This window comes from Balaenoptera acutorostrata, chromosome 10, assembly GCF_949987535.1.
Source record: "Balaenoptera acutorostrata chromosome 10, mBalAcu1.1, whole genome shotgun sequence".
Classification (NCBI taxonomy): Eukaryota; Metazoa; Chordata; class Mammalia; order Artiodactyla; family Balaenopteridae; genus Balaenoptera; species Balaenoptera acutorostrata.
The window spans coordinates 69,695,044-69,816,939 of record NC_080073.1 but is presented as its reverse complement, the minus strand read 5'-3'; the positions used below and the strand labels follow the sequence as shown (position 1 = coordinate 69,816,939).

Below are 121,896 nucleotides of genomic sequence, written 5' to 3'. Positions count from 1 at the left end.
CCTACATAAATGAAAAACAGAATTTTTGAATGAAGGCTAGTCCAGGTCAGTTATTTTCTCTACCAGCCTCAGGAACAATTAATGGTCTTGGTCCAAATAACACCAAGTAGAAATACTGTCCATGTTTTGTTTCATTTTGTTAATTTTAATTAATTTATTTATTGGCTGTATTAGGTCTTCATTGCTGCGCACGGGCTTTCTCTAGTTGCAGCGAGCGGGGGCTACTCTTCGTTGCGGTGCATGGGCTTCTCATTGCTGTGGCTTCTCTTGTTGCAGAGAGCACGAGCTCTAGGAGCACAGGCTCAGTAGTCGTGGCCCATGGGCTTAGCTGCTCTGCGGCACATGGGATCTTCCCGGACCAGGGCTCGAACCCGTGTCCCCTGCATTCGCAGGCGAATTCTTAACCACTGTGCCACCCGGGAAGTCCCGACTGTCCATGTTTTATGAAAAAGGTTAAATTCTAAGGTTAATCGTGAACAATCACTTGAATTTCAGTCAGATTTACCCCCCACCCCCATATGCTTATGGGAAAGTCTGGTCTCCATTTTCAACTTATTTTCGTAAGTTCTTATTGTGCAGATTGCTCCCTGAATCCTAGTATCTGTTCTCCCCTTCCTCCATGGTATAGAATCCTGATTCTGAGCCAGGCAAATGGTGGCCTGGAATAGACTAATCCCCCAACCTCCCTTGCAACTAGGTGTGACCTACCATGGGACTAAGTCCTAGCCTGTGAGTTGTAAGAGGAGATATTATGGAGCAGCCTTCAGGAACCTTCTATAGAACACTGCTCACACACTTCCTGCACTCTTTTTTGTCTCCTTTCTTTAATCCATCTTGTTGCTTGGAAAGTGGATGTAGTAGCTGGAGTGCTAGCTGCCACCTTGACCATGAAGACCTGGAGGAGTCCAGGTTCCTAAAGACTTTGTGAAACAGACTCAGCACACCAGCCCTGGGTTGCCTACTTCTGGACTTTCATGGTAGGGAGAAGTAAATTCCCATGTTGTGTAAACCCTGCTGTTATTTTTGGTTTGTGTTACATGTAGCTGAATCTAATCCTAATATAGCTCCTAATGACTGAAACCAAGAAACACTCTCCAGGGATTCCCAGGAAGACGTTCTGGGTGGAGAAACCACCATTCCAACCTATTCTTTGTAGAAGAAAAGTGCAGTCAACTGCCTTCCTTGAGACGTTTCACAGTAAGGTTACCAAGAGAAAAACCAACCAACAAAACAAAACAAAACACAAACAAACAAAAACAACCAACAACCCCAAAACCAAAACCTTAATGAAAACCCTAAATGGAGGGCCAGTCTTGGAAAACATTTGAGTTCTGCATGATTTGGTGGGAAAAACACAGTGCAGGTAAGCTGGAAGACCTGTCCTCTAGTTCTCATTCCGATGCTCCCTTCCTTGGCCTTGGGTTGGGTTTTCCTCTGTGAACAGTGAGGGTTGTTGAGCTAGATATCTCTAGGCTTTCATACAGCACTGAAATTCTAGTCCATTTTCTAACCTCCATTACATTATATACTCCTTTTTGGATAAATTAAATAATCCTCAAGTGTTTTTCACAGTGCTTGGCACACGGCAAGGCGCCCTATAAACGTCAGCTAGGAGGGACCACGTTACTCATTGTTGTAGTTTCCACAGTGTCCTGCACAGAGGAGGTGCTCGGCGAGTGTTTGCCGCATCCTCCGAGGCTGCCTTATCTTCTGTTGGTCCCCTGCCTGCCCTACAGAAGGCTTCTCCCCCGTACTTACTGGCGTCAGCACGAAGAACCTGAGAAAAGGAGACGTTAGGTTCCAGGTTACACAAATCCATGGCAGAAAAATCAGCAGTGGAGGAGGAAATACACTGTTTATTTACAATTCTTTCACTTTATCCACAATTTCCCATACAAACATAAAAACTAAAAAAATAAAACCACCACTTGGGAACACAAGTGTCTTTCTTTAGTTAGTCCATCGAGGGAGGGTCACAGCCCTCTCACTCTGTGAAGGAGACTATTGAGGCACACTGAAGGGGAAAAGGAAAGGGCTAGAAAGAATGCCTGAGAAACAGCTCCCGATGAGAAATGTAACATGCCAGTGTGGTGGGCTTCACTGGCAGACTCAGGGCCTTACCCACAGGGGAAAACTGCCTGGCTTTCCACGAGGGTGCCGGCTGCCTGCCACCTCTTCACTACCAAACACCCAACATCCAACACAGGTCACACATCTCATGAGCTGTGTGGGGTGCGATGGTTACAGTGGGGGACACCGAACACCTCTCTCTGGGAAGAGCCCAAAACCCCAGGGACACACAGGAACCCCTCTCCTTGGCACTGACAGTCAGTCACAGCTTCTGTCTTGAATACAATGCTGACTTAAAAATGTAAAAACAAAAGCCCTCCCCAGCTTCCAGGGGAAAGGCGGGGGCTGAAACATGCAGAAGGGCTTCTGCCTCTGTAGTCCTCTCTCTGGGAGGCTGCTAGGGGTGAAGGGTGGGGAGCTCTGACCGCTGAAGACGTGTAAGGAGCACGGCAGATGCTCCACAAAGGCCTGGGGCAGGGATTGAGGGGCGGGGGGCGGGGAGAGAAAAACTCTGAGACACTGATGCTTGGGTTGGCTGCCACCCGGTCTTCAAAGCAGCTCCATCTGCTTGGCTGTGCTCACTCTAGCAGACTCCCATTCACTCCCTCACAGGAGGGCACCCAGAAACCAACCTGGAGGTGCTGAAGCCACCTGCCTGGCAACTTCATTTGTGCTAGTGACCTAGATTGCTTTCACATGTTGATGCACATTATAAATATAAAATCATATCTGCTACAAAGAAGACATATATTTATACATCTTTACCCATATACATAATAACACAATTTACACATAATATCTTGGAGTGGGTCATCATGGAAAAAGGGTCTGGAGAGGTAAAAAGCCCCTTCTCCCTCCCCTGCCCTGATCCTTCTCAAGGGATGCTTGTGTATGTGGTCACTGGGGCCCTTCCCAGCTGGTTGCAATGGGGATAGTCTGGACACAGACATTCAGACGTGTAACTAAATGCTGATGGGTGTGTATACCCACATACACACACAGACGCAGGCACACATACAGATGTCTGGTGAGAAAAGGAAAAATGAAATTCCCAGCCAGTGGGTGTAGACCTCTTCCCAGAGTTATAAGCATCCAGTGCTTCCTCCATCTGAGAACAATGGTCTTAAAAAGCTGCCCCTCACTGGCTCAGACTTGGGCAGGAGAAAGGCTAGGAATTGGGGGTAGAGAGGAGGGGCCAGGAGTCTTTTGAAAACATAAGGTGTTTTTGACCTGTGAGCAAATCAAACTATGTCACGAAAAAGCAACAGTATCAGTTGGAGCTGGGAGGCAAGAGACAGCCAGTCCATGTAGGGCAATGTGACTTGAGACCCTGAGCCTTCCCCTTCTTCTGTCCAGTTTCTTTTAAAGGGGAGGACAACCCTGTACCTCCTTTTCTGTCCTCTCCCAGAGCTGGGCCCATCCACACGTCATGGAATACTGATAGTGGTCCAGGAGAGCCATCTGGAGACATGGAGTGGCGGACAGGCACGCCAAAAAGTTAAGACCTGGGCGGCGGATGTGAGCTTTTTACAGCAGGAGTGGTTCCTGGCCGGGGTCCACGGCTCGCACAGTGGCCACAGTGATCAGATTGCCATCAGAGATGGGGGCAGTCTGGGTCCCCGCGGGGAGACAGCACCTATCGGCGGTAGTGATTGGGGGCGTCGGCAAACATGTACTTGAGTCTATACGCCTCAGCGAGGAGCAGCCCAATCTCTTCGTTGCCCCAGTGTATCGTAGGTAGGTTTTGTAGCAGCATGAGGAGACCCTGGAATGCAAGAAAGGACTTCCATCATTTTATCACTGACCAAGGGACCGGCAGGCCCTGGAATGGAGCCCCTTCTCCTGGGTCATGCATCCCAAGGGTCTGATCTCCCTCCTCCCAGGCGGCACACAGCCCTTGGCCCCTAATTCACCTTCAGGAAGCCTTGAATAGCCTCTGCTGAGTCTCTGATCCACTAACACCTGCCTCTTTAATAATATTATAAATAGAGAATGACAACAATAAATAAGGATCTTTAAAAGAGAAAAATAATCACTCATCATCCAAATATACCTCTCTTAATTTCAAAGTATTCCTTTTCAGTCTTTTTTTTCACATGCATATTTCTTTAAATAGCTGTAATCATAATTATGATTTTACATGCTTTTTAACCATCCTTTTTTACTATAATTTTTGTGTTTTTCCATGCAGCCTTCAAAAATGATTATTCTCAATGTCAGTATTCTAGCATGTGGCTATACCCTAATTGACTCAACCATTTCCCTTTTTCCCTTTTATTAGATACTTAATTTGTTTCCTTTAAGGAAACAAAACAAAACAAAACCTTTATTGATAAGGCTGCTATGTACCCTTTTGCATTTGACATCTTTCTCTGAATCCCAGTGTTCACTTGTAATCACTTTATTTATCCTCTGCCCTGTTCTCCAAAGACTCTCCTCAACCGACCTGTCCAGCTGATTTCCCACTGTTACCAACACATGAGCCTCATCCAGCCAGGTCCACTTCAGCCACGTTTATCTGTGCCTCCAGGGTTTAATTTAGATTGTTCCTTTCGCTTGGAACACCTCCTCTTTTCTCCTCTCCCTATCTAAATCTTATTCAGTTTTCAAAGCCCAGGTCCCTCAAACAGCTCCATGGAGATAGCCTGTTAAAGAGGATATTAGAGTAAAAGATGAATGTGAGGATTTCCCTGGTGGCGCAGTGGTTAAGAATCCGCCTGCCAATGCAGGGGACACGGGTTCGAGCCCTGGTCCGGGAAGATCCCACATGCCGCGGAGCAACTAAGCCCGTGCGCCACAGCTACTGAGCCTGTGCTCTAGAGCCCACGAGCCACAACTACTGAAGCCCGTGCGCCTAGAGCCCATGCTCTGACAAGAGAAGCCACCGCAATGAAAAACCCACCTGCTGCAACGAAGCCCCCACTCGCCGCAACTAGAGACAGACCGCGCGCAGCAACGAAGACCCAACGCAGGCAAAAATAAATAAATAAAATAAATAAATTTATAATAAATAAATTAATTAAATAAATTTTTTAAAAAATGAATGTGAGACTTTAGGTTATCTCTGTAATTTAGCTACCCATGCTTCTGCTGCTACTCTGTGTTCTTTCTCTGTCTTCTTTCTGAACTGGATATTCTTCTTATTTTTCTGAGTATTAAAGAAATAGTAGCAAGACAAAACCCAGAGACAAAAAGAGGCTGACAGATTTGATACAATTTTGAAACCTCAATATGTGGAGGCACAAAAACAAGGTTGAAATATAAGAAACTGACTGTAAGAAAATATAACACTTATAAAAGACAAAAGGTTAATATCCACAATAAAAATAGGAGTACCTACAAATCAGTAAGAAAAAAAGGAAGACCACCAAATGGAAAAAACAGATGCGAATAGATATATATAAAATATCAATGGCCCACCAACATGCTAGAACCCTGCCTTTGGCTGAATTGCACCATCCAGCAATGCTTTGTGGTTTTCAGTGTAGAGGTCCTGCATATCTTTTATAAAATTTCTTCCTTTAGTAATAGAAATTTAGCGGGGCACAAAGCTGCCTAAGCACATCAAGGCTATGCATGGCCAGCATGATTAAGTTCTGGCCAATTTTGGAGACAGTGTAACTCCTGGGTTCTGCCCTAAGCTTACCCTTCTCTCCTTCCTAGAAAATGGCTATGAATGGAGGAGTGGAAGTGGTCATCTTAGACCGTAAGAATAAAGCTATGTGTTGAAGATGGCAGAGCAACATGAGAGAAGAAATCCGAGTCCCTGCTACTCTGGAGCCATGTGAGCCTGTTAGCCCTGGACTCTTACACTCAGACTGTTAGTTGAAGAGAAGTAAACAACTACCTTGTTTTACGCCACTGTTATTCTCTGGTCTTGGTTTCAAGAGACAAGTTTATATCATCTTAACAAACACAGGCCACATCTATCAAAACCAGAAATGCAGGGAATTCCCTGCTGGCCCAGTGGTTAGGACTTGGAGCTTTCACTGCCGGGGGGCCGGTTTCGATCCCTGGTCAGGGAACTAAGATCCCGCCAAGTTGTGGCAGTGCGGCCAAAACAAACCAACCAACCAAAACCAAAACAAAACAAAAAACCAGAAATGCACATGGTCTCTGATCCAGCAACTCAACTTCTATGTACCTCTCCTCAGGAAATATCCGCACTCCTGTACAAGGGTCTGCACTGCATCATTGCTTCAAATAGTGGGGAAAAGGACACGAGGGAAGTGTCTGTCAGTGTGGGACACTTAGATAAACCAGTTATCCAAATCATGAAGTACAAGGCATCACCTGTAAAATGAAGCAGGACTACATGTGCCAAGGTGCAAAGATATCAAAGACATTTTGGCGGGGGGGGGGGGGGGGGAAACAAGCAAGTTGCAGAAAAATACTCATAGTACGATCCCACTGAGGTAAAAGAAAAAACACAACTATATGTTTGTATATGTACATAGGTATATAAAATTTTTAGAAGGCTAGGTGGTAAACTGTTAACAGTGGTTACCTTTGGGGATGGGAGACTTTCACTTTTTCTCATCATACGTCCCCTTGTTTTCAATTATTACAATAAAGTCTTTGTATATTACCTACTTATAAAATTTTTTTTCGAGTAATACACATTCTCTGGAAGTTTAAAGTTTTGTTTACTTTGTAAAAAGTAAAAACTCAGAAAATAAATTACCCTTAACTTCATAATCAAGAGGAAGCCATGTTTAAACATTTTGGTATATTTCCTTCTAGTTCTTCTGCACATTTTACACAGTTGAAATACTTTCTCAAAATAATTTTGAATCTGTTTAGCATTTATCATAAGCATTTCCTCTAATATTAAAAACTCCTTTTAGACATTTTCAATGGCCAAAGAATTTTCCATGATGCAGATGTACCATAATTTACATCTTCCTGCTTTGAGCATTTAATCATTTCTGGTTTTTCACTATAATGAAATTATAATGAACAGCCTTGTGCAAAAAGCCATATTTTAGATGATTTCCTTGGGCTAAATTCCTAGGAATGCAATTACTGTATCAAAGGGCATGAACATTTTAAAGGTACTTAAAGCTCACTCAGAAAAATGCTCATTTCCCTAGATCTCTACCAGCACTGAATACTCTCATTCAACAAACTTTGTTAATTGTAACTCCTGTCCCTGAGATTTCCAAGCCTGAGAACAGAACTCAAAGCCATAAGTCAAGGGAATTCCCTGGTGGTCCAGTGGTTAGGACTCCGTGCTTTCACTGGCACTTTCACTGCCGAGGGCCTGTGTGGCACAGCCAAAAAAAAAAAAGATAAATCTGTAAATTGGAAAACCCTGCACTCAAGTTATTATTTTAATGTTTTCACAATTTCTGCACAAGCATGTACTCATGTAATGTGAAAAAAATACAAAAATGGGGAAAATCATATAGATTTATGCTTTCTGACATTATAGAACACCCACTATATTTTGTACAGTGATAAAAAGAGGTTACAAAAACAACGTATACAAAATGTTTCCATTAACAGTTACGTACGTACAATATGTTTTTATTCATATGGATTTGCATGGCAAAATGTCTGGAAGGAGATATATCACCTTTGTATGGTAAGATTTCAGGTAACTTTTTTTTTTTCTTTTTGCTTATTCATATTTCTAATTTTTCTATACTGGTTACACACACTTGCATAATTGACAAGCAAAAATAACCAACAAAGGGGTGACCTCTCTAGAAGAGAATATTCTTTGATAGGAGAAGCTCTACCTGTAATTTCCAATTTTTCTAGTCTTGCTAGAAACCTCCCAGAAGCCTTAAAATATTTCTTCCCCTGACCAAGTCAACCTCCCACCTCTCCCAAGGGCAGGGAGGCTTAGGTGGAGGAACCATTCTGCCACCTGGTGGCCATGCCTAGGGGCTGCACTGCCCACACAATGCTGTAACAATGGGAACCCTGCCCATGCATTGATAAATTAGGGATAAAGAAGTAGAAACCAAATTATCATGTGTGGGGAAAGAAGGTGTTAATCACAAATCAGGTGCTTTAATCAAGGGGTAGAGAAGAGACACTGCTAGGGTGGGGAACAACTGAACATTTGTTACAAAGCCAGCTCATGGGAGCACTAAGTGTAACATGCAGTCAGGTGAAACACTACAGCTGTGAGAAGACAGCTTGTGGGGCAAACAGCAGAGAGTGTTTCCACGTTAACAGAAGGGGGCAATGGCTTTCAGAAAAGAAAAGCTCGAAATGGCTGAAAAAGGTACCTTCTGAGAATCCACAGATTCCAAAGGAAACGGAATATTGCAGAGGAAGAATCTGAACCATGTGTGAGGGGGTGGGGGGAAGACAACAATTAGACAAGGGTGCCAAAGGAGAAGGGGTAGTAGGTAAAAAGCAAAGAGGCCTTGGTAAGAAAAAAATGCAGGGGAAAGTCATTAGAGAATGTCCAACAGATGGAAGAATTGATGAGGAAGAGGGGGACCATGAAAGATAATAGTCTTCATAATGGTAATTATCATTTACTGAGCACTTACTACTCACCAGATGGGGTTCTTCACACGTACTCTATTACCACATTTAATCCTCACATCAACTCTATGAGGCACATATATTATTACCTCCATCTTACAGATGAGGAAACTGAGGCACAGAAGTTAAGGAAGTTGCCTGGGGTCAGAGCGTAGTGCTAGGCTGGGATTGGAACCCAGGCAATCTGGTTCTAGAGCTTGTGCTCATAATCACTATACTATATGCTGCATGCCTGGAGTAAGAAAAGTGGGGCATGATGGAGAAGGAATGAAAAGAAAAGAAGTCATAGAAGAGGCTGTTTGAAGGAAATCCGGAAGAGTTGATTAATTTTACTCGGTAATAAGGGCCAAGGACAACCAAAGAGGACGAGTAATAATTAACAGCAAAGAACTTACAGGTCACATTAAATATATACTATTAAATATGACACTGTATACAGAATCACCTAGCAATACTGGAACATTCTTTGCAAATGTTAAGTGTATTCAGGCATGTAAAAATACTTTCCTAGTCAAATAAGTATTTTGAAACAAATCCCTCTTGTTTTGATAATCAGTGAGGTAGCAAAACAATTCCCTTGGTCTCAATAAAAACTTTCAAAAACATGTCCTTGTATGCAAACTTTTTCAGTCAAACGTATTCATAGGCTTCCCTGTTGTCAAAGCACCTAGTACGTTTAGCAAGTTCCCCCACCAGAGAAAGCCGAGTCCCCCTCCAATGTTTGTTTTGTTTACATGTTGAGGAATCGTGCCCTTTCTCACACCAGCTTGTTCTTGGTGGAAGATCTTTAGGTCCCAGCGTTGTCTCTGAACCCTTCTTCTGGGCAGGATTCAAACTGGCAATTTACTGGATATCTGTGAAGATGGGGCCTGCATTTGGGCAATGTTTCACAGTCCTACCCTTGAGTTCCTGCAGAAGTGGTGGGTGGACGCCATCTGGTTCAAGGGATTTATTTACATTTAGTTTGTTATTTAGGCCTGGAACATCCCACGGACTTAGCACTATTTCATTTAATAACTCTGACCTATCTCCTACAAAAGTCACTTTCAGAGTGGGAATCTCTCCAAGGTTTTCTTCCATAAGATGAAAGCAAAGGATTCTGAGACGAGCTGCTACTCTGGTTTAGAGTCATCAGCTGGTCCCACAACTCCTCTGTCAGTTCCCTTTTTATGTATTTAAAGGAACTGTGGTTATTAGTCTTAGAGTTCCCTGCGCGGGGCTTCTCAACATCACTTCTTAGCCATCTGTGGGGTCCCATGCTCTCCTAGACTCTCAAAGATGCTGCTTTTCCCGAGGCGACGTTTTAGGCTGCAGGTGACCAGGCATTTGCTCAAGTGCCTGTTCTCTCTGACTTACATAAAATAACGTATCTAGGAAATTATTACCTCCATAATAATGGAGGAGGGGGAGGGGGAGGAAGAACCTTGCCCGTGAGCAGGTACCATGTAAAACGAGCTCACATGCCCCAGGAAGTGCCTGGCCAGGCCCTGAGGGAGAGGCAGCAGAGCATAATCCATGCCCAGAGCACAGATTCCAGGTCTCTACACTTACTCCCTGGGTGATCTTGGCCTAGTCAATCTCTCCGTGACTCAGTTTCCCCATTTGTGAAATGGGGGTAGTAATTACAACTTATCTTGTGGGACTGTTGCAATGAATTAACACAGAGAGACATTTAGGATAGTGCCTGGTACATTAAAAGTACTAAGAATTAGTTATTATTAGATTGAACCTTATTAAATTGCCAATACTTGATTGTTTTGACCTATAAAGATAATTTCATAAGATGCAACCTAACATTATCACCATTATTCTATTACGCCAGCCCAGGCTGAGGGCCAGAATCGCCGAGGCCCCCTCTACCATGAAAGAGCCTTGGTGCAGATCTGCTGGAAGCTCTCATTTGAAGCAGCCTATGGCCCAGAGGACGGGGCCATTCTGCCCCTACAGCACCTGTGCACGGACACGCCTGAGGTTCCCTTGCTCAGAGGTCTCAGGAAGGAAACTTCTTTTTTTTGTTGTTGTTGGCCACGCTGTGATGTGGGATCCTAGTTCCCTTAGCAGGGATCAAACCCGTGCTCCCTGCAGTGGGAGTGCAGAGTCCCAACCGCTGGACCACCAGGGAAGTCCCAGAAACCTCTTAAAGTGAGCCTCCTGTGTCAGTTTTTGGTCCCCTCTCCCAGGCAGACCCCAGACAATCGCCCAGCTAGGGAGAGGCAGGTGCCTTTCTTCTGGGCACTCTCACCACAGCTGGGGCACCGCCCTTTGCCCCTGCACCCTCTGAACACCTCCTCTCCAGCCCCATTTGGTCATCCAGCTTGGTTTCACCCAGGATTAGCCCAGCACGGTTTACTCAGGTAAGTTTAAAACCACTTAGAGACTTGGGTTTCTAAAGCTGTCTTCACTTCACTGCTCCCCGGACTCAGAGTACATTGCAGGAAGTAATATTACTGATAATAAGCTCACTGTTTTGAGGGCCATATGCAAAGTATACCATTCTAACAGCTTCACATGTAGTGATTTGTATAATCCTCATAATAGTCCTAGGAGGTAAGTACTCTCATCCCCATTTTACAGGTAAGAAAACTGAGGCATAGAGGGCCAATTTACATGCTTAAGGTTGCACACCTAGAAAAATGGCAGAGCTAGGATTTGACCCCAGGCAGACTGGCCCCAGAGACCGTGGCTTAACCACCGTACTATTCTGCACAGTCCCCAACTTTAGAAGGAGGGTTGCTGCTTCACCCTATACCCTCAGCTGGCTCCCCTTCTCTGCTCTTTAAGGGTGATACATGGCCGGTCTGCTGAAACTGCCACAACTCTAACTTTTATATCTGCAGCTACTTCACCTGGTTTTTCTTCGAGTCACTCAGCTTTTAGCCCTAAAAACTTCTCTCCCCCAGGCTAGGCCTGTTTGGCTCTCTGGGATACCTGTATTCACTGACAGAGCTTCCTCTGCAGTGATTTAATTGCAGGCAGCCCTTTAGCAGTTAGGATGTATGGGCCTTCTTTCTCTACAGAGGTCACAGAACAGCATCTCACAACCCCACACAACGCTCTTCTGCCCTTGTTCCTCACACCCGTGCCATGCTTCTGTCTCCTAAGGGACACCGCTCGTCTATCCTAACACAGCCAGGTGCAGTTTTTCTTTTATTATTCATAGAATTATAGAACTATGGAGTTGGAAGGAACTTTAATCACCCATTCTGTTTTGTCTAAAGGAAAGAGGGGAGACTCCTCTATGAGTAGGACTAGCTGAGGTGCTAATAAGCTGACAAAAAGTCCACTGTCATTCTGTGGGTTAGTGCAGAAAGACCTCAGATCCATCAGATAATCGAATATGCTACCCAGCATAGAATACCTCCATGTCTACCAGAGTTTTAAAGTCACAGACTATTGTCCTATACTCTATCGATATTGTGAATGGCTAAAAGCCATTCCAGGAATCACGTCCACCTCCCTGAGCTAATCTCGGAAGCACTTTTATCACATATGACAAGGCCCTCTGAGCCTGGCTCATGATAACCAAATTAGACGTCGTGCTCTCGATATCCTGCTCCACCTCAACCACATTATCAAAACTGACAGCTCGCCCAGCACGTGGCCAGTCCAGCCCCTTGTCCTCATTTATCCTAGGGCGTCACACATGTTGCTGGTTGGCAGAAGCTGTGGCTCTTTATCCGCTGCCTGCATCCTCGGCCCCGTAGCTAACACCTACTCACAGAAGCCCACTCTGTCCTTTTTTCTTCCAAAGCCCTTCCTTGGGCAAATTGGGTCCTGTCTTTCCATTTATCTGCTGAACAGGCTTCTGTGCTCTAACCACCTAACACCAATTACAGAGTGGGACTTCCCCGGGGGTCACCTGGAGATGCCGCCGTTCTTGAGAACACCTACGGTATCGGTTAGAACTTAGAAAAACATTCAACCTCCTCTGGCTTTTTCCCCTCCCATTTTTAAAAGGAATATACACCCATTAAAACAAAAACAAAAACAACCCCCAAACCCCTCAGTTCAGCAATGCACAAAGCAGGAAAACAAAAGCCCACTGCCACCCCCAGAGATTACGACCATGAACTGCCTTCAGGCCTCTCTCTCTGCAGATGGCAGAGCCTGGCAACCTGTCTCCTCTATCCCCACTCCCCGTCCCCCTGTCCTGGGCCCCCTGCAGCAGCTGCCTGGCTTCCGCCACCTCTTCAGTCTTCTTCACATCCCCCACCTCGGGTTCCAGGACGCTGGGCTCCCACTGGTCATCCCCCTGCCTCCTTGCCTGTCTGCCTCGCCTCCCTGACCTCTTGCGTAGGAGGGTGCAGGGCTCAGGCCTGGCCCTCTTCTCTCCTCTGTCCACTCCCACCTCCTTCGGATCTCATGCAAGGCGCTGGCTTTAAAGACCATCTAGCCAAAGGCTCCTAAACATACATGTCCAGTCCAGACTGCTCTCTCTTTCGACTCCAGACCCCTAAGGTTTATCTCCCTATGCTACCTCTCCATTCGGATGTCTAATGGCATTTAAGATTCGACATGCCCAAAACTGAACTCCTGATCCTCCTCCGTAAACGTGCTCCTCCTACAGCTTCTCACAAACTGCAAAGCCACTCTGACTCATCCCTTTGTCATACTCGACACACAATTCCTCAGGAATTCCTGTTGGCTCTATATCCAAGCTCAGGCCGCTTGTCACACCTCCACTCCACCATCCAGGTCCAAGCCACTCTCGTGTGTTACCTGGACGACTTACACTAGCCTCCTGGATGGTCTCCCTGCTTCCAGCCTTGCCCACACCTGCAGTCCACACCAGAGTGAACCTCTGAAACCGTAAGTCAGATCATGTCCCTCCTCTGCTCAAGACCCTCTTATGGCTCCCCTTCCACTCAGAGTAAAAGCCGAAGTCCTTACTCTGGCTACGAAGGCCTCCGTGATCTGGGTCCCTTGTGACTTCTCTGGCCTCACTTCTTCCTACTCTTCCCTTGGGCCACTCTGCTCCAGGCCACACTGGCCACCATCATGGTTCCACCAACAGCCCAGGCACATTGCGACCCCATGGCCTCTGCAAGCCTGTTCCTCCTGCCTGGACGCTCTCCCCGCAGATCCCCAGATGTCCACATGGCTCGCTCCCTCACCTTCTCCCAGCCTTTGCTCAAATGTCACCTTCTCAGTGAGCCTATCCTGACTACTTTGAAATTGCAACCTGTCCCTCCCCTACCACCTAATAATCCCTTTATCCTGCTCTACCTTTAAAAAAATTATATTTCTTATCTCCTTCTAACATTCATTTTAATTTACTATTTACTAGGCTTTGGTTTACTTTAAGTCTCTCCCCAACTAGTATGTAAGCTCTACAAGAGCAGAGTTCTCTGTTCTACTTTCTGTATGTCCTACTCCCTCAATGGTGCCTAGTATGTTGCAGGCATTCAACCAGTGCTGGTCAGCGAATGACTGAAAGGTCTCTTAGACCCGCCCAGCTGCTCTGCAGCCTTTCTGGCACTAAGACCCTTTCACGCTGAAGAACTCTGGGCCCCAGTGCCTTCCTGCCAACTGGGAAGGGCACCCTCTTGTGAGCATCCTTTCTCCTTTGCTCTTTCCAGCCAGGTACCTGCTGTGGTAGCTTCTATGCACACAGCCCCACTAGCGGGGTGACTCCCATTCTGACACTCACCCCCAGTGCGGGCTGAGCTCCAGGCCACTCACCTGAAAGTCCTCCTCATCCAAGATCTCTTTCCTCCACTTGATCAAGAAGGCTGCACACACGTAGAGATGAAAGTGGGAGAACCCTTCTGGTTCAGACTGGGAAGGGAAAAAACTGTTAGGTCTCCAAGCCCTCACAAGGAGCTGGCTCTAGCCCTCTCAGAGCCAATCCTTCTGCAAGGTGGGAAAGCAGAACAGCACCCCTTTAATGGCTGGGTGAGCAGAGGCCTGAAAAGATTTAGCAGAGGCCCTGCCCATGAGGCTAAGGCAGACACAGAGGTAGAAAGGAGGTGGCAGGAACTTCTGAGCAGCTATACTGCACACCCGCCAGGGAGCTGGGTGCCTCAGGGACAGCCTGGCATGGAGAGGGCAGGGGTCTCCTCATACCTGGTATGTGTCCCACAGGCGGATGGTGCAGCGAAGGGGAAGCTCCCGCATAAGCAGGTTGTTCATCCAACGAAAGGCAAACTGTAGGTATTCGACCTCGTACCTCCGGAAGTGATTATGTACCTGCTCTGAAACAGAAAGTGTCATTGGCCCCCTGAGAGTAACCTAGGGGACTGGACCCTGAAAGAGTCACATGAGCCAAAAAGGTGCTTTCCATTTCTTTTCAGCCACTCTCCCTGGAGAAGCCAGACACAGAGGGGCCAAACCGGCATCTGACCATCCTTTACATTTGACTCCACCACCGAGCAGCAACAGTGCATGGTTACTACTCAGCTCTGCATGTAGTAGAACTATTTGAACACCCCATAGTGATATTCTAGACACCTTTCTTCCTTCGCACGGCTGCTCCAGCCATAGAGCAGGAGACATAAGGCTCATTTGCCTGCTTGACCTTGTTACTCATCAGAGAAGAAGCCAGAATGGAAAAGAACGGTGCGGGTCACCTTGGCCATCCTCCCACCAGTGAGGATTCCTCTTCAGCATCCCTGACAGATGGCAGCCAGCAGGGTCTTAAACCGCCAGTGAAGGAGGTTCACCGACTCCACTCAAGGGCAGCCTCACCCACTGATGTATTAAGTGATTCACCAGAAAGTGTCTTGTCGACACTAGCAGACACTAGCTCCCTCCCCACTCCCACCCCTTGGTATTGGTGTAGTATTCTGGAGCAACACAAACAAACCTGACCCCTGTTCTACATGACAGCCCCTCAAATACTGCTTGACAGGATTAAAAAAAAAAATCACTATCCTCCTCAGTTTCCTAATCTATAAATGGAGATAATCATCCATACCTCAGAAAGTTTGGGGGAGAATAAAATGAGAAAATAAAAGTGCTTACAATAGCACCTGCATGGGGCAAATACTTAATACAATTTTTGAAAGAGTAACTATCAATGATGGTTATTTCTGGGGAGTAGAATTTAAGGAAGGGGGAGGATTTTTACTTTTTATCCTGTGTTTTTCTCAAGTGTCTAAATTTTTGTAATGAGTAAGTATTACTTCTATAACTCAAAGCATAAAGATATATACATTTAAAAATCCACCATCCTAAAGTACTGTGCCTGTATTTTTCAGGTATTTTTGAGGGCTGGAAAAAGGAAAAAAAAAAAGGACAGGCCAGACAGTGGCAAAAACCACAGCTCAGACCCTCTGGAACCTGGCCCTTGTCAGACAGCTTAGCACAGGCCTTGTACCAGGAGGGATGCAAGAGAGCTGGATGTGGGCCCCATCATGGAGCTAACAGTTGGGCCAGGGCAATAAGGCAAAGAGGCTGAAAGTATCCCACATACGATGCACAGGATAAAAATAGTAAATAATCAAACATGCTGGGAAGACTGAAATCCTAAGTCATAAAAGGAAGCTGGAGTGAGTGGAACAAATCAGGGAAGGTTTTCATGGAAAGAGAACCTGGGAAAGGAGAAAGATATACAATCGCTATACTGGGGAAGGGAATGCTTTGGTGAAGCAGAAAAATCCATGACAGAAAACCAGACAATGGGACTTAACAGTTGTGTAGTAACTGGTGGAATTAATTGGTGCTAGAGATTCCTCTTAACAGAAGACCTCGCTGTCAGACCTCTACGTGACAGTAATTCCGACTTCTTTCCCTGGGCCTCAGTTTCCTCATCGGTCAACAGCAGGGCTTCCCGACTTGCCTTCAGTTCTAACACTCCATGATTCCATGCCAGAGCCAAGGACTTACTGCAGGGCTCCTGTTCCTCAGAGACATTCTGCTTCAGGAAGCCACGACTCATATTCCCCACCCAGACAGGTCACAGGGAGCTATGGGACGTCCTGCTGGGGTATCAGCCAGACCTGGGGACCCGGCATGGAGCCCAGGAGTCCTGAGTCACATCACAGCATGAAGGACAAGGTCAGACTACAGACTTGATGCTAAAAGCAATGGAGAGCACGGGAGGTTTCAGAGCAAAAGAGGGACATGACCAGAACAGTGCTTTGGAAAGACGCAGGTGTGTGATAGATGGTGTGGAAGAGCAAAGAGTATGGAGGAGGCAAGTCCTTCTAGGAGGAAGTTGCAAAATCCCAAGCAAGGCTGGACCAGAGCTGTGGCTATGGACATCGAGAAGAAAGAGTGAACTTGAGGAGAGATGCTGAAGGAGGACTGACAGAACTCAGTGGTAGAAAACTAAGGAGAGAAAAGAACTTGACGTAACAGCAGAGTTCTCACCTCGCCTTCCGGTTGAGATGCGGAAGGATGCCAGTGCCAACAGCACAGAGTGAATTGAAAAGGGTCGTGGCTTGGAAGGGGGCTGAGGAGGCGGCCCACAAGCATAACAGGCTTGTGTCAGAATCACACTGTGCTACTGCTAGAGAATTCTTCCTCTGAACCTACCATCAATCCGACTGACAAGCTCTTCTAGTGCCTTGACCTTCTTCTGGATCCCTGGTTGTGCAAAGGTGTAGTTATCCTGCAAACAACATAGGACTCAGGATGAACAGGGATACCAAACAGTCGTGCCACCATCCCTCAAATTCACTGAAATACATTTATAAAACACAAGCTGTTTTTCCGAGGCTGGTGCCAGTGTTATGGGGAACAAAGGAATCTCACAGAACAGCAGAGTGTGAGGAAAGCCTAAGAGAGCCCTGTGCTGTGGAGGCAAACCGCATGGCCCGGGAGCACAGAAGAAAGGAGGGGCACCGTCTGATGACAAAGGCAGGGCAACACGGAGACTTCCTTAGGCTCCAGGGGACACTAGACCACTGCCTTTTGAAAGCTGTAAAGCTAATGAACGAGGTAAAGATGGATGGACCAAAAAGGAGAGGAGCCATGCTGGGTGGGGGGGCCCTGTCTGATGCAGAAGAGCAACAAGGAACCCAAAGGGCTGCAGGGAGCCCCAACCCAGGTGTCCCACAAGGGCAGAACCACTCACCTGTATCCCATCCAGCAGTTTGCTCATGCACCAAAAGCTGTCGGCTTCTATGCTTCGCAGCATGTCCTGAGACAAATTGGTCACGTCAAAGTTCTCCACGTCCTCTTCTGTAAAACAAAAGGTGAAGAAAGTCCAGAGGTCTTCTCCAAAAAATGGAGAGAGAAAGACAGAGTCTAGTATCTTCAACGGGGTCCTTAAGGCCAGGAGAGAGCCAGGCTAACGCGATGCCAAGGAACAGGGGCCTGCCCTCCCTGTCCCCTTGTCAGGTGGGCAAACGTGTCCCAGGAAGGCTCTTGAGGATCTCCTTACAACGCTGAACAGGCCATTTCTCACACCAGCTTTGCTGGGGCCAACACATCTTCCTCTTCCACTGCATTTGTTCATTTAGTTTGAGGAAAAAAATACTTCAGGCCTCCCGTTCAAAGAGCTATATCCAGGGGCTTCCTCGGTGGCGCAGTGGTTAAGAGTTCACCTGCCAATGCAGGGGACACGGGTTCGAGCCCTGGTCCGGGAAGATCCCACATGCCGCGGAGCAACTAAGCCCGTGCGCCACAACTACTGAGCCCGCGTGCCACAACTACTGAAGCCCGTGCACCTAAAGCCTGTGCTCCGCAACAAGAGAAGCCACCCAATGAGAAGCCCGCGCACCGCAACGAAGAGTAGCCCCCACTCGCCGCAACCAGAGAAAAGGCCGTGCGCAGCAACAAAGACCCAACGCAGCCAAAAATAAAATAAAAATAAATAAATTTTAAAAAAGAGCTATATCCAGCCCCCTGGAGATGGTCTGGAAAAATTCCTTGATTTCAGAAATTCACTGAACTGTCTAGCACACTCACACTTACAGGTAGTGAGAAAAGGTGGGATCAGGTAGCCCCCATAGTTCATTTTAAAGATGGAATCCTCCAGTTCTGACAAGGCAGACCCACGGCCTCACCACTCAGAAGTGAAGATGAGTGTGTGAAGGAAGATGGCCCAAACCCGTGAAAGCTCCCAGGATTTAATCTCACTAATCCGGTAGTTATCAAGATGGGTTCTGCAAAACCTCATTCCTATAGGATACTCAAGAAAAAAGGTTCCACAGACAAATATGGTTGAGAAATGCTGCATTATATATCCTCATCTTGGAGATTCACGAAGATCATAGCACACAAAAGGATCTGAGAAGTTATTAGACATTCTGCATTAAGTAAATCTCCTTAACCTTGCTTATCCAGCATTTCCCCAGCTTCTTTAGCCACGAGACCTCTTTTAAAGAGGATCGCCTATTAGCCTCTCATGGAAATCCCACACTAAGTGACAAGAGTGAGAGGTTGTCTATCTGGTCTGAGATACAAGCAGGGAGAACATAAGAGTCTTCTAGAAGAAGGAAGAGGCCATGTGATGTTTCCTTCCTGCCAAAGAGAGGTGGACAAGACAGGCCACCTCAACCTACAGGCCCCTGCATGCCTGTCAGAGGCCACACATGGAAATGTTCAGGCCCTTGAGTTCTGTGCCAAACGCAGCTTATCTCCTTGGAGCCCTGTTTTGAAAACAGGGTGTTCACTGCAGACCCTGGTGCTGCAGAGAGACACGGGCATATGATGAAATGTATTCTCTTTCATTTATAAGAATTATTACTCTATTTAGACCTACATCTGGACCTTCTTGGGGAAATGTGTAACAACTCTCAGATTCTCATCCTGTATAAACAGCGTTTTTCTAGTGGACATCAAGGGCTGTAAAGACCCTTTTGGGGAGGGCGGGGTGCTTTGTCAGAAAAGCTATGACCCTGGGAACAGTGTAAAAGTCCATAGTTAATACAAGTAAAGTGTCAACAACAGTACCTGGCACACAGTAGGCACAATATAGTTTATTTTAGATGACGTTTACTAGGAATTTGTAATGACACGGGAAAGTATGTCACAGCATTGAGGGAAAGAAGTAAAGTACAAAATTATTTATGGTTTACTCTCAACTACTGCACATACAATATTTATGTGTTTATATAATCACAGAGGAAAGACAAAATAGATCACAAAGGTTTACAGTGCTTATTCCCAAGGTGGTAGGGATAAAGAATTTTTATTTTCTTTAAGCCTTACTATTCAAAATTTCTACAATAAGCATAATTTTTATAGTCAGGAAAAAATGCACATGATTTTAGAAAAAAGGGGCTACCATTGACTACATCTGCCTTTCACCACCAAAAAAGAACAAACAAGATTTTGTAAAACAACACTGAGCCTGAAGAAATGAAGACTTCAGATAATATATAAAGGTCCGTTTGAGAAACCACGTAAAAAAAAAATCCTTCCAGAAAATACCATCTTTCTATTTTTCTAACTTAAACACTTACTATATAGTGGGGGCTTGTGTGTGTGTGGGGGGGGTGGGGGTGGCCATATATATACTATTAATTTAATTAAGTGATACTGGGCTCTAAGACCCAGCTCAGAATCTTCCTTTTTCTTGTTGCTTCATCTTACATTTCTAAGATCCTTCCGTGTTGCTGTACAGACCTCTAGTTCACTGCCCCACACAGAGCACCACCCCTTTACATATCCGTTCCCTCCATGGATGGATACCCAGGTGCCTCCAACTCCCACTACCGCGAACAATGGCCAGAGGAACCATATGAGAACCACTCTGGGCCACAGGTTCAAGTGACCTAACCTCAGGTACCACCAGACCACTCTCCAGGACCAGACCCCCAGCAGTGCGCTAGGGAAGCGTGTGTTCTCCTTTTTAGTGAGCGAGACTGATCACACCAACCGTCCAAGGCAGTAGTTTCCCTCTTTATGAAAATAGGGTTGTGGAACTTCCCTGGTGGTGCAGTGGTTAAGAATCCGCCTGCCATTGCAGGGGTCAGGGTTTGATCCCTGGTCCAGGAAGATTCCACATGCTGTGGAGCAACTAAGCCCGTGTGCCACAATTACTGAGCCTGCGCTCTAGAGCCCGTGAGCCACAACTACTGAGCCCATGAGCCACAACTACTGAGCCCGCATGCCACAACTACTGAAGCCCTCGCGCCTAGAGCCCGTGCTCCGCAACAAGAGAAGCCACTGCAATGAGAAGCTCGTGCACTGCAACGAAGAGTAGCCCCCACTCGCCGCAACTAGGGAAAGCCCGCGTGCAGCAATGAAGACCCAACGCAGCCAAAAATAAAAAAATAATAAATTTATTAAAGAGAAAGAAAATAGGGTTGTAAGAAAAAAATGAAACCCACAAGGAAGGCTCAAGATAAAACCACTCCCACTATTCATACACGCTTCCCAAAAGAAAATCCAGAGTGCCACAATAATGTGAAGGGTCTTTTCCTACCTGGGCATTCTACCATTCCAGAACATTGCAGCGGGAATGTCACTGGGAATGGAAACCACACAGAGCAGAGTAACAAGGGAGAAAGAGCCTGGGTCCCCAAGTAGACTGGGGAGCACAGCTGCCACATCAGCCCTGGTGACCTGTGGCTTTTCTGTCAGACAGACGAGCACATGGCTAAGAGCACAGACTCTGGAGTCAGACTGTGTGGCTCAAATCCTGGCTCTGTCACTCACGAGCTATGTGGCTTTAGGCAAGTGACTTTCTTTACCTTCCGTGCCTCAACGCCTCATCTGTTAAGGTGGTAATATCCTACCAGTGTCAATGCACATTGTAAGGATTAAACAAATCAATACACGAAAAGTGCTAACAATGTCTGCCATAAAATAAGCATTATGCAAATGTTAGCTAGTATTATCGTTATTATATGAGGAACAAATAAACTTCTACCTTGTTTAAGCCACTGTTATTTTAGATCTCTGTTATTCGCAGCCAAACCTAACCTAATTCCAAAAGTACCTAAAAAATAAAAGTCAATTTTCAAAGCTTTCCATTTCCACCTTCTGGTCTCAAGGAAGAAAACTGAACATGAGGTTTAAGTTGGTAAGATACAGCTCTCAGTAACTGTGCCAGTTCCAAACCTTTAGCTGTCCAGGGGGAAAAGGGACCAGACAGGATGCTGAACCCTCTCTTGGGGCCTCGAATTGGGGGTTGTTGTTTCCCCATGTTCTGCCCTTACGCCTGGCCTGCCCGTTAGCCCATGGCTTTCACAGTCAGTGGGAGAGCTCACCAGCATTTCAGAGAGTGGGAGGAGAGTTTAGTTTTAGTGTTCTGGCTGCTGGGAGGATAAAATTCACACATTCAGTCAAAAACTGTGAGCTGAGTGCACCATCAAAAAGCAGCAGAGAAAGGGAGGCCCAAATGCTCTCTGAAGGGCTTCATTCAGCATAAACAGTCTGTTCAGAAGGATCATTAAACGTCCCACTTGAGAAAATCCAACATATAATTTAAGCTGGAACGGGAAACCATGCCAGCAACACAGTCTCCAATGAAGGCAGCGTCTCTGGTTGTCATTATGCAGCATTCAGCAGCCAGGACTCAGATTGGAGGGAGTGAGATTTTAAGGGATATTTTATGGCTGTTTTAAGAGGCAAAGCATCCAAAAAGAGGAAACCCAAAAGCTCTTTATAAAAATCAAATTGCCCATTCCAGGCTTGACAAGAACATGCTGTCAAGCCCGGCATTATTAGCTGAGAAAATGTACCACCTGAGTGGTAGCCCCAGTCAAGTATTTATTTTTCTGAGAACTCCAGATCTCGGGCCTAAAATCAGCCTCACCTATGCCTCAAACACTCCCCTACAGCTTTGGGAAGAACCGCTTTTGCTTAAACTGACAAGAGTTAACTTGTCCATTAACTGCTTTAGGCATTTCCCAGGAACCATCTGTGATCGCAGGGCAATTTCTGTATTTTGTGATCTGTTGGGTCAGAATTAATCAGCACGACTGGCAGGCATGAGAGGATTCAAGGCATCAGACTACAGACAGCCCTTCTATTTTCCAAAGCCTCTGGCTTACCTGATTCCAGTCTTTTTTTTTTTTTTTTAAACTGAACTCATAAGAATACCTTACATAATATTTTCTGATCACAAAAGTAAACTGATTGAGAAAAGGGAAAAAAAAAACCTTTTCAGCTATACATCTAAAGAACTTCATAAAAATAAGAGTTAAATATTTCATCCAGAAAAACACAGTTTTGGGCTTCCCTGGTGGCGCAGTGGTTAAGAATCTGCCTGCCAACGCAGGGGACACGGGTTCGAGCCCTGGTCCTGGAAGATCTCACATGCCGTGAAGCAATTAAGCCCGTGTGCCACAGCTACTGAGCCTGCGTTCTAGAGCCCGTGAGCCACAACTACTGAGCCTACACGCCACAACTACTGAGCCTACACGCCACAACTACTGAAGCCCGTGCACCTAGAGCCCGTGCTCCGCAACAGGAGAAGCCACTGCAATGAGAAGCCTGCGCACCACCACGAAGAGTAGCCCCCACTCACCGCAACTAGAAGAAAGCCTGTGCAGCAGCGAAGACCCAATGCAGCCAAAAATAAAAAGTTAAAAATATATATATATTAAAAAAAAAAAGAAACACAGTTTTAAGAAAAGTGTCAAGGAATTCATCTGATCACCTGTATGTACTAATTTTTAAGTGGTTCAAGTGCTATAGAAACTTATTGTTGGGTGTTATTCATCTGGTATTTTCAGGCAAGTATTTGATAGCAGCAGCTGAGACAAGGCCACCACAGCTGAGCATGGACAAAGTAGAGGGGCCCCGGGACTTCCCTGGTGGTGCAGTGGTTAAGAATCCGCCTGCCAATGCAGGGGACGTGGGTTCGATCGCTGGTCCAGGAAGATGCCACATGCCGTGGAGGAGCTAAGCCCATGCGCCACAACTACTGAGCCTGCACTCTAGAGCCTGCTAGCCACAACTACTGAGCCCACATGCCACAACTACTGAGGCCCACGTGCTTAGAGCCCGTACTCCGCAACAAGAGAAGCCACCGCAATGAGAAGCCCACGCACAGCAAAGAAGAGTAGCCCCCGCTCGCCGCCAACTAGAGAAAGCCCGCGCAGCAGCGAAGACCCAACGCAGCCAAATAAATAAATAAATAAATATTAAAAAAAAAAAAAAAAGTAGAGGGGCCCCTCGGCTAAACCCAGAAAAGTCAAACCACCTGACAAAGAAAGGGCAGTGAGGACAGGGAGGAGGTTAGAGGAAAGACTTCTTCTGAGGTTCCTAAAGAGCGGAGACCCATGCGGGGCCTTTCTGCTTCATGAAGACCATGTTCCAGACTGAGTGAGAGGAGACGTGCTGTTTCCAAGACACAGAGAAACAGCTGACCATGGAGCCCTTCCCGACGCCGCGCCTGTCAATCAGGGCAGTGACTAAAAGGTAAATATTAACTCAAAATGATCTCTGGCTGTCCACTACTCAGCGTGGGGCAGCCTGGCTAAAATTAATTTTAAAAACCAACATATCACTAAACCGGCTCTACTTTCCTGAGGCTCCTGGATTACTCTTTTTTTTTTTTTTTTTTGGATTACTTTTATTTAACAAACACGAGTGGCTGTTGGCTATGACCTCAGATTACATGAACCTGAACTATATGAGTATTCAGGTTATGGGGGCAGAGAGGGGCCAGGTCCAGCACACACTTCACCTTCTAGGACCTGCCCAAAGACCACCCACAGAGCCAGGCAGCATGTCACCAAGACACTGTGTATGTGAACAGGCTCTAGGGAGTCCAAGGTCCCCAGTGCCAATGTCAGGGGCCCAGAGGCTCCTCATCTAGGCTCAAACATCTTGACTATGTTGGCTACCTCAATTTCTCCTCTGTTATAATTTCTCATTTTTTGGGGGGTCAGATGAGAGAGAGAGCAAGTGGGCATGCACGTGTCACTTGGTTTACCACCAGGGAGAGAGCAGGCCGGGTCCTACAGTGCGGGAGATGACAAGCTACAACTAGCCCTGGGAGAGCTTACCTCCTACAAGGGAGAAAATCCAGCACTGGACATCCCACCAAATGCTCACACTGCTCTCAACTGTCCGCTGAAAGCAGCTCAGCTCAGCTCAGCATTCTGACTGGGCGTCCCCACATACATGTCTGTTGCTGGAAAGAGTCTCATATGTCTCAACTATCACACATGAGGCTGCTGCATCTATGAAGATGGGGCCAGGAGGCACCTTGAAGAAAGGGGTAGTCCCAAACAGGGTGAGCGCTAAAAATTCAGCATCGGTCTCACTCCCAGTTCCCTCCAAACCAGTAGCATGAAAATGCAAAGTGGAATATCCTTACTCTATGATTCAATTTATATAAAGTTTAGAGACAGGCAAGACTAATCGAGGTGTTAGAAGTCAGTAAAATAGTTACCCTTGTGGGGGTGAGGGGAGGGGCTAGAAGGGAACACAAGGGGACTTCTGCAGTGCTGGAAATGTTCCACTTGGGTGCTGGTTATTTAGGGGAAATTTATTGAGCTGTGCATGTAATGACATATGTACTTTAAAAAGTGTATGTTATACTTCAATACGAAGTTTACATTTTAAAAGGAAAAAAAGGAACGTCCTCTTAAGACAATGAAAGGCTACGTAAGTCTGTCCAGTTTCATCTTTGGCCTCCACACCTTGCCAGGCGGGGAGGAACAGGAGCGGCAGAGCAGAGTCGGGTGTGAGATGCACAATGAAGCCTCCCAGGATCTAAGAGCACGGAGCTGGAGTATAATCCACAGCAGCCCAGGAGCAAGACACGGCAGCAGGGGCCATGGTACCTGGGCATATGGGGCGTTATTAACAACAACTCCTTTCCTCTGAAAATCTGAGTGTTAACTACCAAAAATTAACTGCATGGCTCACCCCCTCTCCTCCTTCAGGACTTTGCTCAAACATCGTCTTCTCAGTGTGACCCCGGCTCACTACCCTGATTGAAACCTGCTCCTGTTCCCACCCTTGCCAACAGGGCACAACTGTGTCCTTCTTTCCTCCTTTGTTCTCCTGCATAGCACTTATCGCAGTCAAGGTAACAAATACCTTACTTATTTTTCTATTTATTGTCAGTTTCTGCTCATCAGAATTTACGCTCAGTGGAAGGGATTTAGTTTTACATATGACTTACCTACATTAGACTACACATAAGCTCACAGTTCTGTTTTGACACATGTATACATCTGTGTAAAAAAGTGCCCCAGTCCAAATAGAGAACATTTTCATCACCCTATAAAGTCTCTTCTTGCCTCTTCCCAATCAATCTCCCACCAAGAGTCGACCATCATTCTGATTTCTATCACTATAGATTATTTATGAACTCCATTTAAATGGAATCATACAATGTGTACTTTTTCGGTATCTGGCTTCTTTTGTTCAACATAATGGTTTTTGAGATGATTTCTTCCATGTTCTTGCTTTTATCAGTAGTTCATTATTTTTTATGGCTGAGTACTATTCCACTGTGTGACCATCCATTCTCCTCTTAACAGATATTTGGGTTGTTTCCAATTTGTGTCTATATTACTACAGTTGTTATGAATATTCCTATGCAGCCTTTGGGGGACTATACGCTTTCATCTTCCTTGTATAAATACCTAGAAGTGAAAGGCAGGGATTTTCGTCCACTTTGTTTACGGTTGTATCCCCAGTGCCTAGAGCAGTGCCTGGCACGGTGTAGTTCTCAATAAGTATCTGCTGAATGAGCGATAGAACTCCATCTCCATCCCTTACGAGAGAACTTTTGTCTATCTCAGCACAGTAGCAGAATACGGTAATTCACTGCCCTCCAGTGGCCAAGCCCAGCAAAGCTGCACTATTTCCTGAATATCTAGCAACGTTACAAAATTTTCATTCTTTCATTCATCTAGACATGTATGGAATGCCTATTTTGGACACCAAAATAAAAGCACTGGAACTATAAAGATGTTTAAAATAGTTTCTGGCCTCAAAGAATCATACAGTCTGGTGGGAGAGGGTAGGAGGGAAACACACAATAATTGGTGCGGTAAAGTCCTACAAAGGGGAAATGCACAGGGTTATGGAAAGAGTACCACTGGGGTGGTGGGGGCAGGCAAGAAGTCTCAGGGCAGGCTTCCAGGAAGAAGGGGTGTCTTAAAGGATGCACAAGGATTAGCCCAGGGGATAAAGAGGTGGTACAGGACAAGGCTTTAGATTAAAACTGTCAGTTTTGGACTTCTGAGTTTAAGAGGTTAGGCAGGAAGTAGATCACACAGGGCCTTGCACAAGCTAGAGAATCTGGACTTTTTTTTTTTTTTTAGCTGTGCTGCGTGGCTTGCAGGATCTCAGTTCCCCGACCAGGGATTGAACCTGAGCCATGGCAGTGAAAGCCCAGAATCCTAACCACTAGGGCACGAGGGAACTCCTGAGAATGTGGACATTTTAACTGTAGGTGATGGGATGCTAGTGAAGGGTTTTAAGCAAAGGAGCTGCACCGACAAGTCTGTGTTTAAATGGTGTGAAAGATGGGAAGAAGGGGATAAAAACCAGAGATGGGAAAACACACTTGGCCATTTCAGCAATCCAGGGCTAAGCTAGGGTAGTCATAGGAGGAATAGAGAGGGAAGCAGATTCAAGAAATATTTAGGACATGAAATCATCAGAGCTCTGTAACTGATTGGATATGCAAGAATGAGAAAAAAGAATTACGAACAAGTCTTAGCATTTCTGACTTAAGTGACAGGAAATGCTGGCAACTGAGAGAAAAGGGTGGCTGGGTATGGAGAAGAGTTAGTCAAACACTGTGTCTGAGGAGCCTAGGGATAGCAAAGATTGCCACTATCCATAAATAACCCACTCCTCCTTGGGGAAAGGACCCGTAAGGGCCACCTGGGATACAGACTATGTTTTCCAGGCTCACTTGCAGATGGGAATGGCCATAAGACTAAGTTCAGACAAGAGAGATTCAAAACCAAGTGTCATGTACTTGGGAAGTGTCCTTCAACAGAAGAAGTATGCCTTTCTTCCTTTCCCCCTCCATACTGGCTGGAATATAGATGTGATGGCTAGAGCACAAGCAGCTATCTTGGACCATGAGTACAAAAACACATGCTGAGAATGGCAGGACAAGAGAGAGAGAAGGCTGGATCCCTGATACCATGGAGCGCCAGACTACTTCCCTCCTGACTTTTAAGGTGAGAGAAATAAGCTTTTCTCTCTTGCTGAAGGTATTGGTCCCCTGTCAGTGCAGACAAGCTAATCCTAACTGGTCATTTATGACATATCTGAGTGTAAATGTCACGCAGGGAACATGAGTCAGAGGTATGGGAAAGACTTCCCTTCTGGGAGTTCTACTGCTGTCATGCTTCTAAGTAAAACCTGAAATGAAAATCCTGCTGTACTACTTCATGCAGAGGAGAAGGGGGAGAGTTATTTGACAGTGTTTCATTTTGTACTGAAAGAAATCACCAGGCACCACTCTTCTTTTGAAAACAGGACATGTCATGAGCCCCACTTTTCTATATGACTTCCTCATTTGCATCACTTAAACAGTTGCTGTTACACAGCTTAATTTGGTGACGGCCACATCATCAATTACATTTGACCTTAATATGTTCCAAGCTAGATCAATAATGTCATCTAAGTCCATTAGGTTTTGGAGATGAGAGTCTAAAGGCATTCCACCATCTCAGGGGTCACAGTCCAGAGACTCTATCTCCCCAGGGGTGACCCTCCAGCATTGTCACCTCTGGACCCAGACATAGCTGGCTTATCCACAGAGGACCCACTTCTATGTGAGCAGCTGGTTTCAGCAGATAAAGAGGCTACTGGGGGGCTAAGCCAGCTACAGAAAAATCCTCTAGCAACTCAGAGGGGAGTCACTGGTTCTCCCCGTTTTCAACTATTTTACAACAAACATGACACAAAGCATGAAGCCAGCTCAGGTACCAATTTATAAAAGTAATAAAGAACAGATAGGGGAGGAGATAGGAGAGAGGCCAAACAAGGTCCTGGTGGCATGTGGATCCCGCAGCTCTACTAGGACACGTCCTCCACACTACAGCTCAGTAAGATGGGGTGGTGGGCTAAGGCTGCCTGATGATACCTGCCTGGGATGATAAGGGCAACTGCCTGGCCTGTTCCATGGGTGAAGGATACCTGAGGCCTCCTGTGGTAGGGAGAGTCATATCAGAGAGGTCATAACAACACACCTCTCACAGTAGCTGCCTTACTAGGATATGGCACTGTTAGAGAAGGGAAGAAAAGCAGCATTATTACTCAGACAAGAGAACTATTCTTGAAGGCCACAAACAATGTTGAATCTATGTTCAGGAAAGGCCTTGAGGCTGGAGGGAAGTCTGTATGCCTTGTTTCTTTGAAGCTTAATTTATACCCAGCAACCGATGAACAGACAAATAAAATGTGGTATATTCATACAATGGAATATTTATTTGACCATAAAAAGGAATGACCATTTTTATGAAATGTCCAGAAAAGGCAAATCCATAGAGACAGAGAGTAGATTAATGGTTGCCTAGGAATAGAGGGGGTGCGGGGGCTTGGGAGTGATGGCTAAGGGGTACAGGGTTTCTTTTCGGGCTGATGAAAATATTCTAAAATTGACTGTGCTGATGGTTACACAGCTCTATAAATATACTAAAAACCATTGAATTGTACACTTTAAATGGGTGAATTGTATGGTATATGAATGCCATCTCAACAAAGCTGCTATCAAAAAAAGAAAAAAATACCCCACCAAACTAATTTGTAAATTTACTGCAGCACCTCCAATAAAAATTCAAAAGGGTTCCCTACATCCTGAATTTGGCAAGTTGATTCTAAAGTTCACCTGGAAGAAGAGCCAAGACAATTTTTACAAAAGGATGATGAAAGAGACTGGCCCTGAAATAATAATAAAACACACTACAAAGGTCAAAAATCCAAGCTGTTGGTACATGCATAGAAATGGAGATAAATGGAACAGAAATAAGTAAACCATATAAATAAAGAAATTTGTATTATATTATGAAGAGGGATTTCACATGAGTGAAGAAAGGATGTACTATTTTTAAACAGTGTTGAGAAAATGAACTATCCAGTTGGAACAGTAACTTTAAATCTCAACCCCCACTGTACAGGAAAATAAATTACTACTGGAATTTAAAAAGCTAAATGTAAAATCAAAACCACAAGCATATTAGAAGAAAACATGGAAGAATATTCTTATAATATTGGGGTGGGGAAAGACTTCCTAAGCAATATACCGAATCTAAAAACCATAAAGGAGGAGGTATTTCCTTCATGTCCTTCTCACACTTTGCAATGACTTGTTTAATTTTCTGTGAACCCTTTAACCCCCGCACTAGATGGGAGGCTCCAGAAGGGCAGGGCCCACATCTGTTATCTTAGTCACCCTATCCTCTGGCACATAGGAGGAGCTCAATAAATACCTGTCGAATGGACAGATTTGACCACATAAAAATTAGGAAGTGCTACATAAGGAGACACAGTAAACAAAGTTGAAAAGACAAATGATGGTCTGGGAGAAAAAAAAAAGAATTAGCTTGAACTATATAAAATTCCCACGGAGGGATGTGTCAAAAATGGTTGAATATTAGCAATTTCATGTGGTTTGACCTCATATTTTTAACACATAGCAGATGAAAAATGAATATATCTAATCCACATAAAGCTCTTACAAAACAAGACCAGCAGTCCAATAGAAAAAACTGGATAGGACTTCCCTGGTGGCCCAATGGTTAAAAATCCACCTGCCAATGCAGGGGACACGGGTTTGATCCCTGGTCTGGGAAGATCCCACATGCCACAGAGCGACTAAGCCCGTGCATCACAACTACTGAGCCTGCACTCTAGAGCCCACAAGCCACAACTACTGAGCCCACGTGCCACAACTACCGAAGCCCACACGCCCTAGAGTCCACGCACGGCAACTGCTGAGCCCGTGTGCTGCAACTACTGAAGCCAGGGCACCTAGAACCCGTGCTCCTCAACAAGAGAAGCCACCGAAATGAGAAGCCCGCACATCGCAACGAAGAGTAGCCCCCGCTCGCCGCAACTAGAGAAAGCCCGTGCGCAGCAACAAAGACCCAACGAAGCCAAAAATAAATAAATAAATAAATAAATAAATAAAGTTATTTTTTAAAAAACTGGATAAAAGAATTTTTTTTTCTGGGGCTTCCCTGGTGGTGCAGTGGTTGAGAATCTGCCTGCCAATTCAGGGGACACGGGTTCGAGCCCTGGTCTGGGAAGATCCCACATGCCGCGGAGCAACTAGGCCCGTGAGACACAACTGCTGAGCCTGCGCGTCTGGAGCCTGTGCTCCGCAACAAGAGAGGCCACGACAGTGAGAGGCCTGCGCACCGCGATGAAGAGTGGCCCCCACTTGCCGCAACTAGAGAAAGCCCTCGCACAGAAACGAAGACCCAACACAGTCATAAATAAATAAATAAATAAAGATAAAAATTTTTTTAAAAAAAGAATTTTTTTTTCTTTTTTTTTTTCTTTTTTTAAGCCTACAGCACCCGGTATTCCCAGGCGATCTCCCATCCAGGTACTAACCAGGCCTGACCCTGCTTAGCTTCTGAGATCAGACGAGATCAGACGCGTTCAGACGCGTTCAGGGTGGTATGGCCATAGACTGGATAAAAGATTTGAACAAGCAGATGACAAAAGAAACAAATGCTAATACACAAAAGAAAAGATAAACCACCTCACTGATGAGCAAGTGGAAATAAAAATTGAAACACAAACCATGGTTTATTTGCCAAATTGGTGAAACACAGTTAGACTAAAATACCCAGTTTTGCTAAGGATATGAAGAGTGCACCCAAACATTAGTGATTGGAGTATAAACTGCTGTAAACCTTTTTGCAGTGTAATTTTGGAGTGGTACCTATTTGGCGTGCTTTTAGGACTAGTAATTTCCGTTCTATGGGCTCTCTTTCAGGGAAACGTGTATTTTAACACAAATGTATAAGAAAATATGTACAAGGATATTCATTGAAGTGTTCTTTATAATAGCTAAAAATTGTAGATTATTTAAATGTCCTATTATAAAAGAACTGTTTACTCAACTATAGTAAAGTTTGATGAAAGCAAATATAATTGCTGAAAACGATGAGGTAGATCCATATGACCAAACTTGGAAAGCTGGCCAGATATTTGTGAATGAAAACAAGCAAGACAGAGAAAAGTATGGATAAGTTTGATCCCAGTTTTCTGAATACAACAAAGAAAAATAATATATGCAGCTCTATCCGCACACAGGAAAAGGACTGGAAAAATACACACCAAGAGGTCAACGGTAGTTATCTCTGGTGATGGGGGGGTAGGGGTGAGGTAATAACAATTCTATATTGTTTTTATTTTTTTAAATAAATTTATTTATTTATTTGTTTATTTTTGGCTGCGTTGGGTCTTCGTTGCTGTGCGCAGGCTTTCTCTAGTTGCGGCGAACGAGGGCTGCTCTTTGCTGTGATGTGTGGGCTTCTCATTGCAGTGGCTTCTCTTTATTGCAGAGCACAGGCTCTAGGCACGCAGGCTTCAGTAGTTGTGGCATGCGGGCTCAGGAGTTGTGGCTCACGGGCTCTAGAGCGCAGGCTCAGTAGTTGTGGCACACAGGCTTAGTTGCTCCGCAGCATGTGGGATCTTCCCAGACCAGGGCTCGAACCCGTGTCCCCTGCATTGGCAGGCGGATTCTTAACCACTGCGCCACCAGGGAAGTCCTTGATTTTTTTAAATGAGTATGTACCTCTATTGTATTTTTGTTTGTTTGTTTGTTTTTGTTTTAAGAAAAGGAGCAATAAGAAATGTGCTACCTGGGGCTTCCCTGGTGGCGCAGTGGTTGAGAATCTGCCTGCCAATGCAGGGGACACGGGTTCGAGCCCTGGTCTGGGAATATCCCACATGCCACGGAGCAACTGGGCCCGTGAGCCACAATTACTGAGCCTGCGCATCTGGAGCCTGTGCTCCGCAACAAGAGAGGCCGCGATGGTGAGAGGCCCGTGCACCGCGATGAAGAGTGGTCCCCACTTGCCGCAACTAGAGAAAGCCCTCGCACAGAAACGAAGACTCAACACAGTCATAAATAAATAAATAAATAAATAAATAAATAAATAAATAAATAAAAAAGAAATGTGCTGCCTGCTTTGGAGCAGGGAATGGAGAAGAGGGAGCCACTAGATAGATCTAAGTTGAGATACCACCAATTCTTATAAAGAGCACAGGTATTTAGGTCAAAAGACCTAGGTTTGAGTTTGGGAGCTCATTTAAAATAGGTTGATACATCTACCTTAAAGAGATATTGGGGGCTACTAAATGAAATCAGGTAAGTCAAAGTACTTTGCAAACGGTAAAGTGCTTTAAAAAATCAGGGTCATATTACTGGTTGGCCTGGCAAGTCCTAGTTTGATAACTGGAAAAATAAGGGCTAAAGGTACAAACTCCTAAGGAAAAGAGAGATGGATGGGAACTGATAGATTAAGAGAGACTTAAGAGACATATCAACCAATTAGTAGAATGTGTGGACCTGATTTGAACCCTGATTCAAACAAACTGTTAAATATACGTACGGGAATCAAGAAAATTTGAATGGTGTTGTATATTAGATTATATTAAGGAGCTATTATAACTTTTTAGATGTAATAATTGCATTACAGCTGTGAGTTTCTTTAATCATTATCTTCGAAAGGTACATATGAAAATATTTATGGATGAAATTATATGGTGCTTGACATTGAGATTTGCTTACTCACAAAGATGAGTGGGTGAAGAATGGACAGAGTTATGAAGTTGGGTGGCAGGTATATAAGGATTTATGGTATTATTTTTTCTACTTGTACATATGCTTGAAACTGAAAAGTTTTTGTAAAAAAAGAATGGGCCCCGCCTTCCTAGTTCTAGGAGGAGGTACCAAACACCCATCTGAAGTCTGCTGCAGAGGTGAAACTGAGTACAGCCTTGCCAAGAAAGGCTTCCTTGCTCAGGAAGGGCAGAGAAGCCCACGCTTCACTGTGTAAACGCTGTGGGTCAGCAATGGTTTCACTGGTCAGCAGGTAAGACTGACAAACCCAACACCCAGATCAGAATGCAGTCATATCTATCAAAGACAGGCACAGTGGACTTCCCTGGTGGTGCAGTGGTTAAGAATCCGCCTGCCAATGCAGGAGACATGGGTTCGAGCCCTGGTCTGGGAAGATCCCACATGTCGTGGAGCAACTAAGCCTGTGCGCCACAACTACTGAGCCTGTGCTCTAGAGCCCTCGAGCCACGACTACTGAGCCTGCACGCCTAGAGCCTGTGCTCCGCAACAAGAGAAGCCACCGCAATGAGAAGCCCGCACACCACAATGAAGAGTAGCCCCCGCTCATTGCAACTAGAAAAAGCCCATGCACAGCAACGAAGACCCAATGCAGCCAAAAATAAATAAATAAATAAATTTATTAAAAAACAAAAAAGAAAGGCACAGTGTTTGGTGGGGCTGAGGGTAGCACTGGGATGGGTGCCTATAGAAGGTAAAGGAAAATTTGGTACAAAATATAAATGACAGCTAACAAGATAGTTAATATCCAATTAGAACTGCAGCTGCTGAGGATTTCCCTTAATTGGCATAAAAACTGGCAATGCCAGTGTTCAGACCTCAAATGTAGATTAATGAATGGATTAATACCTTCCTAGGCTCATCCTTGAATACCATTTCAGAAAAGTACTACTGCAAGAATCAACCCCCAAATCCTGACAGACCAGCTGCACCGCTCTTTAATAAAGTTAAACCACAGAGAATTAAGCTGCCTCTGAAAACTGACCTATTAATGTGAGGGGAAAATGAAAGTTCTCCAGCAAAAGCTTTATTTATATGCTTTTGCTTAGGGTCACTGGACAGAGTGAACAAGAGAGTGACCTTCCACCCTCACTCCCAGTTCTGCACTGGCTGCTGTCACTTAAGGGGAACAAGGAATGGCATCGTTAGGTTGCCTTAACGTTTTGAGTAATGAAAAATAAAAAAGGCTGCCTCATGAAAGACCAAAACACCACGGCTTTGAGTCCCACGAGAAAACTTGAATGGGAAGGATCAAGTGAGGCATTTCTTATGCCTTCCCCCTCCAAGGGGCTCCATTCCAGTCCCCTTCTCATTACCATCCTACCCCCTGCAATGGTTTTCTACAGAAAGAATAACCCACCACCCCCAGAGTCTGAAGAAGAGGGTTCTGGTCCTAGCCCTGCCACTAATAAGGAGGCAAGGAATCTCACAATCCATCTGTGAAATGAGGGGAGTAGACGGATAGTTTTCTAAAATCCTTTTCAATGTTCTTATTCCCACATGAACTTCCGACTAAGAGAACAAAGCATCAGGCCATGACAGATAGGTTTTCCTCTGAGTCTTGAAGCACAAGTGACTGAGGAAACCAAAAAAGTGGAGGATCCTCAATGCCTTTTAAGACTCTGACGATTTAAGCCTGGCTGGAGCAGGTGGCTGGAGCTGTAAGAAAACCTAACTGCTGCCGTGACAGCGAATCACTCCGTTCAAAGTGACAAGAACCCAGTGGGGTAAGAGGTGAAGGAAGAGGAGGAGAAACCAAGGTCCTGGAGCTCTCCTTGGCCCATTCCATTACCTCCAGTGTGAGCTGGATTCTGGCACCTTTCCCGCTCTATACGTCCACATCCTGCTCCTAAGATACAGCATGTGAACTGAAGTGTGAAGGCCTGATGTATAATCTAAAATTCCAGCTTTCACAGATGAGGGTCTGCATTTGAGACGAGTTCAAAATAATCCAAAAGGAACCTCAGTCAAACCATCAAAACATCTGTTTATGGCAGAACATAAATATATCAATTTGGTCATTCTTTGGCAAAGGTCTTCTTAGGTGAGATCTGTGACCATCTCGAGAGAGAAATTCCAGGCTGCTGCTGCGGCTGCTGTTAAAACAGGTTTATGGCTTCCCTGGTGGCGCAGTGGTTGAGAATCTGCCTCCCAATGCAGGGGACACGGGTTCAAGCCCTGGTCTGGGAAGATCCCACATGCCGCGGAGCAACTAGGCCCGTGAGCCACAACTACTGAGCCTGCGTGTCTGGAGCCTGTGCTCCACAACAAGAGAGGCCGCGATAGTGAGAGGCCCGCGCACCGCGATGAAAAGTGGCCCCCGCTTGCCACAACTACAGAAAGCCCTCGCACAGAAACGAAGGCCCAACACAGCCAAAAATAAATAATAAATAAATAATTTAAAAAAAAAAAAACAGGTTTAGCTGTGTATTCTAAAGCCACTATCTCTTTTTCAGCAAGACATGCCCACTGGCTACACTCTTGGGAAAAACAAACAGACCACAGATAAGAAAAGAGCAATAGCTTGTTCAACTTGGTACTCATGCTTCTTACCGACATATTCTGAGAGGAAGACGACAAAGAATGGAGTGACCAGGTCATTAATTCCTTGGACATACCCACTGGCAGGGTGTCGGATGGCCCAAATAAATAGAATTCTTTCGAAGATCTAGGAAAATGAGAAAAAAAGACGACATGATGTTAAATCACGGGGATACTCTTTCTCCCTCCATTTACCTACCTCACAATTTAACTCAGCGTTGCTACAGAATTTGTAGAAAAAATTTTAAAATATTGTGGACAAAGGCAGTCTACAAATATAAAAAGTTTCTAAGACACTAACTGTTTTTAAACAGGGGTAGGTGCTTCTTGCCCTTTCTCTTTTCAGTATCTAGCCAACGTGACATAAAATTGGGAAACAGAAAGGAGAGTGACACAAATGGCTTAGAAAAAGGTTTGTTGTGGATGTCATTAATTCAGGCCACCATGCTCATTTGTAGATGCTGTTTCCCTATTTCCAGGAGCAAGATATCAGAATATCTAAGCTCTGATACATTTCCTAAATCTCTTTTGGTCATTACAGGATTTAAAGAGGAAATGTCTTCTTTACCACACTCCCCACTCTCCCTGCTGAGACGGAAGGAGATCTAGATCTGGATTTAGTTCTAACCCAGCTTGACTAGGAACCAGTGACAGACTCTAAATGCAGGAAGTCATTTCACATATCAGGATGCAACCCAGACGTTTACTGGGGACAGGAAGTCAAATAAACCAAATCCTATGGATTCCTACAGCCAGGAACTTGAGAACAGAGAAGTCAGCCAGGGCCTCCATGGGGAAAGCCTCTGGGGTTAAGTACATTAGCCACAAGAGGCCAGAGGACTAGACTGGGGAGAAAGAAAAAATCTTTTTTTTTTTTTTGGCCGCACTGCACAGCACTCAGGATCTTAGTTCCCCAACCAGGGATCGAATCCGTGCCCCCTGAAGTGGAAGCATGGAGTCCTAACCACTGGACCACCAGGGATGTCCCTGAAAAGATCTTTATGGTCCTTTTACAGAGTTCGGCCCTGTCACATTCTGTTACACTCCTCTCTGTTTTCACTATGCCCTTGGAGCTTTTCCCCTGTCTTCTCTCAGCTTGCTGATACTCATCCCCTGGCTTCATCCTGCTGACCACAACTCCTGGGCCCAATACATTCCTTAGACAGGCTTTGACTGGGCCGTCTCAGGTCTCTGAACCACACCAGAGGGATGACAGAGGTGGTAATGACTACATGCAGGGAGGACAGGAGATTAGGGGCCTCCACAGCACCTGGCTCTGCAGAGCTCAGAGTCAGTCAGCTCTGCGGGCAGATTGAAGAGGCCCTCTCGGAGGTCAGGTGCAAAGGAGAAAAAACCTCCCATGGGGAAAAGTAAAAAGGAAGTGGTCGTATGGCTTTGGAGTTGGTTAGCCAGTGTAGGAGAGATGTGGAGAATCTAGACACAATAAAGGATGTTTCCCAGCCCTTGTGTTGAGTCTGCCTTCCAACTGGCAGAGAGAGCCAAGAAACACTCCCACCGTCAACACCCCTGCCCTTGCAGGCAGTGAGAGCAAAGCCCAGCCTGGAAGGAGCTGGCCTCTGCCTCCACCAGATGGGCCCACTTGCTCCCCGGGGCTGAGGGAAGGGTGTGGCGTCCTCATTTGTGTTAGGCCCAACGCTCCAATGGGACCCCTCTTACATTCTTTGCTGCTAAATACCCTCCTGCCTCCCTTGAAACTGTGGCTCAAGCTAGACCCACCACGTTCAGGAAGATCTCAAGAGTTCCCTGCTCCACTCTGTCTCCTCACACCTCCTGTGGCCTGTGTCTGTCTGGATGTCTCTGTTAAAAGCTCTTCCAGATCAATCCTTCTGAAGGACTTATCAGGGCTTCTACTTCATGCTATCAGCTCCTTGTGAATACACAAATCCCTGGTGACTGGCTTAAACAATGGCCAAGCACATGGAAGCTAACCATTCAGAATCAGGAGACCTGCAATAATCCCTCTCTAGTAAGGATGGGACAGTGCAGACACACTCACACTGTACAGGTGAAAACGCCAAAGAGATGGAAATAGATGAGCACCAAACCTGGTTACCAGGGGAGACCATGGAATCTTCCCTACAGAAAAAGCCTGGGACAATCTTGTCTGCCTCTGAGACACCTCTTCTACTAGTGTGGGTAACTCTCACTTACTATAGTCAATTCTCAACTATCTTTAGGTTTATAAAACAAGTCTTTCAATATTCAATGTTACTTAATTTTCTGCTCTTTGGTTGGCAATTTATTCTGTTTATGATTACTACAGTCTGCTAGATGGAAAGGTGATTCAAGAAAAATTGGAAAGACTACAGTTTGAATTTCTTTCTCTGTAGGCAGGTTCCACTACTAGGAGAAGCCTTTTAAATAAACTACTTTCCCTGTCTCCAAATTTAAAGTAACCATGCACAGGTAAGAGAAAAGAATCTGAACATCTTCAAGTTAAAATGAGGAATAAGCAGGGCTGAGCCATGGGAAACTGAACGGGAGACACAAAGGGATCCTGGGCGGTTTTTAGTTTCCTTTGAGCTGACTCTTACAGGTAAAATAATGGTGTCACCCTCAAAATCTTCTTTATGCTAGTGGTAAGTTATGAGGGATCCCATCAGTAGACACATCTATATTTAAACAGAATTATGAGTATAATCTAAAGTCAAACAGAAATTATTTTGAGCATTTTTTATCACATTTTCTCTATTATAAGGATGAGTGAAAATATAATTCAAAGAGCACTTACATCCAGTATCCTAGCTACTATGAAGCTGCAAAGGAAATCCCTAATCTTGAGGAGTTTATATCAATACTTACTGCTTGGTCAAAAGATTAATAGTCCCACTGAAACCTTTCATGTGTTTTGCCAACTTGTTAGGTCTCAACATATCACTACTAATCTGACTTCTGGGTAGGTATCCGAAAGAATTTAAAACAGGGACTCAGATATTTGCACACCCGCATTCACAGCAGCATTACTCACAATACCCAAAACGTGGAAGCAACTCAAGTGTCCACTGACAGATGGCAGATCAACAATATGTCTTATACACATATAATGGAATATCATTCAGTCTTAAAAAGGAAGGAAGGGGACTTCCCTGGCGGTTCAGTGGTTAAGACTCCGTGCTTCCGATGCAGGGGGCGCAAGTTCGATCCCTGGTCGGGGAACTAGGATCCCGCGTGCCGCGCGGTGCGGCCAAGAAAATAAATAAATAAAAATAAAAAGGAAGGAAATTCTGAGACATGCTACAACATGGATGAACCTTGAAGATATCATGCTAAGTGAAACAAGCCAGTCACAAAAGGACAAATACTGTATGATCCCACTTATTTGAGGTACCTGGAATAGTCAAATTCATAGACACAGAAAGTAGAATGGCAGTTGCTGGGGGATGGAAAGTTATTGTTTCATGCGTACAGAGCTTCAGTTTGGGAAGATGAAAAAAAGTTGTAGAGATGGATTGTGGTAATGGTTGAATAACAATATGAATGTACTTAATGTCACTGAACTATACACTTAAAAATGGTTAAAATGGTGAATTTTGTTATGTATGTTGACTACACACACACACACACACACACACACACACACACACACACACACACACACACACATATATCACTACCAGCTAGATAAAGCAGAGCAAACACAAGACTAGGAATTCTAGGGTGTGGTTTCTGTCTTCAGTCTGTCACCAGGTAGACTCAAGATGCTGGGCAAGTCCCTTAGCCTCTCAAAGTGCTACTCAGCCCACAGGTTTGTTATGAGGATCGAATGAGAATGCGTAAGAAAGTGCTCTGAAAGGACCAAAGCTCCATATGGGAACACAAGGTACTATCACGATTAGCCATAAACCTGCCCATGCCTGGAGGGAGGGCTAAGCACACATCCACACAGATGGTACCACAGAAGGACGGGGGGAGGAGGACCGAGAGCGTTGAGTACTTCCCTCACCTCCTGTACAAGTGGTTGCTGGAACAGTGGAATGAGAGGATTCGTCCTTGGAATGTCGATGTGAATCTGAAAAAGAGAAGCCGCATCCAAAAACACAAATGCCAGTTTGTTCTTTTGAGAAGTTATTTTCTTAGGAACCAGAAATCAAGGGAGTAAGAGTGAGAGCACAATTTATCTTTAGAAAGAACTGACTGCCATACAAAAATAGTCTAGTTAAACCTACCTACCTGTGCATCTGGAATACATTTCCATGACAGCAATAGCTTACTGAACAGTGAGGAAACCTTCCCAAATAAACCACTTACACCAAACAGCAATAGGCTTCACAACTTAAGAGAATCACCCGCTTTTTTCCTATTGTCTGGAATCTGTTTTACTCTGGGCTGGTACTTATTTAACAGGTATGATCAAAATGTGTACGCCTCTTTCAGATTCTTACTCAACAGTTCCCGAGAAGTAAAAGAGCTCTGAAAGCTGCAAAAACATGCCAGCATAGAGAACTAGAGGGAGCTGGCCTTTAATAACTGGCACTGAAAGTTCTGACTTCTGTGAAGTCACGATGATTGGCTTTGGCTTCTGGATTTCCCATTGTCTAACAATCCTAAGGACTGTGTCAATAGCCCAGAGGCTACTTCAATTCTTGGAGCTTGTTGTAGACAGTTGCCTCCCCCAGTATTTTCCCCTCTGCAACCACGAGACTCCCCTTCACACCCTCCACCTTTCCGCAGGCTGTGGGGACCACTATGCGCAATGACAGAACACTCCCTGCTAAGGCTGCTGATGGCTACGGCTCCTGCAGACAGATAAACGTGGGTGCTAAAGAGGCACTGCAGCTGCCAGGAGGACACACCGATGTCACAGTCCAGAGGGATGGACCACAGAGTGAACTCATCTTTCAGCTTGTGTCCCATAACCCTTACTACTCTCTGTGTGGTCTGTGGACCAGCAGCAGGTGGCATCACCTGGGAGCTCATTAGAAGTGAAGGTCTCTCCCCAGACCTCCTGAATTAGAATCTGCATTTCACCGCAATCCCTAGTTGGGATTTTATCATAATCCTAGGTGATGTGTATGCACATGAAAGTCAGAGAAGCACTGCCACCGACCAGGACCCCCTAGAATCTATCTATTTAAAATGGCTAAGATAAGAGCTACTGAATTAGAAAGAGGGGAAGTAGTTCTGGGAATAAAATTAATTCCTAACCAGCACACTGTAGCCTGAAGACTTGGAAAACTCGCACCCCAAGAGCACTTCCAGGAGCCACACCTTAAGATTACGACTAGTGAGCAAAAGGGCAGCAGGCGATGACTGTACCTGTCTGTAGGTATCCTGGTGATGTTCCTCATTTCGAGAGTCATAATACTGTTCAATGAAGCCAAAATACTCCTCCCGCTTCCGCTGCAAGGTCAGCTTCCTCCTCTCGGTGTTCGCTGGGAGATAGCCCTGTAGACAGGACTGCTAGTCAGATGGGGACAGGCACTGGTTGGATGAATCCTTAATTTTTATTTCAGCCTGAGCAGTGGCTTGGAAACTATCAAAGGAACCGAAAGAAAGCTGCCAAGACACAGCCGTAAATCCCATCTTGGTTCTGGCCCCCCAGTGTTTGCCCTCTCCTCCTTCAGTGAGATGCACATGTGGGCAGATGAAGCACGGCCAACCAGGGCTATTTACCCCTGCACCCCCTGCACTGCGCTAGGAGCGGGTACTGCTGGAGCACTGCGGAGCTCCGGAGCTGGCACAGTAGAGCAGCGAATGTAGGTCAGTGGGAGGGAACTGGACCCAAGTCAGGACCTCCTGGGGCTGCGTGTGCACGAGGCAATCCTTCCCAGGGTCACGGGGAGGTGGCCGCCTCTGTGGCATATCTCAGTGGCGTGCCACGTGAGTCGGTGCCGGTTACACATTCTTTTCTACGGTAACACTCAGAATTACCAGCTTAGGAACCTGAATGGAATCTGCGACACAGCAGCTGCAACGTCCAGACACAGAACTGCTGGCAGCAGCCCCGCTCCTGGCCCCAGCTCCGGGCCAACTTACATTCTTATCCCTGGTCTAGATCCCACTCTCAATTCTTACATCTCCTGTTCCCTTTCCATTCTCACCACATCTACTCCTAATAGCATTCAAACTTAGAAGAAGCAGGGGCAATGATTACACGGCTGCAAGACTGGGGGTGGGGGCAGTCAGGAGAGAGACGTCCTCTTGCAGGCAGCTAAGGGATACATTCCATAGCGAGCAAGCAAGCGCCTGGAGAGCAGGGGCCGTGCCGTCTTCACTTCCGTATATCCTCACAGCACCTGGCACCATGCCTGGCAAACAGCAGGCCCTCAATAAATCCTTAAAAGATTTACTGAACGAATGAATGAATTTTACAGGCTCAGGAAATCAAAGTGTTCCTATCGCAGTGACAGGCACAGTGCTCCGTTACTCAGTGAAAGTGGGACTAGTGCAGGCTTCTGAGGGAGGCCCGTTTATCAACTCTTCACAGTTGCAAAGTGGGTTACTCCTACTGAAAAAGGAGGGAAGCCCAGGGAATGTGGGAGCCTGTTCAAACAAGCGCTGGCTCACCCAGCCTCACTGTATTCTTCCTCCTCAGTGCTGAGAAGGCGAGATCAGGGCTACAGGCACAAACGTGTGCTCTTCTACGTGTGTGGGAATAAACTCTCAAGAATGTGTTTCTTTATGCAAAGAAATAGGACTACGGTCCCACAGGTCTGCCACATCCGGTAGGACTAGAGAAGTCTACGGAGCAAGACTTATGTGACCAGACTAACCTCAGCAGGTAAGAAGGGCTGTGTGAGGCTCACGCTTCTCTACACAGTGGGTAGAACTCACCGATAGGAGTCTCCAGGTTACAGGCCGAACCTCCCTGGGAACCCCTGGCCAGCTACACTTCCTCAGTTCATCTGCAAATAGATAAAGGCTTTGTTGGATGTAGCCCTTCCCACAGATGCCCTAAGACAAGCCTCAGCCAGCGCTGCCTGGTGCCTCCCACCGTTCCAGTAGGACGATTGCCATCGCCACCGCCACCACTGCCGCTGCCACCACCGCCACCAGCTACCGACAAGCACAGGGAAAAAGCCCAAAACACAGCCCTGAGCAGCAAAGCGCCAAGGTCACGGCTCTGCAGCAGTGATCCAGTCAGCTCAGAGATTAGAGTTAGAGGGGAAGAGAAAGGCCAGTAGGTGTGGATTTCAGTAAGAATCACCTGGAGGTAGGGGAGACCAAAGCCAGAATAGCTACAGGCCACAGAATCCAGTCCCACCTAATTTGGTCCCTAATTCCTAGTAACATATTTCTGACTTAATACCTGCATGTCACTTCAATGGGCACCAGATCAGGAGATGCTGGAAAAGTAAAAGAAGGAAGAATAAAGAGCAATAGCTTCCAGGTCTCTGAGAATTCCAGTCACCAAGAGGTGCTAGCTTTTGCCCAGGGCTCACGGCGACTCACCTAAGTCGGTGTTGTGGCTGGAGAGAAGCTGACGGAATTTTTCTAGGCGGGTTTTCTCCCGGACAGTCATCGGGGGTGCCCCAGAAGCGTTCTGGTCCGAGATCCGGGCAACAAGGGGGATGATGGGTCGGAGAGGGAGGGACTGCTGTTTGTGGAGTGGGTTCCTCAGGCATGTATCACCTGAGATAATTTGAAAGAGAAAGAGGACAAGCTGTGTGAAGAGCACAGGTTCTGAGAAACCTTAAACCTGACTGTTAACTGGTCTCCTCCACCAGAGCTGCGGCTGCATGGTTTGTGCGCTGCCTGAAGGTGCTCGGTGTAGAGCAGCCAGGGGATGGAAACCCAGCTGCGCTCCATTCATCCGCCCAGGGGAAGGGCTGCGTTTTTGTCATACACACCAAGGCACCTTATGTGCAAACAGAGACTCCAGCTGCGGTAGCAAATTTGACAACTTTTTTTGTGACTTCAGGGGAAAATCAGTTGTCTTCTTTCTACCCCAACCTGGAACTTTTCTTGGTGCCTAATAGCAAGTTTTGGGGCAACGCAGTCAAAGGCAGTGTTTGCCTTCCTTTTCCACGTCACGGAGCACAGAGAAAATGACACTGTAAAGCACACCGCAATGAAAGGAGGTGGCTGATCTCCCGAAGCCCCAGCCCCAGCCAGCTGCCCCAAGGGCTGAGAGGGTCAATACCTCTGGCACAACTCTCACCTGTCCTTGGCCCACTAGTTGTGCTCTGCACACGGGTGAGAGGCTCTGGCCTAAGGCGGGTTCCTCTGTGCCCCCATATTTCTCACCAGCCAATCACATTTCTCTAACTGAAATAACAGGAACACAGACTCAAGCTGAACTCTGTGTCCAGTTCTAGACACTTCTAAACTGGACGGTAGGTAGGAGAAATGAGCAGTATAGGACTAACATTTATTGAATGCTTATTAAGGCACTATGCTGGTCACAGTTACATATGACCTCTCATTTGATCCTTAGAACATACGGTAGGAATTTATTACTATTTTAGAGATTAGGAAACTGTAGCTCAGAGAGGTTAAGTAATTTGCAAGAGAGAGCTGAGATACCACCTTAGGTCTGCCTGACTCCAAAACCCTTATTTATTTTACTACCCCAAATGAAACTCAGTTTTAAATTCTGACTGTCCTTTCATGACTGTTTCATATTCTTTACATATTAGGGCCTTAAAAAGCAGTAGTCACAACAAGAATAAAACAGTGAATACTCATCAACAAGCATGACAAGAAGGTTTACAGAAACAACTGCCACGGAGTACTTGGCTTGGATGCCTAGTGTAACACGGGGCCTAGAAAACGCAGACCACACACTGCAGAGCTCAGACCAGTGTGCACTTCCGGAATCAGTGACTGACAGACAGATGCTCCCCGGAGGGAACCTCATAACAGGAATGCTCTGGGCAGTCCTGGCTGCACAAGGGCAGCTCATTAGGGATGGTGGTGGGGCCTTCCCTCACACTGGGACCCTGTGGAGACCCTCAATCACGTGTGAAGACACTTTCCACAGCCTGTAGCTGTGGCCACCCGGTCAATGGACACTGAATGCCTGTCCTGGGCACGTCATTGAAGGTTTGAGCTGGGGCCCGAATCAGCAACGGAAAGTGACTATGGAATGATTTTAAAGGCCTTTCAGCCTAATTTCCTGACCACAACCTTAGTCTGAAACTGTAAAAGAAGTTCTCTTAGAACATGAGCCAGGACACGCGCCAGGGCTCTGACATTCTACTTTCTTTTTCATCCTTTACCAGTCAGCTGTTTTAACTTTCACTAGCTTGAGGGCACTTCCCCCTCCAGCTCAGAATAACTGGCTTCCATAAAACCCTTCAGGGCAACATTAAATACAGCAACGGATACTTAAAAGAGTACACCGAGCATCCCCAAACATCTGGTAAAAACACCATCATCTCAACCAGTTACTGCTGCCAGTTTCCTGAAAAGAAGGGGTATCTCCTCCCGCCCCACCCAACCTGGTGGGCAGGGAGCCGTGACACAGGGACTCCGTCCCTCAGGAACAGGAAAAAGACAACCTATGCTAGTGGCTGTTCCCCACAGCTGAGGAGGTCAACCAACAGTGCCAAACATTTGTGAAATTCAGCCACTAACAACTGTAACTACATATAGTCAGTAGTCTTCAACCTGACCAGGCCTAAAGCAATGTGAAGCAACCAAACCACAGAAGTTCTGGACCCTACCACAGGTAAAGGAAGAAGAGCATGGCAGGCAACACTCGGGTGTCAGGAAGTGAAACCCTGGGTCCCAGGGCCAGGCAGCCATCCAGGTGGGAGGAGCAAGTACAGCTCAGGACCAGTGAGGCTCACTGACGTCCCTCAGGCTTGAGCCCGCTTATTTATCACCCAGTGGAAGATCTGAGGGAGGCCCTAAAAAAACCTGTTTTTATTTAAAAGGCACTCTGCTGAGGAGGCTGAGCCTAAGGAGGGGAGCTGGACAGACTTACTGGAATTTCTGGACAGCTGGGCGTCACTGCTGGACTTTATGACCTTGTAGCTGGCAGGAACATCGGATGTCGTTGACTGGGACCGCTCTGGTTTCACCCTCAGCTTGCTATGGTTTTCTAGCACTTGGGCAGCAGTTGCCAAAGCAACTTTTGAGTTCAGAGTTTGGAAAGAAGGGGAGGAAAAGTCCTCTTCCTCATCATCGCCAATGTCCCAAGCATCACTGGTGTTCCGGGCAAACTCATGAAAACTGGAGGCCTTCTTATTCTTCAGAGGAACCGTGCTGACTTTTGACCGTTCTTTAATGAAGCTTTAAGAAAGGAGACACCGTTACGAAGGAATGGTCTGACACATCTGACCATCTTCACTTGCTTAATATAATAGTAATAGTATTACAAACTATCTCATGCACAATCATTACCTTCTTCAAACAAAAAAATATCCGTTTCCATTCCTCATGTGATGCATCCAGACCACCCCTATGCTGCAGAGCCAGATGAAACAAGGACAGCAATGCTCTCCAAATATTCCATGTGCTCCTCTACACTTTCCAGCCCCCCTGCACTTAGGTGACGCTATATGACTAGTTCTGGCCAATGGGCTAAGGAGAGAAGTGAGGCAGTCCCTTCTGAGCCAAAGTATAAAAGAACAGGTGTGAGTTCTCTATAAGCTTTCTTCTATCATGACAACTCCAGATGGTGGCGCCTCCCTCAGCCTGGATAACAGAGTGACTATGTGGAGCAGAGCCTGCCCTCCACACCCACCTGACTCTACTTTGGACAGGTGGTGTGAGTGAGAAATAAGCCTTTGTTGTGTCATTCCGCTGAGATTTCAGAGTTAATCTGTTATGACAACATAACCTAAACTATTTTTTAAAGCAGGACATCAACTACTGGTAGAACAAGAGACAATTTTAGGTAGCCCACATGTATGATGAAACACTGAGTTCCAAAATGAACAAGTTGTTCCCTTTTTATTCTGTTAAAGTCCTTCTGCTGCCCTTGAGGAGAGATCTGAGTTTGCTGCCACTCCGTCTTTACGACTATTTTTTAACAAAGTGAGGGCAGTCTCAGGATCAACATTTTGTAAGAACAGAATCTGGCTTAGAATTTAATTAATAAGATTGTTTTGTGTTTCACTCTATTTATTTTTAAGGTTACTTTCTATTTTTGGCAAATGATACTGGTTTTCCACTTAGGGAACTAATAAGGTTTATTTTAAAAATAAATCTAACTGAGTATATACGAGTTTATTTTTTCAAATGCATTTAATAAATAATAGTGTAGAATACAGCAAAAAAATCGTGGAGACAGTACATGACTGAATAATAGAAATAAAGTGCACAATAAATGTAATGTGCTTCAATCATCCCAAAACCATCTCCCCACGCCGCCCCGCAGTCCATGGAAAAACTGTCTTCCATGAAACCAGTCCCTGGTGCCAAAAAGGTTGGGGACCGCTGATGTAGACCTTTCCAACTTTCCTGCACTTTTCCTCTTCTTTTTCTTTTTTGGCTGCACCATGTGGCTTGCGGGATCTTAGTTCCCTGACCAGGGATCGAGCCCGTGCCCCCTGCAGTGGAAGTGTGGAGTCTTAACCACTGGACTGCCAGGAAAATCTCCCTGAACTTTTCCTCTCTGTGAACCCCTTAAGGTCTGGGGGCCCTTATTCTGGTTCTAGGGGACTAGGTAGTTGGGACATTTCTAATTCAGTCCTAATTAGCATCCCTGAGGACTGGAATGCAAGGGGTAAAAACATCATTAAAATGCCTTACTGTTTCCCTCAGCAAGCCAGGGCAACTCTAGACTAAAAACAAGGCTCTGCTGGAAGAGCTGAAGTTCCCCCATTTCCAAGATATGTTTCTTCCCTTTGGGTAGAGGTGGGTGGTCTAATACCCTTCCCATCTCCCTAGATACGTCCAATAGTTATTCTGAAAGATAACTGTTCCTAACATCTATAAATACAGACTCGTAACTCATACAGGTCATCGGAAAGTCCCTATTATTAACACCAAAAAAGATATCACTGAGGCATAATTTCAAACACTAGTCTCGCACAGAGTAAAGGAAAATATATCACTCTATCACCCAGGATGCAGGAGATAACATAAGATTACAGGAAGAAACAGTTCAAACGGGAAGGAAACAAGATACCATTTTCCACCCACTAAATCAGTAAAGATTTAAAGACGCATCCTCTTTGGTGCTAACTAAGGTGTAGTGAGACCAGCTCTCTAATACTGCAGGTGGGGGTGTATGTTGTACCACCTTCTGGAAAACAATCTGGCAACATACACACCATGAGCCTGAAAATGATTCATCATTTCTGACCATAAGAAAATAATCAGAGAATCAAACAAAGGTAATCTAAAACAGTTTATAATGGTATTATTTATTTTGGTTAAAAACTGCAAACAACATAAACATCTAGAAATTGCAAATGATGAAATATATTATGTTTCAGCCACCAAATGGAATGCTATACTGCTTATCGAAAATCACATATTGAAGGCTATTTAATAACACTAGAAAATGATCTCAATAAAGTGAAAATTGAACCAAAATTATATATTTTCTGTGATCTCTATATTTCTTAGAAAGTATATGCACAGAAAAGACCAGGAATAAAATGCATCAAAATGTTAACATTGCTTATCTCTGGGCTATGGAATTATAGGGGATAAATTTAATTTTTATACTTCTGTGAATTATTCATGTTTTCTACAATGAGCATATTATTTTTATTAACCACTGGAAAAGGTTGTTTTGTTGGCTTTCGTCAATCCCCAAAGTAAGAGTACTGAATGAACAATCAAAAATGAACAAGAGCCCAAATCAAAGAAAATAAAACTGAGGCAATGCAGCGCAAAAATCTGCACGTCAAAAATCCATGAGCCAGTAAAGCAATTATACCCCAATAAAGATTTTTTTTTTTAAAAAAAAAGGATCTGGAAATTTAAAAAAAAAAAGAAAGAAAGAAATCCATGAGCCAGAGGCAAATTACTTCTCTGCAGACCTCTTGAGGCTGTATGTTCTGGATTCATCACTATGCTTCTCCTCTGTGAAAGGGGATCCAGGATCCACAACCTGCAGTACTCACCTCAGTGGGTTCACTGTCAAGAACAAATAGGCGGATGTGTAAGAAAGATCTGTCATCAAAAAAATGCTGCATAGGAGTATGTGGCTATTGTTATTGTTTTCCTCCTTAGAGACCACGTGTACCTCAAGATTGCACACGATGATTCCAATGGAGTGATAAAGAGTACTTTGGATGCCAAGGTTATTTTTTTTTTCCTTGGTTAATGTTTCTTAAATACCCTCTTGATGTCTTAAGAATTCTTTAAATAAACCATGAATCAAGAAGCTGAATTTTAACTCAGGTCAAAGAATTGACTAGATGCTATTAGTCTAACATTGGGTGAAGCATATGCACACCCTGGAGTGGATCAAAACACTGCACCAGGGACTTGCCTGGTGGTACAGTGGTTAAGGATCTGCCTGCCAGTGCAGGGGTCATGGGTTCAAGCCCTGGTCCAGGAAGATCCCACACACCGCGGAGCAACTAAGCCCGCGAGCCACAACTACTGAGCCTGCGTTCTAGAGTCCGTGCTCCTCAGCAAGAGAAGCCACCGCAATGAGAAGCCCGTGCATCGCAACGAAGAGTAGCCCCGCTCGCTGCAACCAGAGAAAGTCTGCGTGCAGCAATGAAGACCCAATGCAGCCAAAAATAATAATAAATAAATTTTAAAAACAAACAAACAAAAAAATACTGCACCAAGAGATGGGCCATGGTGAGTGTCAGTAAATTATTAATCCAGGTAATTCTAGCTGGGGGTGCCTCTGGCTTATAGGTTGCCTAATTTTAACATGGTCCCAACTAATCTATAACTAACCTGAGGCACAATAATGCCACAGTGTGGCTTGAAGTTCAACCAAAATTACTTAAACAGAACCATATCAAAGTTACAACCAACCTGGCCTCGCATAGCCACCTTCACCATACCTCCTTACATCTGTATGCCAAATTATAGTTTGTTTGTTATATGGGTTAGGAAACAAAAGATCAATCATTCTGTGATTTGATTAACACTATGTTGTTTTACTGAGGCGGCTGTTCACTTAATAGAAATACAACACAAATTTATTTAGAAAAATAACGTTTGACACTGGTAAGGGGTGTGAAGCAAGTGGAGAATTTGCTAAATCCAGTCATATCAATGACTAGTGTGGCTTCACATGAACTAGATTTATAACTCAGAACTAGGATATCAATTCAGAAAACAATAAATTTAGAAGCTTATCATACCATCAAGTGGCCAATGGGGCCACTCTGCGGTAAGACTAGTTTTATCTGAGGTATAAAAATTATTGCAGGCAATATTATCACTAATGGTAATAATTTGGCAAATGGAAGTCAATATACACAGACGGGTAATGACTTGCTGTGCTCGTGCAGTTTAGATGATTAAAGACCCAATGTAAAGGCTTCGCTGTGATGAGGATTAACCACACAGTAATTAATGGTAGCCTGAAGTGGAATGGTAATCAGGTAGCGGAGAAAGTAATAAAAATGTCCCAACAAAGGCACTCAAATAAGGGCAATAAATGTTTTATAGTAACAATCTGGAATTGTAAAATGGTCCAGTGCAGACCTAGATGTTGTCCCAGATTGTAGAGTGGTAATACCAAACCACCACATGCACAAAAAAGGGATGCAATTTATTCAGTGACAATTATATTCCTCCCAAATTGCAGAGCTAAATAACTACTTCTACTGAAAGTATGAATGCAACTCTGCTGAATGACCAGTGGAAACATTCATGGTTTTATATCATTAATAGGTGGGAAAAAGGGACTTCCCTGGCGGTCCAGTGGTTAAGACTCCGTGCTTCCACTGCAAGGGGCACGGGTTTGATCCCTGGTCAGGGAACTAAGATCCCGCATGCTGCAGCGCAGCCAAAAAATGAACATAAAAATAAATTTAAAATAAAATAAAAATAGGTGGGAAAAACAAGAGTATATAAAGTTTGCCTTGGCAGTTTGGGATATGGTGATATTCCTCAAGACCTGCCCTAAATACAGAATCAGGGAAAACTCAGTTGATGACAGATGCAGAGAAGGTATGGTGACTCTGACCCAAACATAAAATAAGACAGTACATCCCACTGCCTCATATACAGGTGGATGGCAGATTTTACATTAGCCATGTGTTTATCAAAGGCCATTATAAATTATGCTGGAATGGATCTATTACCAATCAACAAATCCTGGCTGCGAACAGAACTGACTACAAGGAACAGAATACTCAACTATGATGCTTAAGTTGTAAAGACCATGATGTCAGGGCACTGAGCTGGTGTCTCTGCAATTCTCATCTTTCCCTCAGGGTACAAGTTAACTACTATGAGTTCTTCGCATCTCATTTTCTTTTCTTTTTTTTTTTTAATTAATTAATTTATTTATTTTTGGCTGCGTTTTGTTTTCGTTGCTGTGTGTGGGCTTCCACTAGTTGTGGCGAGCAAGGGCTACTCTTCATTGCAGCATGCGGGCTTCTCATTGTGGTGGCTTCTCTGGTTGAGGAGCACGGGCTCTAGGCGCACGGGCTTCAGTAGTGTGGCATGCAGGCTCAGTAGTGTGGCTCATGGGCTCTAGAGTGCAGGCTCAGTAGTTGTGGCGCATGGGCTTAGTTGCTCCGCGGCATGTGGGATCTTCCCAGACCAGGGCTTGAACCTGTGTCCCCTGCACTGGCAGGCGGATTCTTAATCACTGCGCCACCAGGGAAGTCCCTCGCATCTCATTTTCACACTAACACATTGAAAAGCAGGAAATGTGAGTGGAGGCAAAATGCAGCTTTCTTCACAAAACGATCTCTCTCTGGTCAAAAAAAGAAAATCCTTCCAAGAACCCTCCTTCAGGAGACTTTCCTTTACATCTCATTGGCCAGAACCAATGAGATGAGCCCATCATAGACCAGTCACTGGTATTACCAAGGAATTATTATATAAGGCTTAAACTAACCCAGATACCTACTCTAAGTACACTGTCACCTGCTCAGGAACTGAATAGAACTGTGGTTCCTGAGCAAGGAAGAAGCAGGTGAAGGGAAGACTGTTGGGAAGGTAATTAACCGTGCCTGTTACACTGGCCAACAGACCAGAGAGTCCACGGTTGGTAAAACGAGGAAATAGAATTCATTATACTTAATAAAAATATCACAAAAATATGACAGAAAACATGTTTCCCCTTAAGAAGATCTAATACAAGGTACATACTAAGAAACGTTAAAGAAAAACCCATTGTCTAAGTAAATGCCAGGATTTCATTCCTTCATTCCATAAATATTTACTCAGTGCTTACTATGTGCCACCTGCTGGTCTAGGTGCTAAGGGTACAGTGGTGAACAGAGAGCTTACACTCTAGCGGTTCCTGATATAAAAATTGTGCATTTTACAGAAATGAACAGCAGTCATGCCTCTATAGTAATTCAGAAGACTGTACCTTCTACACATTGGCCAAACTGCAAAAAGAATGAGTTGGTAGAATTATAGAAAGTTCACCACACATTAAGTTATTAAAAGAATATTAAAATATTGATAATGCATATTTGATAAGGTATTTTTCTAGGTATTCAAAATATTTTAATGTACATTATCTTTACTTCCCCATTGACTATGAAGAAAGAAAGGGTAGATATTATCACACAGGCCCCTGAAGGATGAGAACCTAGGTCTCCTGTACCTCTCAAATCATTCAGCTTTCACTACAAGCGACAACTTTCCTAGAAATAAGTCTCTAAGATTAAGCCTGCTCAAAGATAGAGGCAAAAGTTCTTAGAACATGCGAGAAGACGACCCATCTCCTCATTTAAATTTATTGTGGCTGAATGATGGCCTATGAGAGAAAGATGTGATAAAGCGATAACTGGGGGTACAAATACACCCACACATCTTGGATTTAACTAGGGTCTCTGTTGTGTTAGAAAATAATTTAGAGAATTTTACTAGAAGAAATAGACTTCAGGACAGGGGGTGGGGTGGGATTAAAAAAAAAGAAAGAAAAAAGAAATAAAAGAAATAGCCTCCAGGGAGCTTTTAACTCCATTGTCTGGCTGGGTTTCCTTGAGTGTGTCAAAGAGAAAGAGGACCTGAAAACTGCCAGCCCCACAGTTATGTTCTATTTGCCTCAATTCTCAGAGAATAAAGAAGAGGGCAGAAGCAATGGGCCTCAGAAGCAATGGGCCTCAGAAACCAGAAGAAGGTCATCAATCATTCAATTTCAGGACAATACTTAATCAATAAAGACCTTCTCACAGAACAGAGAATCCAACACCAAACCCCTACATATACCAGCTTCCAATATAAGAAAAAAAATCTCTGATGTAAGTTAATTTTCCACTTAGTAATGGACTGCTTAGAGGTAAGAAGATTGCTCATCTTCTGATCAAAAACAGAGCAGAGGAGACGCTAGAAAAGGTCCAAGTGGAAACTGTCATTTCAACAAAGTAGGGGAGGGTTTCGGGGTTTTAGGAGAAGTACATGCATGAAAGGAAAAATATCTTGACTTACTTTTTGGTGAGCCGAGGATCCAAAGGAGGGTGCTGTGCTCCATACACGGGCTGGATGCTAAAAGCAAGGAACAAAGGAAGAAGCAAGTTGTCAGGAAAGTAAATATGTTGGGTGAGTACCACCTGCATCACAACATTGGAAGGGACTTTGAGAAGCAGGTTGCCTCCAAGAACAACTATACCCAAGCCAAAGGATAGCACCCTACTCTTTACAAAAAAATGTTCATCTTCCCCGGTGAGGTTTCAGTGCCCTACGTAACTGACTGTCAGGAAGTTCTATCTGTAAAGAAGGCAGCATGGAAAGGCTTTAGAGTTGGAGAGAACAGAGTTCAAATGCCAGTTGTGGCATCTACTACCTCTACAAACTTGCACTAGATTACCTGACCACTTTGAATATGCTCTCTCATCTATAAAATTGGAATATCACCTACCCCAAAGGACCACTTGGACTACAAGACAGTGAAGCAACACCACAAATCAAGAGTAGAGTGACCCACGGGACTCTCACACACGGCTTGTAGGGGTATAAAGAGATACGACCACTTCAAAAAAGTTTGGCTGTATCTAGGAAGAACAAAATATGCATACCCTAAGACCCAGTATTTTCACTCCCAAATATATATCTTTAGAGAAATATATAGATATGTCTATCAAGAGATACATATAAAAGTGTCCATAGCATTATGGATCCTTTTAGCCCCAAACTAGAAATAACCCAAGTGTCTATCAACAGAGAAATAAACTGTCATGTGTTCACATAATAGAATACTTTACAGCAACGTAAATAAACGGAGTAAGGCTGAAAGTAATGTGAATGGATCTTACAAATGTCATCTTGAGCAAAAAAGCAAAGAATAAAAGAGTAGATACTGTATAATTCTCTATATATATACACTTCAGAAACTGACAAAAATGATTTCTATTGTTTAGGGATGCATCCATAGTAGTAACACTATAAAGAAAGCAAGGAGTGATTAACATAAAAGGACGTGGTTATCACTGGAGGGAAGGAAGGAGGTGTGAGAGAGAACAGACACAGGGGGATTCTGGGGTGTTCACTTTGAGATTATTTATCAAGTTATTATACCAAACAATTGTTTCATGTACTTTTCTGTAGTAGTTCACAGTTTAAAAAAAAAAGAAAAAAAGAGGGACCTGAAAATAATTGTTTATCAAGCCAAACTGTTGTTTAAGTACAAAGGTGACAGAAAAACATGTTTCAACACGTAAGAACTCAGGGAATATGGTCTCCCTGACTCCTTCCTGAAGAAACTACTAGAGGAAAATCTTCTATTAATAATGAAATAAATGGAGAAACTATGGCAAAAGGACTGATGGAGAGCATTTAATTGATTTTACCTTAAGCCTGAGTCTTAAATTGGAGGCTTTATGGTTGCAGAAGAGAATGTAAAAAAATGTAATTGGCAAATGTTAAAGTGGGATGGAGGAAAAAGTAGATTGAAATAAGTAGACTGATTCCCTCATCTTTTACTGACAAGGCTCGAAAGATATTTAAAGCTGATAGCTCAAGTAATATAGGTATAAGTATGTTTCAAGATATAAAATAAAACTAAGAAAAATAATACAATCAACTAAAAGCAAGTGAGGAGGAGGCAGGAAATATAACTACTAATTTCATCATTACTCATGGCAGGGAGTCAATAGATACTGTCTGAAGAAATATGGTAAAAAGTTATATGCAATCACTAGAATAAAAAGATAAACCTTTCAAATCATCAGAATATACACATGCACACCCACCTCCCAAAGCAAGTACTATCCTGATAGTGAAAGTTTTTTTTAAAAGAAAATATTAAAAATAGAACTAAAACCAAATATAACAGTCTTTCCAATAAATATAAATGGGCTGAACTTTCCTATTAAAAGAAGAAGGATTACCATCAATGGGGCTGGTTAAATAAATTACAGTACATCTGTTAAAAAGAATTAGGCGGTTCTATATCCACTGACATGAAACATTCACTGAAAAAAGATGCAGAGGGCTCTTCCCTGGTGGCACAGTGGTTGAGAATCCATCTGCCAATGCAGGGGACGTGGGTTCAATCCCTGGTCGGGGAAGATCCCACATGCTGTGGAGCAACTGAGCCCATGTGCCACAACTATTGAGCTTGCACTCTAGAGCCCGCAAGCCACAACTACTGAGCCTGCGTGCCACAACTACTGAAGCCTGCACGCCTAGAGCCTGTGCTCCACAACAAGAGAAGCCACTGCAATGAGAAGCCCGTGCACCACAAGGAAGAGCAGCCCTCGCTCTCCACAGCTAGAGAAAGCCCGCATGCAGCAACGAAGAGTCAACGCAGCCAAAAATAAATAAATAAATAAATAAATTTATTTTTTAAAAAAAGATGCAGAATTATATGCATAATAATACCTCCATTTTTGTAAAAATCTTTAAAATAAAATATATCCACATAATTATATATGATTATGTCTATGTATTTATAGAGTATCTCTGAAAGAACACACAAGACACCAGTAGCAGTGGTTTGGAAGTGGAACTGATGACTGGAGGGCCCTGTGACGGAGACTCAGTTTTCAGTGCAAACCTTTTTGTACCTTTCTGAATTAGCACTGTGTACATTATCACCTTTTTAAGAAATAAATTAAGCAATCTTAAGAGGGTTGGGAGGTTTAAACGGGACAATGTGTAAAAAGCCCTTCAGCACAATTCCTGCAGGTAGTAACACTAGCAAGTAGTGATGTGAACACTGCCTGGCACACACTCAGCGCTTAAGAAATGTTGGTTTTCTTCCTCCTTCCAATTTTTGCAATTTATTCCTTACCTAACATATAGAAAATAGAACAAGTTTACCAAGTACCTACTTTGACATAACAGATGTGATCCTAAAGCTGCTTTTAAATAAAAATGTAGCCAATTCACATTTATTTCTACTAAGATTCCAAAGGGAATAATCTTTTTTTTTAAAACATCTTTATTGGAGTATAATTGCTTTACAATGGTGTGTTAGTTTCTACTGTATAACAAAGAAAGTGAGTCAGCTATACATATACATATATCCCCATATCTCCTCCCTCTTGCGTCTCCCTCCCACCCTCCCTATCCCACCCCTCTAGGTGGTCACACAGCACCGAGCTGATCTCCCTGTGCTATGCGGCTGCTTCCCACTATCTAATTTACATTTGGTAGTATATATAAATCCATGCCACTCTCTCACTTCCTCCCAGCTTACCCTTCCCCCTCCCCATGTCCTCAAGTCCATTCCCTATGCCTGCGTCTTTATTGTGTTAGCATGCGGTATTTGTTTTTCTCTTTCTGACTAACTTCACTCTGTACGACAGACTCTAGGTCCATCCACCTCACTACAAATAACTCAATTTCGTTTCCTTTTATGGCTTAGTAATATCCCATTGTATATATGTGCAACATCTTTTTTATCCATTCATCTGTCGATGGACACTTAGGTTGCTTCCATGTCCTGGCTATTGTAAATAGAGCTGCAATGAACATTGTGGTACATGACTCTTCTTGAATTATGGTTTTCTCAGGGTATATGCCCAGTAGTGGGATTGCTGGGTTGTATGGTAGTTCTATTTTTAGTTTTTAAGGAACCTCCATACTGTTCTCCACAGTGGTTGTATCAATTTACATTCCTACCAACAGTGCAAGAGGTTCCCCAAAGGGAATATTCTTGTGTACAATCTTTAGTTATGACTACATCCCTGACCTTTTTAGTTGTAAGAATCCCTACTCCTTAAACTTCTCTGGAAGGTTAAGTAATTTGTAAATTAACCATCACATGTAGGACCACAGAAATACAAACAGTATTACTTGAATGTATTTATAGAGTTTCCTAGGCAGAGGAAAAGAAGAGAGAAAATACGAGGGATTAAAGAATACAGGAAAGTCTGGCTTAGAGAGAGAAAGCTTAGACAAAACAAAAAGCACAAACAAACTAGAAAACCCAAAGGGCCACTGATTTCTACTTTAATGTTTGCAAATACTCTGAGTACACTTGAACTCTCCAAGTCCATAAGCTTCTATGTTAGTAAAATATAAAGATCAGAGAATAAACTTTTCAGGAAGATCTCAATGGGCAAGTTGGGTTGGGTGGCTGAGTAGAAAAATATGAGAGAATCCTTAGGTTCTCTCCATAAACGAGTATTACCACCTGCCAGTAATCCATGCAGAAAAAAACCAATCCCAATTGTGCAGGTTTAAGGGCCAAAGGCCATCAATTACCATCCAGGAAAGGGATCTTAAAATCATGGTAGGCTATTTTTTAAAGATGTCAGCTGGCACAGCCAGAAAGGCCAAGATAAATGATGCACTTCATCAGCAAAGGTATCAGAGCATAAATTGAACTTAACATATTCTTGAACTAAACCATGATGTTATCTGTACCAGGAACACTTTGTATAATTTATCAGTTTATTGAATCTCAAAAAGGAGAAGCAAGAAGTTAGAAAAGGAAGAGAAGCCCAGATGATCACAGAGACTAAATGAAGACAGACGGAAAGAGCCTGGTGATTAAGGTGCTCAATTTCCTGGCATGTATAATTCACCTATCAACCTGTACCATCCACTCCTCCCAAACCCAAACTCAACTCTAGAGCAGGCTGGTCTCCACTACACCTTCCAAAAACACCTTAAATGCTAAACTGGGCTCTTCTGCCTACTCCATTTTCAAAATCTTATCCATCCTAAAAAATTCCTTCAAATTCTACACCCCCTGCCCCATGAGACCTTCTCTGAGCGTCCACTAACCCATGCCTTCTCTGATTCCCTAAAATGCAGACATTTTTTAAAATAAACTAGATTTAGATCATAATATAGGGTACACCCAGGTAGGTGCTTAACACCTATATAAGAAATAAGACATTATCGGACTTCCCTGGCGGTTCAGTGGTTAAGACTCTGCGCTTCCAATGCAGGGGACATGGGTTTGATCCCTGGTCAGGGAACTAAGATTCCACATGCCGCGTGGTGCAGCCAAAAAAAAGAGAAAAGAAATAAGACATTACGGAGTTGAAACCCCAGCACAACCCTTCCTCCCTTCCTAGGAAACCATTTTATTGAATCTGGCATTTTTCACCCTCATTTTTGTTTTTACATTTTCTATGTATGTATCCCTAAACAATATATAGTGTTGCTTTGCATGTTTTAAAGACTTTATATAAATGACATCATACTGTATTTGTGACTTACTTTGACACTAAATCATAAATGCTACTTTAAATACTACTTAATTTCATGGGCTAAATCATAAATGCTACTTTAAATACTACTTAATTTCATGGCTGGCTGGCTGATTTCTCCAACACAGATTTAAAAAAACATTTGCTCTACCACAAATGTAAAAGGCATTTAATTCACATTTTCAAACACAAAGGAAAGTACAGAGAAAGATATAACATCCATGAACCCATCACTCTGACTGAACAAATATTAACACTTGTCACATTGCTTTTTTTAAGAAAATAAAGCGTTAGAGAGACTTCTGAAGTCCCGGTTGCAGCCCCCAGCCCCATTCCCCTGCCTCCCCAAGAAATAACCACTATCCTGAAGTGGGTCCAAAATCCTTCCCATCTGCTTTTATACTTTTCCATATATTCATGTATCCATAAACATAATATCCATAATATCTTTTGTATGTTTTAAACCTTCACATAAAAGACTGCATGTACATGTCGGTCTACATCTTGCTTTTCTCCCTCAACAATGTGTTTTACCCAGCTGTGCTTTTAAGTTTTTCTGATTACAAGAGTAACATATGCTAAGTGGAAAAACTGGAAAGGCAGTAATACGCAGCATCCCCGCCAGGGGAAACTGTGCTGCCAAGGAGATTTTCAGCTTCTACTGAGCAGTGGTGGCGCCATGTCTTTTTCTGTAGTCCCCTCACCACCTGGCAGAGCATGACACACACCAGCAGGCACTTAACAATCCTTAGTGAGTCAAGGCTGGAACTATACAAAACCCAGGCCTCTGTTTAAGCTGACTCCTGCCTAGCTAGACCTAAAAACAAGAGGCAATCACACTGCATCTCAGAGAAATCACACTGCACACACAGAGAAAAGAATGTCACGGGCTGTGCTACAGCGAAGACAAAATGAAGCAAAAAATCTCGGTCAACCTCCATTGTTCTCTTCAGTAAACCAACGCCAAAGGATATACTGGCATAGCTGGTTCACGTAGTCGGAACGGTGCAAAAAGCTTGGCAGGAAAAAATCAACAGGTGTTTGTTCAGCACTGACAGAGGAGCTAAAGCAAACATGGGAACAGAGCTATCCGATTTAAAGCCAAACATGCTGGCAATCAATGCAGGGTCACACACTCACTTGATGGAAGTCTTCCAGAACTGGCTGTTTCAGGGATAATTCAGTATCTCCTAGTCACTGACTTTATCAATAGAGCATTTCCAAGCTAAGAATAGGTTGTAATGTACCTGCCCAGATAGGCTGGGACCATTACACCGAGTCTACTATCAGATTTATTTGTGTTATGAAAAATGACCAAATGACAGAGACGGTTTCAGTTAAAAATCCATGGGCTCCTAAGTAATTCAAGTGATTAGACACTTTTCTCAACTTCACTGAATGTTAAAAGAGCTCCTTGACTTTCACAATAAACACTTTTGCTTTAAAAGAGGGAGAAGCCCTTCCCAGAAGGATTGGAAATAAGAACGTGGGAAATGAGCCAGGCTTTGGCTAACATTTGTCTCTCCTACTCCAAGTCTCATCCGCATCTTTTCAATGGCAGCATCCACACCCTTGGACTGGATGAGGTGCTTGGACAGACGGTGTCTAAATCTTAGCAGAGATGGAGGGAAGGGGGAAGCAGCAGCAGAGTGCGGACCAGGAGTCAAGAAATTTACAGTGTCCTTTGGAGCAAGTCACTTTCCCTCTCTGGCCTCAGTTTCCTCACTGGCAGTGCTCTTAGGGTGGAATTCTAACATTCTACAATTTCGTGAGACTCAGATGTTCAGTGGGGCCAGTGATTCACTGCTTTCAAAAGCACAAGATAGAAAAACCCACTTTCGGCGCACCACCACCCCCACCCCCCCGCCCAAATCTACTCTTACCTATCAATCATGCTTTTGTGAGTGACAGAGCAAAAGAGAAATATCCAGTGACACGAGTTGGAGTTGGCAAGTTTAACATTCAACGTCAGAACTGGTAAGAGCCTCAGAGCTCACTTAATCCAGACTTCTCATTTCATAGGTGAGAAAACTGAGCATGGAGTAGTTAGTACGTTGTCCGAAAATGTGGCTTTTTCTGAGGATAGGACACCACAATCTTACCTGACCACCCAAGCCAGAAACCTGAAGGTGACATCTCTTTGGCACCTCCTTCTCCCTTACTCCCCAAATCCAATGATTTACCAAGTCCTGTAGATATTCCCAAACTTGTCCTTTATTGCCATTGCCCTAGTCCAAGCCCTCTTAACCTCTCCCTCTACTAACTGCAGTAGCCTCCTAACTGCAGCTGACTTGAACAACGGGGATTAGGGGCACCGACTCTACTCACAGCAGGGAGACCAGTTAGGAAGGTATAGCAGTGGTCCAGGCAAGAGAGGACTCAGTCTCATCCTGGTAGTAGGGGGAGAAGTGGTGAGAACAGCTCATATTCAGGATATATTTTGATAAGCCAACACAGGACTTGCTAATGAATTGGATGTGGCAGGAAGATAAAGAGAAGGATGAAAGACATTAGGATTTTTGGTCTGAGGAACTTGGTCAATGGGCCATTAAGTGAGATGGACAGAATAGCTTTGCAGGAGTGGGCAGATGTGGAAATCAAGAGTTCTGCTTGGATGTGTTACGTGAGAGATGCTATTAGACAGCAAAACAGAGACGCATTAATTGTTCAGTATCCAGGGACTTCCCCGGCAGTCCAGTGGTTAAGACTCCGCACTTCTACTGCAGGGGGCACGGGTTCGATCCCTGATCGGGGAACTAAGATCCCACATGCCTCGTGGTGTGGCCAAAAAAAAAAAAATATTGTTCAGTATCCATACAGCAAAAGCATCCAGCACTAGGAATCAGGTTTCTTTCAATCTAATTCAGGGCTATTTTTCTCAGTGGTTCTCAACGTGCAGCTCCCAGATTAGCAGTAGCGGTATCCTTTGGGAACTTCTTGGAAGCTCAACTTCTCAGGTTCCACCTCAGACCTACTGAATTAGAAACTCTGGAAGTGGGCTTCCCTGGTGGCGCAGTCATTAAGAATCTGTCTGCCAATGCAGGAGACATAGGTTCGAGGACTGGTCTGGGAAGATCCCACATGCCACGGAGCAACTAAACCCGTGAGCCACAGCTACTGAAGCCCGCGCGCCTAGAGCCTGTGCTCCGCAACAAGAGAAGCCACTGCAATGAGAAGCCCGCACACCACAATGAACGAACACACAATGCAGCCAAAACTTAATTAATTAATTAATTTTTAAAAAAAGAAACTCTGGAAGTGAGGCCTGGCAATCTATGTTTTAACGAGCCTGCCAGGTGACTCATTGAAGTTTTGAGAACCATTGCTCAAAATCATACTCTTCATCGCTAAGGAACCCCACAGAGACCCTGCATTAGGCTTCTTTGTGCCTCCGTAAACCCTCTGCCTAATTAACAATAGGTGGTATTTTTTCCCACCCAGGACTCACTGGGGGCTCCAGACACACCACTGATCAAAGTTTTTCAATTCCAGTTTCAGAAACTAGAGCAATAGGAGAAACAAATAAAAATAGGAGCTACTGTAATCACAACTATCATTTTCATAATGGCTAATATTAGTGAGTACCTTCTATGTACTTTCTATGCATTATCTCATTTAATCCTCATAACAGCCTTATAAGGTAGATAGTCTGTCCCCATTTTACAGATGAGGAAACTAAGGCACAAAGAGGTTAAGTAACTGCCCAAGGTCACACAGTTAGAAAGTGGCAGAGCTGGGATTTGAAACCAGGCAGTCAGGTTCCAGAGCTTGCATTCTTTTTTGTTTTTTCTCCTTTTTTGGAGATATAATTGACATACAACATTGTGTAAGTTTAAGAGGTACATTCTGTTGGTTCTGTACACTTACAGTCGCCCTCCGAAGTTTGATCCACAATTGGTTGAATCTGCGGATGGATGTGGAACCCATGGATAGTGAGGGCCAACCATACTGCCATTTCATATAAAGGACTTGAGCATCTGCAGATTTTGGTATCTGAGGGGGTCCTGGAACCAATCCCCCCCAGACACTGAGGGCTGACTGTACTACAATATGATACCACTGTCACACTGGCTAACACCTCTATCATGTCACATAATTATCATTTCTTCTTTGTGGTTAGAACAATTAAGATCTCGTCTCTTAGCAACTTTGAAGTTTATAATACAGTGTTGTTGACTATAATCACTATGCTGTCCATTAACTCTCCAGAACTTATTTATCTACTAGTTTCAAGTTTCCAGAGTCTGTATTCTTAACCACATGGTATATACTACGTCCTGTCTTCCTAGGCATCCACACAAGGACCATTTGATGTATTAAGTACATGGGGCTCTTATGAATAACTGAAAGAACTTTAAAAAGATGTTTAATTCCATCAAATTACCATATGACCCAGCAATTCCACTCCTACATATACTCAAAACAATAGAAAACATACTTTCACACAAAAACCTGCACATGAATTTCATAGCATTATTCATAATAGCCAAAAAGTGGAAACAACCCTAATGTCCATCAACTAATGAATGGATAAACAAATGAGGTACTTCCATACAAGGAATATTATTTAGCCATAAAAGGAATGAAATACTGATACATGCCACAACATGAGTGAGCCTTGAAAACATTACACTTAATAAAAGAAACCAGGCACAAAAGGCCTCGTATCACATTATTCCATTTACATGAAATGTTCAGAAAAGGTAAATCCATAGAAACAGAAGGATTAGTGGTTGCCAGGGGCCAGAGGGAGGAAGGGATGGGGAGTGACTACTAATGGCTATGAGGTTTCTTTTTGGGGTGATGAAAATGTTCTGAAATTAGTGGTGATGGCTGCACAAAACCGTTTATACTCTAGATGAATATACGAAATACCACTGAATTATACACTTTAAAAGGGTGAATTTTTATGATACGTGAATTATCTCAATAAAGCTATTATTTTACAAAAGGATGTTTAATTCATTTTGAACTTGAGGCTATTTTACTACATAAAATTCCTATTTGTTGTAATTAAGGTTGCTGGATCATGATCAAAGAAACTGAAAGTAATCTGCCATTGCTTTGAATTTTTACCTTTTCAATTTGCAAAGAGTAAACTAGTTTCACTTCTAGGTTGCCATGGACCTAGACACAGTTATCTGTGTCATTTCCCCAACCAGAGGAAGTTTTTCTTCAGTATGACTGAAAGAGTACAAATGCAAAAGTTCTGTTCTTGAGAAAATATCCTAATATTTTCCTTAAATCAAAGCACTTTCTATCTAAAAGAACTTTAGTTTTCTCCCATAACCAGGGGCTCCTGGGGCTTCCCTGCTAAAAGCACAGCTGAACAATGTTTCTCTTCAACAAGCAACGTACTATTATGAATTTTGGCAACATTTTAATGCCTTAAGATAAACAATGAAAATAAATACCTAGTACTGGAGTAAGGATCAGAGAAACATTCTTTTAAATGTTTACTTTCTCTAATAATAACAGTAATACTAATAACTAGTATTTATCGAGCAACTATAATGCGCTAAATACGGTCCTAGGTTCTTCACAAATACGGTGTTTAATTCAGTCCTCACAGGAACCTTTAAGAAAGTATTTTTATCCTCATTTTACAGATAAGGAAACTGAGGCCTAAAGAGATTAAGTAAATTATTTGCCCTTGATCACACAGGTAACAGTCCCATAATAATCCAAGTCTTTCAACACTCAAATGTTCTCTCTTCTATCCCTGTATATTCCTCTTCAAAATGAAAAAGGAAGCCAGAAACTTGAAGAAACTGAAAAGACTCCTCTTCCTATCTCACAAAAGTAGTGCTTTGCAAAAAAGATGACTGTTTCTACAATCCAAAAGAGGAAATATGAAAACAAAAATTGTTAATAACGACCAGCAGTCAGTAGGCACAAAATACTTTGCCATGTCCCACATCTCAAACACTGCTTCCTGATTTAACAGTTTTCCCATAGATTCTGATTATAACCTTCAGATGTCAAAATTTAATGATCTCACCGTGGAAATCCCCAGAGAACAGCAGTTAGCAAGACTGGAGAGCTCCCTAGACCAGGAAGGAAAAAGAATCGTTGGCAGGAAGTGGTGCCTATCTAAAAACATATAAGTCCTTAGCATTAATATTAACACTGTGATTCCACAGCACTTTAACCTGAAGCTATTTCTGCATTCCCTTGTATTACTTAAAGCTGATCCCCAGATGTTTAACAGAATCCTAAATAAAATAAGACTGCTGTATAGCAACCACTGACCCTCATTTCTCTCTTGCTATTAAAAAAAAAAAAAAGCCAGAGGTTTAAAGGATTATCCCTGAATCAATCAATAAGGAAGGGTAGCACGTGGGGCACAATCAAACATGAATTTCATTATCAAGTAGACTGTGGCTGTCAGAAATCTTAAATTTAAGACTGAAATATACACTCCTCCTTTTACTCCTTAGGACCACCCCCAAACAAATTTAAACTATAAACCAACAGCAGACTGACGAATGTACAGTTGCTAAGAGACTCAACATATACCAAAAAGGGGGTGATGGTGGGAGTGGAGAGTAACTTAGAAAGTCTGTTCTCCTACTAAACAATTTAATGCAAGAAGTACATTACCAGACAGAGGAGAAGAGGTCACTTGGGGTTGAACAAATCCTTAGAAAACGCTAAAGAAATAATCTCAATTCTAGGTCACCCTGTAATAATTCCTAACAGGAAAGGGCCAACTCAAGATAAAGTAAGGTCGAGCTTAAGAATTTTCCTCACTTTTCTTGTCCCCCCGCAGACGGTCCCAAGCTCCCACCAGAACTTTTTTGGGAGTCCAGGAGAAAAATTCGTACGTGCAGAGCTGGGGGAGCAACGGCAGGGGCCATCCTCGTGCAAACAACCACCTGTGCGCGGTGGAGACCCCCCGCCCCCCACGAAGGAGTTCTGTTTAAAGTGAAAAGCAGCTCTGGGGATGGCCTTCCAAACCCAGGACCGACATTGATTATTCACCCAATTCCACTGTCCCCTATGCCCGAACTCCGGCCACCTCCCGGCCGAGGGCAGCCCCTCCAGAGCCCTACGCCCCCAGTCCCGGGTCTGCTCCCACACCCAGCCACCTCCAAAGCTCGGTACCCGCTCCTTTGCCTGACAGCTGTCCTCCCGCCACCAGGCAGCCCCAGCTCCCCCCGCCCAGGTTCCCCAAACCAGTCTTCTTGGGTCGCTGACGCCCCAGGCCCGCGGGATTTAGGGCTTAGGATCTGGAAAGGTTTGGTCCAATTCCCTCTTCTCAGCGTCCTAGGCTCACCTCCCTGGTAGCTTGGCGCTCCTCTTCCAAAACTGCTTGCTGTTATCGGCGGCCATCGCTCCGGCCCGGGGAAGGCCTTGTAGGCTGGCCAGGGGGGTACCCAGCGAGATGCCCCCAGGACCCCGCAATCGCAGGGCCAGCCCAGGCCGCTTCCCCGCTGCCGGTCACCCTCTCCCAGCTCCCGGGGGCGCCATCTTGGATGTGGGCACCCTCCCACCCAGCGCCGCTGCCATTGGTGGGCTGCGCAGGCTGTGGTCAGACAGACCAATCGGGAGCTGGAATCCTGCAGGCCGCTGAAGCCGAACGGTACCGTCAGGGGCTGGGCACACAGGTGAACCGGGCAGGCGGAGCTTGGACGAGCCGGGAGGCGGGGCTGAAAGTTCCTTAACCCAGGCAGGAGAAGAAGCAGGTAAAGAAAGGAACCTATGGGAAGGAGGAGAGGGTGCTGTTTTCTTTGGGGGTAATGAGGTTCCTGAGTCTAATACTTTTTGGAAAGAAAGAGCATATATATTTATATACATAAATCTTTGACCTAAAAATAAGGGCCCATGTGTTGGTTGCAGCCCATTTTAAACATCTCCCAACTCAACGACATTCTAGTTATTACCTTCTCCCCTCCCCCGTTCCGTTCGGACCCTGATATATTTTAATCTGTAGAGGAAGATCAATACTGACCCGATGGCCCAGAGTTGTTAACTGTTCGACACGTGAGTAACGGTTGGTTCACAACAGCCTCGCTCTCCTCAGGTAATTGATCACTATTAAAGGACTTGTGCTGTAGGTGAAATTCAAATGATCAAATCTCTGTTTCAACCAATAACTGTCACTTTCTGACTATGAGAACCCAGATGCTGACAAACTGTTTAGGAAATATTCTTATTTTATCTATCCAGTTCAGACTACAAAGTAACATTTCTTGAGAGGACATAGCGCATCTCCAAGGCATGAATCACAAAGATTAAGGATGTACCCTCAAACATCCTTAATGTCCCTTATGAATCAATTATAAATCCTTCGCCCTTGAATTTATTTTCAACCTAGTTTTGACTCAGAATGAGATTTAATATTAGCATTTTGAATCCTTTGAATGTCTTGTCGGTGTTTTTTGCTCTTTTTGAGTCTCTGTGGTTGTATACCACAGTGACTGAGGTGGGGCCGGGGCGGGGAGGGGGTGGGGGAGGGCAGGGAGCACACCCTAGTCCAGAGTAGTTTTTGTCCCAACGAAGGACTGATGAGATAGGCTGATCGTTCCCCACCCCCACTTCTGGTTACTGCTAGCACAGTCCTTCCACATGTTGGAAGGTCTAAAAGACCTTCTTTTATATGCCCTCTGATGGCCCCTTTCTACACAGAAATACCTCCATTCTCAAGCTTCTTTTGTCCCCTGATTTTACAATCATGAGATTGTATGAAAAGGGCTATTTTAATTTTCTCTGAATTTCTCATCTTTTTATAGACTTTCATCTTATCTTGTCTCTGATAGTCACCTTTATGGGCATTTGCTCCATCAAACAAAAGCTGCTCTATCCTTTTAATCCTTTAAGCTGCCTTTCTTTGGCTCTTTTTCTTTTTTTTTTTTTTTTTTTTTTTAAAGGGCAGTTTTTTTAATATAGATACATGGGAGCCATTTTTTTTTAAAGTGTTTTATTTATTTATGGCTGTTTTGGGTCTTCGTTTCTGTGCGAGGGCTTTCTCTAGTTGTGGCATGCGGGGGCCACTCTTCATTGCGGTGCGCGGGCCTCTCACTATCGCGGCCTCTCTTGTTGTGGAGCACAGGCTCCAGAAGCGCAGGCTCAGTAACTGTGGCTCACGGGCCCAGTTGCTCCGCGGCATGTGGGATCTTCCCAGACCAGGGCTCGAACCCGTGTCCCCTGCATTATTGGCAGGCAGATTCTCAACCACTGCGCCACCAGGGAAGCCCTGGCTCTTTTTCTTAGGATGCGGTGGCTAGCACTGCATCCTGAGATCCAAAAGGGATTTCCTGAGGTTTTTTTTTTTTTTTTTTTTTTTTTTTAATTTTATTTATTTATTTATTCATTTTTGGCTGTGTTGGGTCTTCGTTTCTGTGCGAGGGCTTTCTCTAGTTGCGTCAAGCGGGGGCCACTCTTCATCGCGGTGCGCGGGCCTTTCACTGTCGCGGCCTCTCTTGTTGCGGGGCACAGGCTCCAGACGCACAGGCTCAGTAGTTGTGGCTCACGGGCCTAGTTGCTCCGTGGCATGTGGGATCTTCCCAGACCAGGGCTCGAACCCGTGTCCCCTGCATTGGCAGGCAGATTCTCAACCACTGCGTCACCAGGGAAGCCCTCCTGAGGTTTTTGTTGAGACTGATGTTTTGTCTTTACTCTGGACCACCAGAACTTTACTGGCATTTTGGATTTTACAAGAGCTGATGTCTTGAAGGGCTAATCTGCAGCAACTTCTGATCCCTTTCCTCGGTGGCAGCTGGCAGTTCAGAGTTCATTATTTTAAAGATGCCACCTGAATTGTCTCCCCCTACGTGAGCTGCCTTACACTTATCCACCTGGCAAGTGACCTGCCACTTTCCAGCCAATTCACATAGCTTTAGAAATGTTCCAGGAGATGCCCCCTGTTGACTTGACATTTTCCTATGTGGAAAGCAGAGTATAATTTGTGTACCTAGAAATGTCTCAAAGTATTCCTTTTTCTTAATCATTTATGAAGTGTTAAATAACACTGATTCCCAGGGGATGCCTTAACATTGTTCAACCCAGAGAAGCCCTTAATATTCTTACTCTTTATTTTTTACATCTAAGCCATTTTCCCATCCAAGATAAAAAAAAGTTTACTTGTCTAGCGATAACTTTTAAAATACTCCTTGTTAGGGAAGTTGAGATTGTTGGGCCTTTTTTCACCACCACCATGACCACCCAAATCGAAACCACCCACATCTTTACAGCAGCCTGCTATTAGGCCTCTTGCTTCCACTCTTGCCCCCTTAGAGTCTGTTCCCCACACAGCAGAGAGAGAGCCTTTTAGAATGTCAGTCAGATTATGTCACTCCTCTTATCAATATCTTGCAATGGCTCCATCACACTTGGCATAAAATTCAAGCTCCTTAAAGACCCTATATGATTTGGTTCCACTCTCTTCCTTGCTTAATCTGCTCCAACCACACGTATTGCCTTTTTGCTATTCCTTGAACACTCCAAGCATGTTCCTACCTCAAAGTCTTTGTATTAGCCATTTCCTCTGCTTGGAATTCTCTTCCCCCAAATATCTGGATGGCTTGCTCCACATTCCATATTCCCAAGTGTCTTCACCTTGGGGATACCCTCCCCTACCACCCACCTTAAATAGCGGGCTCCACCACTCTATTTTTCTTTAAAGCACTCTCCCTACCTTCCATACTATATACCTGTTTCTTGTCCATCTCCACCCCCTAGAATGTAAATTCCACTAAGGCAAGGATTTTGTCTGCTTTGTTCTCTGCTCTTCTCTGCTATTCTCACCTAGAATAGTGCTTGGCACACAGTAGGTGCTTAATATTTACTGAATGAGAGAATGAAGAGTATAAGCTATTCTTGTCTTTTGGTTCTATGTTGTTCACACACATTTTTTGTTGGAAAAGATGATAGGAACCATTTTTCTCACCCCTAGCAGGATGTGTCCACTTTACCAAAGAGTCTGTAAGCTTACCTATGCTCTTGGTTGAAGAACAGTCTTCCTTTCTTGGGAAAGATTGTCCTCTTCAAACCCTTTTGCATCTTCAGAGGAATAAACCTGTACCTAAAATGGTGAAGGAGGGAGGCCACACACCTAGCCACCTGTCCATCAAAGGGTGACAGCTGTGACAGCAAGATCACCGTCACACCAAACTTTGCCCAACTAAAGGTGAAAATCATTGGTTTGAGGTTCCCAAGGGGTCCTTGGAGTACTTTTGATGGAGACTCTTAGTGATAGGCACTCACTGGTCCACTATACTGGTGCTTCTTATACGTTAATGTACCTGTGAATCACCTGGGGATCATGTTAAATGTCTAGATTCTGATTTAGTAGGCCTGGGGTGGAGCTTACAGTTATGCATTTCTAACAAGCTCCCAGGTGACACTGATGCTGCCGATTTGTGGACCTCACTTTGTAGATCTTCTGTTACTTGGCACAATATGGCCTATGATCCTTAAATTTATCACAAAGGTTTGATTATTTTGAAACTATAAGTAGAAGACTCTCAGTATTGTCTGCCTGCAAGCTCTTTGGAGCAAAGGGAATGAGCTATGTCTGGGTTGAATGCGCACTCAAAAGAGTGGGCGTATCCCAGTCCTGAGAGAAAGTTCTATGGAAGAGATAAACTGTGCGTGGAGACACATGCAGGCAAAGAAAGAGAAAGACCTGAAGGACCTTTCTTCGGAGTAGCAGCTCCAGGGGGAGATAAAAATCAAGAAAAAAGCCTTTGGACTAAGTTACAAAGAGATCACTGGCTGGCTTTAACCTCAGTGTGGGAGTGGAGTGGACCCTGTGCTAAAAGGAAGGGTTAAGAAATGAGAGCAAGAAGCAGCCCTCACAATGCACTGCAGAATGTTGGACCACCAAAGGGACGGTGAGGTCAAGCTGGGATCTAAAAGCAAGAGAGCTTTTGCGGTACCTAAACAACCACTAGACAGAGCCAACTGAGAGAGATCAGTTATGTTAGGGAAGGCAAAGGGCTAAGCAAAAAGACTGAAGAAGCAAGGTTATACGAGTAAAGAAAGGAAGAGAGAGTAATTAGAGTTTGAAGGAGTGGAGGGAAGGTTAAGAATTTCTTTCCTAGGAACTTATTCTAAGAAAGCAAGTCAAAAGGAAGGGGAAAAAAGCTCTGTGTACAAAGGTATTCTTTGCCTAGTAACCAATAATAAACAGGACAAATCAAAAGAATATAAAGGTTTAAACATGAGAAGGCAGTTACACAAATTACGGCATGTGGTTTGTAAACTTGAAGCATGCTAGATCATTAAATCGTGCAAATTTGAATGTTACATTGTGCGTCAAAAAGGTTTATGAAGTGAGGTACAGCAGGGAAAAAGCAGAATGCAAAATGTCTTTGCCCGATTTCAATAAAAATATATGGGTTTTGTCAGAGTAGAAGAAAACATGGAAAAATTTAGAAAATTTTGTTAGATAGTAGAATTATACATCATTTTATTTCCAGAATTCTTCTCTAATGCTACCATATTTTTTATTATTATGAAATATATGTCACATAATAAATTAGGGGGTGGCAAACATTTTTCTATAAAGGTCCAGCCTGTAAATAATTTTCGGCTTTGCAAAACTAGCAAGGCTGTGTTCCAATAAAACTTCATTTGTAGCTACAAAAATTGGGATTCTATATGATTTTCATGTCACAAATTATCCTTCTTTCAGTTTTTTTCCAAATATTAAAATATGTAAAAACCTTTTTTTTTTTAATTTTATTTATTTGTTTATTTTTGGCGGCGTTGGGTCTTTGTTGCTGTGTACGGGCTTTCTCTAGTTGCAGCGAGCGGGGGCTACTCTTCATTGCGGTGTGCAGGCTTCTCATTGCGGTGGCTTCACTTGTTACAAAGCATGGGCTCTAGGCAGGCGGGCTTCAGTAGTTGTGGCACGCAGGCTCAGTAGTTGTGGCTCGCAGGCTCTAGAGCGCAGGCTCAGTAGTTGTGGTGCATGGACTTAGTTGCTCCGCGGCATGTGGGATCTTCCCGGACCAGGGCTCGAACCCGTGTACCCTGCATTGGCAGGCGGATTCTTAACCACTGCGCCACCAGGGAAGCCCTGTAAAAACCATTCTTAGTTCACAGACCATACAAAAACAGCGCACCAGATTTGGCTCACGGGTAGTAGTTTGCCAACCCTGCAGTAAAGACTAAAGAATAGGGAATTCCCTGGCTGTCCAGCGGTTAGGACTCCACACTTTCACTGCCGAGGGTCCAGGTCCAGTCCCAGGTCGGTGACTAAGATCCTGCAAGCCGCGGGACTTCCCTAGTGGCGCAGTGGTTAAGAATCCGCCTGCCAATGCAGGGGACATGGGTTCAATCCCTGGTCCGGGAAGATCCCACATGCCGCAGAGCAACTAAGCCCGTACGCCACAACTACTGAGCCTGCGTGCCACAACTACTGAAGCCCACATGCCTAGAGCCCGTGCTCCGCAACAAGAGAAGCCACTGCAATGAGAAGCCCACGCACCGAAACGAAGAGTAGCACCCGCTCGCCTCAACTAGAGAAAGCCCGCGCGCAGCAACAGACCCAATGCAGCCAAAAAAAAAAAAAGATCCTGCAAGCCAAGTGGCCAAAAAAAAAAATAAAAGAATAAAGAATAAATAACAAGATTAAGAAACAAAAAACCTTATAAGTCTCCATTTTGCCCCTCCTTGATCCCATGCCCCTCCCACTCCAGTGGAAACCAGGATCCACTCTCATCCATGTTGTTGACTTTTACTATATATGTGCGAATCTATAAACATGTTTTTCATGTTTTGAAACTTTATAAATAGCAACACACTGTACATATGCTTCAGCAACTGGGTTTTTTCACGCTGCATTCTGTTGACACAAGGAGCTCTAGTTTGTTCATCTTAACTGCCCTATTGTGTTCCACTATGTAAATATTCCTCAATTGTCATCGCCAGTTATTTTTATTTTGAACAGTGCCCAATTAACATTCTTTTACACATTTACCATGTGCAAAATTTTCTCTACTGTGGTGTTTTTCAAAGTACAGTTTGTCAACTATTAGTGAGTTGACATTAAAGGTTGGGACCTTTAATGAAATCAAATAGACAGCAACATTTATATCTTAAAGTTACATAATGTGTCAATTATATCTCAATTTAAAAAAAAAGAATAGACAGGATTAGAAAAGATCAGATAGTGTTACATGTAATAGGAAAAGGCACTGTTGTGCAAAATTTTTATTTCAACTTTATACGCACTTATACATACATGTGTTTGTGTGCATTTATGTGTACTTGATTGTAATGTAAAATGTATTTCTTAGTAAGCAGTTGTCACAAAGTTTGAAAAACCCATTGCTTTAAGGCGCCTAGGGACACCTAAGAAAAACATTGCAGGATCACAGAATATGCACAGTTTCCACTTAACCAGACTCTGCAAAATGCTCTCTGAAGTGGTTTTTCCAAATTATATTGGTCCTCACAGCAATGAGTGAGTTTCCATTGCTTCACATCCTCACCTGTAGTAGGTTTTTCTCATGGGATGTTAAATATACCACATACACGAAAGAACGTAGAAAACTAATGTGTATCCGCCTGCCAATGCAGGGGACACGTGTTCGAGCCCTGGTCTGGGAAGATCCCACATGCCACAGAGCAACTAAGCTCGTGCACCACAACTACTGAGCCTGCGCTCTAGAGCCCACGAGCCACAACTACTGAGCCCATGTGCCACAACTACTGAAGCCCACATGCCTAGAGCCCGTGCTCCATAACAAGAGAAGCCACCGCAGTGAGAAACCCGCACATCACAACAAAGAGTAGCCCCCGCTCGCCACAATCAGAGAAAGCCCGCACGGCAATGAAGACCCAAAGCAGCCAAAAATAAAATTAATTAATTTAAAAAAATTAATATGTATAGTTTGATGAATAATAATAGCATTTGCCTGCATGTACCCACTCCCCACACTATGCAACAACAGGACATCACCAGTACCTTAGACGCCTCTTGGAGGTGCCTTGCTCTGGGCATTCCCCTTTCTCCCCACTTCAGGTGAAACCACTGTGCAGAATTTTGTATTAATCATCCCTGTGTATTTATATTTTTCAACCTATGTTTGTAACCTTAAGTAAAGTATTGTTTATATTAATGATATTGTATGGTATCCATTCTCCTGTTGCTTGATTCTTTAGACAACAGGATGGTTTTGAGATTTACCCTCATTTTCCACTGCTGTATAATATTCCATTTTATAAATAGCACAGTTTATCTATGTTACTACTGGTGAGCATTTAGTTGTTTCAGGCTGATCTGCAGCCTGAAGCAAGAGTGAGAAAAATAGATGCTTGTGGTTGTAAACCACTGGGTTTTGCATTATTAGTGTGGCCGTAACTGATTATTATAGACGTGGAATGGAAGGAAAGTAGAAGAGAAAAGTCAGCTAGGTGTACTCTTTCAATAAGCTTAGCTGTGGGGGAATTCCCTGGCAATCCAGGGGTTAGGACTCTGCGCTTTCACTACCAAGGGCGTGGGTTCAACTCCTGGTTGGGGAACTAAGATGCCACAAGACACGCAGTGCAGCCTAAAAAAAAAAAAAAGAGAGAGAGAGAGAGAAAGAAGAAGCTTAGCCGTGAAGAGATTGAGAGGCTAGTTTCTTCCTCTTCCTCCCCCTCATCATTGTTGTTCTGTTTTAGTTCTTTAGTTGCCTGTAATATAAACCCCTTTCCTATGTACAGAGAATTTTTCACTCTATGAAACTTTGTGGGAAGCAGAGCTCACCTACCAGTATTGCAGCTAAAAATGGCAGCTACTTAGTTTTCCATCCTTCTTTATGAACTAAGTCATATGCACATGTCATAGGCTCTGCTAATAAAATTTTCCCAAACTAGACTTTGAATCAGGAGGAGCTTATGAGGCAAAGAAAAAAGAGAACAAGAAAATCCATTCTTGGTGGGCAGTGCCAGCTGTGACAGCAACACCCAGTTCGGCGGAATAACTCTGGCAACAGCAACATCTAGAGTCTGGTGCTAGAAGGCCTCTCTCTCAGTTTAACTATGGCATCAAATGTTCATTGCTGGCAGCAGCAGTGTCTTCAGTGGCCCAGCCCTGTGGTGTGATATTGGCTACCATCCTGTAAGCAAAACCTCTGAATGTGGTGTGATATTGGCTACCATCCTGTAAGCAAAACCTTTGAATGTAGTGTGGTAGACTGATGGCATTCATGCCCCAATTCTTCACCTCTCCCTGCATCCCTATTATCCTGTGGGACCTTCTCATTCTTTTTTTTTTTTTTTTTAATATTTATTTATTTATTTGGCTGCACTCGGTCTTAGTTGCAGCATGCGGGATTTAGTTCCCTGACCAGGGATCGAACCCGGGCCCCCTGCATTGGGAGCACAGAGTCTTAACCACTGGACCACCAGGGAAGTCCCATGGGACCTTCTCATTCTGACTCTGGACTGACTATTGTGACTTGCTGTGATCAATGGATGTTCGCAAACATTACACAAGCAGAAGCTTGAAAAGCACTCGGGTGGCTGCACTTGCTCTGTGTCTTAGTCTGTTTGTGATTCTATAACAAAATACTACAGACTGAGTGGCTTGTAAACAACAGAAATTTATTTCTCACAGTTCTGGAGGCTGGAAGTCCAAGATCAGGGTGCCAGCACTGCCGGATTCTGGCAAAGGCTCTCCTCCGAGTTGCAGACTGCCAACTTCTTGCCATGTCCTCGCATAGTGGAAGGAGCAAGGGATTTCTCTGGGATCTCTTCATTCAGGAGGGCTCCACCGTCATGACCTAATCACCTCCCAAAGGCCCTTCCTTCTAATACCATCCCACTGGGCATTAGATTTTCAACGTATGAATTTGGGGAGGACAAAAGCATTCAATCTGTAGCACTCTCACTGTTGTCCTCTGCCATTGCCATTACAACATGTGTAGGCTAGCCTGTTGGATGATGAGAAACATGTGGCCCTAGGCCAAGTCTCCCTGAGTTATCCCAGCTGAGGCCATCCTAGATCAGCCAACAGCCAGTTGACCCTCAGGCATATGAATGAGCTCAGCCAAAATCAACAAAACTGTCTAGCCAACCAACAGTTGACCCCAGACACTCGAGTGAGTCCAGCTGAAATCAGCCCAGCTCAGCCCAGCCCCAGATAAGCTGAACCCCACAGACTTGTGAACTAAGTACTGTTCATTGCTACATGCCACTGAGGTTTTGTGGTTGTTTATGTAGCATCGTTGTGGCAATAGATAACTGGTCCTCTCCACACATCTATGAGCTATGCCTTTTCTGCTTAAATCAGCCAAGAGCCAGTATCTGTTGCTTGCCCTAACACAAAGCCTGAATGTAAATCAGAGAGAGACACAGGGTCAAAGGAGAGATTGTTTGAGCTGGGAGAGACTTTAGCATGCTTACTGGCAGAGGAATGGAGGCAATTGTGTTTATTAGGATATAAGTTTGGCTGAAAAATAACAGTGCTTTAAACATGATAGGAGTTTATAGTTTCCCTCTCTCATGTAAGAGCCTAAGTAAGTGGGCAGCCCTGCTCTGGGAATCTTCAGAAGCCTAGATCCTTTCCTCTGTGTTTATCATGTCCTTGCCCAATTAGTCTGAGATGACTCCCTACTCCATCCACATTTCAGCCATTGGGAAGAGGGAAAAGGAAGACATGACTTTCTCCTGAATACCTGGTGGTTACATTCATTTCTCCCCCTTCCAACCCATTCTCAGAGATTGGTCATACAGTTACACCCAACTGCAAGGGAGGCCAGGAAAGGCAAACCTTACTCTGGTCAATCAAGTGTATATCTAAAAATCCTGCTTCTGTGGAAGAAGGGGCAAACAGATAGTAAGAGTTCTTGCCATGTCATTGGGGAAGAAGGGATAATTAATGGAACAGGATCTCTGTGGTAGACTTTATTAGCCATTTCCTTCCTTCTTCCTTGTTAAGGGGACTCATCTTTTGGAGAGGTGAGGCAACTATGTTCCCAGTCTGGGCATAACTCATGATATGTCTAAACTAATGATGGCAATTCTACTCAGCTTTGTCAGAAACTGGTTTCCCCAACCTCCCCTGCAGCTATGGGTGACCATGTGACCCAGTTCTGGCCAGTGAGCCATGAAGGGAAGGCTGCTGGCGGGGGTGGTTCTGGGAAGTGGTTTCCTTCCTATGGAAGAGACAAATGCAGAGGAGAGCTTACTGTCGCACTCCTGTTTGTGATACTGGTGTGACGCTTATAACCATAAAAGAAAGGCCAAGAGAATTACAATTGCCAAACTACAGCCCTGGCACCTTCTTGAGGATTCCAATGACCTTGAGGGATGAGTATGAGTGAGCCAGGTGGAGAAGGGGAGAAAAGATATTTGAGAAAGTAAGAGTATCATAAACATGAGAAGGAGTGCTCAGAGATGTTCCTGGAAAGTTGGACTGGAGTCAAATCGTGAGGACTTTGTATGCAGCAGTGTGATTTATTGTCAGAATTGCCTCATTCAGAGTTGGGGCTGGTTTCCTGCTTGTTGGTTGATACACCACCAAAGCATGTCAGGCATTTTTCCTTTGTAGGTTTAAGATGACTGACCATCTCTTCCCCCGTTGGAGAGTTAAAATACTTCTGTTTTGGAAAATCTAGGCTCTCAAAGGCAGAGATCTAGATGATGTGGGTGGGTAGTGGGTGTAGATTTGAAAAGATGAGGGAGAAGGGAATCATTCCCAACCCCTACAGCGGGTGGGATTTCCCTACCCTTGGGGAATGGAGAGGTGCCTGGCTCTGACCACCTTGGGGCCTGTGTTTGACTCCCTCCCAGACCCCAGAGTGACAGGATGTCTGTGTGGACCCCAGGCTGGGGACTGAGCTGTGAGCCACAACCTTCGGGCTGTGGCCAGTGGGACCGCTGAGGCTAGGACATCAAGCCTCTCACGGTGAGCAGCCACGCCAGCCTGAAGTCTAGAGCCCTTCCCTGAGTTTCCAGGATTGGGTGAACTTGGGAGTTCTATGTGACTCCAGCAAGGGGAGAGGGGAGTGAAAACAAACGAACAAACAAAAAAACTGATTGAGAAAGAATTTCTCCCTAACTCCTTGAGGAAGACAACTGAGTCCGATTTGATATTATTTTTTAAAAATAAAGGGAATTCCTCCCTGGCGGTCCAGTGGTTAGGACTCTGTGCTTCCACTGCAGGGGTTACAGTTTCAATCCCTGGCTGGGGAACTAAGATCCCACAAGACATGCAGAAATATAAAATAAAATAAAATAAAATAAAATGAAATACTGCTTTCTTGCATTAGAGTGTCCAATTATGGTACGAACTGATTCTGTGGTATACAAAGCCAAAGGAAAGGGAGTAAGAAGAGGTCATAAATTATCTCAGTAGCTTTTTTTTTTTAAGTCGACAGATTTTTTTACAAGAGACTGTATAAGATGTGTCTCTAAGAGCTCAAGCTGGTATATATGCAAAGTATTCATTTTCAGTTCTTTCTAAATAAATTTATTTATTTTGTCCTGCATTGGGTCTTCGTTGCTGCATGAAGGCTTTCTCTAGTTGTGGCGAGCGGGGGCTACTCTTTGTTGCGGTGTGCGGCTTCTCATTGCGGTGGCTTCTCTTGTTGCGGAGCACAGCCTCTAGGCGCGCGGGCTTCAGTAGTTGTGGCTCGTGGGCTCTAGAGTGCAGGCTCAGTAGTTGTGGTGCACGGGCTTAGTTGCTCCGCGGCATGTGGGATCTTCACGGACCGGGGCTCGAACCCGTGTTCCCTGCATTGGCAGGCAGATTCTTAACCACTGCACCACCAGGGAAGCCCCTCATTTTCATTTTTAAAAATCCAATTAAATTGGCCGGACACTGCCAGGCTAGAAGGAAATCCAATCTCCATTATTACCAGGGCTCCTCTGGCTCTCAGGGATGCCTCAGAATCCAGAAGTAGAACCGGGTGCCAGAAAAGGGCCAGCCTCGTACCCGTGACCATCATGGGGCCTGCTGACAGCTGCCTCGTGCAAGCCCACGGAATGGAGCCTTGAAGCCCACCAGCGCCTGCTTCAGGCCCCACATAAGGTATAGGCATTTTTACTGAGGTGTTAAAGAAAAAAAATTATTCATGAAGGAATTCCCTAGCAATCCAGTGGTTAGGACTCTGTGCTTTCACTGCCGAGGGTGCGGGTTCAATCCCTGGTTGGGGAACTAAGATCCCACAAGCCACGCGGCACAGCCAAAAAAAAAAAAAAAAAAAAAAAAAAATATATATATATATATATATATACACACACATATATATATATACATAGATATATATATACACACGTATATATATATATATATATACGTATATATATATATATATATATATATATTCATGACACTTGTTAAAGATTCTAAGGATGATTTTCTTCAAAAGGGACTATTGCAATAGAGGTTTTGTAGTAGGGGAGAGAGGGGGCCCAACTCTGAATACAAGGACAAGTAGAGATTTATAGCTAAGTCGCAGGGTGGGGAGCAGTAAATGGAAAATGACCGAGAGGAAACATCAAGGCTGGAGGATTCTTGCTGAAGGCAGGCCAGGGTGATCAGATACCAAGGGTAGGGGATTTTTTTTTTTTTTTTGGCCGCGCCTCGCAGCATGCAGGATCTTAGTTCCCCGACCAGGGATTGAAAAAAAAAATCAGTAACATCCTAATACATGAATGTATCAGGTAAAGGATATAAACAATGTAAAAAGGGCAGTAAAACTAGTTAACAAATACTTTTAAAATATTCAGCCTTAAGAGTAGTAATCAATAAGATGAAAAAATTAAAATACGATTTTTTACTTACTACGTAGGTTAAATGGAAAGAGTAAGTCAAGATGGAAAATAATTTTAAAACAGTAATACCAAATTATGACATATATGTCCTGAAACAGGTATGTACATTTACTTTGGGTGGAAGAGTGAATTAGTAACAGCCATTTGGTGTTTTGCTTATATCTAGTGTTTTTATAATTGTTTATTTTCTTGTTTTAAATTAACTATGCTTTTACTATATATATATATTAAAAACACATAGTTTGGGTTTTCCCTGGTGGCACAGTGGTTGAGAATCCGCCTGCCAATGCAGGGGACACGTGTTCGAGCCCTGGTCCGGGAAGATCCCACATGCCGCGGAGCAACTAAGCCCATGCACCACAACTACTGACCCTGCGCTCTAGACCCCACAAGCCACAACTACTGAGCCTGCATGCCACAACTACTGAAGCCTGTGCACCTAGAGCCTGTGCTCCGCAACAAAGAGTAGCCCCCGCTCGCCACAACTAGAGAAAGCCCGCACGCAGCAACAAAGACCCAATGCAGCCAAAAATTAATTAATTAATTAATTTAATTAATCTATAAAACAAACAAACAAACAAAACACATAGTTGTGGTAGGCATTCCAAGCTGGCCATCAACAATCCTTGCCTCCTGGTGTTTACACCTTTGTGCAGGTATAAATACCTCATAGGCCCCTCCAGAGTTGGTTTGTGTGACCAGTTGAATGCAGCTGGAATGATAGATGTCACTCTTGAGATTAGGTTATAAAAGGTACTGCAGCTTCCATTTTGGTCTCTCTACCTCCTCACTTGCTCTGGAGGAAGCCAGCTGCCATGTTGTGAGAACACGCAGGCAGCCTATAGAAAGACTCATGAGGTGAAGAATTGAGGCCTCTAGCCAAAAACCAGCAAGAAACTAAGGCTTCCTGTCAACAACCACGTGGGTGAGCTTGGAAGAGCATCTCCTCCCCACAGTAGTGCCTTCAAATGACCACAGCTGAGCCAACAGCTGGACTGAACCACATGAGAGACCCTGAGCCGGAACTACCCAGCTAAGCCACTCCCAGATTCCTGACACACAGAAACGATCAGATAATAAATGTTTGTTATCATGAGCTTCTAAGGCTTAAGGTAATTCGTTACAGGGCAATAGATATCTAATATAATAGTTCGGAGGGGGATAGTAAAATACACTTAAATAGTTTTTTAAAAAAGCTTTTTATCCTACCTTTCATTATCCACACAGACATGCCCCTCAGAGGCCAATGCCCAAAGGCTGGACTGCCGCTGCTAGACTTTTTGTTATAAGAAGAAAATAAGTCTCTCTTTTTTTAAAAACTACTATTGTTCGAGTCTCTGTTCTCTGCAGCCAAATGTACTCTTAACTGATATAGGTGCCTTAGGCTCTTATAATGTGCTCATTGACGTTGGTATTTTCCTCCCTCAACCCAATAATGCAAAGAGATCCAGCTGAAGAGAGCTGGCTGCAACATTCTCTGCTGGGATCACAAGTCAAATTGTGAAAGGAACAGAAAATGTAAAGTTCTTACCATAACTGTGTAAATCTAAGATATTATCAAATGCAAGATGCATTAATATTCCAGGTATCACTGAAAGAAAAATACTATTAATTAAATTATGCCTTAATGCTTTCTCATCACTTTGTATTTTTATTTTCTACTTATCAAAATGATTTTCTAGACTTATTTATTTATTTTTTCTTTGATAATTTCTTTATTCCACAGTGTACTTAATATAATCATTAATCAGCAACAACATAAAATTAGAGTTCATATTGGAAACATATGATTTTTTTTTCACACACACACTGTATTTTATTTTTACAAGAGATAAATAGACTGACACCAAGCATTGTACATGGATGACCACAACAAAAGCAACAATGATTGCAATTACCAAACATGAAACACACTCATACCATGTCATAATATTGACATTCAGACTTATTTAGACATAGATTTTTAAATCACATATCAATACTTATAAGAATATTCAACTTCAGGACTTCCCTTGCAGTCCAGTGGTTAAGACTCCATGCTTCCACTGAAGGGGGGGCACGCGGTTCCATCCATGGTCAGGGAACTAAGATTCCACATGCCGCATGGTGCGGCCAAAAAAAAATAATATTCAACTTCAGAAGTAATCAATAAAATGCAAAAAGACTTTCTTTTTCAATGTTGACATCCTTGGCATACTTGCTTTTGTCTTCATGCCTGTTGCCTCATAGTAACAAATGACTGCTGAGGCTCTAGGCAACATAGTATATTCAAGCTAAGAAGAGAGAAGATGTAGAGATAGTGTTACCCAAAAACTGGGTTTGCCTCTTGGTGGGTGTTGAGCCAATAGACACAACCAAGCCAATAGACACATCCAAGCCAAAGAAGGAAGGATTTATTAATACTTGCAGCAAGTAAGGAGAACACCAGGGATCTTTCCCAAAGCAGTGTTTCCCGGAACAGCAAAATTGGGGAAGTTTTAAGCTAAGGGTACATGCATATTCATGAGAGGACTTAAGCAGAGGAGAATTCAGCATAGAATTGGGGCAAAGGTTGACAGAGTCCAAGCTTTAGTTGACCTAAAGTCAGGAGGGTCAACATCACCATCCTATTCTCCACCTGGGTGGGGGCCTTAGTTCCTGCAAAACTCAAAAGATTTCGTTATGCAAATGTTGGAGAGGATGTGGAGAAAAGGAAACCCTCCTACACTGTTGGTGGGAATGTAAGTTGGTACAGCCACTATGGAAAACAGTATGGAGGTTCCTTTAAAAACTAAAAATAGAGCTACCCTATGACCCAGTAGTCCTACTCCTGGGCATATATCCAGAGAAAACCATACTTCGAAAAGATACATGTACCCCAATGTTCACTGCAGCACTATTTACAATAGCCAAGACATGGAAGCAACCTAAATGTCCATGGACAGATGAATGGATAAAGAAGATATGGTACATATATATAATGGAATACTACTCAGCCATAAAAAAGAATGAAATAATGCCATTTGCAGCAATATGGATGGACCTAGAGATTATCATACTAAGTGAAGCAAGTCAGAAAGAGAGAGACAAATACCATATGCTATCACTTATATGTGGAATCTAAATATGGTACAAATGAACCTCTCTATGAAACAGAAACAGACTCACAGAGAGAGAACAGACTTGTGGTTGCCAAGGGGGTGGGGAATGGGGGAGGGATGGAACGGGAGGTAGGGGTTAGCAGATGTAAGCTATTATATAGAGAATGGATAAACAATAAGGTCTTACTGTATAGCACAGAGAACTCTATTGAATATTCTGTGATAAACCATAATGGAAAAGAATATTTAAAAAAGGTATATATATGTATAACTGAATCACTTTGCTGTACAGCAGAAATTAACACAACATTGTAAATCAACTATACTTCAATAAAAATTTTTTTTAAAGATTTTATATATATTGTTATATATATCCCTTGAGGAACCAGGGCCCTGCCCCAAGGCTGCACTATTGTTTCTTGACTGCTCCTCCCTTGTTTCCGCATTCCCTCCCTTAAGATCATTAATTACTGAGACCTGTTCAAGGGCAAGCATTGTGGCCAGGCTTAGATCACAAAATGGCTTAGGCCAAAATGGGTTTTCTTATGTCAAGAAAGCCATTCCTGGTTCTCCTTCTCTGGGGAACCCTAACCTATCCGTTTACAATAGTGCCAGCCACATCATCCTCTTTTATCAGGAAAAGCAAACATCATCCCAGCAGATTTCTGCTTGTATGTCATTTGCCAGAACTATGTCCCATGGACACTCTTGATACAAGCAAATATCTAGAAAAGCAAATATTTAGCCTGTGTCTAAGTTCACTGGCATTCTAGACAAAAGAAGACTTCTGTTAGCAAAGAAGAGGAAATTGGTATTAGGGGGTAAGCTGATGGTGTCTGTTGCAATACAGCTTAATAAATAGTAGTTTCACTTTTTTTTTTTTTTTGGCTGCGCCTCTCGGCATACGGGATCTTAGTTCCCCAACCAGGGATGGAACCCATGCCCCCTGCAGTGGAAGCATGGAGTCCTAGCTGAAACCATGTAACAGATTGGGACTTGAATCCACGCGGCCAGGACTCAAACCCAGCCAAAACCCACGGTCTTTTTTTTTTTTTTAATAAATTTATTTATTTATTTATTTATGGCTGTGTTGGGTCTTCGTTGCTGCACGCAGGCTTTCTCTAGTTGCGGTGAGCAGGGGCTACTCTTCATTGCGGTGTGCGGGCTTCTCACTGCCGTGGCTTGTCTTGTTGCGGAGCATGGGCTCTAGGCACGCAGGCTTCAGTAGCTGTGGCACACGGGCTCAGTAGTTGTGGCGCACAGGCTTAGTTGCTCCGTGGCATGTGGGATCTTCCTGGACCGGGGCTTGAACCCGGGTCCCCTGCGTTGGCAGGCAGATTCTTAACCACTGCACCACCAGGGAAGCCCTCCACAGTCTTCTGAGATCACGCACCTGGTTTTAGGACTTAATGAAATTCAGGTTCTTGATGTCTCATCGCCAAAAGAATTCAGTGAGAGACAAAGTGACAGGTTAGAAGCGGATTTATTTAGAGAGAAACACACTCCACAGAGTGCGGGCCATCTCAGAAGGCGAAAGCAGACCCAGGATGTGGGGTTGTCAGTTTTTATAGGGGTGGGTAATTTCATAGGCTAATGAGTGGGAGGGGTATTCCAGCTATTTTGGGGAAGGGGTGGGGATTTCCATAAATTGGGTCACTGCCCACTTTTTGACCTTTATGGTTGGCCTTGGAACTGTCATGGCACCTGTGGGTGTGTCATTTAGCTTGCTGATGTGTTACAATGAGCGTATACTGAGGCTTAAGGTCTAGTGGAATTCAACTTGTTATCTTGGACCTATTTGATTCTAATCAGTTTAAGTCGTGCCCTTGGGCTATGTCATTCTTTTAAAGGTTGTGCCCTGCCCCCTTCCCTCCTGTTTCATAACTACTGGACTGCCAAGGAATTCCCAATAGTAGTTTTACATGCATAATAAATAGTGGTTCCCCCTTGGCATAAAGCAAAAATGATGACAGCAAAAACTCCTACATAGTACAGTGCTTACCATGTTCCAAGCACTGTTCTGAGTGTTTTAAATATATTAACTTGTTTAATCCTCACAGCAACTTTACAAGATAAATGCTGTTATTATCCTTGTTTTGTTTTAGTATTTTTTATTGTTCTTCATATGCTCACAATTAGACTTATCATAATCCTCGGTGCATGACATATTCCTCACTGATCCATGCATAGCTCTTTTATTTACTTTTAAAATACTAGTTATTTTTAATAAAGTAATATGTACCCTCAAATCCTCTACCCAGAATAAAATTAGGATCGTGTCAGTAATTCAGATCTGAGTATATGATCTGCCTAACCCATTTCACTTCCTTCCCCTGGCCCAAGATGATCGTCATTTAGAATCCTAAGTTCATCATTCCTTTGCTTTCCTTATATAGTTTTATAGTTTTATTGCATCTATATATACAGTCCAAAAATTGTGTGTATGTGTATAATATATATCTATAGTTGTTTTTAACTGTGTATCTTCTTTTGGTACTTTTTCCACTTGCTATTACATTACTAAGATTCATTCCAATTGTTGTGTGTTGCTACAGTCATTCATTTTGATGACCGTTTAACATCCCATTGTGTGAATATGTAGCAGTTTATTCATCCTCAAACCATTCTTTACTGAAGTACCTATTATATTCTCAGTGTAAAAGTACCTATTACATTTTTCTTTTCTGGTTATTAACTGGACTAACTCTGTCACATCCAGGTTTGCTAATAGCTTCATGTGATTTGAAGCTGTTCTTAATATTGATGCCTCCCTTACATTATCTACAATCTATTTCTTCCCTTGCCTTTTCAGGATACCGTGGATGGCTCAGAACATGACTAATTAACTCGCTCCCCCAAGGCTGAACCTCCCTACCCCTGAGGTTGAACCTGGTCGGGCAGAGCGTCCAAAAAAACAAAACGGGGAATTCCCTGACAGTCCAGTGGTTACGACTCTGCGCTTTCACTGCTGAGGGGCTGGGTTCAATTCCTGGTCCGGCGGGGAACTAAGATCTCGCAAGCTGCGCAGCGTGGTCAAAAAAACAAAACAAAGACACGTGCCGATGCCCTAAATATAGCCCCACTCAGAAAGGACTAGACTGATCTGCAGATTGTCAAATGAGACCTGCCCAAGTAAGATAAAAGCTTAGTTTAGGGCCTAAAAAACAGAATTGTTTTTTTTCTGGCTGCTCTGGGTCTTCGTCGTGGGGCACCGGTTCTTCTTTGTTGCGGCGTGCAGGCTTCTCTAGTCGTGGCGCATGGGCTCCAGAGTTCGCGGGCTCAGTAACTGTGGCATGCGGGCTATCTAGTTGTGGTGCGCAGGCTCAGTAGTTGAGGCACTCGGGCTTAGCTGCCCCGCGGCACGTGGGTTCTTAGTTCCCTGACTATGGATTGAACCCGTGTCCCCTGCATTGGAAGGTGGATTCTTAACCACTGGACCACCAGGGAAGTCCCAAAAAACAGAATATTTAAAAATTAACATTACACACTTCTATTGAGTTCAAAAAGGATGATGTTAAAGTGAAGTGGAAGGATAAAAATCAACTTTCTTTTACAATATTCTGTTATAGTAATTTTTTTATTTTTCTAGTATAGTTTATTTGAAAATCTACGTAGAGATATCTTTAACTTAAAAACCATTTAAAATGTTGTAACTATTCAAAGATGGAATCAGAATCTCTTCTAGTTGTGTAATAGTTGAAATGATGTATCATTTTCAGAAAATTTCATAAATAAACAGAAAAGACAGACTTCCCTGCTGGTGCAGTGGTTAAGAATCTGCCTGCCAATGCAGGGGACACGGGCTCAAGCCCTGGTCCGGGAAGATCCCACATGTCTCAGAGCAACTAAGCCCGTGTGCCACAACTACGGAGCCCACGTGCCGCAACTACTGAAGCACGTGCGCCTACAGCCCGTGCTCCGCAGCAAGAGAAGCCACCGCAATGAGAAGCCCGCGCACTTCAACAAAGTGTAGCCCCCTCTTGCTGCAACTAGAGAAAGCTCACGTGCAGCAGCGAAGACCCAACACAGCCAAAAATAAATAAATAAATAAATAAAATTTAAAAATAGAAAAGACTTTGCACTACCACCAACTACTTTCCATGGTAACATTTTTAGCTCTTGGTTCAGACTACAACAAAGATATCCAGCAAACCTTGCTTCCACGAGGCCAGCAAACCATTTCTGGGGCTACGAACATACTGTATTAAAGTTACACCAGCCAAAAGGGAGCCAGTGGGATTTATTTAATGATCTGGATTTATTAAGAATTCATGGAACAACTATATTTTCAAATTTATTTTTATTAAATTATATACGTGTAGTAATAATACTTAAAGGCTTATAATAAAAACTTCAGTCCTCTGTACTCCCCTCACCCCTAGTCATACTTCCCACAGGCAACCACATCAATTCTTCTATTTCCCCTCCTATGTACCTCTTTATCTCTAAATTATATACTTATACTGCTATTTCTTGATTAATCATTTTTAGACATTATCTATTGACTTCCCATCATGATAGTGAGGACTTCTTATCCCATACACACACATACGCACTGCCTTTCCTCCCAAACTCCCAACATGGCTGGGTCACCATGCATGATTATATCAAGACTACAACCGCATAAGTAGTGTTAATCACAGAGGAGACATGGTGGTGATCGGACTATGGTGGTGGCAGTGGAGATGGGAAAAACAATGACTGATTCGAGAGATACATGGGAGGGAGGGTAGATGGAACTTAGTGTTTTTGAATGTAGGGGATGAGAGAAAGGCAGGTACATGGGGAAATGGGCAGGTGGACGCTGATATTTACTGAAATAAGAAACACTGTCATAGCAGCAGGTGAGGGTGGGGTGGGAGAAATTGTAAGCTCAGTTTGGAACATATTGAGCTTGAGCAGTCCAAAGAGAGTTCCCAAATGGAGGCAGAAGAGTTTAGTGTGCAGGTTTGGATCTCCAAGTAGAAGACTGGACTGGATTTGGGAGTCATCAGTGTGTAGATGGCAACTGAACCACGGGAATAAGTGACGTTACCTAGGAAAAGAGTATAAAGTAAGAAGAGTGTCTTGGTTTGTGCACTGAAGAAGACTAACATTTAAGAATAAGCAGAAGGAGGTTGGGCTTCCCTGGTGGCGCAGTGGTTGAGAATCTGCCTGCCAATGCAGGGGACACGGGTTCGAGCCCTGGTCTGGGAAGATCCCACGTGCCACGGAGCAACTAAGCCCGTGAGCCACAACTACTGAGCCTGCGCGTCTGGAGCCTGTGCTCCGCAACAAGAGAGGCCGCGACAGTGAGAGGCCCGCGCACCGCGATGAAGAGTGGCCCCCACTCGCCACAACTAGAGAAAGCCCTTGCACAGAAACGAAGACCCAACACAGCCAAAAATAAATAAATAAAGTTAAAAAAAAAAAGAATAAGCAGAAGGAGGGACTTCCCTGGTGGAGCAGTGGTTGGAAATCCGCCTGCCAACGCGGGGGACACGGGTTCGAGCCCTGGTCCGGGAAGATCCCACATGCCACGGAGCAACTAGGCCTGTGCACCACAACTGCTGAGCCTGTGCTCTAGAGCCTACGAGCCACAACTATTGAGTCTGTGTGCCACAGCTACTGAAGCCCATGCACCTAGAGCCTGTGCTCTGCAACAAGAGAAGCCACTGCAATGAGAAGCCTGCGCACCGCAACGAAGAGTAGCTCCCACTCGCCACAACTAGAGAAAGCCTGCATGCAGCAACAAAGACCCAACGCAGCCAAATAAATAAATAAATATTAAAAAAAAAAAAAAGAATAAGCAGAAGGAAGCTAGTAAAGGGTCTGCTCTAATCAAGGCTCTTTTCTAGTCAAGGCCCTCTGTTAGGAGCTGTGGGATAAACAGTCTCTGAGCTCTCTGCGCTCACAAATCTCTGAGGCAGATAAGGCACAAGTGGGTTGAGTATTAAGACTCGTTTTAGAGCCAGGCAGGTATGAGTTCAAATCCTGATTTTGCTACTGACCAGATGTACAGCTTTAGGCAAAATAAATTAACTTCTCTAATTCTAATGTCCTCATTGTTAGCCACTAGGAAGACTATTGTTAGTATAAAATATTTATACTTTAAAATGGTTAAGATGGTAGGTTTCATGTTACGTGTATTTTACCAAAATTAAAAATAAAATAAAAATTTTAAATAATTCAAAAAAATGTCCTAATCATAATTGTTTAATAATGTGGTATTTTTGCAGTTCTGTTATTTCTGCTGGTTCTCACAGTGCCTTGTTCCTTGTATGCTCAGTTATTTTTCACTATGTACTAGTCATTGTCCCTGAAAAAATTACTGATGGTGATACTTTGAGGACCAGCACAAAGATGTATCCTTCCAGAGAGGGTCTGAGTTTGCTTCTGCCAGGCACTTAGAGACACTTCAGTTTAGGACTACCTTAAACTAGATTTATGACTTAAAAGTTTTTTTGAATACTTCATGTAATTTGGGCTACAAATCTATAAAAAGGTTAGTTATGGTTACAATGTCTCAAGGAGAGTTCCCCCTGCCCCCCTGCATATGTTCAGTGTAGTACTAAGTTCACTTTCCTTGGAGTCTCTTGGGACAACATATGGGGGCAAGTTTACTTCCGATTCCCCTTTACTCTAATCATAGACCTTTGGGGCCATGACTAATACAGGGAAGGCCTTCTAACAGACTCCCCACCAGGACTTCCCTGGTGGCGCAGTGGTTGGGAATCTGCCTGCCAATGCAGGGAACATGGGTTTGATCCCTGGTCTGGGAAGATCCCACATGCCGTGGAGCAGCTAAGCCCATGGGCCACAACTACTGTAGCCCACGCAACTAGAGCCCGTGCTCCGCAACAAGGGAAGCCACCGCAGTGAGAAGTCTGCGCACCGCAACGAAGAGTGGCCCCCGCTCACCGCAACTAGAGATTAATTAATTTAAAAAAAATAGACTCCACACCTTGGTGGACGCTGAGCTTTAATTTCTTTCCTCCTTACCCTACAGAGTTCTCATAATGAAATTCAAGTTTGCCCAGATTGGCAAATACCCTCAGAGCAAACTTAACTTTCATGTTTGCTTACCTGTCCCAATTCCTGAATTCCTATAGTCTTTGGTCTCCTACCTCCTATCTTGTCAGCTCTTCTGTGCTTTCAAGAATATTTTAAAACTATTTTATGCAGCAGTTTTTAGTTGTGTTTTTTTTTTTTGGCAGCAAGTTGGCCCCAATAACCTTAGCAATCAGAAGTCCCTCTGCTTTATCTTTTCTTCCTTTTTATTGATTTCTGTTCTTTTATTTATTTTCTCCCTTTTTTTTTTTTTTTTGTTCTTACCATTGGTTGTTTTTTTTCCCCCTTACTTCTTGGGTTGAATGCTTAGTTCATTATTGCCTTTTCTTTTTCCATGATAAGGCTATTCTATTCTAAGTTTCTAAATTTCCCTTAAAGTACGCCTTTCATTGTATTCCTTACGTTTTGGTATGTAGTGGAGGAGTGATTGCTCAAAGTCTAATTGTTTTCATCAACTCACCCCAGCAGGGCTATTGTGCTACCCTGATTTTTTTCCTGAGATACCTGCACTCAATGTCTGGATGATGCGGCCAATTTTCCCCATCAGGGGGCAGCAATGGTTGCCCAAAGCAATGCTGGAAGAGGTAAGAGCATAATTTAAACTAACTTTTTCTGGGACTTCCCTGGCAGTCCAGTGGTTAAGACTCCACACTCCCAATGCAGGGGGCCCAGGTCTGGGAACTAAGATCCCACATACTGCAACTAAGCCCACGTGCCTCAACTAGAGAAGCCTGCAGCCAAAAATAAATAAATAAATTTTAAAAATACGTAAACTCCGCGATGAAGAGTGGCCCCCGCTTGCCGCAACTAGAGAAAGCCCTCGCACAGAAACGAAGACCCAACACAGCCAAAAATAAATAAATAAATTTTTTTAAAAATACGTAAATTAACTTTTTCTATTCAGTATTTTTCAATACTGCCTACAATGAAAATCACAGGGAGGTTTTTAAAAAGACTGATATCTGGGTCCTACCCAGAGAATGTTCTAATTGGTGTGGAGTGGTGACTTTCAGTGACTGTAACGTGAAGCCGGCATTGAGAACCACTTCTCCAATTTATCTGCTCACTGCCACCAAGCCCCAGACTGCATCTCCCTCCTCCCCATTCACACTCCCAATTAATTTTAAACAGTCTTCTGTCTTTCTCAAAGCTGTTATTGTCTGGTTTCCATATTTCTCTCTATTGTTTCTCCAAGTGAATTTGGGGAAGGAGGCAGAAACCCTGGTAATTTACCACACTGGCAGGAATCAGAATTCTCCCCCATATTATTTGTCTTCACAGGAGGTCTCAGCATGAGACGGCAGCACTGGTGTGGGATGACCGCCAAAATGGGCTCCGTGTTATCAGGGGTCTTTACCATCATGGCCATCGACTTGTACCTCATCTTCGAACAGAAGTACTTAAGGAGAAGCAATTGCACTGAGCTTACCGCACAGACCAAGAGTACAAGTATCCTGATAAAACAGTTCATGATCTGCTGGAGTTTGACTATCGTCTTCTTCCTATCTTTCATCACCATCATCATCTGCTTCTTGCTCCTATACTCAGTATATGCCCATATGTACAAGGGCCTGGTGATCTACATCATCTGGATCTTTTTCTATGAAACTGTAAACATTGTAGTACAAACACTTACCAATGATGATTCTAACATTGGAGAGGTCAGAATCATGCGCTGGTTTGGTTTGGTGTCCCGTATATTGGTGCACTGTTTCTGGATGTACTTTGTCATCACCTATGCCTACATGATCTACAAAAATCAAAGTCAGGGCAATATCATTTCCTACAACAGACGTATTTCTACAGGTAGTAGAGAATTCCCACGGCGGAAATCAAAGATAATACACTTTACCCACCGGCCACTATAGTGAATGACGTTGGCCCTTTTCCGTGATAGGCAAATCTCCCAGGTTCTCATGGTAGTTCAGTTTCCATCTCTTTCACTTTTCAGCAAGCAGAGACTCTACTGCCACTCTTTTGGGGGGATACGGAGAGAAAAGTGATTATAGTGACAACTGGAACACGCTGCTCATTAAGGATGTTTGTTATTATCAAGCACTCTTTGAGTTCCTCTTTCCTTGTCTTGTCATTACCTCCTTATTGGTCAAAACGAAGAGGGTGAGGGATGAAATCAAACTGAATTGCAGTCTGGAAATCCTTTCATCTTGGTATATCTTCATCAGCCTTCAACCCACAGCTCTCTGATGTAACCCAGCGACAGGCAAACCTGTATTTATATCTGAGTGTTATAGCACAAAGAAAGTGTTGGGGCCTTGAGGTCACTTTGTGTTACGGTTTTTCTCCCTATGTCCTCTATACTATATTCCAGATAAGTAAAAGAATAAAAATAGAGAAAAATCATACTTCATTTTCTGTCTTGACTCCCCGCCCCCCAGATTTTTCAAGGAGCACAAAAGACACTTGTGGTTAATCAAAAGGTATTTGTTAAACTTTTCTGTCTGTCACTGTGCTGGACACTGCAGGAGGATACAGAAAAGTGTGAGATATGAGGTTTGACCTTGAGGATTTTTCAGTTTAGTGGGAGAAACTAAATCATGTTTATGAATCAATTAGCCAACCACATAAGACAGTACAAGATTACACACTATCACATAACAACAAACTTCACTTTGAATTCAGGTTCAGAAACTGTCAGAAGCAGTTTAAGCCAGAATGGAAGACAAACCGAGCAAACCTCTACTTCAAACATTAGACATTATGTTAAGTGTTTGTTTACTTTATAGCTTTCTTGAGGTATAATTGACATACAGTAAACAGCACATGTTTAAAGAATATAATTTGATCAGTTTTGACACTAGTATATCCCAGTGAAACCATCACCGTAATTGAATTGATGAACACATGTATCACCCCTAAAAGTTTCCTCCTAATCCCTGTCTCCTGCCCCTTCTTTTTTTTTTTTTTTTTTTTTTTTTTTTAATTTTTATTTATTTATTTATTTATTTATGGCTGTGTTGGGTCTTCGTTTCTGTGTGAGGGCTTCCTCTAGTTGTGGCAAGCGGGGGCCACTCTTCATCGCGGTGCGCGGGCCTCTCACCATCGCGGCCTCTCTTGTTGCGGAGCACAGGCTCCAGACGCGCAGGCTCAGTAGTTGTGGCTCACGGGCTTAGTTGCTCCGCGGCATGTGGGATCTTCCCAGACCGGGGCTCGAACCCGTGTCCCCCGCATTGGCAGGCGGATTCTCAACCACTGCACCACCAGGGAAGCCCTCCTGCCCCTTCTTGCACCACACCCCCACACCATCACAAGGCACTGATTTGCTGTCCCTACATATTAGTTTGCATTTTCTAGAATTTTACATAAATGGCTTCATACAGTATATAATCTTTATTTTTTTTTTTGCCTGGCTTCTTTTGCTCAGCCTAAGACCTTAAAGATTCACCCATGTCATTATGTATATTGATAGTTCTTTTTTTTAAAATAAATTTATTTATTTATTTATTTTTGGCTGTGTTGGGTCTTCGTTTCTGTGCGAGGGCTTTCTCTAGTTGCGGCAAGCGGGGGCCACTCTTCATCGCGGTGCGCGGGCCTCTCACTATCGTGGCCTCTCTTGTTGCGGAGCACAGGCTCCAGACGCGCAGGCTCAGTAATTGTGGCTCACGGGCCTAGTTGCTCCGCGGCATGTGGGATCTTCCCAGAGCAGGGCTCGAACCCGTGTCCCCTGCATTGGCAGGCAGACTCTCAACCACTGCGCCACCAGGGAAGCCCGATAGTTCATTCTTTATTGCTGAGTAGTATGCCATGGCATGAATGTACCACAGATTGTTTATCCATTTGCCCACTGAAAGACATAGAGTGGTTTGTAGTTTGGGGCAATTATGAATAAGAACACTATAAGCAATTGTGTACAAGGCTTTGTGTGGACTTATGATTTCATTTATCTTGAGTAAATACCATTTTTACTTTTTAAGAAACTAGCATGCTTTTTTCCAGAGGGGATGTACCATTTTATACTCCCAGTGTATGAGAATTCCAGTTCCTTCACGTCCTTGCCAGTACTTCGTATAGACAATACGTTTTTCATTTTAGCCATTCTAATATATATATATAGAGAGAGAGAGAGAGAGAGTGAGTATATAGTGGCATCTCATTGTGGTTTTAACTTTCATTTCTTTAATAACAAATGATGTTGAGCATCTTTTCATGTGCTTATTTAGCATTCTTATATCTTTTTTGGTAAGGTGTCTGTTCAAATCTTTCGCCCATTTTTTGGTTTTATTCACTAGTTTATCTTATTTTTTAGATTCCATATATAAGTGAAAACATACAGTATTTGTTTTTCTCTGTCTGACTGATTTCACTAAGCCTAATACCCTCCAGTTCCATCCATGTTGCTGCAAATGACAAAATTTCATTATTTTTTATGGCCAAGTAGTATTCTTTTATATATATATATATATATATATATATAGAATATGTATATTATATATTATATTGGAATATATATTTTATATATATATAATATATATATATATATTATATATATATATTCCATTCATCTGTTGATGGACGTTTAGGTTGCTTCTACCTTTTGGGTATTGTGAATAATGCTGCTGTGACTATGGCTGTCCTCAAGTTTCATCCATGTTGTAGCATGGGTCAGAATTTTCTTCCTTTTTAAGGCTGGGTAATATTCCATTATATGAATATACCACATTTTATTTATCCATTCATTCATTGATGGGCATTTGGGTAGTTTCCAAATTTTGGCTATTGTGACTAGTGCTGCTGTGAACGTTGGTGTACAAGTATCTGTTCCAATCTCTGCTTTCAATTCTTTTGGTGGGTATATACTCAGAAGTGGAGTTGCTGGATAATATGATAATTCTATTTTTAATTTTTAGAGGAACTGTCATACTGTTTTCCTCCACAGAGTTACTATTTTACATTCCACCAACAGTGCACAAAGATTCTAATTTCTCCACATCCTCCCCAGCACTTATTATTTTGGTTTTTTGATAGTAACCATCCTAATGGGTATGAGGTGGTATCTCACTCTGTTTTTAATTTGCATTTCTCTAATGTTTAGTGATGCTGAGCATCTTTTCATGTGTTTATTGGTCCTTGTATATCTTCTTTGGAGAAATGTCCACTGAAGTCCTTTGCCCATTTTTAATCAGGTTATTTGTGTTGTTGTTGTTGGGTTATAGAAGTTCTTTATACATTCTCATTTATCACATATTTGATTATCAAATAATTTCTCCTGTTCTACAGGTTGCCCTTCCACTCTATTGATGTGTCCTTTTTAAAAATTTATTTATTTATTTGTTTGTTTATTTATTTATTTAGGCTGCAAAGGGGCTTAGTTGCAGGATGCTGGATCTTCATTGAGGCATGCGGGATCTTTGGTTGGAGCATGTGGGCTCTTAGTTGCGGCATGCGGGCTTCTTAGTTGTGGCATGTGAACTCTTAGTTGCAGCAAGCATGCGAGATCTAGTTCCCCAACCAGGCATCGAACCCAGACCCCCTGCATTGGGAGCGCAGAGTCTTACCCACTAGACCACCAGGGAAGTCCCTTGATGTGTCCTTTTATGCATGGAAGTTTTTCATTTTCGTGTGGTCCAATTTATATTTTTTTCTTTTTCCCCCCTTTTTTTCCCTATGCTTTTGGTGTCATATTCAAGATATCATTGCCAAATCCAATGTCATGAAGCTTTCCCCTTAGTTTCATAGTTTTAACTCTTAGATTTAGGCCTTTGACTCATTTTGAGTTAATTTTTGTATATGGTGTAAGGTAAGGGTCTAACTTCCTTCTTTTGTGTGTGGATATCCAGTTTTCCCAATACCATTTGTTGAAAGGACTGTCCTTTTCCCCGTTGAATGGTCTAGTCACCCTGCTGAAAATCATTTGACCATATGTATTAGTCTGCTCAAGCTACCATAACAAAATACCATAGACTGGGTGGCTTAAAAAACAGACTTTTATTTTCTCTCAGTTCTAGAGGCTAGAAATACATGATCAAGGTGCCAGCAAATTCAGTTTCTGGTGAGAGTTCTCTTCCAGGCTTGAAGATATCCACCTTCTCTCTGTGTCATCGTATGGTCTTTCTTCTGTACACAGGTTGGGAGACAGAGTGAGCTCTCTGGTAGCTCTTCGTCTTTTTATAAGGATACAAATCCTACTGGGTTAGAACCCCACCCTTATGACTACATTTAAGTTTTATGACCTCCCTAAAGGCCCTCTCTTCAAATACAGTCACATTGGGGGTTAAGGCTTCGACATATCGATTTTGGGGTGGGGGACAAAATTTGGCCATAACACCATATATGCAAGAGTTTATTTATGGGCTCTCTATTCTATCCTATCGGTCTGTATGTCTGCCTTTATGCCAGACATTCACACTGTTTGATTAATATAGCTTTGTAATACATTTTGAAACCAGGAAGTGTGAGACCCTCAACTTTGTTCATCTTTTGTGAGATTGTTTTTGTCATTGGGGGTCCCTTGAGATCTTATATTAATTTTAGGATGGATTTTTCTATTTCTTAAAAAAGTCCTGTTGGGACTTTGATAGGGATTACATTGAATCTGTAGATTGCTTTAGGTAGCATTGTCATCTTTTTTTTTTTTAATAAATGTATTTATTTTATTTTATTTATTTTTGGCCGCGTTCGGTCTTCGTTGCTGCACACGGGCTTTCTCTAGTTGCGGCGAGTGGGGGCTACTCGTTGTGGTGTGCGGGTTTCTCATTGCGGTGGCCTCTCTTACTGCAGAGCACGGGCTTTAGGCACATGGGCTTCAGTAGTTGTGGCTCACGGGCTCTAGAGCGCAGGCTCAGTAGTTGTGGCACACGGGCCTAGTTGGTCCACGGCATGTGGGATCTTCCTGCACCAGGGATCGAACCTGTGTCCTCTGCACTGACAGGTGGATTCTTAACCACTGCGCCACCAGGGAAGCCCACTATTGTCATCTTTTTTTTTTAATATACAAATTTATTTATTTTATTTTATTTATTTGTTTTTGGCTGTGTTGGGTCTTCATTGCTGCGTGCGGGCTTTGTCTAGTTGCAGCGAGCAGGGGCTACTCTTTGTTGTGGTGGGCGGGCTTCTCATTGCAGTGGCTTCTCTTGTTGTGGAGCTCTAGGTGCACAGGCTTCAGTAGTTGTGGCACGTGGGCTCACTAGTTGTGGTGCACGGGCTTAGTTGCTCCGAGGCATGTGGGATCTTCATGGACCAGGGCTTGAACCCATGTTCCCTGCATTGGCAGGCGGTTTCTTAACCACTGCGCCACAAGGGAAGTCCCTGAACTTTATTAAGTCTTGAGACCAGGTGTGATCTCAGTTAAAAGACCATGGGTTCAAGTCCCAGTCTGCATTTTGGCTGGGTTCAAGTCCCAATCTGAGTTACATGGTTTCAAAACCACTTCCTTCTGCCCCTCTCCCAGCTCAGCGAGGCAGAAACTCTACTCCAGACTGGTGCAGCCAAGAACACAGGGCTCCCTTTCCCTCATCCCCCAGTCAGGGTTTTCTTCCCAGGAGGAGCCAGACATTGGCATTTCTCACCTTGTGTCCCAGGTACCTGTTGCTGAGGCTAAGAGGTGGGGGCTCCCTTCTGATGCCTAGTCCCTACTCATGGGATGGAGGCATTACCTTAGGTGTGGCACCACTGAGAATACTGGGGCCCCAATTGCCCTTGCCCCAGGTTGTAAGGTAGTGGTTCCAATGACAGGAGAGGCAAGCCAGGAAGACCCCAGACTACTGTCTTCCCTTTCCCACAGAGCACTCAGCTCCTAAAGCAGGAGTATCACTAAGACAGAAGCATACAGTTGTCCCCTCCCCCAATGCCAGAGCCGTGGACCAGAGGTTTTGGCTGAGGCAGGGGAGAAGTAAGCCATAAAACAGATATTTGCAATCTCTCCCTCAAAGGAACTGGTTTTCTTTACAACAGAACAAGAAGTTCAAGCCTAAAGGTGCTCTAAATAGTGACAGTTGTGGCAAAAGGCAATTGAGAGGAGATGTGTAGATCACACATGAAGATTCAGGCTAAACTGTAGGCTAGCTAGTTTTCAGGAGAGAAGTGGGGAAAGAAACAATTGGAAGAAGCCCTCCTGGGGTCAGAAAAAACATCAAACACTGACTTCTGGAAATATTACTTCAAAGGAGACTGAATTTGATTGGATGGTCTATAGAGCAATTTATGCCCCATGTCATTACTGAAAACAATAGGGCAATCAGACAGCAATTAGTAGGCCTTAACAGCTGGGTGTGGTCAAAGAAAGAGGGAGAAGAGTTCTGGCAAAACCACTGTTATCCTAGAATCACTGTGGGCATATCCTAAGCTGCACCTCTATGAGAAGCAACATCAGAGGCTTCACATGTGGGTGTTGGGTGGTGAGGGGGTGGGGGGGGGAGAATGTAATTTACTAAAATAATCCAGCCAGTGACACTGAGCAGGGCCCTGTGGAGCTCCTGGGCACAAAGTCTTTCTGTGTCCCCCATTTCTTTGATTACTGGAAATAGCCTTCATTCAGCCTCCATTACCTTCCCCGACTTCCAACGGACAGATTCAAGCAGTTGTTATTTAGGGAAGGGAGGGGATGCCAGACAAGGGAGAAACAAACAGTCAAGAGAAACAATAGTGCAGCCTTGGGATAAGGTCACACAAAGATATCTTTGAGCTGTTTTTCAGATACTGAAATCCCCTCCAGGTGGGAGAAGATAACGATTAATGATGGTATGCTACCCACAAGCATGTGGACCCCAGAGGAGTTGGAACCTGAAGGTTGATGATGCTGACTCCTACTTACCTCACCATCAACCCATCAGAATAATGCAAGCCTGTCACTGCCTTTATCCTTATCACCTACCCCCCACCACAAGCCCTGTCTATAAGACCTCTCCCTATTCCCCAGGGAAGGGGCACAGTTTTTGAGGCCTAGCCTACTGTGTTCCCTCTTTGCCTGGCAAAGAAATAAAGCTACTCTTTCTCTTTCCTCTGAAATTCTGTCTCTGTATTACTATTTGGGACCAGGGTACAGAATACAAATTAATTTTTTATTTATTTTTGGCTGCATTGGGTCTTCATTGCTGCGTGTGGGCTTTCTCTAGTTGCAGTGAGTGGAGGCTACTCTTCACTGCGGTGCATGGGCTTCTCATTGTGGTGGCTTCTGTTGTTGCAGAGCACGGGCTCTAGGCATGCGGGCTTCAGTAGTTGCAGCATGTGGGCTCAGTAGTTGTGGCACATGGGCCCTAGAGAACTCGGGCTTCAGTAGTTGTGGCTCGTGGGCTCAGTAGTTGTGGTGCGTGGGCTTCAGTAGTCGTGGCACATGAGCTCAGTAGTTGTGGCTTACAGGCTCTAGAGCGCAGGCTCAGTAGTTGTGGTGCACGGGCTGAGTTGCTCCATGGCATGTGGGGTCTTCCTGGACCAGGGATCGAACCTGTGTCCCCTGTATTGGCAGGCAGATTCTTAACCACTGAGCCACCAGGGAAGTCCCACCATGATTTTAAAAAGTAAAGGAAAATACAATCGCAATGTCACATCAAATAGAGAATATCAGTAAAGAGACAGAAGTTATAAAAAAAGAACCAAATGGAAATTCTGGAGTTTAAAAGTACAATAACTGAAATGAAAAACTCACTAGAGAAGCTCAGCAGTAGATTTGAAGTGGCAGAAGGAATAATTAGTGAAGATAAGTGGTAGAGATTATGCAATCTGTTTTTCTGAACAGAGAGAAAAAGAGGTGAAGAAAAATAAACAGAGCCTCACAGAAATGTGGGACATTATTAAGCATACCAACCAACGTATGCATAATGGGAGTATTGGAAGAAGAGGAGAGAGAGAAAGGAACAGAAAAAATATTTTAAGAAAAAAATGGCTGAAAACTTCCCAAGTTTATTGAAAAAGACTAACCTACACATCCAGGAAACTCAGTGAATTTCAATTAGGATAAATCAAAGAGATCCACAAGCAGACACTGCACAGTAAAAATGCTCAAGTCAACGTCAAGAAGAAAATCTTGAAAACAGCATGGGAAAAAATCACTCGTCACTTAATAAGGGAATCCCAATAAGATTAACAGCTGATTTCTCAGCAGAAACAATGGAGGCCAGAGGGTAGTGGGATAATAGCATATTCAAAGTGCTCCCCCTGAACCACTGTTAATCAAAAATCCTATATCCAGCAAAGTTATATTTCAAAAACAAATACTCAGATTCCCTCTGAGTTCCAGGTTGATGGAGGTGACTTCATGGTCGACATGTCTATTTGGATGTCCCAGGGGAATTCAAACCCACCATTCCCCAAGCTGTCCTCTTCATCTTCCCCGCCCCCATAATAAGTGTGTTCCTTCCTCCATGCTCTCCACCTCAGTGCATGGGCCACCCTCCACCCAGGTGCTCATTCCAGACTCCTTCTCCCATAGCCCCAGGCCCCAAACACACAACCCCATATCCCTCTGTTGCCTTGCTTCACCCCATTTCTTTCAACAGCCTCTCAACTGCTCTGCTTGCATCCACGCTTGCCCCCTTTCTGACCCATGGCCCCCACAGGAGCAAGAAAGATTTTTCTTAAATGCTCTGGAAGCTGCTCTGTGAGTAGGGAAGAGGTTTAGTTGATGCGGACAGGGAAGTATCGGTGCAGCTATCCGCCAGCCAGTACACTGCCTCTCCCACCCCACATGGGACCCTTCAGGGCCTGGGGTGCAGTGAGAGGTCTGTGTCTCAAGGACTGAACTGTGGAGTCACACACAGTTGGGAGGTTAGTGGGGAATAAGGTGTAAAATCATTTGGGCTGAACCTTGAAAATACTATGCTGATGGGGGAAAGGATAAACTGAGAGATTGGGATTGACATATACATGCTACTATATATAAAATAGATAACTAATAAGGACCTACTGTATAGCACAGGGAACTCTACTCAATACTCTGTAATGACCTATATGGGAATAGAATCTAAAAAAGAGTGGATATATGTCTAACTGATGTACTTTTCTGTACAGCAGAAACTAACACAACATTGTAAGTCAACTATACTCCAATAAAAAATTTTTTAAAAACCTAAAAAAAGAAAATATTATGCTGTGAAGTAAGCCAGACACAAAAAGACAAATACTGTATGATTCAACTTATATGGGATACTTAGAGGTAGTCAGATTTATAGAGACAGAAAGTAGAATTAACAGGGGCTGGCGGGAGACGAGGGAGGAAGAATTAGTGTCTGATGAGTACAGAGTTTTTTCTTGGAGAATATGAAAAAGTTGAGGTGGGGGGTGGTGTTGCTTGCACAACAGTATGAATGTACTTAACGCCATTGAATGGTACACTGAAAAAGGGTTAAAATGGTAAGATTTATGTTATGTATATTTTACCATAGCAATAAAACAATTGCTACTGACAAAAAAAAAAAAAAAGAATATTTGGGATTGATAGAGTGAGCGAGGAGAAGGCTGGAGGGAGGCGTATGGCAGCCTGTCTGGGCTCTGACAGGACTGAGGAGGAGCCCGGTCCAGTGACCGTAGAAGGAAACCATGCCAAGCTTCCAACTGGTTGTCCCTCCTTGGAAACACATCAGCCAGAGGCCTGCACGTGTTCCCCTCGTGTGTGACTCTTCCCCCTCCCTCTGCCCTCACAGTGGTAGCTGGCCAGTGTGGGGGATGAAGAGGAGGCAGCTTTGCTCTGGAGTTCTCCGAACTGGGAGCCAGTAAGAAGGCGATTTGAGCTGGGAGGGACGGTTGCTCCAGGGCCCGCCCTACCACAGCCTTGGGCCCTCCGCCATAAATACCTTCAACAGGTCTGCGTGGGTGCTAGGCGACTCCACCCTGGCTGGAGCCAGCCTCTAGAGTTCAGGTCTAACCTAGGTTGCAGCTGGGGGTCTGCCTGCTGGATTGTCCCCTGAACGACCTGGCTTATCCTTGTGGCACCTTCACCCTGGGCAAACGAGATAGTCAGCCTTGGATCCGTAAACCTTCCCCCATTCCATTCACTGCTGGCTGAATCCTGTGACTTGGGACAATTCTGGGTCAGACCCAGGGAGTAACTCAGGGAAATTATATTTTTAAGGGCTTGGAAGGAAAGAAAAAGGGGCCGAGGGGAAGGTCAGGGATGATTCTAGGCCCTTGAGGAGCCATGCTAGTTTTCTGAGAAAATGTGTTTCTTCGGAGAAACGAATATCCCAGAGAGGAGCCCAGAACTGACTCTACCATTATTCCAGATACAGGAACTTCCTAATTCCCACAAGCCTGACACCAACAGGCGTACCCTTTTTGCCACCTTAAAGCATGGCTGCCGCTGGAAGAGCAGAGCTACCTGAAGATTATTCCAGGCCAGTGATGCCCTCACTTCCCAGTGATGTGCTCACCTGTAGCTAGTGAGGCAGAGCAGGGTCAGAGCCCGTGTCCCTTGACTTCCAGCCCATTGTCTGTCTATATACCCTTATTACTCTTAGCTCTTCCATTTACATCTAGTGGCTTGAGGATTTGTCCTGGGCTAGCACTGCCCTCTTGTCAGGTATCTCCACAATTTTTTTTTTTTTTTTCTGCAGCCGATGGTCCGGTAAAACAAGTATAAAATGAATGACAAGAAGTTCTCCTTCATGATGGGCATCTTCTGTATCCTCAACACCATCCAGTTCCTCATCTTTGAAGTGAACGAGGTTGCATATATTGGCTACGAGGACAACTTCAGCATCTACAATGAGACAAAGTCTGAGCTAGTCTCTTGGGTCACGACCTACAAGAAGAACATCAACATCTGCCTATCCACCATCACCCTCATGGTCAGCTCCTTGTTCCTCTACTGCATCCACATCAGCAACTACGTGGGGCTGCTGTGCTACACCATGTGGATCATCACCTATGAGCTCCTCAGCTTCTCTGTGGTCCTGCTCACCAACGGGACCATCAAAGAGCAGTTCAGGGAGCTGAAGTACTTGCACTTGATTTTCCAGGTCTCTCGAATGATCCTGCACTTTTTCTGTCTGCCCTTCGTCACCAAGTATGCGTACTCCCTTTACAAGGACCTCAAGACTTTAAGCAAGATAGGCCGCTGCAAACGCTCCTCTGTCAGTACAGTTGACTCGTGGCCACCTGTCGGGCTGGGAACCTTGTACCGCAAGTTAAACTAAACTGTGCCAGGAAGAAGGGAGAGAGAGGGACGGCGCTCTCCAGCGGTGGCTCCCCCTTCCCTGCCCGCCTTCTGCCGATTCTCCTTGCCGTTTCCGGGTTCTCGAGTTTTATGCGCTTAAGAATGACCCTTGGGGGAGGGAGGGTTGTGTGGATCAGTTATTACACATGTGTATTTGTGACTTGTTTTGGCATTTAATTATAGACCGCCTCTGTGCTTACTTAACCATCTCATTGGTGTATCCTGTTGTCTCTCATTGCACCCTCCTCTCTGCACATCCTTAGTTTCTAACTTTTCTCTTGTGGATTGCCCCACTGATGCCTGGTTCTGCTGAATCCTTTATGAGCAGTGCTATTTGATAGAAATTTCTGTGCTGATGGAACAGTTCTACATCTGCGCTGTCCACTAGCCACATGTGGCTACTGAGCACTTGGGACATGGTTATTACAATCTAGGAATCACATTTAAAATTTTATTCGGTTTTAATTACTTGCAGTTTCAATAGCCACATGCGGCTGGCTCGTGGCTACCATATCGCAGAGCACAGTAATCTGGAGCCTCATTTTACTCCTGAGTATAACTGTAGACCCCCTTTCCAACTTCACGCATCACTCTGCTTTCCTCATAATGTTCAGAAAGCAATTCCTCATGTTGGTTCATAACATGACAAGAAGAATCCCCATTTAAGAAAGTTCCGAGCTTCCCTGGTGGCACAGTGGTTTAAGAATCCGCCTGCCAATGCAGGGGACACAGGTTCGAGCCCTGGTCTGGGAAGATCCCACATGCCGCGGAGCAACTAAGCCCGTGCGCCACAACTACTGAGGCTGCGCTCTAGAGCCCGCGATCCACAACGACTGAGCCTGCACGCCTAGACCCCGTGCTCCGCAACAGGAGAAGCCACCGCAATGAGAAGCCCGTGCACCACAATGAAGAGCAGCCCCCGCTCGCCGCAACTAGAGAAAGCCCGCGAGCCGCAACTAGAGAAAGCCCGCGCCCAGCAACTAAGACCCAGTGCAGCCAAAAATAAATAAATAAAATAAATAAATTTATAAATAAATAATAAATTTAAAAAAAAAAGTTCCAAGATTTCTCAACTCAAGCACTATTGGCATTTTGGACTGGATAATTCTGTCTCATAGGGGGGTCCTGTGCACTGCAGGATGTCTAGCAGCATCCCTGGCCTCTACCCACTAGATGCCAGTAGCATCCCCCAGCCTTTTTTTTTTTTTTTTTTAGCATCCCCCAGCCTTGTGACAAACAAAAATATCACCATGCATTGCCAGTTGTTCTCTGGGGGGCAAAATTACCCCCAGTTGAGAATCTCTATTTTAAAGCAACACATCCCCAGCGCTGAGAGCTGGTATGCCACTACTATTAACTAATGGAGAGCACCTTTAATAAGAGCTCTTTACATTTACCACCTTGTATAGTTTTTGTTTTGTTTGTTCGTTTTGTTTTGCTTTTGGCTGTTCACGGGCTTTCTCTAGTTGCAGCGAGCAGGGGCTACTCTTCATTGCGGTGCACGGGCTTCTCATTGCGGTGGCTTCTCTTGCTGCAGAGCAGGGGCTCTAGGCGCGCGGGCTTCAGTAGTTGTGGCACTCAGGCTCAGCAGTTGTGGCTTGTGGGCTCTAGAGCACAGGCTCAGTAGTTGTGGTGCACGGGCTTAGCTGCTCCGCGGCATGTGGGATCTTCCCGGACCAGGGCTCGAACCCATGTCCCCTGTGTTGGCAGGCGGATTCTTAACCACTGCACCACCAGGGAAGTCCCTAGATTATCTAACTTCTTATATGACTGTCCAACTTGGTTCCCTGAAGCACTCTTACTTTTACCAGGATAAGAAGAGGGACCTCTTTTTAGAATAATTCCTTTTCCTTCAAAAAATGTTGGGAGTGAAGTCAGGGACACTGTTTTGACCATGCTCCTCCAAACCATGAGCATAATGACAGCAGCCCAGTTTTACTGAACACAATTTGTGCCAGGTAGTATTATAACAATTCGCTCAATTCTTCCCACCACCCTGTGAGGGACAGATTTAGATCCAGGCCAGGTCCCAAAATGACCACCAGATGGCAGTCAGCAATAAGCTTTTGTTTAGTGCTGTTTGCCTTCTAAACCAGATCCTCTAGGGGTGGCTGATTTGGGGATTTAGGGAACCTCAAGCTGATGACTGAGGATTAACAGCATGTGTCTCCACCCTAGTCTCATAATGTGTAACTTGGTACCAGAAACAAAAACCAAAACAGGCCAACTTCAGGGTTCTAATCCCCTGTCCCAGCTGGGGTAGCAGTGGGAAGGTCGTGTGTGTGTGTGTGTGTGTGTGTGTGTGTGTGTGTGTGTGTGTGTGTGTGTGTGTAGAAGGGGTGGAGAGAGAAACAGAGTTCCAAGATACAAGGCTGTGCGCGCCTCGACACCAAGAGTCCTTGGAAAGTGCTGTGTCCATCTCCACTTCCCAGCCTCCCATTCTCTCTGGAACTCCTTCCACTCCACTGAGACAGCTCTTGTTAAGCTGATCTCCATGCTGCCCAATCCTGAGCTCAGCCTTCTCTTGCCAGACCTCTCCATGGCTTTTGACCAGCTGATCCCTCCCTGTCCTGCAAACAGGTCTCTTTTGGCCTATGGGACACCAGGGCCACCACTCTCCATTCACCACCTACATCACTGGCCCTCCTCCATCTCCTTTGCTGGTCCCTCTGCATCTCCCTGACCTCCAAACATTGACGAGCTCCCAGGCTCAGTCCTTGGTCCCCTTCTCTTCTCTGTCTGGGTCACTCCCAGCTCTCCTGGCTCAGGCCCGTCATGGGTAACCCCCATATGGACAGCTCCTGTCTGGACCTTTCCCTGAAATCTGTACTTGTTGGTCCAATCGCCTCCTTGCTGTGGCAGGTGCCTCTACATGGTTCCCAAAGGTCCCTGCCAATTGATATTCACACTCGTCACCTCCCCTTGAGTGCAGCCTGGGCTAGCAACCCTCTTCTAATAAATAAAACACAGCAGAAGTGATAGGATGTCATCGCTAAGATTAGGTTACAAAACCACGATGACCTCAGGGTTGCTCGCTCTCTCCACGGGAGGCCAGCTGCCACACTGGGAGCATCTCGATGGAGAGGCTGGCATGGTTAGGAAGGACGTTGCTAACCAACAGCCCCCAAGGACCTAAGTCCTACCAACAGCCTCCTAAGTGAGCTTGGAAGCAGATCCTCCCCAAGTTGAGTCTTGAGGGGGGCCACAGCCCCAGCTGGACACCTCCACTGCAGGTGAGAGCCCCTGAGTCAGAGGACCTGTGCCAGCTGCGCCGGGGTTTCTGACCCACAGAAACTGTGACACAGATGCGTGTTCTCTTAAGCTGCTATGTTTGGGGGTAATTTGTTACAAAGCAATTGATAAGTAATACGTGTGCTCAGTGGCTATCTCAAAACGTGTTGCGATCCATACTTGTGGTGGTTTTTCTCCCGTAAAGCTGCCCTAACGCCCAGTCTTTCCCTCCTCCACCCTTCCAGTTGCTCAGGTCAAGGACCCAGGAATCATCCTTGGGTTCTCTCTCTCTCTCAGCCTTCACCCAACTCCTCAGAAAACCCTGTCAGCCCCACCTTCAATGTGCATTTAGATCCCACCACTTCTCATCCCCTCCCCTCCCACTGCCCTGGCCCTGGCTGTCACTGTCTTTTGCCCCGGCTGTTGCAGTAGCAGCGTCCTAACTGGTCTCCCTGACACCACCCTGGCTCTCTCTGCAGTCAGTTCTCCACCCGGCAGCTGGAAGGATCCTGTTGAAACCTAAGTCAGATCATGTTCCTCCCTCTACTCTGCTACTCACATCCTGCCAGGGCTCCCCACCACACTCAGAGGAAGAATCCCGAGTCCCCATCATAGAATGTTGGGTGCTAAGTGATCCAGTTCCCTGTCATCCCTCCAATCTCCTTCCTAACCATTCTGCCCTTCCTCCCTCTGCTCCAGCTGCCCTGGCTGCCTTGCAGTTCCTCTTACACACCCAGCACACTCCAGCCTCAGGGCCTTTGCACCTGTCTCTTCAGCCTGGGATGTTCTTACTCCAGGGGTCCACTGGCTTCCTCTTGTTTCTTTCAGGGGTCTGCTTAAAAGCCATCACAGAGGGCTTCCCGACCAACCTATGTGAAGCAGCCCCTCCCACCACCCCTCTCTAACCCACTTACCCTGCTTTACTTTTTCCATAACACATATTATCACCTGACTTACTATATACAGTTATCTCCCGCCAAAATATAAGCACCATATTATCTTCATTGCTATTTTCCCAGCACCGAGAACAACACCCAACACATAGCAGGTGCTCGATAAATATTTGTGGAATGAATGGGCCTGCACCCTCAGCAGAATAGAATGTCCTGTTGTTCCTTGTTTTCGAAATGATGCTTACGGTAGCTGGGCTGGTGACGGGCAAATTACTACTGCTCTTTTGGCCTCCTCTTCCTACTCCTTTTTTTCTCTCACTCACTTCTGGAGACTCTGGTGAAGACTGTAGACAGTTACACATGGGAAAATACCCACAAAGGATACAAGAATATCAGCTTCCTTGTCCCTTTCCTCCTTCCCTAATCCTTTTCCCTGCACCAGCTGCTGACACTAGAAACACCACCTCATCTCCCAGCGCCACCTTACCAAGCCTAAAACAAGACTTTCAAACAATGCAGGAGTCCCTGGGAAGGGCAATATTCTGAGAGCTGTCACCCACCCCTGTGAAGATCTCTGGCCTTCCGTCCTCCGTTTCTTCACTAGGTTTGCTGAGTATCTACTGTGTAGCAGGCCCTGAGCTAGGAACGGGGGGATACCCTGAAAAGTAAGAAACAGCCCACATTTCAAGGGGTTCCCAACCTAGTGAGGGGTGGGGGTCATTCAGGGCCATTTGGACCCAGTATGATAGGTATTGAGGGAAGCACTGGGGGCCACAGAAGGAAGGAGGTTGGAGAGTCAGGGAAGTCTTCCTGGAGGAGGAGACCTTTAAGCTGAGTCCTAGAAGAAAGTTTGATTTAGCCCTGAGAAGGGAGGGGAGGAACTGGAAAGGTGGGAGCCTGAGAAGGTGCAGAAAACCCTGGGACAGTAGAGCTGTGCACTCGTATTCATCATTTCCACCTCAGGGTGAAGGAAGGGTCTCTGCACAGGGGAACGGTGGTGTCAAGAGGAAGCAAGCAGGCTCGAACTTCCCCAGAGAAAAGAGCGTCTCCCCTTTTCCCACGGCCTCTGCTGGCTGCTCCCGGAAGGCGCTTGCTCTTAAACATATAACCACTGAATAGTTCCGAGCGTCTTTCCCACCTCATGCTGTCACCTGTAAGTCCAATGTCCCACGAAGTACAGACTTCGTTCCGTGTTGACATCTCCCCACTGGTTTCAAGGTGTGTAAACATTTCTGTAGGTCTTACTTCTTTTTTCCTCCGGGCCTTGGGTCTCTATTCCCCCTGCTTTCTTTCCCCCGGAAGTCCCCACATCGATTGCTACTATTCTCAGCCTTTGAAGCCCTCGTTTTTCCTTTCTTCGGTCTCTTCTATCATCAGCCTCTACGCACAGACTGATGCTATACTTTTCTTTTTCCTATCAAATTGCCCACCCAGCAAGTGGTTAATGAGGGCCCCTGAGAGCCGGCCCCTAGGTAAGGCTGCGGTGGTGATGAAGGCTGAGCTCCTGACTTTTCAAGACAGCCTTTCACAGGGCGAGCTGCCTGGTGAAACTCTCCTAAGCTTCCTTCCTCTTCCCTCGGCCCCTCACCAGTTGTTAGTAAAATAGATTTTTACCATTTTCAATGCTTAAATTTTTTAAAAAATGCAATAAATTATGATTTTCTTCCGTGGGAAACAGGTCTTACAAATATCTTTTGACTGTATTAATTTTGTTTCATAAACAAGGGCTTCACTTTAGGTTTGTGTGTTCGTGCATGTGATTCTGTGTGTCTGTGTATCTGTGTTTGTGAATGTTTGTATGTATTTGTGTATGTTGTGTGTTTGCACGTTTGTGTATATGTAAAAGGCTGAGTTAAACAATTATTTGGTGATTGTCAGAAATAACTTACATATTAAAGATATAAAAAGATCAAAAACTTTTTAAGGCTTTATATTTTTCTAAAATTTTCTTTTGCCTACTACGAAGGCTACCTTTTCCCTTCAGAAATCTATCCAATGAGAGGCAACACTGGAATGCACTTTTTTTTTTTGGCCGCACCACACAGCTTGCGGGATCTTAGTTCCCTGACCAGGGATTGAACCTGGGCCCCAGGAGTGAAAGCACCGAGTCTTAACCACTGGACCGCCAGGAAATTTCCAGAATGCATCTTTTTTAAAAGGGGATGTTTGGTTTTTCTCTTGCCCCATAGCACAACACTGACAAGATGTATTTTATGAATGATGTGGAGAATGGAACTTACGGCCGTCTTGCTTCTCAGAGTTTTAGGGGGACAAAAGGATCCCATTCAAAGGAATTGCAAAAAAGTAGTTGTAAAAAGTGTCCAAGAAAAAAAAAAAAGTGTCCAAGAAACGAGAGATCCTATCAAGTCTGCTAGTAGACACTCGGCAGCTTGTTTTCAAGGATTCTCAGCTCCTGGCATCTTCCTCTGCCCAGGCTGAGCCTCCTGTTGGCTACCTTGAACTCAACCTGACCCCATCTGCCTCTCACTCTGATCTGAGGATCTCTTGCATTTTCTGGCCTGATTGAGATGATTTTATTTAGCATTTAATCACTTTTCTGCAATAGCCACCTCCTTCCCCACTTTCTTACATCCTGAAACACACCCTTGCTTCCTTAACATGTGCATTCACGCCTTCTTTCTCATTTATCCATTCATCAAAATGCAGGGCTTGTCAACTATTTGCTGGGCATTATGCTAAGAAGTGAAGCAAAAATAAAAAAACAAGATGCAGTCTTGGCTCTGAACCAAGAAGAGTGCCTGTGAGGGAGTAATTACAATATTATATGATAAATCAGGTAACAGAGGTTAAGTCCAAAGTGCTATGTTCTCTCTATTTTTCAGTGGTTTGTTCAACAAATGTTTATTGAGTGCATGCTATATATCAGGTATGTTAGATGTTGGCCACAGGGATGAAGAAAATAAAGTTCCTACTCTCATGAAACTTGCATTCTAAGGAGGGAAGACAAGTGATAAACAAGTGAACAGATAAGTATATATAATAATTTCAGTTAGTAATAGGTACTAGGAATAAAATAAAGCAAGGTGATATAATAGAGTTTTATCCCAGATAGTGAGACTTAGCCTAGTAATTCCATCCTCTTGCGATTCACTGTTTTAGAAACAGGCCCAAGCCAGTGGAGAGGGGCATCTAGGAGGTCTTTGTATGAGGAATGTCTCTCTAGGGAGGTGAGGCCATCTAGGAGGTCTTTGAATGAGGAATGACTCTGGGGAAGTGATGCTTAACAGGACTCGGAAGATCTGTGGGAAAGATATTCCAAGCAGAGGGAACAGCAAATGCAAAGATCCAAGCATGGGGGAAAAGTTTGGTGTGTGCTGACAACAGCCACAAAGCCAGTGACTGGAGCACAGTGAATGAGGGCATGGGGGATATGTTAATCAACTGGTCCAGCATCCCTCTCAAACCCTCTAGAGTACCTTCCTTAGCCTCAGAAGGGAAAGCTAAAACCAAATGCTCTAGCCTCCCTTGCAGCTGTGGTCCTACAGGCTGGACATGGATTGTGAACTTGAGAAGGTAGAAGTGAGGCAGAGGCCATCTTCCTGCCACCTTTGACTGCTTCTGACAAACAAGGTCGTAGAGTCAACCTTTTTCTCTGCATCAGTGTTCCAGTGCTCGGTCACTAGCTTGTGGGCAGCTGTAGCCTCCTGATCCCTGGGTTGCTATTGTGGTGGTGTTTTCTGGAAATCAACAGTCCAAAGGTGGCCTCCTGATTCCCACCTTCCCGAGGCGGGTGGTGGCAGCAGCTCTCCTGGCAGGCAGGTTCAGCAGTGTTATTCCAGGAGTCATCCCAGAGGCCTAGCACAAAGCCTCTTGTACTCTTCCAAAGATTTAGAAGGAACCAATTCCTTAGTCAATCCCTTTTTGCCTCAAATACCTGGAAAGGTCTCTGGTTTCCTGCAGCTACAAGGGGTTCTGAGTTATATGGGGGTTTGCGAAAGCCGGCTCTCCACTTTGGCATACCCCACATTTAAACAGAGAAGTACCCATCTAACCCTACTTGCTGTTTTCCAGGGCAAAGCCAACTTCATATTCATGACAAAACATTTTTTCCTCACTCAGGGTAGTTCGAACTTGGTCAAACAATTGTTGACAATCTTAATAAACAAGTCCACAAGTTTCCTTTTGTCTGCCATGCTTGATAAATTGCTCAAAGAATTTGAATAGATGTGTCAGGCTTGGTTTCCTTTGGCTATGTCTCCCTGAGTAAGTTACACTTGGTTAGATGTTCACTGACCTGCCCTTTATTACTAGGCTAGCCAGATATGGAAATGATACTGGTATGGATATCCAGGTGACTTGCCAATTAAATTCAGCATATTTATGGAGCGCTACTTTGAGCAAGTCTTGTACAAAAAGCACCGAGGGAAATGTAAAGCTTCTCTTCAGGTGCTGACAATCTAGTAGAGATAAATAGATAGATAGACCATAATAACTTATGCTCATAGAGTGTTTACTAGGTACTGATTCAAATGAATAAACTCATTTAATTCTCACAACAATGCTATGAAGTAAATTGTATTGTTTTCCCCATTTTACAGATGAGGAAACTGAGGCCCAGGAAGGTTATGTTATTTTTCTAGAGTCACACATAAAGTGGCACTGCTGGGACTTTAACCAGGCAGCCTGGCTCCAGATGCCCGCAGTTAATCATAACCACTGTGTGAGGCTCAAGGAAAGCATTAGGGGAGCAAAGCAGAGGTAGAACTAATTCAGCCTAAGGGAATCAGAGCAGCCTTCCCCCTCCACCACTGAAAGAAATCTCCCATTTTTTTGGTCAATTCAGCAAACGTGCATTGGACCTGGACTTTGTGCTGGATCTTGAGAAAGGTGCTGGTGGTATAAAGATGAATGAGACCTGCTTTCCTGCCCTTGAGGGGCTCACAAGGTAGGAGGAGAAGCTGACAGCTGAGAACATTAATTGTGAGAGACCTAGCCAAGATGGCAGAGTAGAAGACCCTGAGCTCACCTCCTCCCACAGGCACATCAAAATTACAACTATTTACAGAGCAATTATCTATGAGAATAACCTGAAGACTAACAGAAAAGATCTTCTACAACTAAAGATATAAAGAAGAAACCACCATGAGATGGGTAGAAGAGGCAGAGATACTGTATAGCCAAGACCCACACCATGGGTAGGTGACCCACAAACGGGAGGACAATCACGACAGCAGTGGTTCTCCCTAAGGAGCGAAGGGTTCAAGCCTCACATCAGGTTCCCCACTTTGGGGTTCCTGCACTGGGAAGATGAGCCTCCAGAACATCTGACTTTAAAGGTTAGCAGGGCTTACTTTCAGGAGAGCTGGAGGGATGTAGGAAACAGAGACTCTGATCTTTTTTTTTTTTTATTGGCAGCACAGCTTATGGGATCTTAGTTCCCTGACCAGGGATTGAACCCTGGCCCCCAAAAGTGGAAGCACGGAGTCCCAACCACTGGACCACCAGGGAATTCCCCAGAGACTGTGCTCTTCAAGGGCACATGCAAAATCTCACACACTCTGAGTTCCAGTGCACAGGCAGTAATATGAAAGGAGCTTGGGTCAGACCCACCTGCTGACCTTGAGAGCCTCTCAGAGAGGCAGGAGGCAACTGGGACTCCCCCTGGGGACATAGACACTGGTGGAAGTCATTTTAGGGAGATTGTTCTACCACAAGGACACTGGTGCTTGGCAAGCACCATCTTGGAGTCCTCTCTCTAGTCTATTAGCACTGGGGATGGGGGGAGGGAAGCACCAGCCCTGAGACCCCACCCCCAGGCCATGCAGCCAGCTGCCCTGGGACCCACCCCCCCTCAACCAGGAGGCCAGCAGTCACAGCATGAGGCAGGGCCTGGCAGCCAACAAGGCCAGGGGCCAGCCCCATGTACCAGCATGCCCACAGTGCTCAGCCCCACCACAACAGAACGACCCATGCAACCCACATAAGGGGCACCCCCAGAGCATATAGCTTTGGTGACCAGAGGGGAGTGTGCTGCTGGAGCCCATAGGACATCTCTAACATAAGGCAACTTCTTCAAGATTAGGAAATGTAACTGACCTAACACATAGAAATAAACACAGATTTTTTTTAAAAAGAAAGAAAAATAAAATAAATAAATACAGAGAATTAGGCAAAATGAGGAGACAGAGGAATATGTTTAAACAGACAAAAACCTCAGAAAAAGAACTAAACAAAGTAGAGATAAGTAATCTACATGATCAAGGGTTCAAAGTAATGATCATAAAGATGCAGAGTGAACTCAGGAGAAGAATGGATGATGAACACAGTGAAAATTTTAACAAAGAGTTAGAAATATAAAGAAGAACCAAAGAGAGCTGAAGAATACAATGAGTGAAATTTAAAAAAACACTGGAAGGAATTAACAGTAGCTTAGATGATACAGAGGAATGGATCGGCAAACTGGAAGACAGAGAAGTGGAAATCACCCAAGCTGAACAGAAAAAAAGAATTAAAAAAATAAAGCTAGCTTAAGAGACTTCTGAGACAACACCAAGCATACTAACATTTGAATTATAGGGATCCCAGAAGGAGAAGACAGAGAGAAATGGGCTCAAAACTTATTTGAAGAGATAATAGCTAAAAACTGTCCTAACCTGGGGAAAGACACAGGCATCCAGGTCTAGGAAACATAGAGAGTCCTAAGCAAGATGAACCCAAAGAGGTCCATGCCAAAACATGTTGTAATTAAAAAGGCAAAAATTCGGGCTTCCCTGGTGGCGCAGTGGTTAAGAATCCGCCTGCCAATGCAGGGGACATGGGTTCGAGCCCTGGTCCGGGAAGATCCCACATGCTGCGGAGCAACTAAGCCCATGAGCCACAACTACTGAGCTTGCGCTCTAGAGCCCGCAAGCCACAGCTACTGAGCCTGTATGCCACAACTACTGAAGCCCACGTGCCTAGAGCCCGTGCTCCACAACAAGAGAAGCCACTGCAATGAGAAGCCCACACACCACAACGAAGAGTAGCCCCCGCTCGCCACAACTAGAGAAGAGCCCACGCACAGCAACAAAGACCCAACGCAGCCAAAAATAAAATTAATAAAATAAAATAAATTTATTTAAAGAAAAAAAAAGGCAAAAATTAAAGATAAGAGAGAATCTTAAAAGCAGCAAGAAAAAACAATTAGTTACATACAATGGAACTCCCATAAGACTATCAGCTGGCTTTTCAGAAGAAACTTTGCAGGCCAGAAAAGAGAGGCACAATATATTCAAAGTGATGAGAGGAAAAAACCTACAACAAGAATACTTTACCCGGCAAGGCGATCATTTGGATTTGAAGGACAGATAAAGTTTTACAGACAAGCTAAAAGCTAAAAGAGTTCAGCACCACTAAACCGACTTTATAAAAAATGTTAAAGGGACTTCTCTAAGCAGAAAAGACAAGACCACAACAAGAAATATGAAAATTACGATAGGAAAAGTTTCATTGGTAAAGGCAAACATAAAGGTAGTAGATCAACCACTGATGAAGATAGTAGAAAGTTTAAACGACAAAAGTAGTCAAATCATCTTTATTCACAATAAGTAGTTAAGGGACACACAAAACAAAATGATGTAAAACATGAGGTGAAAAAAATTTTAAAGTGAGTAAGGAGGAGTAAAAATGCAGCATTGTTAGAATGCATTTGAACTTAAGAGATCATCAACTTTAAATAATCATATATATATGTTGTTGTATACAAACCTTGTGGTAACCACAAACCAAAATAGATACACACACAAAAAAACAGAAAGGGAACCAAAAGTAACACTAAAGATAGTCATCAAATCACAACGGAAGAGAGCAAAAGAAGAAGAAAGGAACCAAAAAGAGTTACAAAAACAACCAGAAAACACAAAACGACCATAAGTACATACCTATCAATAATTACTTTAAAGGTAAATGTACTAAATGCTCCAATCAAAAGACATAGAGTGGTTGAATGGATTAAAAGAAAAAGACCCATATATATGCTACCTACAAGAGACTCACTTCAGATCTAATGACACACAAAGACTAAAAGTGAGAGTATGAAAAAAGGTATTCCATGCAAAAGGAAATGAAGAGAAAGCTGCAGTAGCAATACTTATACCAGACAAAATAGACTTTAGAACAAAGACTGTAGCAAGAGACAGAGAAAGACATTACATAATGATAAAGAGATCAATCCAACAAGAAGATATAACAATCATAAATATACATGAACCCAACATAGGAGCCCCTAAATACATAAAGCAAATATTAACAAAAATAAAGGGAGAGGGATTCCTTGGTGGTGCAGTGGTTAAGAATTCGCCTGCCAATGCAGGGGACACGGGTTCAAGCCCTGGACCAGGAAGATCCCACATGCTGCGGAGCAACTAAGCCCGTGCGCCACAACTACTGAGCCTGTGCTCTAGAGCCCGTGAGCCACAACTACTGAAGCCTGTGCACCTAGAGCTCCGCAACAAGGGAAGCCACTGCAGTGAGAAGACCGTGCACTGCAACGAAGAGTAGCCCCCGCTTGCTGCAACTAGAGAAAGACCACACACAGCAATGAAGACCCAATGCAGCTAAAAATAAATAAATAAAAAGTGAGAAATTGACAGTAACACAATAATTGTAGGGGACTTTAGCACCCGACTTACATCAATAGATATATCATCTATACAAAAAATCAATAAGGAAACACAGGCCTTAACTGACACATTAGATTAGATGTACTTTATATATATATATAGAACATTCCATCCAAAAGCAGCAGAATACACATTCTTTTACAGTGCACATGGAACATTCTCCAGGATAAAACACATACTGGGCCATGAAACAAGTCTCAATAAATGTATAAAGGTTGAACTCATATCAAGCATCTTTTCCGACCACAGAGGTATGAGACTAGAAATCAACTACAAGAAAAGAATTGTGAAAAACACAAACGTGGAGGCTACCAATATGCTACTAAACAACCAATGAGTGACTGAAGAAGTCAAAGAGGACATCGAAAAATACCTGGAGACAAATGAAAATGGAAACACAATGATCCAAAATCTATGGGATGCAGCAAAAGCAGTTCTAAGAAGGAAGTTTATAGTGATACAAGTCCACTTCAGGAAACAAGAAAAATCTCAAAACAAACAAACAGAGCAATCTAACTTCACACCTAAAGGAACTAGAGAAAGAGGAGCAAACAAAACACAAAGTTAGTAGACAGAAAGGAATAATAATGATCAGAGCAGGCCAAAAGCCTGCCATAAGGCCCTGCCTCAGTGGATTTCTCTCTTCTAGAGGTCCTCAAAATATTAAGATTCCTGCACCTGCCAGAAGAGTCTTTCCCATTCACCTAATAAGGCTGCTCAGAACCCAAGGGTCTCCAATTTCTGGGGGGACCAGGCAGAGAGAAAACAAAAATATCTCAATTCTACCCACAGATGTAGTTTACCAAATTGCTGTAAGTCATAACTAACTTGAGGAAAAGGCTTCCCTATATCTGGAAAGCACAGATCAAAACCAGTAATATTCCAGATAAAAACCATAAAAATTATAACCATATTCACCAGTTCACTCAGTAACCAATCCTTTAGTTAACTTTTTATGAAGCCATCAGGTCTTCCATTAGGATTCTTTAATTTCTTACCCAGTTTAGCCAAATGATCTAAAATTTATCAGAGACCTGTACTGGTCAGAAGCTCTTTCCTACGAATCTTCTTAAAGATGAAGCACTTTTCAAATGAAAACTACAGTGAGGCACCAACTCACACCCATCAGAATGGCCATAATTAAAAACACTACAAATAACAAATGCCAGAGAGGATGTGGAGAAAAGGGAATCCTCCTATACTGTTGGTGGGAATGTAAATTGATACAGCCACTATGGAAAACAGCATGGAGGTTCCTCAGAAAACTAAAAATATAGTTACCATATGATTCAGGCAATCCCTTCCTGTGCATATAGCCAGACAAAACTCTAAACCAAAAAGATACACTCACCCCTGTGTTCATAGCAGCACTATCCACAATAGCCAAAACATGGAAACAACCAAATGTCCATCGACAGATGAACGGATAAAGAAGACGTGGTACATATATACAATGGAATACTACTCAGCCATAAAAAAGAACAAAATAATGCCATTCACAGCAACATGGATGCAACTAGAGATTATCATATTAAGTGAAGTAAGTCAGAAAGAGAAAGACAAATACCATATGATATCACTTATACATGGAATCTAAAATATGACACAAATGAACCTATCTACAAAACAGAAACAGACTCACGGACATAGAGAACAGACTGGTGGCTGCCAAGGGGGAGGGGGTTGGGGAAGGGATGGAGTGGGAGGTTGGGGTTAGCAGATGTAAGCTTTTATATATAGAATGAATAAACAACAAGGTCCTACTGTAGAGCACAGAGAACTATATTCAGTATCCTGTGATAAACCATAATGGAAAAGAATATTAAAAAAAAAAAAGAATGTAGGGACTTCCCTGGCGGTCCAGTGGTTAAGACTCTGCGCTTCCACTGCAGGGGGCACAGGTTCAATCCCTGGCTGGGGAGCTAAAATCCCACATGCCGCAGCACGGCCAAAAAAAAAAGGTATATATATGTATAACTGAATCACTGTGCTGAACAGTAGAAATTAACACAACATTGTAAATCAACTATACTTCAATGAAAAAAAATTAAATTAGGGACTTCCCTGGTGGTGCAGTGGTTAAGAATCCTCCTGCCAGTGCAGGGGACACGGGTTCGAGCCCTGGTCCAGGAAGATCCCACATGCCACAGAGCAACTAAGCCCATGAGCCACAATACTGAGCCTGGGCGCCTAAAGCCTGTGCTCTGCAACGAGAAGGCACCGCAATGAGAAGGCCATGCACTGCAACGAAGAGTAGCCCCTGCTCGCCGCAACTAGAGAAAGCCTGCACACAGCAACAAAGACCCAAAGCAGCCAAAAATAAATAAATTAATTAATTAAAAAAATTAAATTAAAAAAAGATGAGGCACTTTGCAATAGCATCGGAGTACAATAACTGTCTATAAATGACAAAAGACTTAAAAAGGCACAGTTCAACAACTGATTACTATGTAATCAATGAAAAAACTTGGTTACAATAACTAGAATTATGACTGATTATAATCTTAACCTTTAAAAACCTTAATCTCTAGCAAAAATCAAGAAGCAAGTAATTGTGAACTCTGTCATACCAGCATTTCCTGACTGGAAAACTTATGCTTTAGTTTCCTCTTGTAAGAAGGCAAAGACCCGACAGCAATTAACGTTCCAATATTTTATCCTATTTGAAATGACCCAGAGATCTCAGTTTTCCTGCTAGAGTTTAAAAAGGCTTTTTTTTTTTCTTCACTCTTAGAGATCACATATGATTAGATTAAAGTTCCTGAGAGCCCAGGTAGGTCATTTACATCTCAAAGGCACAGGAAGAGAAATATCCATTCCTTCTAGAAAGCTAACTTTCTCTAATGGCATATGCAAAAACCAGTTTTAGAACAGCAAAAGATTCCCATTTTGGCCATTTTCAGGGATTTTTTTTTTTTTCAGTTTCTAAATAGCCAATTCAGTTTAAACAAATAACAGTAATAGACAATAATACATATTCACTCACATTCACATGCCTCACTTTCAGAGAAACATGAATCAGCACTCAAGGCAACCTTCGCCTCAGCTGTTAGCTCAGCACCTGTGGCCTTTCTTAACATAAAAAGCAACGGCCAGCCCACAGCTGTGTCCACTGCCTTATTGTCTAACTTTTTTTTTCCCACTGCAATGGCAGCCAATATCTCCACAACAGACTTAGGGGTGTCAATGAGTTCTTTGTGCTCTCCTGGGGGCCCCCATTCATCAAGGACAGCCACCCCAGACGTTCCCCTGCAACTTTGGGGATCACTCCTGCAACTTTTGGACCCCACATTAGTGGACGGCCCCCGCAAATTTCCATTCCCCATCCTCATTTCCCGACATCTCGGTGCTCACAGGAGTTTCCTTGGTCTCCTGGCTGCTCCACCAATTGCTGGGCTGCACCCCACAGATCCGCAAAGCCTATACTTGCCCAGATTCAAGACTGAAGAAAGAGCCAGAGTCAGCGACAGAGCCATCAATGGTTTAATGCAGGGGTCCCTAGCCCCTGGGCTGCGGACCGGTACCGGTCTGCGGCCTGTTAGGAACCGGGCTGCACAGCAGAAGGTGAGCGTCAGGCGAAGGAGCGCAGCTTCATCTGTGGCTCCCCATCGCTCCCCATCGCTGGCATTACCGCCTGAACCATCCCCGCCCCCCACCCAGAACGTGGAAAAATTGTCTTCCACGAAACCGGTCCCTGGTGCCAAAAAGGTTGGGGACCGCTGGTTTAGTGGATGGGGGAGCTTACACATCTGAAGCAAGGTCCTGGAGCAACTCCCCACCACGTGCAGCAGACGGCGGGGAGGGGGGCAGGACATGGCGGCAGTCTTTGCTCCCCTGGGGAGGGGAGAGGTTACCAGGTGTAGGGGAAATTGACGTCATGTTGGCTCATCAGTTACCAGGGAAACTCGCAGAGGAGCACGCCCCTCGCCGCCCCTTTGACAAGCTATCATGGCGGGCATGTTCTGATCTAAAAGTTAGAATAATCACTAGCTGGGGTAGGGGCAAGTATATAGGAAGGTCAGTCATGTGAGTAGGGTGTAATATATATATATATATATATATATATATATACACATATATATATGTATATATATATGTGTATATATATATATATATATATATATATATATATATATCCGAAATGGAATATTACTTAGCCATAAAAAGAGAATTATTGTCATTTGCAACAACATGGATGAATCTAGAGGGTATCATACTAAGTGAAATAAGTCAGAGTAAAACAAACACTATTGATACTTGATCTCACTTATATGTGTATTCTAAAAAACAAAACAAACCCTTAGATGCAGAGAACAAACGGGTGGTTGTCAGAAAGGAGAGAGGTAGAGGTGTGGGTGAAATAGGTGGAGATTAAGAGGTATAAATCTCCAGTTATATAATTAATAAGTCATGGGGATTATGATACACAACATAGGAATGTGGTCAATAATATTGTAATAACTTTGGGGGCAGATGGTAACTAGACTAATTGTGGTGATCATTTCATAATGTATGCAAATGTCAAATCATTATGTAGTACACCTGAAACTATCATAATATTGTATGTCAACTATATTTCAATCAAAAAAAGAAAAAGAAAAAGAAAGCTATTAGAGCTAGTTACTCCTACATCCTCCTACAATCCCACACCAATGCGGCTTTCCACGGGCAGGGTGAGAAAACTAAAAGCCCACAATTAACTTCTTATAAGCGAATATCTATGTCCCTTTTTAAAGTGTAATTTTCCTAATATCATAATAAAATCCCCCCCCCAAAAAAAGAACATTAATTACAATATGGGATAATAAGGAGTTCAGAGATATCATGGAGGGGTGGATCAACTCTGCAGGTGACTAATGGATAAGAAAATACTTCTTGGGATTTCCCTGGTGGTCCAGTGGTTAAGACTCTGTGCTTCCACTGCAGGGGGCACGGGTTCGATCCCTGGTCAGGGAACTAAGATCCAGCATGACTCGCAGTGCTGCCAAATAAAAAGGACTTCACACAAGTTAGGCTTTGAACAATAAAGATGATTTGCCATGCTGATAGTTTGGAGGTGGGGGGTGAGGGAGGCGAGGGTGGGCAGAAAGCATCCCAAGACAAGGAGGTGGGGGACACAATGGTGTGTCCAAGGAGGTGGGAGCTCAGCTGGATTGCCACAGCACTGGTGGGCAGCAGCCAGAAAGGAGGCTGCAGAGTGATGGGCAGTCATGTCTTGAAGAGGCCACCATACTGTGCCAAGGAATTTGCACTTTGCTCTGGGGATGTGTTTTTCAAAATGAGGGTTGTAATTCATTCAAGTACGGTGAAGTCAATTTAGTAGGACAAGACCAGTATTTTTAAAAATAAAAAGGAAATTAAATGGAATAGACTAGAATAAAATAGAGAAATATGATACTCTCTGTATTAAGAGTAAGTACCAGGAATTTCCTGGTGATCCAGTGGTTATGTCTCTGCGCTCTCACTGCCGAGGGCCCTGGTTCAATCCCTGGTCAGGGAACTAAGATACTGCAAGCCGCACAGCGTGGCCAAAAAAAAAAAGTAAGCACCATTTTGTGAAAATGGTGTTTGAGTTTTATATATTGTGGCAGATACAAGTTTTTCATCAATCCATGCTCCTCTTCATTTTAATATTCAGATCCCCAAGTGTTGGCACGTGGCCATGCAGCAGGAGTCTACATTGTCCAGCCTCTTTTGCTGTCAGATGTGGCCATGTACTTAAGTTCTGGCCAGTGCAGTGTGAGCAGCCATGGTGTGTGCCACTTCTGGGTCCTGCTCCTGAAGGAATGGTATGCAGTCCTGTGTGTCTTTCCCTTTTCCACTGGCTGGGATACAGACTTGATGGTAGGAACTAGAACAGTCACTTTGGGCCCAGAGCTGAAAGCTGTGGTTTGAGTGTTAAAGCCTTGAAAAGCAGACTATAAAAGAGAAGTCAAGTTATGTAAAAGATAATTTCTATCTTAGTTAAGGGACACTTACATTTCTGTTACAGTATCTCAAACCAATCCCTAATACACAGATGTATGTGTATGTGTGTATGTATGTTCATATATGGATATGTGTTTACACACACACACGTACACACATCAGGCCATATATAAATTATATAAGGATTGTGGTTTAAAAAAATAGAGAAACTGCCTGCCCTTAAAATATGTTTGAAGCAAGTGAGCAATTTGATCAGATTTGTGTTCCCAAGCTGAAAGGAATCTTATGAATCACTTAGGCCGGTTAGTCCTTCTTCTTATGCATGGGAAACTGAGGTCCATAGAGGTTAGGTAACTGACTCAAGGTCCTAAGTAGCAAGAGCTGGTCCTTGACCCCTGACCTCTGATTCAGGACTGGGCCCTTTCTGCATCACCAGGTGACAAAGATTTATCTTGCTCTCTCTTTCAATCCTCAAACGCTGTTCTGCGTCATATTGTTCCCCTAGGTTTCTAATTAATTCAATTCAATTCAGCAAATATTTATTGTAAACCTAGTACATACTAAGTTGTGAAGACATAGGAAGGACCTTCATAAAAAGTTCCTTAACTGGTATCATAAATAGATACATAAATAGATCTGCGTTTAGGCACGGATCAGTATCTGTACATACATTTCCTAACTCTGGGCCCTGAGATGGCATAGAAGCAATGACACCCCAGGAGCAATTGAGCACATCTAGAAGCCAGATTTTGTTTTTAAATACCATTCTTCCATAAAAGGAACCAAGGTTCCTTAGAGAAGTGGTTGATTCTGGGCTGGGGAGGCAAAACACAAGATGAGCCTAGGGCATCTTGTTGTGACAGGAAGTAGGAGAG

At 44.0% G+C, this 121,896-nt stretch overlaps 3 protein-coding genes and 1 pseudogene across 3 annotated transcripts; 2 read left to right on the top strand and 2 right to left on the bottom strand.

Annotated features, from left to right (window-relative positions):
• Positions 1-1,836: 1,836 nt before the first annotated feature.
• TBC1D22B (TBC1 domain family member 22B) lies at positions 1,837-65,880 on the bottom strand. The gene is made up of 13 exons (XM_007197937.2): positions 65,678-65,880; positions 53,222-53,278; positions 45,660-45,967; positions 43,181-43,360; positions 42,563-42,633; positions 41,045-41,173; positions 39,732-39,797; positions 35,780-35,894; positions 17,597-17,703; positions 17,056-17,131; positions 14,644-14,771; positions 14,260-14,355; positions 1,837-3,835 (listed from the first exon to the last, which is right to left on the bottom strand). The coding sequence occupies exons 1-13, from the start codon at positions 65,731-65,733 to the stop codon at positions 3,707-3,709; spliced, it is 1,518 nt and encodes a 505-aa protein (XP_007197999.1). The 5' UTR covers positions 65,734-65,880; the 3' UTR covers positions 1,837-3,706.
• Positions 30,918-31,046, bottom strand: LOC114235953 (5S ribosomal RNA; annotated as a pseudogene).
• A 24,658-nt stretch (positions 65,881-90,538) lies between the features above and the next one.
• TMEM217 (transmembrane protein 217) lies at positions 90,539-91,114 on the top strand. The gene has a single exon (XM_007198015.1). It carries the CDS (start codon positions 90,539-90,541, stop codon positions 91,112-91,114), a length of 576 nt encoding a protein of 191 aa, XP_007198077.1.
• A 10,659-nt stretch (positions 91,115-101,773) lies between these two features.
• Positions 101,774-106,095, top strand: TMEM217B (transmembrane protein 217B). Its single transcript, XM_028162752.1, has 3 exons — positions 101,774-102,251; positions 102,532-102,565; positions 106,059-106,095. Exons 1-3 carry the CDS (start codon positions 101,774-101,776, stop codon positions 106,093-106,095), a joined length of 549 nt encoding a protein of 182 aa, XP_028018553.1.
• Positions 106,096-121,896: the final 15,801 nt, after the last annotated feature.

Bases quoted from the DNA above. Each gene is read 5' to 3' on its own strand.
- TBC1D22B (XM_007197937.2), bottom strand. From the start codon at position 65,733: ATGGCCGCCGATAACAGCAAGCAGTTTTGGAAGAGGAGCGCCAAGCTA. The intron at 53,279-65,677 runs GTGAGCCTAGGA...CCTTGCTTTTAG, and splicing joins AGCGCCAAGCTACCAGGGAG to CATCCAGCCCGTGTATGGAG. The intron at 35,895-39,731 runs GTGAGGGAAGTA...TCATTTTCCTAG, and splicing joins AGCAACCACTTGTACAGGAG to ATCTTCGAAAGAATTCTATT.
- TMEM217 (XM_007198015.1), top strand. From the start codon at position 90,539: ATGAGACGGCAGCACTGGTGTGGGATGACCGCCAAAATGGGCTCCGTG.
- TMEM217B (XM_028162752.1), top strand. From the start codon at position 101,774: ATGAATGACAAGAAGTTCTCCTTCATGATGGGCATCTTCTGTATCCTC. The intron at 102,252-102,531 runs GCAAACGCTCCT...ATTTAATTATAG, and splicing joins TTTAAGCAAGATAGGCCGCT to ACCGCCTCTGTGCTTACTTA. The intron at 102,566-106,058 runs GTATCCTGTTGT...CTCTCTCTGCAG, and splicing joins TACTTAACCATCTCATTGGT to TCAGTTCTCCACCCGGCAGC.